The following is a 139,910-nucleotide window of genomic DNA, read 5'->3' as shown; positions in this document are numbered from 1 at the left end:
TTCAATCCCTGGTACCAAAAAAAAAAGAGGATGAGATGAACACTACTGGAGTCCTTCCCGCTCTGTGCCCTCCACTGGGGCCCCTCCACCTTGACCTCTCTACCTTCAGCCCGCCACCTGTGGCCTCACATGACTAACGCCTCCACCCCCCAGGCTTGATTCAGCAGCTGCTCCTCGGCTTGTATCTACATCCTCCATCTTCGAGGCTGCCAGGAGTTGGGCTCAGCTGGTCTAGGGTTTCCACATGGGGATAGGGGTTGGAGCCTGACAAATTCACCAGGAAAGTGGCCTTGCCAGGGAACTGATAGGGACCTCTGCTCCCCAGGACCTCCCTGGGAGGACGTGCAGTCAGCATTACACCTTCCTGTTTGTCCAGGCAGGAAGACATTTATCCAATTGTCTTGAAAACTCCCCATCTGAGGTATCCTTCTAAAAATGATGGAATCTGCTAGTGCACTTAAGCTGATCTTCACCATTCTCGGGGAACTCTGTAAAAACAGACATCCATTGTTCCACAGCTTTCTGGGATTTGTTGTGTGACAGTCAGAGGGTTAGGATCGTGAAATGCAGGCCCTGGCTCAGCTGGACACGGGGAGAGGGCCTCCCAAACCAGAGCCTCTGCCCTCTGATGAAACTGCTGTCCCCAGAGGTAGAAGAGGAGGCAATGTCTGCTGTACTCTATCAGAAACAACAGCCAGTCAGGCACATCAGCGCACACAGTCATGGAGAAAGGGGGACACGGGGGATGGGGCAGGTCACCTCCTTTGCTGAGGAGTCAGCACCCAGGAGCCTCGACCACAGTAGCTGCCCAGCTCCTGCTCTTTCTCCTGGACTTGTGCCCCTAAAAGGCCCTTTCTGGGGTGTGGGCTGTGGGGGTCCAGCCCCCAGTTAAGGTTCATAGCTCTGAGTCCATGAATCTTTTCCCAGTGGCTTCCATAAACACATAAGGGGAGTACCAGTCAGGTCACAGGGCCTCCTAACTGACCCTGGGCCTGGAGGGGCCCCCTGCCCTGGCAAGACCCCAAGTCTGATGTGGAACAGAGGGACTCCAGGGTGGGCAGGCTGATGGGGGAACCACTAAGTCGGTCTGGGTGGCTGGGGCAGGGGATGTTGGTGCCCTGGCCCCAGGAGCACATGGACAGAAGGGTGAGAACATGCACGGAAATGCCAGTCTGGCTATAACACAGGCGCTACGGCAACAAAATGTCAGAGCCACAGTGGGCACCCAGGGGCCGTGAACCACCCATGAAGATGCACTGCAGAGCCCACCCCAAACACTGCCAGCCCCAGGGCTCTCAGGCTGGGCAGGCTGGGCAGGGCAGCACTTGGCATCTTGTGCAGAAGGAACAGATGTGATGCCTTCATATGGGGCAAAGGGCCCGAGAGGCATGGCAAGGGCAGGCTCAGGCAGGGGGCTTCAAGGGCTGGAGTGAGGATGAGCTTCCTGCCTGGCTCAGCCTGGTACCCCTTCCGGTTACTCCTTCCAGCCCAGGTGGGAATGGCACGGGGCGGGGGGCACTGGAGGTCAAGTCCAGGAGAAGCCATTCTGGACCAGGGCCTCAGAAGATGTACAAGAGGATGGGATGGCGCTGGGCAGAGACAGGAGAGGGCACCCCAATGACAGGGGCCTGAGGGGTGGCAGAGAGGCAAGTAGGGTAGTGGGGCAGGACCAGCCTGAGACAGCAAGGTTAAAGAATCTTTGGGCTGTGACCTGGCCCAGCCCTGCCCAAGCTCGGCTGTATCCTGGTTGGTCCCTGAGTCCTCCCTTGCCCCACCCCCACCTAGCTGCAGGCACCTATGCCGCAGCTGGGCAGGACAGACCACCCCCACTTCACAGAGGATCTCACCGCTGACGTCCCTCCACCCCTCCATTCTCTGCAGCTCCAGGGACTGCTCAGAAGCCTGGGCTTGGCCGGAAATGGGGGTGGGGCCAGGAGGTGGGTGGGGAAAACCCAGGCCCCTGAGGCAGCAGGCCCAGACTTGGGTGCTGGCTCTGCCACATAAAGGCTGTTGCAGCCTTTCGAGGGAGGCCTTACTTCTCTGAACATCACTGTTTCCCTGCATCACATGAAGGGACAATGCCAACCTTACCTTAGGGGTGTGGTGCGGTTCAATGGGGCCAGGAAGTCAGTGTGCCTACTGCAGGGCCAGGGGGCCTCTCCCCATGGGACAGGAAGGAGGCAGGGGAGTCAGATGCCAGCTCTGCTCACCTGCCTGCTTGAGAGGATCACAACACGGGGACTGCAGGAGCTGAGGGGGCCTATCCCTGTCCCAGGCTTGTCCCCCACCTCAGACCCTAGCCCGACTGGACCCTGGGGTGGGCACTGGGCTTTGGTGCCCAGTGTGGGTACAGGGGTCTGAGACAGATGAACCCAGCCTCCTCCTGCTCATTCCCCTCCTGCCGGCTCTGCCCCCCTTGTTGAGAAAGACCCTGCCTGCCATCCGCAGGCACCTGGTTCCTTCCTTTTCCGGTTCTTCTTATGACTCTGTGGCTGCCTGCACTGCTGTCTGGTGGCTGGGTGGAGGCACCTGGTGGCAGACCCCCCTCTGTGGACCCCATGCTGCACCCTTGGCCAGGAGGGAACTTGACCATGGTGTGCGGGTGCCCACCTAGGCAGCTTTCCTGTGCTCATCAGGGATCAAGACCTGGACCTCAGCACAGTGCTCCCCTCTTTTCCTCTTAGGCCCCTGTCCAGCCATCTCCTACCCAGGCAGGGCTGCCTCTGCTGGCTCTGACCCACTCCCATCTCCCCTCAATCCTCCTGCCCCCCAAGATACCCACACACATCCTGCTCCTGTGTTGCCAGAACCAGCAGGGGCTCCTACTAGATGAGACACAGGAAGGAGTCTGAAATCAGGCTACAGGGTCACAAGAAGCAATTTAAAAACATGAGCATCAAGCATCTCACGAAGGATTCTGTTTGTGACCTTCTGGGTTCAGTTATAGTCACACAACTGGTCAGACGGGTTCATACTAAAACATACATTGGGCCATTGATTACAATAAAAGCCCTGCAAGTCGCTGGCCTGGAGGATCTGTCCCCATCTATTCCCACTGCTTGGAATGTCCTCTCTCTTTCCACCCCACCCTCAGTCCCTAGGCTTTGGGGTCACCCTCTCTGCCCCCAGGACTTCTGCATCCTCCCCGAGCCACACTTGATTGGAGTCCTCAGCATAGCACAAACTCTTGAGGATCACTAAGCCACTTGACAAGTACAGCCGACACTCCCCAGGCCTGGTTCCCTTTTGCAGATGAGGAAACCGAGGCTGAGAGAGGCAACAGGGGTTGCCTACGTGGAACAGTGGGAGGTGGTGGGGATTGGGTTTTATACTGGGTCCCTCCAAGACCCTAACCCCATGCTCTTCTTAGACACCGCTCTACACCTCAGTTTTAAAAATCTCTAAGCAAGCAAAAGAAAAACTTCCCAAATAAAAGAAATACACCCTTTAATGGGAGTCAAAAATTCAGAGGCTACTTCCCGAAATGTGTGGCATCTAAAAGGTGGGCATAGGTGGGGACAGCAGGGCTCAGAACTGACCCTATATGTTAGGGGGCTGCTAGTGTCACCCCAACTGCAATACAGCCTGGGGCTCCCTGAACAGAAGTAAGTGATCCCATCTGCCCTCAGCAGACTGTCTTGTGACAGCCAGCCAAGGGTCCCTCTCTTGCTTTGGGAGAAGAATGTCCATGTGAATAAATGAATTTGGTATAAATGACTGGAAAAGCCCCAAGGAGCTCACCGGGCTTCCCCTCACCCTCACATTCTTACACGCTGTCTTCCCCCCTTCTGTCTTTGCTCCAGCTGCCCTGGGCTCCCGGGCAGCTCCTCAAATCTACCAACTCTGGACCAGGGCCTTGCCCCTAGCTCCCCCCTGCCTGGAATTCAATCCCTTCCCCAGCACTGAGCAAGAGCACCAGGGCCCAGATGCGCTGATCAAAGGTATCTGTCCTGACTTCGGTCGATTTTAAAGGAAAACACTTTGATTCCCCGGCTGCAGAAGAAAGCCATTCCCACGGTCTTTATTTTAGGCCTGGAGTTTGCCCTCCAATTTAATTCTGGCATCTCTCAGAGCTGCATCTTTTGGAAGGCCTTTCTGAAGGGCTCCTGGGAAGACACTGGCCAGGGCTACTGGTTTATCCCTGAAAGTCAGAACGCTGGCAGCAAATGCCATGGCCAGGTGGTAGGCGTTGGAAGGTGTCCTTTCAATAGAGTGTCTTACGGAGCTTTTAGCCCAGACGGCGCACTCAGACGCCCTCATATCTGTCAACACCTCTGAATCACACATAGCCAGATGTGGATTGGCTCCGAGCCCTTTCCACAGCCTGTTCCAGGGTACACGTGGCCCTGCGAGGACACAAACCAAGTGCAGAGTGTCAAATGTTTGGTCCCATAGAGCTTCACACATTTAACTGGGATTTTTTTTTGGGGGGGGGGTATAGTCCTCACCTCCCTTTCAGCTGTTTTGAAAGGCAGGCTGCCATAACTGCGGAGTCCTGGGTCAGCAGGGGACATGGTCCCTTGTCAAACCCACTTCCACCCTCCAGAGGGGTGTCAGGATGTGTGGGGGCTGCAACAGGGCTGAAGGGGCTGGGCGGGGGCTGAGGTTTCTCTGAATGGGGGTGAGTGACATAGGGTGAGGGGAGAAGTCACCCAAAGTCACACCACTGAGAATGGAGCCGAGTGACACCTTTTAAACTGGTGGCACAAAAGGAAGTCCTTGGGGTGGACACAGAGAGGGGATGCTGCCCAGCCTGGGAAGGGCAGGGGCTTTCTGGGGTGGGGACCCTCGGACTGGATCATTGCTTTTTATGAGTTATAATTCTTCAGATCCCCTGAAGAAGTGGAACAGACTCACTGTAGAAATTCTGGAAACCACAGGGAAGAATCAAGAAGAAAGGAGGACTTGTCTTCGGTCCTACACCCTGCCAGAACAGCTTCGCACATTTTGATGTCTTTCTTTCCCATCTCTTTACCGAGCTGATCTTTGAAGGGAGAAAAGAGTAGGAGGCTGCTGGGTGGGGGAGACACAGAGAGGGGTTCGGAGCACCTGAAATCTCTTGGGTGAAGCTTCTGGAAGTCCCAGCATAGGGCACTGAGCTGGGGCACTCGGAAGCAGGTGGAGTTGAGAGTGGGGGTTTGCAGCTGGAGGGGCGGGCACGGGGGAACAGGAGAGGAGGGGTCCCCAGAAAGCCCCAGAACGAGCCTCTGCAGCCTTTCCAATGGGAAGTAGTGACACTGTGATTGTTTTTGCACTGCAGAAAGAGAACCATCGAATCTTAGGGTTCCACTGAGTCTTCCTAAGCCGCCTAGAGCTCTCCTTCAAACCAGTGACTCATCCCGTGGGCTCTCCCCTCCTCCCTTAACGCCTTCCCAACGCCTTGGACCCCCAGTGGGACACCCGTGACTGCCCCACGGAGCAGCACGGAGCAGCTTGCACCCCCCCGATGGGACTGTTCCATCCCACCTGATGGGACCGTCATACCTCCACCACCAGTGGTTCAGAGCCACCCAACAGCCAGGCCTAGGAATTACAGCCCTGCGGTGAACGTGAGAAAATATAACCGCTCCTGGCCGCCAGCTAATGTCTGTCCTAGGACAACCGGCCCAGAGCACCGCCAGCCTGACTTCTCAGTCTAGGGCTCCCCAAGATCCGGCATCCTTGGGCAGAAACTTTCCATTTCAAGCTCAGCTGTTTCTGCCCTTGACCCTGACCCCTGGGCTCCCAAGGCTGTTCCCAATGTCTTTACTTTCTCCAGCTTTTCCGACATGTCCACCTCGAAAGGTGGATGCTCACTCCATCCTTGGCTCTGCCTGCAGCCTCCCCTGCCTGAGTGAGGTCATGCCCTGCCTGCCTCTGTGAACCGAAGGTGGGCAGACCAGGGGAGGGGGTGGAGGGCACCTCAGAGAAGTTAGCCTAAGAGTGTGACCTTGACAAACAGCTCAGGGGTCACCAGGTGGGTGTCACCAGGAGAGAAGAGAACTTCCCAGCCAAAGCAGGAGCGAAGGCTCAGGAATGGGACATGTGGCTGACTTCTCCTTCAGGGGTTCAGCAGCAGCTCAGGAGTGGGTGTGGCAGTGGGGCAGGATCCTGGGAGGACCAGACAGCCCAGGTGGGGCAGCGTCTTAACTAACGATGGCTGACAGTGGGGAGGCTACACCGTGGTACTCTGTAGACCTCCTGTCTCCCGGTCCCCTTAGTCCTTAGGTGAAGGTCTTTCAATCCCTAGCGGGTTCAGAGGGTCTGCACATCTGAAATATGATGCATTGCTTAGGCCCTCAGAAATGTGCCCTTCGGCCCTCTGACCAGCTCCACAGGGCAGTGTCCACCCAACTGTGTGAGGACTGCCCACCCAGTGGGAGGCTGTCCCTGCCTTGACCATCAGCAGCCAGCAGGACCTGGCCCTGGGCCTCAGAGGGCTCTGGCTCCAGCCTCCTCTTTCCCCTCCATAGCGGGAACAGACACCCAGCAGGGTCCATCATGCCACCTCTTCTGGCTCTTCCCGACACCTGTGCAACCCCCAGCCCCTAGACTAAGTCCCCGGGTGCTGACACTTATCAAATGGACCCTCAGAGGTAGGAGCTCGAAATCTCCAGCCAAGACACCCCACAGAACTGTTGGCCAGGTCCTTCCGGCTCAGGGCCAGCAGGAGCTCCTGTTCTGACAACATCAGGGCTACAATAAGGCTATATCCAGGGACAGTAAGTCACCAGTCCTACAGGCGGTCTGCGGAGGTTGTGGGGAGACCTTTGAAAACCCTGATCCCCAGGCAGAGAGGAGGGGCAGCAGGGGACAGCCATTGGGCCCAGAGAGACTGGCGGGCAGGACACACACTCACCCTGCCCTGTGGAAGTGGGAACCAAGTCCTACTACCCACCAAGCTCTCAGACCCAGAGTCACACCCAAGGACTCACAGCTCCTCCCTGGGAGTCCCAGGTGACAGTCTCTGAGCCTACGCTGGTGCTGAGAGGGCCTCCCTGTAGACGCTGGTGAGCAGGGGCAGGGGAGATCCTATCTCCATATCCATGGTTCCCCAGCACCCCATGCCCAGCCCTCGATCACAAGGCCCAAGGGGCTTGGTGCTGTCTGCTGGAGAGGGCCCTGAGGCCTAGAGGGCACGTAGACCTGGACAGCCACCTAGACCTTCTGTCTCTTCCCGACTCTGTCTGTGCTTCCTGGTGGCATTCCATCTCCACCCTGCTTACAACTTCCTGGGACAAATGTTATCTTTTGTCCTGCTATCATTACTCTTTCCTGAGCATCCTCTAGGTGCCAGCCCCCTGCTGGGTACCAGGGATGTGAAACCACATGAGTCCATGCAGTCCTTGCCCTGTGGACACTCACTACCCACATGGGGAAAAGCAGCTTCAATGGTAACATAGGCCCAACACGGTCACACGTGCGCGCATACACGTATGCATTCACAGCTCCAAACAGGAAGCCCCTGAAATACCCAGTGTCACTAAAGACATCGCAGTAGATTCATTCACCGGGCTACCCCTCAGCAGGAGTCCACAAATATGTTCTCCACAGGTACAGGGATTAAACATCGTGGGCTTCTTTCTGGACCATGTCATGTGGATCCCAGCGTCTCAACTCTACCATGTAGCCAGAAGCAGCCACACATGACCTGTGAACAAGCATGTGTGAATGTGTTCCAACAGAACTTTATGGATATGGAAATTTTGAATTTTGTATAATTTTTACATGTCACAAAATATTCTTTTGATTTTTTTTCCCCAACCATTCAAAAATATAAGAAACCATTCACAACCCCCAGGCCATACCAAAAGAGGCAAAGGGCTGGCTTTAGCTTGAGGGCTATGGTTTGCTACTCTTGCTCTATGGCAGCGAAAACAAATTTCAGCCACACCATAACTCCTTATGCCTTAAAAGGCAAAATGTTGAATGAAGGAAGCACATCACAAAAGAATACACACAGTATCATTCCAATTATACCAAGTTCAAACACAGGCAAAGTGGGCAGTAGCTCAATGTTTTTCAATGTTGCTCTGGGCTCCATCCCCAGAACCAAAAAAATAAAACAAGCAAATGAGTCTACGTGGTTTAACGAGGTGTACTAAATGATAAAACTATAAAGAAATGCCAGCAATGATTGCCCTAACATGAGGTGATGCCCCTGAAGCCACCCTCAGAGAGGATGTCTCGGGAGCAATGTCCTCTTCTTTCTTGGCCTGTGTAGTAGGCACATGGAACTTTGTTTTATAGCATTTATTGTGCAGCGCTGTACTTTTCTGTATTATTTTTCACAATCACAAAGAAAACAAAAAGGATAGGATGGGTGTCTGAACCCTCACCTGGCAGGGATTCGTAATCCTCCGGGAATGGTCTTACACTCTACTGCCCTGTGAGAGACTCTCCACTCAAACAGAACCTCTCACTAGTCCTTCCCCTTCTCTTCCCCCAGCTCTGCCTTCTGGCCTCTCAGCCTTGATTCATACTGTATGCTTGCCCCTACCCCACCTGTTCATCCTCCTCCTGTCACAGGGCCCCCTCCAGCCAGCAGCCTTTCCAGCACTCCCGGCCTCACCTCCACCTACCTCTGCCTCCCAGGCTCTTTACTGGCATTAGACAAAGATGAAAAGCAGAGGGGAATGGTGACAGAGCCCAGAGCAGCAGGAAGGGAGGCAGGAAGCCCTGGCCCAGAAAAGGCAGAGCATCGATACATTCTTTGAACAACAAAGGCAGTGGTCCCACCTGAGGTCAGAGCCAGTGGTGGTGGAGGCCAACCGCATAGGCCATTTCTGCCAGGGCTCCTGTTCTCCAGGCTGAGTCCTACAGTCCCTACCAGATAGAGCGTGGGGCCTGTGGCACTCTCTCCTCAATCCCTCCTCTGCAAGAACTGGTCCTCCTCAGTGGGTATTTGAGAATTAAATACAGCCCAGAGATCTAGAACGGCCAAGAAGAAAAAGGGGACTGATACTTTTGGACGACATGGAGCCCCAGAAATGTTAAGTAAATGGGCTAAAGGCACACAGCCTTTAAAGAGGAAGGATGGGCCTTCAACTCAAGAGTGTCCACCGCCTGCCTCACAAGTGCAAGGTCTGGGGTTCCATCCCAGGTATAAAAAAAAAAAAAAAAAAGAGTGTCTGGTCCCAGAGTCCTTTGGGGTGGCTGGGCCTGGTGGAAGAGTGTGAGAACAGCAGAGCTTGTTCTGGAGAAGGGAGCAGGCCCAGGCCCAGCTCCCAGCAGGAGGCGGAAGAAGAGGAGGAGGAGCACTGGGAGCTAAGAGGCTGCAGGGACAGGAGTCTGTGGGCTCACCGAGATGTCTCGGGTTTCAGTTGGCCCTGCTGGCTGCTGACATGATGGGCCCTAACCCTCTCCCGCACTTCCGGTCCTCAGGATGTCCTAAGTGGCAGGCTGGGCATTATTAGGGTACCCATTTAACAGATGAGGGAACTGAGGCACAGCAACATTAAGTAATCTGCCTTGAGTCCCAGTGTGAGAGGCAGAGCTCCTCTTGGTCCTGACTCAGGCTGCTGCATGTCCCTGGCCTGCACACGGAATCCTACATCCTGTTGGCCCCTGTCACTTCCAGTGCTGTCTGAGGACATGGGTGGGCCTTGACGAGGACAATGAGGGCGGCCGAAGCAGTGGGGTGGGGGCTCGGGGGAGGCAGGACCTGGGCCTTCAAACTCCCAGCGTACGCAGCACCCCAAGAAAGGGGTGTGTTTGCCACTGCAGTGGGGCTCAGGAGACCGTGGGGTTCTTTCCCATCTTGTGAAAGAGCAGGAAGTATTTCTCTTTGCTACAACTTTTGTTGCAATATTGCAAAGAAATCTGTTTCTGTTTGCAGGCCCCACGGTTACAAAAGAGCTTTTCCACTGAGGCAGCAGCCCCGCCTGGCACAGCCTCTCCCAGCCGTGGACCGTGGTGGGGTCGTGGGGCAGGGGTGGAGTTGGGGGCAGAGGGACCTCACAAAGAGAAATGATGGGGATTTGGGGGAAATTTGGTTAAAATGACTGAGCGGGACCTCGGAGGCATTGCCCCCACCAAGCTGCTCTGGCCAGACTTGCACCAGGCTGTGGGAGGCGGGCACGGCACGGTGGGCACAGGGTAAAAGCAGGGCCCTTCTAGGGGAGAGGAGCCCCAGGCCTGCTGGCTGGATGTCCTGGCTGAGCCTGAGGTTGGCCTGGGCCTGCTTCCCTATCTGTCAGATGGTGCTGATGGGGACATTAGGTGCCCTGGAGGAGTAGTGGGGGTGGGCAGTAGCTACCCGGACCGGTTAAGGGCTTGATTAAGGCTAACTCAAGGTCATCAAGGTAATTGTTTATAATACACATAAAAGTGAGGGGGACCAAGAATGAGAGTAGCTCCCAGAAGCCTCATAAAAATCTAAGTGGATATGAAGGAAAAGCGACCGCCCTCCACAGCGGGGTGGGCCCTGGCCAGCCACAGGACTGGTGGGGGTGATGGCCAGTGCTGGCTGTCTGGAGGGGACACTCCTGGGGGCTCCCTGGACTGCATGAACTCGCCCCATAGCCTCCACTCCATGGCCTGGCTTGGATCCAAGCCACCCAGCTTCTGGGAGCCTGGGACCTGGCAAAGGGCCCAAGAGCTGTCCTCTGCTATAAAATACCTGGCCCCCGTTGTATCTCAAGAGGTGGGAGGTGCCACCCTCCCTGGTGGCGTGACAGTTTTGTGCCCCGTCTGCCTTGCCCTGAGTAGCCGGCTGCTGGCCTTTCCTTTCCTCCCTGGCAACTGTACCCAGGATGGCTCTGTCCCTTGTGCTTCAACTCAAGGGGTTCCGAGACACAGTCACCTAAGATTCACTGGGCAGGCAGAGGGCTGCCCCTCCCCACTGACCCCTCACTCGACCCCACCACACAAACCCCAGCCTCCTTGTTTAGGGCCAGGCGGCCAAGCTCGGGGGGTGGGGATCTGTTAACATGGCAGAGAGGGGGGACAGTCCTGCCCTCCCCCCTTCAAAAGCCATCTTGGAAAGGTATCAGCTGAACACCTTCTTGGTCCCTGAAGCCTTCCCCTGTGAAGTTGCCAATGTCCAAACGGCCAGCAGCAAGTCCCCTGAAATGGGTCCCCAGGAATTAGCTGCACAGCTGGATGAAAGGCACTCGGGTGTGTGTGTGTGTGTGTGTGTGTGTGTGTGTGTGTGTGTGTGTGTGCCCTTGCACGCATGTGGAGAGAGAGAGAGAGCTTGAAGTCAGACGGTACCTGCCAGCCGCAGGGTCCAGGGCACCAGGAGCAAACCGAGGAGCTGGAGAGCCATGAGAGGGCCGGCTGGAGCCTGCTGCCTCGGAAACCAGCTCTTCATCCAGAGCCGCCTGATGCTTGGACAGTGGGGCTCCTTCCTCTTTAGCTCCCAGGAGGCACCAGCCTGCACCAGCCACCACAGTTCCCTTTTGTGTCCCCACAAGCTCCTCCCGGGCCGCCCTTCTGCTTCTTCAAAGCCAGCCCTAGCGTCCCCTCTCCATAACCCCAAACGTCCTCAAACTTCCTCAGAGAGTGCAAACAGCCTGGTGGGGCCAGCTCCACTGAGGAGTCTGGGACTTCGACTTGTCCAGGCCACATGGCAGGAGGAGAGCTGGGGCTGGGGTCCCAGGCCAAACTCAGGTGGGCTCCAGCCTTCCTGGGTCCCTGCTGAAAGGAACCCTGTCCAGGGGACAGTGGTGACCACGGAGAGGAGGGCACAGGGTTTCCATAAGTGACCTCGGGTCCCAGGTTAGAGCTTCTGAGACAGTTTTAAAATGACCAGCCTGCGAGGAGGTACTTGGAATTCCTTGACACTGTGCTACCAAGGAATAGGCTTTGAGGGGCTGGGAAGACAGAGGCAGTTGTGCAGGTGAGAGGTAGAAGCCACACATCCCCAGCCCTAGAGAAGCCCAAGGCCTCCTGCAATCAAAAGGCAGGCTGGCGTCATTAGCCCAGCTGTGGGCACTGACGGGCAGACGTCCAGGGGACACCACCTGCCTGGGATGTGGCTCCTCCCTCAGGCTTCGCTCCGCCTTAGCTCCCCATCCCCCCACCGTGAGACAGGGACCACTTCCCCATCTGGCTCCAGTCACAGCCCCGTCCTCACCCGCACAGGGACAGCTGGGTCTGCTGCCTGGGAGCCCTATATCCCTGGGCTGGATGGGGTGCAGGTCAGGCATCTGCCTGGGTCAGGAGGGGCAGGGGCACAGGTGGGAAGGTAGCTGCCCACAACCTGCAGAGAAATAAGCTCAAACCGGGTGCCCAAAGGAGAAACCATGGCCCGAAGAGGCAAGGTGACCTGCCCAGGGTCAGTGCAGGTCCGTGGGGCCTGGAGGCCAAGCCAGGTGATAACCGTGGCTTTCTCCCCAGCCTGCTGCCTCCTCAAATACCAGGGCTCCCTGGCTGCAGCCCCAGAACGTCACCTTGGACCCCTGTTCAGTGCTTCTCCCGGATCCCTTCTCTTCCACTTCACACATGAATAATGAAAGGCAAAGGTGTAGGAGCCGGGTGGGCAGCAAGTGGGAGCGGGGCCACCCGCCAGGCAGCGAAGATGTATGAACACAAGACCTTCGGGCGCACGGGGGTGGGCCAGGCCCCAGCGGTATTGACGGCTGATCCATCACGGTGGTGCATGATCGCACGTGTCACAGCAAGACACAGATAATCTGCTTCACGCTGCTCCCCAGCTCCTGGGGGGAGCGGCTGTCTAAGCACCTCGATGCCATGGTGATAGACGTCATGTTAATGGCTGAGCGTGCAGGGAGCATCCTAAAGAATCAGACTGTGCCTCTGCGAGTCTCACTCCGGCTTGGCATCAGGAGGCGGCTGAGTGCCAGGCTGAAGAGAAACACAGAACCCTGCTCCCCCAACACTGGCACTGCCCCCACGCCTGCCCAGGTGCCAGCCTACTGCTGCCGCCTGTCTGCTCTGCACCTGCCAAGCTCCTCTGGCCCTGGATGTGGCCTGTTGCACACCTAGTGGGCCGCTTCGTCTATGTCTTCACATCTCTGATAGCTTTACAGCTGGCACAGGCTGGCATGGTTGGATGGGCCACTGAGCATAAGCTGCGAAGGTAACTGTCTCACATGGCACGGCAAACAGGAGCCTCCTGGCCACCTCGGTGGGATGGCTAGACTCGGGCTGGGGCAGGAAGAGGGCCATGTCCCCACCACGCAGCGCCTGGGGCTACAGGGCATGGATGTCATGGAGAAGGGGAAGCTGAGGTCCCTGTCACTCCTGGCTTCTGAGCTGCTCCACAGCCCATGGGCTCCTGCAGAAACAGGCACCTGCCAGCCCAGCATCTCCAGGCTGGCCCTGACTGGTCTCAGGACCCGGGATGATGGAGGGAAAGCACAACACCTTCAGAAACCTCCCGACTTTCCACCTCTCCTCCCCCAAGCTCACCGCCCAGCAAGCAATGGACTAGCTATGGCGAGTTCTGCCGGCTTTTCCTCTCCTGTGCCCTTTTTCCTCCTCCTGCGCTCCTACGGTCCCCGGGACAGTACCACTCAGCCACCCGCTGTCCCTTCCTCCCTCTGTCCTTCTCGGCATGCTGCTCTGCACCCAGCACTGCCTTCTGGGAAGGATGCAGCAGGGAAGGACCCAGCTTTGAGATGGCCAGATCTAGGAGGGACAGCGACACATCTAGCATACTTTGGTGGTGGCAGGGCGGTTCAGAGTGGCTTTTAAGTGCCAGACGCTGGTCAAGGGCCTTTAAATCTCCTGACCACTGTAACCTCACTGCAGTCCTATGAGGCAGGTGCTCCAATCAGTCCCATTTTACAAATGAGGAAACTGAGGCACCGGAGGGTAAAGTGACTCCTGACCCTGCTCTAGCCACCTCTCCAGCAAAGAGAGACGGCAGGGGAAGGAGGGAATTGTCCAGGGTGAAGGAAGGAAGGGTGCTGGGGGGCTTCAAAGAGGAGGGTGGGCTTGAGGGAGGAAGAAGTGAGTGGGGAATCGAGGGAGCACAGGTGTGGCCTGTGGTCCCTGGGGGTCTACTCTACACTGAGACTACAGCATTCCAAACTGGACCACCCCCCTGCCCTGTCCTCAGCAGTGCCACAGACAGGTATTAAGCGCCTACTGTGTGCCAGGCAGCAGAGGTTCAAACCCAAGTCATAGTTTTGCCCTCACTGTTCCCATCCCTGAAGGGAGGGTGGAGGGGCCCAGTGCAGCCGGAGCCCGGAGCCCTCTGTCCGGAAGGGTGCCACGGCAGCAGGCGTTACAGGAAGCAGAAGTTCTAGGGGAAGGGGCCACTGCCTCCCGCCCTGGCTTCGGAAGTCACCTCCTTCCTCCCCTAAACGCCGCTCCTGGGGTTTCTAGGGGCCACGTCCTTGTGCTCTGCCTTCTTTCCTTCAAGGGTCACTTGGTAGGGGAGGTAGAGGAGCACCAGGGGCGCATTCGGGGTCCCCTTCTTAAGCACTTCCACTCTTGAGAGGGGGTGAGCTCCCAGTTGTCGGAGGTAGCCAAGGCCATGGGAGGTCCGTGGCCTGGGCACGACGCTTGTCCTGGTGGATCCCCAAGTCCCTTCTCCGTTCAGGCTGCCCTGTATGTCTGGCCATTTCTCAGGCACTCCTTCCACGCCAGACAGTTTTGAAAGCCTTTCATGTCCCAACTCCGGGAAACATTACCACTTCCGCTAACCTGTAGACGAGGGCAGTGAAGTTCAGAGAGCACAGAGCACCTGCCCAAGGCCACACAACCGAAGCGGCAGCAGGGCAAGGACCCTGGCTCCTGAGGCTGCTCTGATCACAGTGTCGCCTGCAGCTCCAGTCAGGGCTGCCATCGCAGCCCTCAGTTCACAGATTCAATGACAGACGGAAATGAGTGGGTCAAGTCTAAGGCCCCCTACCAGACACACAGCTGGGGACCCACAGCTTTTCCCTGCTGGCTCTGCTGGGGGACCCAACCAGGCACTGGTGCCCCCCCCCCAGCCCTACCGCGCTAAGGTGATTGGGAGATCCTGAAATACTGAAAAGCAAAGGTGACACCATTTCTCAAGCTCATTCCGTGGCACACCGTGCACCGGTGGGACTCAAGCGCTACTGTGGCCTTAGAAGAGACCAGCGCTGACCAGGCAGCGTGGCGGGGGCCAGAGCCCCCAAGTCCTGCACCTGGGGTCCTATTCGCCTCCTTGCCAGCCACGCCGGGGAGCCCTGGGTTGTCCCGTGTCCACGGCGCCACCTGGTGGCGGATGCGGGAACGCCCTCCCCGGAGATTTCCTCCTCTTGTCCTTTCCTCCTGCCCTAAAGATCCCGCGCTGCCCCGGGCCGCCAACCTGCCAGGTCAGACCCAGGGCCCAAGCGGCCGCAGAATAGGGTGGCGGAGCGGGGACCAGGGCAGGAGGGACCCTAGGCCACCACGTGCGGGGGGAGGGGTTTGCAGGGCGTGGCACCCGCAAGCCCCCCAGTGACTGCGTCCCAGCTAGCGGCCCGCGGAGGGCGCTGCCCCTCAGTTATTGCCGCCGGGCCGACCCGTGCCAGCCTGGGCTACTCCCCACCCCCCACCCCCCAGTCCCGGCAGGGGCTGCCCAGGGCCAGCTCCGCCAATTAGGGAAACAGCCTCCCCGAGGCGACTTCAGGCTTCGTCGCTCACAGTTCTCGGGTTCCTGGCACCTGGAGCCTGGTCTCTGGGGGCGGGGCCAGGGCCTCAATATGCAGCTTCCTGGCCCCACTGCACAGGCAGGGACCGCATCTCCACAGCCTGGGCCACCGCAGTCCTGGCCTCAACCTGCCCTTTTTCTCCTTTTTCCCTTTCCTTCTCCTCCCCTCCCCCTCCCCCTCCTGCTGTCCCCCCCCCCCCCCCCCCGTTTTCCCCGTTTTCTCCCTCGTTCTCCTGTACCCTGGAGGGGTCTCAGGCATCCTGGGAAGAGTGAGATCCAGAGCCACCCAGGTCGTTTGCGGCGGGGCGGCGGGGGGGGGGGGTGGTTTGCATCCTCATCAATGGCATGGAGTGAAATTCCAGCTTCTGAGGGTTTGGCCGAGAAGGAAGGAGGACTGGCAGTGGGAAAAGTGCTTGGCAAGGTGTTGACAGAAAGGAAGGTATTCTTGTTCTGCCTTGATCTTTAGTCCTTGTCTTTTCTTTTTTCTGTACTGGAGATTGAACCTAGGGTCTTTACACTGAGCTACATCAACAGCTGCTCCTTTTAAAAAATCAGTATTATTATTTTAAGTTTTGAGTCAGGGTCTTGTTAAGTTGGTAGATTGTCCAGGCTGGGCTTGAACTTGCAGTCCTCCTGCCTCAGCGGCCCAGAAGGCTGGAATTACAGGCCTGCCACACCACACCTGGCTACAGTCCTTGTCCCTGTGTAGATCCCTGGGGTTGGGGTGGGGATCATGGAGAACAGGGAGGGTCTGCCAAGGGGGGCTGAAGAGGGCACAGAGCTGGAGAGAGGTGTTTGTGACAAAGGACTCTGTGGTGGTGACAGGCCTGGGAGGGGAGGGCCAGGAAACGGGGTCTCCAGGCCCTGTCCCCCACTTGCCAGGGCAGCTGTTCTTGGAGCAACCCCATTGGGATTCCAGATGGAGGGGGTGGGCAGCAGCAGGGGGTTCTGCAGGGACTGGGGACTGCTCCCCCACACTTTGTTCCCCAGGAAAGCCCAGTCCACTTCCTGTCCCTCCCCCACACCCCTTAGGCTAAGGGCAGGAACAGCACCGCTGGGCAGAGCCCAGTCACAGTCAGCAGGCCTCAGCTTCAAAGGTGGCAAAGGACTTGGGTGGACACCTTTACTTCTTGCAGCGACCCAGAAGTCCCCTCCAGTGATGCACCATGAACTTGGGGTCGCCCATGCATTCCCTCAACAGACTCCCAGGCACTGCTCTGGCAGGGCCTGTCCTGTTCGCCCACTGGAGGCCAGAGCCTGACCTTGCTCCCCTGAGTCGCGGCCCAGGGTGAACCCAGCAGGAAGGGCAGTAGCTTGGATGGGGCTGAGGCCATGGTGGTCACCAAGGTGGTGGGGAGCTCTGGGAGGAGCCAGCAGGGGCTGGAGTATCCAGGCCAGGCTGACAAGTCGAGGCTGGCGGGGGCAAGGGAGCTGGGCGGGAAGGGCCCCTCCGCTCTGAGGCTCACCAACAGCACAGCACCCACAGCAGGTGAGTAAAACCGCTTACTGTTTGTGCTAAAAAATGGCTGTTGCACGCCTGTAATCACAGCACAATGGGAGGCTGAGGCAGGAGGATTGCAAGTTCAGGCTCACCTTGGACAACTTAGCTCAAAAGAAAAAATTCAAAAAAGGGCTGGGGATGTAGCTGAGTAGGAAGACCCTGTACTCAGTACAATCCCCAGCACTGAGAAAAAAGAAAGAAAAAAAAGAAAACAAAAGGGAAGGAAGGAAGGGAAGAAGGGAAGAAAGGAGGAAGAAATGACTGGCCTTGCAGCCAGACTAGATTTCTGCCCTTCTCACTTCACATGAACAGACTCGCAGCAGCACCGGAGGCCTGAGGCTCCTGGCTGCTACCCAGCTTCTGCGGGAAAAGCCCCCTCAGAAGCCGAGATCCCTGCATTCGGTGAGTGGGAAACCCCTCTACACACAACACCCCACACCACTGAAGAGGTGTCTTCAGGACTAGCAGCCCTTGCTGCCCAGAACCCCCACCCTGGGCTCCACCGCGCCAGGAGAGGGGAAAGTTTCCAGGCTTTTTCCTGGACCCAGCCTGACCAGTGCCTGCATCTGGGTCAATGCCCCCTGTGGCATCCCTGTCCTTTCCTCTCTGGCATCTGCTGGCCTTACTGTCAGCGTCCTAGGGAGGCTGAGCTAGAGCTACTCAGGACCTTGCCAGATGCAGCTGACCTCGGCTTGAGCAGGGCCCTTGTCACCAGGCCCTGGACCACCACCTGCTGGGCCTGGGCACTGTCCAAAGTGAGGGTGGAACGTGCTAGAGTGGCACAAGGGCAGAGAGGCCTTGGCCCATCCCCGTGGCCAGCCGGTGCCGCAGGTGCCACTCTGTCCACATTTTGCACTGAGGAGCACAGTCACTTTCCTAAAGCCATACAGAAAGGGAGGGTGGGGCCGGGACCAGAATCCAGTTCTGGGGCAACCTCTGGGATGTCTACCCTCCCCGGCCAATGGGTGCTCCCTGCAGCCCTGTTACCTGCAGCCTCCCTTCCCTGGGGACAGCGCCCCCAGCTTCGGGTGTTCAGCCCCAAGCACATGCATCACTGGATGGATGGACGGATGGGTGGGTGGGTGAATTTGGTTCTGCACAGGAAAGACCTGGCTGTAGGAAAAGTGGCCTCAGATCCCTGTCTCCCCTGGATTCAATTCCACAGGAGTTGGGAGGACCCAGTGGCAGGCAACAGGGCTCAGCAACTGCTGAGAATCCCAGGAAAAAGGAGACCCCGCCCTTGACCTTTCTCGGCCCTTTCCTGCAGGTCCGGCCTCCTGGTTTTTGAATGCCCCCCTCCATACCCAGGGTGTAGGTTTGAAGGGGGAGCCCAGTCCTTCTGGGTCCCCTGTTTCCTAGAGCTTGGGTTGGGGCCCCAGCAGGAGGAGACCTCTGTGTGCCCCTTCTCTGCCCCAGCTGAGGACCTGGGTGGCCTTCAGTGGCAGCGCATGGTGCAGGATAATGTGAGCTCCCCACGAGAGACAGAGATGAATTTGCAGTGGCCCTAGGAGAGGGGCTGCTGTGGAAGCCCCCTTGTCCTTCCCCTCTGCCTGTCCTGATGCTACCCCCCTGGGTGACTGGCTGAGGGTATCACCCTTCATTTGCATTTAGGCTGCTCTTTGAGGACATTCCAGGTGGACAGGGGCCTGCTCCCTGCACTCTGTGACCCAGGAAGGGATGCCCTGAACCCGCACTGTGGGGCACACAGCAGGACAAGACAGGTGCAGGCTAAGTTCCCCAGGCTGGGCTCAAACTTTCCATCCTTCTGCTTCAACCTTCCAAAGTGCTGGGTTCACAGGTATGTGTCACTGTCACTACACTCGGCTTCCTGTGCAGTTTTGAGAAGCCACTCACTAAAAACCAAAACAAGACATAGTGGCAAAGCCGAAAGTAGGCTTGAAAGTATTAATTTGCCATTCTGTTCTAACCAGAATCGAAATCACACAATTTTTAAAAGACTCTTCAAGACTATAAACATCAAGGGCCAAGGATTTAGCTCAGCGGCACCACACCTGCCTTGCCAAGCACAAGGTCCTGAGTTTGATCCCCAATACCAAAAAAAAAAAAAAGACTATAAACATCAAGCAACTCAGAAAAGTAATAGGATCTTTTGAATGAACTCCATACCACGTTCCCTGTTTTTTATGTGCTGCTTGCCTTTTTGTACAGCAGGGATTTCGCGATGCCATAGTCTGAGAAAAGAATAAAAAGTTTAATCAGCCTCCTCTGAGCAGGACCAGTGAGAGGCCAGGGTTTCCCATGCGTGCAGGGACTCATCTTAAACCAGTGGTGGTGAACCTATGGCTCACATGCCACAGTGGGCACACAAGCCCTCTCTGTCGGCACACTAGCCAAGTCCCCCCAGCAGCTGAGCATTGGATACCAGTTGGTTTTTCTAAACAAAAAACTTCAGTATTCAAGTTTAATTGGAGTTTTGACACTTTGAGATAGGTAAGTGGGCTCTGGGGTTGCAGTTTGGGCACTCATCTCTAAAAGGTTTGCCATCACAGTCTTAAACGTGCCCTGGACAGACCTCTTCCACCCAGAGTGGCCTTGGTGCTTGAGGGGAGGGGCCGACGGTGAGTTTTGTTATCTCAGTTGATGGCACAGGCTCATGCCCAAACACAAGACATTCAGACCCTTTTGCGTTGTGTTCACAGGTTTGTCCTGCATTCATGGACAGGAGAGTTCCTGGATGCCAACCTGTGCCCTCAGACAGTCGTGTGGCTGTCAGTTTGAGCCACATAAAGTACCCCATTGTCTCAGGCTAAATGTATTCCCAAATCAGTTTCCCCCAAAATATGCATGGCCAGTCCAGCACCAGCCAACCGGATGGCAGATAGAAAGGAGGGGAAATCAGACTGAAAGGAGATTTAACCAACTGAGGTTTTTAAAAAATCTCACAATGGCAAACTTTACAGAAACACAGGGCCACGTGAACGCATGGCTGTTACATACTGCAGTTTAGTGGCAAAAAAGGTAGCTTCTCGCCAAGTGAGGTGGTGCATACCCATAGTCCCAGTCATTGGGGAGGCTGACACAGGCGGACTGTAAATTCAAGGCCAGCCAGGACAACTTAGCAGGACCTCATTGCAAAAATAAAATAATAAGGCTCGGGGTGTAGCTCAGTGGTAGAGCTCTTGCCTGGCCTGCTGGAGGCCCTGGCTCTTATCCCTAGCACTGGAAAAAGTGGGGGAGGGGAGGAATGGAGGAGAGGGCTGGATAGGAGTTTGTTTTGCTGAGTGGCACTGACCTAGGATGCATCGAGGCTGTAGGTGTCTCCAAACTCCTGCCAGCTTCCTGTCTCACTGAGATGGCCCAGACCCAACACCCCTTCCAGGTGGAGGCGCCCTCTGCACTTAGCCTGAATCTCCACTCGGAGACAGGAGACTGGGAATCAAGTCTCTCCCTAACTGTGGGACCCTGGGCAAACTGTGTGGGTCTTCCGAGAACCATCTTCCTCATCAGCACGGTGAGAATAATTCGTATTCTCTACCACAAACATAAACTATAAGGCAGGCATGGTGGCCCAGCCACCAGGCAAGGCCAGCCTGGGCTACATAGCAAGACCATGTCTCAAAAACAAAACCCAACCAAGTGCCTGATGAATACACGAGGCTGTAGGTATGTGATCCTGTCCCTTGGGGATGTCCCCAGAGCTCACCTGCGTCCCCATGCACGGAGAGGGAGTGATATTTCGGACTCAGAATTTTGAGCCTAGTTGAAACCCAGCTGTGGCCTCCTAACAAGCAGGGGCCAGAGCTCCCCATGTCCCTGACCTGGGCCTGTCTCAGTCCCCCGCTCCCCAGGTCCTGGGCCTCGCTGGCTGGGCCCGCAGTGCCACCCCCTGAGCCAGGAGGGAGAGACCGCAGCTCCCTTTTACCGGCTCCTCCTCCGGCTGGGAGAACTCCAGCCCGCACTTTGCCTCCAGCTCCAGCTGCCTCCACTCCATCCTGGCATCAAATGTCTGTTTGATCAGCTTTTCATCCATTTTCTGAAAACGTGGCGATCAAGGCACATCCTGGGTCTTGCAGGTCTACGTGTGGCACCCCGGCGGTTTACCAGTGCGGCCGAGAACCTGGTGCTAAGCGGGTGCCACGCTCTCTGCCAGACCCTCCGTCACCCCTAGCCCTGGCCTGCTCCCCTCTGGCCCATCACTGACTGCAAAGGTGCCTCCTGCTCCCTGGGATGTCCCTTCTCTCCCTGGTATCCTGGGCCTGCACCTTTGGGAAGGAGATGGATCAAGCGTTCTGCAGGCATTTTTAGAAATAAGCTTTCTCATTTGGTGGCAAATCCCAGATCTAAAAAGCAGTTTTCAACCATTTCCTCCCCCTGAGTTTCCCAAGGCCCCTTGGGAGAGGACGGAGCTGAACCTGAGCAGCTGCCAGGCGATGAGAGGGTCAGAGACACCCCTCGGGGACCTGCAGTGTCAGCTGCAGTGCAGCCGACTGTGCCCACTGGTGGGGGACACTGTCCCAGTGCTCGAGGTGGATACCTGGAAATCCAGGGTGAGAAGAAGGAAGGAGAGAATAGGTGGAAACCAGGGCCAGGAGGGTTGCTGGTGGCCAGAGAGCATCACAGCTGAGAAGATGCAGTGATCCACGAATCTACAAAGCAAAGAGAAGCACCTACGTCCCAGTCTCTCTCCCCAAAGGTGCCCAGCCCTGCAGACTCCCAATATGACTCTCAGCCAGAGAAAACGCAGGCTTCTGCCCAGGGAGCCTGAATGGCACTGGGCTCCCCCAGCAGGGGACCTGGGGGACCCAGCCCCAGCTGGTGACAGGCAGCCACAGCCAGGGCCTAGCAGATGGAACCTGGCCATGCAAAGGCAGAGGGACAGGGAGCTGGGGTGGGGGTGACCTTCGATGTTCAATGACCTCAGAGGACAGGAATCCCTGCAGCAAAAGCAAGAGGTGCCTGGAAGAGCCACCCAGCCCTAACCCATAACCCGTGGCCAGTTTGCTTCCCCGGGGACCTGGCTGGAAGGAAGGAGGCGAATGGCCAGTGTGTGATGCTTTCCGGTTCACCTTCCCCGGGCTGGGGCAGGAGCTGGGGACAGCAAGGAGAGTTCTGCATGTGACAGTGCAGGACAGCCACACCATCAGCTGGCCCTGGCCTCTCTGAGAGTCTTCACACATGTCACAGGATGAATTGTCCCCAAATGTGTGGAGGAACTAACCCCCCCCCAGCTCCCTTGTCCCCCCTTGCCCCATTTCTGGCAAGGTGGCTTTATTTGGAAAGAGTCTGAAAATATAATCAGGTCCTTTGGGCTCAAGTTCCAATCATCCTATGTCCCTCGGCTGGCGTCCTTAGAAAAGGAGGGGACGCACAGGACACAGACACTGGCGGCCACGGGAGACCCCAGGAGGGCCTGGGGCCGCCAAAGCTAGAGAAGGCGTGAGGGTCCCTTATGGGGGCCGTCGGAGGGAGCGCGACCCTGCAGACGCTGGTTGGGGGGCTCCAGCTCCAGAACTGTGGGAGAATACATTTCTATTTTAAGCCGCCCCATCTTCTTTTTCTTTTTGAGCATAAGTTGTTTTTATCCCAGTGTTACTTCAACTTTAACATGCAAAACTATTAAAATAAAAGTTGACAACGTTTACGGAACATTAAGTTCCAGGCGCTGTGCTGGGCACTACAGGATACAAAGGTACAAGAAGAGGACACTCCTTACCTGTAGGAAGCGTCCTGCCCACAGGGAAGAAAGAAATGAACCGAACTTCCCATGGAAGCCTCAGAAAATCTCCTGAAAATCCCCCATGGGTCTTCACAGCACAGAGGGCAAGTTCTGATCTGAGCAAGGTAGGGCGGAAGGGGAAGGAGTGGGAACCAAACCCAGACCTGCTGAGAGCAGCTGTTCCCCAGCCGGCCCGCAGGGGGCGGGACTGAATTCCCAGCCAGAGGCAGCACGTCAGTGGGGTCTGCTGCTGCGTGGCCTGCGTCCCCAGGATGTGTGCACTGAAACCTAGCCCGCTGGGAAGGTCTTAGGAACTGGGCCTGCCCGGGCGATCAGGCCACAGGGCGAGTCCCTCCCCGGCAGGGTCACAAGTGCCCCTGTGAACGAGGGTCCAGGGCACATCCTCGCTCCTTCCACAACTCGGCCCTCTGAGAGAAGGCACGGTCTGTGGACAGAGAGCCGCCCTGCCCAGCTCCAGACCTGGGCGAGAGAAATCTCCACTGCTATGACCCGCACGTCTCAGAGTCGTCTGATGGAACAGCCAGCGTGGACTAAGACAAGGCCCAGACGCCATGGACCTGTGGGCCTCAAGCTGTTGAGAGAGTAGAACAACAACCTACAAGGCAGAGTCACGCCTTGGCGTCCTCGGGAGATACCTCCTGGACAACAGATACCACGCCTCTCCAGTTCCTACGGAGCTCCTCTCCTTACAGGAGCTCCTCCTCCAGCCCCTCCCACAGCAGAGATGAGAAGGCCCCTGTGCGGTCCCCTGACGGGTCTCCGACTCACTGTCAGGCTGGCACTGCAGTCATCTTGGTACTTCTCACGGCGAAGGGTGGGGAGCTGAGCTCCCTCCTGAAGCTGCTCCATCTCAAATACACTAAAAATGTTCAACATCTGTAGCCGTTAGGGATGTGCCAGTCCAATCAACTTTGAGAGTTCATCTCACACCAGTCAGGGTGGCTATCATCAAGAACACAAGAGGCCGGGGATGTAGCTCAGTGGTTTTGCCACCTGCCGCGCAAGTGCAAGGACCCAAGTTCGATCCCCAGTACCAAAAAAAAGAAAAAGAAAAAAAGAACACAAGAGGCGGGGGATGTAGCTCAGTGGCACCGCACCTGCCTCTAAAGCACAAGGTCCCTGTACCTCAAAAAAAAAAAAAAAAAAGAGCACAAGAAACTGTGAGGGCTGGTGACAGTGTGGAGAAAAGGAGGCACAGCTGATGAGAATGCAAACTAGCACTGCCACTGTGGAAATCAGCATGGAGATCCCTCAAAAGACCAGGCATAGAAATTCCATATGACCCATCTATCCCTCTACTGGGTATGTTCCAGAAAGAAGTGACAACATAACACTATAGTGATCCATGTATACATGTTTATAGTGGTGCAATTCACCATAGCAAAGCTCTGGAAACAGCCTAGATGCCTGTCAACAGATGAAGCGGTAAAGAAAATGTGGTGTATATACACAATGGAATAGTATACAGCCATTAAGAATGAAATCATAATGTCTGCAGAAAAATTGTTGCAATTTGAGACCATCATGCTAACTGAATTAAGCCAGACTTAGTTAAATATTGTATGCTTTCTCTTACATGAGACACCTAAAATACAAGTCAGTAAATGAATAAAATAAAAGAGACATGACCGGAAACTAGAAAGTAGATTCTTAGAGATGGGGAAGGAGTTGGAGGATGAGGAAGGCAGAGAGGGGTACTATAGAAAAGAAAAAGGGGGAAATGAATACACTAAGGAAACTAAACAAGATCGTTAGAAGCACTGTGGAGCCACCTTAGGAGGAGGTAAGTGATCTGAAGGATCTCAGAAGCCATTTGGAAGTAACTCTTCTCTGAGCTAAGAATGGCAGGAGGAAAGCAGGGTGGCTTCAATGCAAAATCACACACCCTTATGAAAATTCTGGAAAATAGAAAGCATTTTCCCATCACACCCTTTGGACTAGGAAGACTTGGTTCAAATCTGCTCTGGCCTCTTTCTTCTGACTTGGAGTTAATTACTACACCTCCCCAGGCCCATTTATTCATCTATACAGTGGAGATAACAGCCGGAGAATTTGTTAGGTCTAAGAGGGATCTGCATGTGCCTAGCTACTCACCAAATATCAACAAGGTGCCTGTTGATGAAGTTGAGTTTTATTTTATTTTATTTTATTTTATTTTATTTTTTTATTTTTTGTATTAAATTCTTTTATTGGTACACTGTAGGTATACAACACAATTACATTTCTCATTGGGAATTGTGCCTTTACATAATGCATCTTGGTTCTTATGTTTTCCCCATTCCTACCCCTCCCTTCACACCCTCCACCCTTCCCTATTTACAAAGACTTTATTTCCATGTTTTCCATTTTTCATCATTTTTTCCTTTCCCTTCTTTCCTTTCCCCTGCCCCTCCCACTACCCCTACCCCTTTGGACCTTTTCTTCCTATTTTACATTATCGATTATTCATTCTAATCATTGGTACATTTTAGGTATACAATATAATGACATTCATCATTGGAAATTTGCACCTTTACATAATCTCTCTTGGTTCTTATTTTTCACCCTTGGCCAGCCCTCCCTTCAACCCCTCCATTCCTCCCTATTTACAAAGATTTTGTTCCTATTTTTCCATTTGATGAAGTTGAGTTTTAAACTTTTTTTTTTTTTGAGACAGGGTCTCAGTCTGTAATTCAGGCTGGCTTTGAACTTGTGGCGCTCCTCCTGCCTCAGCCTCCTAAGTGCTGGGATTACAGGCCTGCACCACCACGCCCAGCAACATATTCTTAAAATTGAATGTATCATAACTTTCTTCATTTTTAACCAGTATGAAGGTTTTCCCGACTTTCCTTCCTTCTTTTCTTTTTTCTTTGTTTTTCTTCTCTTCTCCTGTCCTCTCCTTCCCTCCCTGCCTCTTACAGGGCTACCGATCGAACCCAGGGCTTTATGCATGCTGGCCAAGTGCTCTATCACTGTTACACCCTCCAGCCTTCTTCTTAGATTCTTTTGTAGTCGTACTGGAGGTTGAACCTAGGCCCTTTGCAGTCAACTACATCCTCAGCCCATTTTTTATTTTAAGAAAGGGTTTTGCTAAGTCACTAAATTTCCCAGGCTAGGCTCAAACTCAAAATCTCCCTGCCTCGGCCTCTGAGAGTGCTGAGATTACAGGTGCGCACCATCACACCTGGCTCTTTTCTACTTTAAAAAAATACTTCTACACTTTTTGTTTTGTTTTGTTTGGTACCGGGAATCGAACTCGGGTCCTTGTGCTTGTGCAGCAGGCAGCGAAACCACTGAGCTAAATCCCCGGCCCTTCTACACTTTTGTATGAGTAAAAGCCACTCTTTTTGGTGAACAGTCCCCTGGGTTTTGACAAACACATAGTGCTGAAACCACAGGAAGACCCAGAACATTCCATGGCCCCTAAACGCTCCTGTGCTGCCCCTGGCAACCAGCAACCTGTCCTCCCACCTCTTTCAGAGCACCACGGAAGCGGGGTCAGCCAGCAGCATCTGAGTCTGGACCCTTCCTTTCGGCCCAGCGCCCTTTTGGTCTGTCTGTGCCGCTGCCAGAGCCGGCGCAGGCTCCTCTTCTGGGTTCCTCCTAGCCCTGGGTCTGGAGGGGACACTGGTCTTGCGCTCCCCGGTAAGGAGCCGGTTGGCACCTTTTTGCAGGTGTGGGTGAAAAGCTGCTGTGACTTCTCTTGGGTCCCAGAGTTTCTGGTGGCTTCTAAACCAGACTTGCTGGAAGATTTGTCCGGGGAGAAGATGCGGGCACCATCGACCCCGGGTCCCCTCCGGAGCAGGGGCGCAGCCGGCTGGGAGCAGGTGCTGGCGCAGCTCAGCTCCTCTGTCCCTCCCTCCTCTCCGGCCCCGCCTCCCGCGGGTAACAGGAAGGGAAAATTGCTGTTCCCGCCTGTCTCCTTCTATTTCCTCTACTATAGGAAGGGCCGAGAGCAGCGGAAGAAGGAAAAGATGGACCCAAGCGGCTCTCAAACTAGATGATCCAACCCTGAGTAATTGGGAATCAACTGTGTGGGCCAAAATAAATCTAAAAAAATCTTATTATGTTCTGTCTTTCTTTGTTTGTTCTGGGAATTGAACCAGGGCCTTTGCACTGAGTTACATCCTCAGTCCTTAAAAAAAAAACTTTTTAAAAAAAATCTTGAGACAAGATCTCACTAAATTGCTAAGCTGCCTAAGCTGGGCTTAAACTTGCAACCCTCCTGCCTCAGCCTCCTGAGTGCTGGGATCACAGGTGTGCGTCACCACACTCGGCTTCTATTTTTTCTTGTCAAACATTTTATTCACATCTGGCCCTGAACATAACATCAGAGAGGATTTCTAAGGTAAAGAGGCTGTGACCCCGAATCAGGTGACAGTGTAGAGCGGACCCCACAGAGTGTCCCCAACAAGGGGCCGGGTCAGCTCGGCTGCCCCAGCATTGTGCAGGAAGCCACCGGCTGCCCCACCTACGTACCCTGAGCTCTCCTCTGCGCATGCGCACCACACGCTGCTCACGTTCAGAACGCCCAGATCGCTGCAGAGTCATGGAAAGTGTATAAGTCAGGGTTCTCCGTAGAACAGAGGAGAGGGACAGGAGGGAGGAATGTTCCAGAATCGGCTCATGCAGTTAGGGAGGCTGGAAGTCTGCAAACCAGACCCAGGAGAGCCAGGCTGTGAGCTCCAGGCCAAGTTCAAGCTCGAATTCAGTCGCAGGGGTGTCACCTTCAGCTTCGATGGGTCGGACAGGGCCACCCACACTGGGCAGGTCAGTCTGCTTTAGTTTGCTGAGTCAAATGCCCTGCATCAGAAGCAGCTCCCCAGACACACTTGGAACAATGTGTAGCCCAACATCTGGGCACCCCATGGCCCAGTCAAGTTGAGTCACAAGATGAGCCACAAGGACAACACAGAGCAGTTACTACCCTTTGCCACCACACTGCTGGCTCATTTTTCTAGCTTCCCCACTGGTGGCACAGGAAGCCCAGCAGGGGGAGGGAGGCCCTAGGGTCTGTGCCCCAGCCTGTGGGAGGCTCCCCTGCCATGGGGAAGGGACATTGCCGATCCTGCCAGGATAGAAACAGGAGCTTCTGGACACCAACTTCAGGCTTGGCAAGGCACAGTGCCTAAGGGGTGCTGAAGACCCACAAAAATGTTTCCATTTTTTAGCTGGGCATGGTGGTGTGTGCCTGTAATCCCAGCATTTGGGAGGCTGAGGCAGGAGGATCACCATGAGTTTGTGGCCAGCCTGTGATACATAGTTAGAGCCTCTCTCAAAAAAAAAAACTTTTAAAGGGGCCGGGGATTTAGCTCAGTGGTTCCGGCGCCTGCCTCGCAAGCGCAAGGTCCAGAGTTCAATCCTTGATACAAAAAAAAAACTTTTTAAGAAAATAAATAAACCAATGTCACACTCTATCCCTTCTCTACCCTGCTCCACATCCATGGCATAGGTACAGCACCATGCCATAGGTACACAACCTATGGCCCATGTCTGTCTGTCTGCCTGTCTGCCTGTCTGCCTCCTGCTCCCTAGAAAAACTAGCCCCCATGGCAATTGAGAATTTGATACAAATGACTAAAAATTTCTGAGGCCTGCTGTCTGCAGGGTGCGACCCTGGGCAGTCAGGGCTTTGTCCTCTCAGAGCTGAGAAATGAAAGCTCTGGAAATTGCCCTCGGCCTCCTGATGGAAATCTACACACGGGTGGAAGTCACAGGAAAGTTCTGGCGGAGCAACAGAACAGGCGAACCAGCTCAGATGTCCTGGGATATAAAACTGTGGATCCCAAACCTCTTGAAGAGCAGCAGCCACATGGTTGCTCAGAAGTCCACATCACACCCAGCTCTCTTCCTTACTCTGACACTAGATTTGAATGTGGGTCCTTCCCCAGCCGAGCCTTGGGGTGACATAAACCCCGGTCACAGGGACATAGCCTGCTGAGGAGGACCCCACCAAAGAGCACCTGACTCTTGGCCTGTGGAAACTGTGAGGTATTAGATTCATGTTGCTTTAAGGTTTGGGATAGTTTCTTACACAGCAATAGGCAGCATGTTAAATCCTCAGGGCAGTGCAGGGCTCATGGCAAGCACTGGATTAATGACTAGCAGTGGCCATTCTGTGTGTACAAGGTGAATTCACAATGGCAAACTGAAAAGTGTAACCCTGTTCACCAGGGTCTTGGCTGACCCCTTAACAATGAACCTGTACCCTGTGCTATAAAATCCCAATAATGTTAAGGGCAAAGATACATGCACAGTAAGCTATCATTTAACCAAGAAGGAGAGACGGTCCACGTGAATTGTTATGGTTTAGATCGAAACGTCCCTCAATAGTCTCATGTTCTCAGAGGTGAGGGCTTTTGAAAGGTGACTGCTTCATGAGGGTGCTGTACCCATCGATGGATTTATCCCTTGATGAGATCACAGATAAATGTACTCTTAGGAGGCTGGCCTGTTTGGAGGTACTCAGTGGGTTGTGATCTGGAAGACTCTGTTCTTGTCCCTGGCTCCTCCTCTTCTGGGCTGCCATGAGGTGAGCAGATTTCCTTGGCCAGGCCCTTCCACTATGCTGTTTCTGCCCTGGAGCCAGCAAACCATGGACTGAACCATCTAAAACCATGGGCCACACAAACCTCTCCTCTAAATTGTGAGTGTTGGTTACTGTGGCTCAGTGGTCTGGGAAAGCTGACTAGTGCAAATACAAATGTATTTATTTATATTGAAACAACAAAAAAGGACAACCTAAAAAAATAAGATTGCACAAAGAGGGAGAGAAGAAACAGAGCAGAAGGAAAAGATGAAACTAGACTTCTCTAGCATACCTTGTTATCAGTTTTAACCTCAGAACCATGTAGGTCTTTAATTCAGTTCTAAACCAAAACAGGCCTGGAGCTAGAGCTCATTGCTGGAGTGCTTGCCTAGCATCTGCAAGGTCTTGAGTTCCATCCCCAACACCGGTGGGAAGAAAATTACAAATCAAAATAAAATTGAAGGGCCGGAGATTTAGCTCAGTGGCACCATGCCTGCCTCACAAGCATGAGGTCCTGAGTTCGATCCCTGGTACCTAAATAAATAAATAAATAATTGAAATTTTTTAAATCCCCTAAAAGTCAGAAGCAAAATGAAACAGATGTGACTGTGTAAAGCCGGTGTCCCATTCACTCAGATGGGAGCTGTTTCGAGAGGAAGTAATTTGACCCCATGTGCCAAGTGAGATATCCAAGAAAGAAAGACAAAGAAATCTTAAATTTTTTTTTTTTTTTTTGGTACTGGGGATCGAACTCAGGTCCTTGAGCTTTCGAGGCAGGTGCCAGAACCACTGAGCTAAATCCCTGGCCCAAAGAAATCTTAAATTGCTTTTGGTAATAATCATGGTACTGTTCTGAAATATACGATATAAATTAAATAGACTATATTGGTTTTTTCATTTAAAATTAATATATTTACATATTTCCCTTAAACTGGGAAATAAGGGTAGCAGTAAATACAAAAATAAGTACAACACCAAGGGAGGTCAAGGACAGGTGTGGAAGGGAGACGACCTTGGCCATCATCAGAGCCTGCTGGGCAGAGGCATAGGCCCTGGAGGCGCTCAGGACAGAGGGCCCGTAGAAGGGCTGGCTGGCCGGGAAAGCTGGAGCCAGGGGCCCAGGGAAGGAACACGGCCTGCCCTTCTGCACTGACCACATTGGCTGGACTTCCTCAATGCTCCTGGCTGAGTGATTTCCAAAACTGGTGGCCAGGACAGAGTGGCCTGGCCTGGGGAGTCTTGTCCTGAGCCCCTCGATGTCTTTCTGCCCTTCGCAGCTGGCCCTGGGGAGGCTTCCCATAGGTGCTTTGGCTGGTCTCAGTGACTGGTTGTTGGGCCAGAGGAGACCTGTCAGGACCCTCACTGGCCCTGGGCACCCAGTAGCTGGGCCTTTAGGGACCTCCTCTGGGGTCCTTGGGTTCTTTCCGCATCTGGGGGCTGACCCCGAGCCAACCTGGCCTGGGTTATCCAAGGCAGTCGGGTAGCTCCTGCACCGTCACCCGAGGTGTCTCGATGGAGTCAGCCATCTCCCTGCCTGGGGTCCATGTTTGCTCTTGAACTTCTCCGGCAATGTGAGCTCGGGAGGTGGCTGTCCCTGGATTATGATTCTGGTTCACAAGGGTTCCTAGTTCTCTTTGGTCTTGCTGCCAAGGTAGTGAGGTCATGTCTTGGTGTTCACAACCTCAGGACCCCTCTGATAAGGAGACACTGTGGCCCATCTTTGTCTTCATAGTGAAATAAATTTGTGGCCATATAGTATTTGTATTATTTTTAATCTAAATATGTATGTGTCTTTTTACCTATTAGTTATTTACTTTTGGGGGGTTTGAGACATGGTCTTGCTATGAAGTCCAGGCCTGCCTTGAACTCACTGTGTAGCTCAGGCTGGCCTCCCACTCACAGTGATCCTCCTCCCTCAGCCTCCCAAGTGCTGGGATTACAGGCGTGCACCACCATGCCCGGCACTAGTTATTTACTTTTGCAGTACTGGACCTTAAACCTAGCATCATCACACTAAGCTACTTACTTTATTTTTCACTAAGTCACTAAATTGGCAGGTTGGGCTCCACTTTGCAATCTTCCTGCCTCAGGCACCCAGAATGCTGGGCATACAGTCATGCACTGTCACACCTGAATTCAGTGTGCTTAGAAAGAGGAAAAGTAAACCTAGGGCAGGTTTCTGTGACTCAGGCTTTGGTGACATTTTCACTTTTAAAGCCACATGTCTGCATGAGCCCTCACATGTGGCATGCGCAGTTCCGAGGGGTCTTTTCCATACAGAGGAGCCACTTTTTCTGAAGACGCAGTGCTTTGGGTATTCACTTAAAGACCTGTGAAATGTTAGGATGATTTTCTTTCCTGGCTTACTTGTATCATACTTTCATTTACACAGTAAGTAGTGAAACATTCCAGAAATTTCCAAAATTATTTTCCTTAAGGGTTGGAAATGTTGGTGTCAAATGGTAACCTCTGGTGGGGGGATCCACAGCAATGTAGCTTTTAGATGAATATAAATGATTAGTTATTCAAATTTAGCTACTGAGCTTAGTACCGAAGTGTAGCAGTCGGTATTGTGACACAGCGTGGATGGACAGTGTGACTACAGGACACTGTGACTACAGGACAGCAGTCTTTGTAGCCAAGAGCCCATTGCTCCATGTCCAGGTGGATAGTTTGCATTTTCTAGATTCGAGAAAGCAGTAACTGCTCAGCTTGTGTACTTTTGTTGCTTTTGCAGAGCTTGTTGCACCTGTGTAACCTAATGGCCTTTGTGTGACATGCTCCTTGTCACTGGTCGAGCTACCTCAGGCTATGGTGTGGATGAATCCCAAACTGTCCGTGTGCCCATCTTCTGATGCCCATCTTCTGATGTTTTAACTCTGAAAAATAAACCTGCTGCAGTCGTTCTTGTACTCGTCTTTGTGGGTAGAGACTCTGACTTCCCAGGGGAAAACCCGGAGGTGTGACTTTTCCAGATTGCATGGTTGGTACACGCTTAACTTAGAAATTGTTGAGCTATCTTTTTTTTTCTTTTGGTACCGAGGATTGAACTCAGGACCTTGCGGTTGCCAGGTAGGCATGGCACCACTGAGCTACATCCCCAGCCCCTGTTGAGCTATCTTTTGAAGACATTGTTTCAAGCAGAGTTTGAGAATTCTCATTTTTCACTGAGAACTGTTCAACCTTCTGGGTGACACCCCCAGTGACCCACCTCTTCTGGCCGGGCCCCACCTTCCAGAACCCCTGCCTCTGACGAGAGCCTGTTCAGGAACATCCCAGGTCTGAACCCTCACCTTCTCTCTCCAGCCCCCAGGACTCAGTGCATGCCTTTAGGCACAATGCACTCAGCCCATCTCTATGTTTTGCCAGTCTTAAGGTTTCCAAGCATTGCTGAAAAGCCCAAGTCCAGCCAATGTATCCTCTGAGACTAAAAGCGAACTTGTAATTATGAGCCCATTTCAGAAGTTTCAGCCCACATTGGCAGCTCCAACTCAGAAACAGCATGGCAGGAGGTCCAGGGTCCCTCCAGGCCCAGGGTCCCACTGGCTCCTATATGAAGCTCATGGCACAGCCTAAATAGACTATGTTGTACATAACATTGTGCAGATTATGTAACCTATTGATTATCATTAGGTATGGGTAAAGCAAAAGAGTAATTACATTAGTGTCCTCAGGGAGCAAGGTTTTTCAGCATAAAAGAGAAACAAATAGAAAATCAAAGAAGTTATGTACAAGCCCTGTCATCTTAAATTTAAGCTGGAAATAGGAGCACAAACTCATTATGCATTTTCTCTTTGAAAGGAAAAGTATTTCCCAGCTTTATCCACCAAAAATGGCTAGAGACTAATACCCTACCAGCAGCAGAGAACTTAACTTATGGATTGTGGTCTCCAAATACCATTTTCCAATAAAAGGGACCAGGGCTCCTTGGGAGGCTTCCAGGATTGGACAGGAAAACAGGACAAAGGAGCCTGGAGCACCTCGCTGTGCTAGAAAGCAGGACACTCTGACAGACTATTGAACCCCTCTCCGCACATCTTGGGTGCATCCCTGAAGACTACGTGTTACAGGTGCGGACCCCAGCCTATGGCGTTATTGGAGGCGATGGAGCCTTAAGAAGTGGAAATTAGGTCACTGGGGATGTGACCTCACAGGGGACAGCAGGACCTGAGCCCCTCCCTGTCTCTGTCATTCAGCTGTCCTGAGGTGAACAGTGTCTCCTGTGTGTTCACGCCATGACACACAGCCTCACTGCAGGCCCAGAGCCACACTGCCAATCAACCGTGGATCGAGACCTCTGAAACTGTGAGCCTGAATCAACCTTTCCTTCTTAGAAGCTGTTTACCTCAGGCATTTTGTCACAGTGATAGTAAGTTGGCTAACACATTACCCTACCTTATAAACTATTCGTTACCTTTCCTTCCTCTCTTCATCCAAAAGCCACTAGGCAGATCTGAACAAGGTAGGTTGTGGGGTAGACCAGGCCCCACATCCAAGTGAACTGAGAGAGGCCATGCAGAGGGATTGAAATAATGGGAGTTAGAGAAAGGAGACACAGTTCAGTGGCACAGAGCCTGCCTGGCAAGCACAGGGTCCTGACCTTGATCCCTGGTACCAAAAAAAAAAAAAAAGAGAGAGAGACAGAGAGAAAGGAGATACAAATATGAAAAAAGAGAAGCCAGAATAAACTTTGTTGTACTGGATTGAAATTGTAGATAATGCTAGGAATTCATGGTTTCTTAATAGCTAGGAGGGAAGAAATGGAAATACTCCATTGTAAGGTTCTTATACTTTATATGAAATGATACAGTAGCACTTAAAAGTAGACTGTGATTAGTTGAAGTTGTACTATAAGCCTTAAAACAACCATTAAAGTAGTGAAAGAGTTTTAACTAATAAGGCAACATATGAGAGGTAATAGAATCATTTTAAATATTTACACCAAAAAGGCCGGGGATTTAGCTCAGTGGTTTCGGCTGCCTGCTGCGCAAGCACAAGGACCTGAGTTCGATCCCCAGTACCAAAAAAATAAAAACCACACAAAATATTTACACCAAAAGAAGACAGAAAAAGAGGAAAAAGGAAAGAAGAATAGGTAGGACAAATAGATAACAAGTAATTAGATTTAAACTCAGTCATATCAATAGTCACATTACATATGAATGGTCTAAATATCTAAACTGAAGGGCAGAGATTGGATTTTAAAACAAGATCTGGTATGTCATTTATAAGAAACACTTTAAATATAAAGGCAGAAATAGGTTAAAAGTAAGGAAAAATTGGGACCGGGGATTGAGCTCAGTGGTTCTGCCACCTGCCTCGCAAGTGCAAGGTCCCGAGTTTGATCCCCAGTACCGCCCCCCAAAAAAGTAAGGGGAAATAAGTTAAAAGGTGGGAAAAGATATACCATGTTATCACTAGTCTAAAAAGCTGAAATGGTTTAATAGTAGCAGACCATGTAGACTTTAGAGCAAAGAATATTAGCAGAGATTTTAAAAAGTAATTTAATAATGACGAAAGAGTCAGTTCATTCTATTTACACACCTAATAACAGACCTTCAAAATTCATGAAGCCAAAAGATTATTGAATGGCAGAAATTGCTAAACTGACAATCGGAGTTGAAGATTTCAGTACCTTGCTTTCAATAAATGATAGAACAAGGAAACAGAAAACCAGTACGTATATAAGAAATTCGACCATTATCAACCAACCTGACCGAATCAACATTCATAAACACTTTTCCCAGCAATAGCAGAATCCACATCCTTCTTGTCAAGTTCACCCAGAACATTTCTCAAGGTAGACAATACTTGAAGCTATTCGCATTTGAAAGGATTCCTGTCATTCAGGGATGCTCACTTAAAATAATAGAATTGAATTACAAATTAATAACCAAAAAATCTCTGAAAACACCCAAATAACACAATTCTAAATAACACATGGGTCAAAAAGGAAATGAAAGAGTAAATTGAAGGGCTGGGGATTTAGCTCAGTGGTTTCTTTGCCTGCTGCGCAAGCACCAGGGCCCAAGTTCGATCCCCTGTACCAAAAAAAAAAAAAAGAAAAGAAAAGAAAAATAGAAATGAAAAATTAAAGAGGCCGAGGATTTAGCTCATTGGCGCCACACCTGCCTCGAAAGCACAAGGTCCTGAGTTCCATCCTCAGTACCGCCCCGCCCCGAAAAAAAAAAAAGAGTAAATTGAAAATCTTTGAACTGACCAAAAAGGAAAATACAACAGATTAAAATTTGTTGGATTAGTTGTAGATTTTTTCAGATAATGCTTTGTGTCAGGTTGTATCAAGCTCTCTCCTCAATTTCTAGCTTGCTGAGTTCTCTTTTGTAAAAATGATGAACAGGGGGCTGGGGACTTGGCTCAATGGCACTGCATCAACCTCCCAAGCAAAAGGCTGTGAGTTTGATCTCCAGTACAAAAAAAAAAGATGAACCAATGTTGGATTTTGTCAAATGCCTTTTCTGTATCCACTCCTATGATCATAGAGTTTCTTCTTTAGCCTGTCGATATGGTAGATTACATTATTGATTTGAGGAATTTTTGTTTGTTTTTGCAGTTCCAGGATGGAGCTCGGGCCTCACATATGCCAGACACTTGCTTTGACTAAGCCACATCCCAGCCCCACCTGAGCTGATTTTGAATAGTGAATCAGCCTTGCTCAGGCCAATGCAGTTAGGAAGTAGATGTTCTCCTCCCTGTCTCTTTCCCCTAGTGGATCAGGCAAGCCTGGGGATCACTCCAGAACAGACAGGGGCCTGGCTCCCTGTCATTCTATGGAGGGAAGAACCCACCAACCACTAACACTCATATTAGACAGTTATGTGGTTGAGACACGTGTCTTTTGAGTTGAGTCATTGCTATTTGGGCATTTATTTGTCACCACAGTTAGAATTTCCTTGCTGTTAACCCCTAAAATCAGCAATGTGTCTTGAACAATGCCTTCTAATAACTGTGAGATACCCGTGAACGTATCAGAACTTCTTGGTGATTTTATCTGGAATCAATTCTGGAATATTAAAGGCCTTAAGTTTACTGCTTTTTTATATCTACCCTACTAAGTATTTTTAAAAGTAGATCATTTTGGACATGAGACCCGATTTAAAAATCTGACTTCTAGCTGGGTGTGGTGGTGCACACCAGTAATCCCAGTACTCAGAGGCTGAGGCAGGAAGATTGCTGTGAGTTCGAGGTCACCCTGGATAATACAGCGAGACTCTGTCTCAAAACAACAACAACAAAACTCTGACTTCCAAAGCACACGGGAGCGAGTGAGAAAACCACGTCCCGAAGAGGAGAGGAGAGAGGACATCATTGGGCCTGGTCTGGTTACTTTGACCCCTCCCAGTCTGTGGATTACGGGCCTCTGGGGCACGGGGGTCTGCACACAGCCTCGAGAGACTGCTTTTGTTTCCTAGGCCCTAGGAGGGGTGTGTGGATGTCTGGGAGACCTCAAGACTCTGCCCTTGCCCCTGCATCTTTCATTTTCATTATTGGGAGGGGACATGGGGCAGAACTGTGTGCAAACTCACTGTTTCCAATTAAAACAACCAAGCTGCTCTACTCCAGAGCTCTCCCGCTGTGCCTTCCTGGTCTCCTTTTAGCAACACACTTACACATCAAATCCATTTCTATACACATATGTATATACAGACCTACACAAATATGTGTGTATTTTACTTACGTTTTTTGCTGGTGCTGGGGATTTGAACCTAGGGCCTGCCTGTGCTGCACCCCCAGTTAACAGTTTCATTTCTAACAGCGGATCATTGTGTCTTCCTAGCCCGATGAGAGTATTTTTCTCCCCTCTTCTTTCTGTGCACTTCCTCTCAAGGCCACGCAGGAGCCCTAGACAGCGGCGGCAGCACGATCCACGATCCAGTGTGGAAGCTCTGATTTATGTCACCCTTCACCTCCGGGGCACGGAGGAGGCCCCTGGCCTTGGTGCCTGGGGAGCCCTTGTCCTTGCCCTGTCCGGCCTGCTCACTCATTCACAGCAGGTGCAGCTCCACGGCCCAGGAATCTCATCAGCCCTGGAATTGGCGCCCAGAGGCTCCTCTCCCCAGACCACTCCGCTGCCTTAAATAGACACCACGTGGGCTCTTTTTACGATTGGGTCAGAGGAAAGGAGCGTGCGTGCGTGCGGGGAGCCAGTCCGAGCTCGAAGTTGCGGGCTGAAAACCTGAGCAGCCCTAGTCTCCTGCCGAGGCGATCAGAGAGGGGGAGAAGCCCTGGCTTCGGGTGCCCAGAGAGCTGGCTCCCAGGGCCCCTGCCTGGGGCCATCGCTGTCACTGCAGCTCCCGCCTCCCTTGCCACCGCCCGTCTCCCCCACCCCCGCTCATTTTCTGATAGAGCTGTCAGTTTTTACTGCTGATAGCAGAGATCATTCTCTCTTAGCAGAATGTTAATTGGCCATTCTCTTACACACACCGTCCCCTTGTTCCCGTCTCCCAGGGACAGCTACTTTAGTAAAGGAACATTCTGCAAAGACAAGGAAAGTGGTTCTGGCTAAATTGCCTATCACTAAATCAGAGGTCAAGACTTAAGGGGCCAGGGATTTAGCTCAGTGGTTTCGCCGCCTGCTGCGTAAGCGCAAGGACCCAAGTTCGATCCCTGGTACCAAAAAAAAAAAAAAAGACTTAAGGTGGGGGCAAGGGAGGGTTACACCCCGATTTTCTAGAGTTCTCTGTGAGCCTGCGCGGATCCCCCCTCACTGGCTGCTGCACCTACGCACAACAGGACGAGTACCTAACAGTTGATCAGTGGCCCAAGAAGTCACAGGGGCCAAGCGTCACCTAAGGGCCAGGCAGGTCTTGGAGGTTTGGAGATGACACGCACAGTCCAGGAGTCAATGCCATGAAGGGGCCGTCCGTGTGATGGGACAGAGCTGCGGTGGATTGGGACATGGAGGGACACGGGAACTTGCCGGCGAGAACGGGGTTGGAGCTCACCCTTATAGGATAACTAGGTGGCTGCGAGGAGGTAGCCACAGGGACATCCCGGGGAGAAGTGACAATGATGCAAAATTACAGGAGCCATAAATAGGGTGGTGCTGGGAGGAATAGTGAGAAATTCAATGTGGCTGAAAGTTAAGGCTTGTTGGGCCTGGTGGTGCACGCCTGTAATCCGAGCACTTGAGAGGCTGAGGCAGGAGGATTGCTCAGAGTTTGAGGCCAGCCTAGGCTACATAGTGAGTTCAAGGCCAGCCTGGACTACATAGTGAGACCCTGTCTCAAAAATAAAGGATAAAAAAGAATTTTAAGCTCACAGGGAAGACTAGCTCAGAGCTGTGGTGCCCAAGCAGGGTTTTCCATGTACAGTGAACCCTTGACTTACAAACTCAATTCACTCCTGAGGGCTAGTTGTAACTCAGGTTGGTCAGTTGACTTCAAAGTCTCTCTCCTGCATACAGGCAGACTTCAGTGTCCTTAGAAAGACACTGGCCCAGGATTTCTCAATTAACCCCACACAGGAAAGGATGTTGTCATGTTCCTTCCAGAACTCTTTAAGGGTTAAATCTGTATCTGAGACCATCTGGAAGCACAAGCGGCCAACATTCGGGTTTTAGTTCAAGACTTTGTTCATAAGCTAAAACTAAAATTCCGGTTGTAACCCAAGTTATTCGTATCTCAGACCAATCTTAATTCAAGAGTCCACTGTAATTCTCATGCATGTAGAAAGCAAAAAAGTGGACTTTCAGAGCCATGTACCTGTTACCCATAAGTAACTTCAGGACGACTCAGAAAAAAAAGCTCTGAGCATGGGCCGGGGATTTAGCTCAGTGGTTTCGCCACCTGCTCGCAAGCCCAAGGACCCAAGTTCGATCCCCAGTACCAAAAAAAAAGAAGCTCTGAACAAGGACCAACTGATGCCACTTGTCAGCCTGGTAGCAGGGCAGAGACAGGGCTGCAGGGGCCAGGCCTGGACCCTCCTGGAGCCCACGATGAGTGTGCACAGGGAGAAAGATTTGTGGCAGTGACAGGGTGAAATTTACTCCACCTCTTAAGTTCTTCTTTGCTAGGAAAAGAGCCAGGTTATGAACACTCGGGCTGTTTTTGCTGGCTGGCTATTTGGTGGCAGGCATACAAATCAGAATTATACATGACGCTGCCTCTTCACAAAGAAAAATCGACAGACAGCCTTGTCATGGCGCAAGCCCAGGGCTGTGAGCAGGCCACCTCTGCAGAGTGCAGAGGATCAGACAGACCTGGACACACATCTGTTGTAGCTTTGGGGACAGATGGGTCTGATCTACGCACGATGCTATGACAATCATATCACTCCGAGTTTGTTTTTTTTTTATTGCAAATAGGAAATAAAACCAAAGCAAATGAAACCAACTTTAACAATCAGAGGAACTCTATTCTGATAAACTCTTTGACTAGGATAACGTGAAAAACCTCTCCCTACAATAACATAAAAATGCTGGGCAAAACATAACCAAATAAATAAGGAAATTGGCAGCGTATGGCTGAGTTAGCAAAGGAGAAAGGGCTCTGCCCGGCCCAGAACCGGCGCGGCGATCACGTGACCAGGCCCCATGGTCGCCTGGGGACAGAGGCGGGGAAGGAGCGGGAGGGTAATCAGAGGCAGAAGCCCAGGGGCCTTGGTTTTGGTTGTTGAGACAGAAAATAAATTTGGCCGACGGGAGGGAGGGGGAGTGTTGTTGAAACTCCACTTCTTTGCAGAGCTGCCCTCCGAGGGCTGATCTCTTCTACAGGGTGAGCTAGGCTAGGAAGAACCACCTCCAGCTCAGGGAGACAGTGAGGAAGTTGTTTGTCAGAGCTCAAGCAGAAGAGCAGTGGGAGCTAAACAGGATCCCTGGAACACTCCAAACCCGTTCATGCGCTCTGAGTGGGTTTACGTCCGCATTCGTGCACATGCGTGGTCTGGCGTTCCTATGCCAAGGAAGGAGAATCAGCTTCCGGCAGGTGACAACCCTGGGCCACCCAGTAATATAGATGCTGAGGGGCTCTTGGGGACCCCCTAAATTCCCACACACGATGAGCTCCCCCCAAGATGAGCCCACAAAATCAAATCTCAGTTGGAGGGTTGCCACAGATGCCACAGGAGGCCTAAGGCTGCGGCCACGCAAAGGAAGACAAAATAGGGATGTTTATGACGATTAAAGGGCAGAATAACAGATTCAAGCTCTCAAGAGAATGATGCATAATGAAACAAGAACGGGCAGATCTGAACAGTCCCAGACGAAATGACAGGGTTTCTGAGATTTGCCTCAAAATCTTGGGGTGGGGAGCAGGGGACAGGGTTGAAGAGTAATAAATGCGTGGGAGTTTTCATCCTGTTAGCTCTAATTTTATACAAGTTTGAAATTTTCCATCATAAAAACAAGACAAAAAGTTCCAAATAGAACTTCTAGGAGGGAGAGGAGGGGAAGAGGACATTAAAAAAATTAAAATAAGGTCCCAAGTTCGATCCCCGGTACCAAAAAATAAAAATAAAATAAAATAAAATAAAATAATCCCATTAAAAAAAAATTAAAATGTTAGGGGCCGGAGATTTAGCTCAGTGGTTCCACCTCCTATCTAGAAAGCACAAGGTCCTGAGTTCAATCCCTGGTACCAAAAAAAAAAAAAAATTAAAATGTGTTGAGCCAGACATGGTGGTCCATACCTGTAGAGCCAGGGCTCGAGGCTGAGGCAGGAGGATTGCTGCAAGTTCAAGGCCAACCTGAACGGCATAGTAAGTTCAAGGCCAGCCTGGACTACATAGTGAGTTCAAAGCCAGTCCCGACTACAAAGTGAAACCCTGTCTCTTAAAAAAAAGAGAGGGAGAGAGAAAAAAATCAGGTACAATTAATATCATCCTCATTTTACACATGAGGAAACTGAGGCACGGGCTTGCCCAAGATCACAGATCAGGAAACAAAAAGGTTTCAGAGATCAGCTGCAAAGCTCACCTTCCTAACCACTAGCTGTACAGACGCAAGAAACAGTAATGAGATTTTCAAATAAGTGAGACTGCTGCCCGTGAGCACTAATTCTTGCATTTCAACAGAGAGTCAACTTTAGGCTTTAGGAATAAAAAATCAGAATTCCCTTGTCTATAATACTAGCCTTCAGGAGGCTGAGGCACGAGGATTGCCTCGAGTTCAAGGACAGCCTGGGCTACATAGCAAGACCCTGCCTCAAAAAACAAAAACAAAACAAAACAAAAAATCAAAATTGCTGGAAATTCTTGGGAATTCCCCCACACAGAGGTTATTCTTAAAACACTTTCAGCATTATTCATTCTCTTAGCCTCGTAACCTGAGACGTCTCTAAGAATCCTGTTTACTGAGAGTGGTATTCTAGAACGAACGTGGAAACCCTAGGAGAGAGAGAGAGAGAGAGAGGGAAGACTTCGGAGCAGTGTTCCACCGAGGAACATATGGATCCGCAGCGAGGTTAACAGCCCCACATATGCCACTTCCAGCGACGCTGCACGTGTCAGAGTTGCCAATTTAAAGACTTAGTTTGCTTCCAAAACTGGCAGTTGCTCTTGGTACACCACTGGTAAGATTTATATAAAGCACACTGTGCATATAGACTAATAGTTGCTCCGCTTACAAGAATGACTCACAGCAAGCAGACAGGGCCATAGTCCCACTATGACGGCATGGCATGGCAACAGGCAGGGTTCACTGGTTAAATCAAGACGTCAGCCCTGTCCTTCCCCGCAACGTCAACCTCACCCTTTGGCTCTGTACCACGTGTTTCCTGCCCTTTGTCTCAACCTCGCCGGTTCCTTCGAATGAGCAACATTTCTACATTGATGATTAAACTTTAATTTGTAGCTGGGCGTGGTGGTGCATGCCTGTAATGCCAGCACTTAGGAGGCTGAGGCAAGAGGACTGCCTCAAGTTCAAGGCCAGCCTAGACTCCATAGTGAGACCCTCTTTCAAAAATAAATAAATTAATTAAATAAAATAAACTTTAATTTGCATAGGAAGATGTGATCCTTTTCCCCTTTTCCTCAGCTGATTTTTCTTGGGATCCAGGATTTGAAAAAAATATAGAACTTTTATGTAGCAGGCACAAGGCCTGGGTTCTATTTCCAGCACTATAAAAAGAAAGGGAGGGAAAAAGAGATATAAATTTGAGAAGAAAATTTGGGAAAGACACAGAAAAAATGTGGACAAACCCAACAGGTGCTGAGCATACCAAACAACAAGAATAACAGTAACAGTGACTCACATGAGAGGAACGCCACACGCTATTCCATAAATGATGCTGGAACCGTTTGCTTTCCATATGGGAGAAAATAAAACTGGAGTGCTCCGTCACACCACATGCAAATATCAATGACTTACAAGCCTAAATTTGATGAGCAGATTTACAATAAACCCTTTAGGCTTAAATCTTTATAAACCTAGGCAGCAAAAGATTTATTTCTTTTTTCTCTTTTTCCCTGTGTGTGAATGTGTGTGTATGTGAGTGTGCATGGTGCTACAGTGGGAACCAAGGCCTTGCACGTGCTAAGAAAGAATCTACCACTAAGTAACAGCCCCACCCAAAGATCTCTTAAGTAAGACATCAAAAGCATAAGGACTGAAAAATCTGACTATTTTTACATTTTTAAAAGCTTTCTGAACCTGAGCATAGTGTGCCACACCTGTAATCCCTGAATTTGAGAGGCTGATCATAAAATTGAGGCCAGCCTGGGCAACATAGGGAGACCCTGTCTTGAAAAGTAAAACAAAACAGGGCAAGAAATGTAGCTCAACGTTGCAGCATCTACCTGGAAAGCGCAGGAGTCCCTGAGTTCGATTCCCAGTATCCAAAAAAAAAAGGTGCAAACAACAACAACAACCACAAAACCACTTTCTGTATCAACCTCAAGGTAAAATGAAGTGACAAAGGGGCTGGGGATTTAGCTCAGCGGTTTCGCCACCTGCTGCGCAAGCGCAAGGACCCAAGTTCGATCCCAGGTACCAAAAAAAAAATGAAGTGACAAACTAGGCTGGGAGGAGACAGGACACGTATATAACACACAAGGATTTAGTTTCCAGCGTACACTAATAACCACAGAGAAACAACGAAAACGACAGTCCTTCCAAAAACTGGGCAAAGAGGGACCTTGGATTCAGCTCAGTGGTGCCGCTGCCTGCCTCGAAAGCACAAGGTCCCAAGATGGATCCCTGGTACCAAAAAACCAAAAAATGGGCAAAGGACTTAACAAAAGGAGTTTACAGAAGAGAAAGTAAATACTTAATAAGAATAAGAAAAGAAGGTTTGCTTCCTTGACATTAAAAGAAATGAATATTTAAACTAGAACACAATGTCATCAGATTGTCTAAAACAGCTGACCTGACAATCAGGTCCAGGCAAGCTATGGAGAAAAGAAAATGCCCATCCATTGCTAGTGTGGGAAAGAAGAACCAGCACTTCGGGCAGCAATATGACACTGAAGACATACCCATGCTGCGACCCAGGTACATACCCTTATTTTTAGGCAAATGTCCTAAAAAAATGTTCATGTGTGACCCTTCCATAAGAACATTTGAAGCAGTGTGTGTGTGATTTAGAAAAGTCCAAAATCAGCTAAACATTCTTCAGTAGCAGTAAAGATAGCATTTTCAATAGAGGGCTGGGGAGGTAGATTAGCAGGTGAGGCCCCCGGTTCAATTCCTAGGACAGAAAGAGATGGGGGGAGGGGCTAATGTAGAAGAGCAAAAATAAGGAAATTGGGACTACATGTAATTATATAACAAACAACGAATCTCAGAAAGAAAGTAATTTTCAGATGATCAAAATGATGACTTTACTTTAAGTGTTTGTTGTTGTTGTCGTTTTGGTTTTTTGAAACAGTCTCACTATGTAGTTAGACAGGCCTTGAACTCACTAGTAGCCCAGGATGGCCTTGAACTCACAGCAATCCTCCTGCCTCAGCTTCCCAAGTATTGAGATTACAGGCATGCACCACCATGCCCAGTTTACTTAAAGTTTCAAGAAGATAAAAATAATTCTATATATATTATTCTAAGGCATAGACACATTTAATAAAATGTCCTATTATGAAAAAGAAGGATTGAGCTGGGTGTGGTATATGCTTATAATCCCAACACTCTGAAGGCCGAAGGGAGGATCACAATGAGTTTGAGGCCAGCCTGGGCTACATAGTGAGTTCAAGGCAGCCCTGGAATACATAGGGAGACATTATACTGTCTCAAAAAAATCAAAACCAGGGCCGGGGACTTAGCTCAATGGTTTCAACGCCTGCTACGCAGGCGCAAGGACCCGAGTTCAATCCCCAGTACCAAAAAAAAAAAAAAACCAAAACAAAGCAAACAAGCAAACAAAAAGAATAAGGAGGATAGATATATACAATAATAGGAACAACTTTTTAAATGATAGACTGAACTTTCACACACTCAAGATCAGATCAAGATTGTCAGAGAAAAGAAAAAAGAACAAAAAGTAAAAATTGCCAGTTACAAGGAGAAATAGCGAATCCATTGTTGATTGTTAATTTGGAATTCGATGTGAGGTATCTCAGGCTCTGAGTCACGGAGGGAAGGGTGCAGACACAGGTGAGGGCTGCAGGTCACAGGGCGGGTGACGAGGGACAGGAGAGGGAAGGGAGGGGGAGGCTCAGCCTGCAGCAAGGGATGGTGCGCCATCGTGAAAAAGCATCTGCGATACGATACGTACAGTCACTCTCTCAGCAACTGGTAGATCCAGCTGGCACAATGGAGATATGAAGATTAACAGACAATGATAGAATCATAGCCAGGTATGGAATTACCCACACCTGTAATCCCAGCACTCTGGGAGGCTGAGGCAGGAGGATCGCAAGTTCGAGCCCACCTTGGAAAATGTAGTGACTTAGTGAGACCTTGTCTCAAAAGAAGGCTAGGGGTGCTGGGGATGTAGCTCCATGCAAAGGCCTTGGATTCAATCCCCAGTGCCACCCCCCAAAAAATTCTATATCCGAGAATTAGAAAACCTATTTTTCAAATACACATGGAAATTTTTAAAAAATCATGTGGGATAGGTCACAACTCTGTTCTCAGTACATGTGGTGAGTGGATTATTTGGCCACAACATAGTATGATTAGAAACAAATCATATAAGCCAGGCGTGGTGGTGCACGCCTATAATCCCAGCAATCAGGAGGCTGAGGCAGGAGGACTGCTGTGAGTTCAAGGCCAGCCCCAGCTACATAGTGAGTTTGCGGCCAGTCTGAACTACATAGCAAGACTCTGTCTCAAAAGAAAAAAAAAGAAACAAACAAACAAATCATATAATTTTTTTTTTTGGTACGGGGGGGGGGGGGGGGTTGAACTCGGGACCTTGTGCTTACAAAGCAGGCTCCAGAACCACTGAGCTAAATCCCCGGCCCCCATATAATTTTTTTTTTTTGTACCAGGGATTGAACTCGGGACCTTGTGCTTGTGAGACAGGCAGCAGACCAATCATAAAATTATTTTAAAACCTGTACGTCTTAAACTTGAAATTCACAGATTATCTATGAGAGGGAAGCTGTCATCAGTGAAATCAGAAACTACGTAGAATTAAAGACAGTGAAGGCCCTGCGTGGCAGAACTGGAAAGCTCTGATTAGAGGGGTCCGCGGAGGAAGGTCACGGCTTTCACCACACTTGCTGGGAAAGGAGATTGGAAACTGGTGAGCTAAGTGTCCAACTCCAGAAGCAAGAGAAGAACAGAAATTAAAGACCTAAGAGGCGCAACCAGGCCACAGCTGGGCCTCTGAGAAGATGGATGGAAGGAGCAGACGCCTGCCAGGAGGGCCTGAGGGGGCTCGGGCTCCTCTGCCTGTGTACGGCCCTGTTGGACTCACGCTCACCCCCACTGGCCGGGAACGCTCTCACCGGTCAGGGCTGGCTGCCCACTGGGCCTCCGGTTAGTCTGCTCCCTGCTCCCAGGGCACAAGCGCCTCCTTGCCTGTGAGGGTGCATGAGTCTGCCCCAGGCAAGCCACCTTGCCCTGTGTTGCTAGCTCCCCACCGCTGTCCCTTCTGCCCTGCTCCCTTCCTAAGAGAATCTCAGTTTGGGTCGGGATAGCCGTCTAAAGTGACCACAACTACATTACAGTCCCAGCTTCCTTGTGTCTCAGAGTGGCCAAGTGACAGTTTGGGCCAATGAGATATGGGTTGAAGTTTGCTAGGTGTATTATTAGCTATTTCTACAGTCTTTATTTATTTTATTTTGAGACAGGATCTCTAAGTTATCCAGGCTGGTTTCAAACTTTCAATCCTCCTGCTCAGCCTCCCACGTAGCTGGGATTACCGAAGTGCATCACCACAACAGGTCTGAAATTTAGGGCTTAAAGCAAAAAACATTTGTATTGGCACATAGTTTCTGTGGGTCAGAATTTGGGAGCCGCTTCTGAGAGGTTCCAGCTCAGGATCCTTGGGAGGCTACAGTCAGGGTTGCTGAAAACACATGAAGCTTGACTGGCGCCAGAGGATCCTTTCAAGAGAGTGATTTATGGCTGAGGGTGATGGCGAATGTCTGTAATCCCAGCACTTGGGAGGCTGAGACCCGAGGATTGAGATTTTGAGGCCGGCCTGGACTACATAGTAAGATCCTGTTTCAAAATAAAACAAACAAAAATTGACTCTCGTGGCTGTTGGTAAGAGGCTTGCTGTGTCCTGGAACAAGTTAGGCTTCCTACAGCTTTTTATTGCTGGAAACAGAAAGAGATGATGTGAAATGGTCTTTTCCTTTGGCTCTTTTCACTCTTTTATCTCACTTTATTTTTGATGTATCCGCCCATCCTCTCATCTGCCTCCCATGTAACCACCCACCCACCCACCCACCCATCCATCCATTTCTGAGAGCCTACAGAGTGCCGGCTGCAATATTCAGGCCCTTCCCAGAGAAAATGAGTAAGGTTAGGCCCCTGCCTTTCAGGAAACACACTCTGCTTGGGAGCACAGACAAGGGACAGTTCTAATATGATTGTGATACATGTTAAGTAGCTAAAAGAAGATAAAGTCTTAACTGTATTAGTATTTTTCTTCTCTTATTCAATCAGAGGCCTCTGTTTGCCTCAGGGATAATTGTGACTTTCATAGTAGGGATGTAGAGAGGAAAAAAGACATTTTAAATGTGAAGACTGAGCACCAGAGACAACTGGCTTGGCTGGGAGAAGAAAGGGATTTTCCAAATACCAAAGGCTCCCTGTAAGAAGCAACGAGAACAGAGCCGGCTGTGGAGGTGCACACCTGTGATCCCAGCACTCTAGGAGGCTGAGGCAGGAGGATCACAAGTTCAAACCCAGCACGGGCAACTTAGTGACTTAGCAAGACCCGATCTCAAAACAAAAAAATAAAAAGAGCTGGGGATGCAGCTCAGGGCAAAGGCCCTGGGTTCAATCCCTGTTAGAAAGAAGGAGGAAGGGGAGGAGGAGAGAGGAGGCGTGTAGCTTTGGTTGCTAAGCGGTGCGCAAGATCAGTGGGGGAGACCATCACACTTTCTTGTCATGAAGCCGAGGGGAGCAGAGGTGAGGGTCCCGGGCCCCTCCTCCAGGCAGAGTGACAGTGGGACAACCCGGGCTGGACAAAGCCCCAGCAGCATGGGTCCTGCCAGCAAGAGCCAGGAGCAGTGGGGGTTCCTCAGAGGGCATGGACAGCTCTGCCATGGCCTCAACGCAAGCCAGGACCTTGATGGGGAGCTTGAAGCTGAGTGTAGTTTGGCTTTAATTTCTTTTTTCTGGAGGTTGAATCCAGGGCCTTCACCCTGTGCTATATCCCTAGCCCTTATTATTTTTAATTCATTCTTATTTTTCGAGACAGGTTCTCACTATATAATTCAGAATAGACTTGGACTCACTATGCAGCTCAGGCTAGCCTCAAACTCTCAGCAGTCCTCCTGCTTTAGCCTCCGCAAGGCTGGGATTATGGGCATGCACCACCATGCCTGATTTCCTTTTTTTACTTTTTTGAGATGGGGTCTTGCTAAGTCACTAAGTTGCCCCAGGCTGGACACAAACTTGAGATCCTCCTGCCTCAGCTTTCCAGAGTGCTGGAATTCCAACCCTATGCCCTTTGCTTACTGAGAGTCTCACTGTGTACTTGACAGGCTGGTCTCGAATTGGCAGTCTCCCAGGTGCTGGAATCGCAAGTGTATCCACCGTGCCTGGCAAAGTCTGTGTTTTAGGAGACATCTGATGGGCAGAAAGGTTTTCAGCCACCTGCTGCCCTTCCTGGTTACTATTCCCACACAGCCTTTCCCACCACATCCTAGGCTGCAGCTCCCCACAGATCCCTCCGAATCCAGTGGGGTCTCCGGGCCTTGCCGTCTTAGACAGTGTGCATTGAATTGGGAAACTATTGGGAGAAACTGGTCCTTTTCATGATCAAAGTGGCACACAGACCTGGGAAGAGATGACCACAGCTGGTGGGGACGGGGGATGTCAGACACCAGGCACAGGATGCAGGGACAAATCTGCAAACTTGCACCAAGTCACTCAGGGCCTGCCACAGGTGCTCAGGTTCTATAACAGAACCTGGGTAGCAGCAGCCTGCAGGCACCTCTTACAGCCACCCCCAAGGCCAAAATGACCTGGGGAGACTGGCGGGACCCAGAGTCATCCACAAAGCAGGGCACAGCAGCACATGCCAGAAAACCCAGCACTCTGGAAGGGTGAGGCAGGAGGATCACAAATTTGAGGCCAGGCTGGAACAACTTAGTGAGATCCTGTCTCAAAATAAAAAAAATTTAAAAGGGCTGGGAATGTAGCTCAGTGCAATAGCCCTGGGTTCAATGTCCAGTATTGCAAAAGAAGAAGAAGAAAAAAAAAAGATTGAGCAGAGAGGAACAAGAACTTTGCAAACCTAGATTACAGGTGAGGGATCCAGCAAGAGCAGCAAGATGGACCAGAATTACCCACAAGTCCCACCTGGGCTATCGTACGGGTTGCAGACTCTCCCATCATGACTTGGTTACAACCAATCAGCCCTTGGTCAGCCCTCTTTGTCCCTACCAAGCCCAGCCGCTATCAGCGAATCCAAGAGACATATCTGAGTGGCTTCCTTTCTCCTTGGCAGCTGACCCACCATAAAGCTCTTTCTTTTTGCAAAAACTGGTGCTGTGGTATTAGCTTCTGTGTATGCTGGGCACCGAGCCCTGGCCCAGTATCACATGCATATGTGTGTATTTAAATCTCTTGAGTCCTCAGCTCACTGTGGAAATCCAGGAAGACCACCAAAGAGAAAAGCAGGGAGGCCAGCCACCATGCCTTGGCTTTGACTGAGACACAACATCGGGCAGAGGAGCAGGAAAGCTGTGAGTGGGAGGAAGAGGGGCTGCAGGTATGGCTTGATCAAGGCTGTTGGCCAGCAGCAGCTATCACTGGCTGATGACAAGTGGGACATCCTGTGTGACTGGGCAGGCACACCTATCTGCCTTGTTCTCTTTGGCCTTGAATTGGAAGTGGGGACAAAAGTTAGGGAAGCAGTTACCTATTAATGAAGTCCTGGCCATTTGGGGCTGATGGTTACAGTTATGGTCTGGCTTCTGGGACTGTCGCTGGAGACACTGATCTGGCTTCCTACCAGCTGGCTTCCAAGTTGCTTGTTGCTGCTTGCGGGGCGCAGTTTTATTTCTTATACACTCTCTGGCCACGGTTGGTTTACATAATAAATGCACCCCCTCCTGGAGAGTCACTCAGTCCATCTAGCAACGGCGAAATGTCCTTATCCATGAGTAGCAATGTCTGTCACGTGGACGGCTCTCAAACAATGTCACACGATGAGCCCACAAGATGACGCAGTGTAAGACCATAGCTGCCCCAGTGTCTGATCCCAGTGTGGCCCTGGAAGCCACTGTGTCGCCTTGGGAGGCCACAGGTAACCCCTCCGACCACCTGTGTGGGGTCAGCGCGGTCTTCAGTGAGCTCTGATGAGGACAGAAAAAGAAGGAAAGGAAAGAAGCGGGCTAACGCAGCTGGGAAGTAGGGCGCTGCCCTCCTAAACTACTAGGACGAGCAGCGCTGCCTAGGAACTTAGGTGTCTCAATGGTGAGGAGGGAGGGACACTGCCGGACTTCAGCACAGGGCCCGCGGAGGGAGAACAGCTCAGCACCGGCTGGAACCCAGGGCCCAGCGGGCCGGACAAGCGCTCTGCCACTGCGAGGCGCCCCCGCCTGGCTCGGCGCCTCCGGTTCCTGGCGCACACAGGCCTTTGCTTGTGACCTCTGTTTCCAACCAGTGTGCTCCCAAGGCTGCTGCTTCACTGTGGCAGCCAATGTCAAAGGCCAGAAAGTGGATGCAGGAGCAGGGTGTGAGGAGGATCGCTGCGGGTTCAAAGCCAGCCTGGGCTACACAGTGAGACCCTGTCTCAGAAAAGAGAGGGAGGGGGAGGGGAAGGGAAAGCCGAGAACGTGACACCAAGGGCTGCAGGACTGGCATTGGCCCATCTGGATTTGTGTCCAGCCTTTCTGCTAAGTCAGTCCTCTTTGGGGCAGAGCACTCCTTTAATTTCCTTTGGTTTTAGATTTCTTCCTGGCACTGTGAACATTAAAATGCCCGCCCCTTCCCGTTCATTCTTCTGCTCCAGATATGTTGATTACCTACTAGTGATGGCTGCTCTACCCCAAGCTCTAACAAGACCAACCAGCTACTTGCCCTGTGATCTTCCACCAAAAGAGACACTGGATGGCCAAGGTGGCCCCGGACTTTAATCTCAGTGACTTGGGAGCCTGAGGCAGGAGAGCCAAAGTTTGAAGCCAGCCTGGGCAACTTAGATTCTGGCTGAGAATAAAAAATGAAAATGGCAGGGATGTAGCTCAGTGGCACAGGAGAGAGAGACAGAGAAATCAGAATTTTGTAGACTTGAAACATTTTCAAAGGAAAGATGTTATTCTGGGCTCCACTTTCCCTCTCACCACTTCCTGTGTGCTGGATTTCAAACTCAATTTTCCCTAAATTCACCGCACCAGTCTCTGGAGGTCCTGAGCGCCCTCTCTGGCCTCCCTGCCTCCGCCCCCTACTTTAGATTCAGCTCTCTCATGCCAGCCAGGGGGACCCAATAAAGACAGAAGCCCCACATGGTTTCCCAGTGCCCCTAGAGTGAAAGCCAGCATCTTCACCACACCCTCAAGGACAAGTCCAAATCTGTCCCCTTCCTGCTGCTACCTGCTTTCATTTCTTGGGGACCTTGCTGTGGCGGGGCGACCTCTGCCCGGGTCTGTGTGGCTGGCCAGGCACAGTTATTAATAACGTTGTTTCCTTCCCCAGAGCTGCTGGCCCGTGACAAACCGGATGCCGTGGTGGCTTCAGCCTGCCTGCTCTTTCCCCAGAGAGCTCTGCCCCGCCCGGATCGGATCTGCACCCTCCTGCTGGAGGACCGCTCGGAGCTTGGCTTGTGATGTCTATTTCCAATCAGTGTGCTTCCAACCACGGTGCTTCCAAGGCTGCTGCTGCACTGTGACAGCAAATGTCAAAGGTAGGGTCGAGGGGCTGGGTGGCAGGAGGATCACCACGAGTTTGCCTAAAAGTAACCTCCAGTGGCACCGTTAGTGACCAAGACCTTGACACGCACCCTCCCTGCCCACAGCTTCCCTGTCCCCTGTCTTCCATCCCAAGTGTTGCTCACCATGTGCCACGAGACTTCTTTTATTGACCTTCACCCACCCAGTGCCCCACTGCAGGTGTCTTGTCACTGCTGTGCTCCTAATGTCTATGTCCCTAGGAGACACCTGGTGATACGGTTTGGATCTTGAGTGTCCCCTAAAGGTCCCTGAGGTAAAGGTGTGCTCCTCAGGCAGTGATGTAGGGACTTGGTGGGACCTAAGAAGGAGGAGCTTGTGAGAGGTCTTTAGGTCACCAGGGGTGTGCCCTCCAAGGGGATTGTGGGACTCCAGCCCCTTCCTCTTGCTCCTTCTCTGTCTTTCTCTCTCTTTTGGTTGTTTTGGGCTAAGAAGAAGCCAACCATATGGAGCCAGGAAAGCTTTCCAGGCAGAGGCAGCACCATGTGCAAAGGCCCTGGGGCACTAGACAGGCTGAGTTGGAGGAGCAGGAAAGTCCAAAATATCTGCATGTGTCAGGCAAGAGGCAGTGGTCCCTGCTGAGGCTGTGAGGGACACTGGGACCAGGGCTGACGCCAGGCTTTCCCCTCCTGGCCAAGCTCGAGTCTAAGGGCGCTGTATTTTTTTGGCGGGGCTGTTTTTGGAGATACGATCTTGCTATGTAGTCCAGGCTGGCCTTGAACTCACTATGTAGCCCAGGCTGGCTTGAACTTGCAGCAATCCTCCTGCCTCAGCCTCTGGAGTGCTGGGATTACAGGCCTGTGCCACCACACCTGGCCAGGCTGCTGTTTTGTTTTGTTGGGGTTTTTTTGGTACTGGGGATCAAACTCGGGTCCTTGTGCTTGCACAGTAAGCAGCGAAACCACTGAGCTAAATCCCTGGCCCCAGGCTGCTGTATTTTAACAATTGTGGATTTCTTATACAACGTTTGAAATCTGACTTTGATACCATCAATTGTTAATCATAAATAAGGTAGCCTTAAAAAGAATTTCAGATGTCACGTCTGTGCTCCAACTCCCTAAGATGAACATAATCACTATGTACTGCACACATGTACTAATGAAAAGAAATAGATACCTAAAATAAGTAAATAAATACATTTCTTAAAATTAAATAAAGAAATAAGGTGCCTTTTCACGTACCACATGAACTGATTCATCCTTCAAAGAGAAGGGATGGATTTAGTCCAAATTATTGAGGACTCAAGAGATCCACAGAACAAGATTGGGATCCCAGGTTACTGGATCACAATAAAATACGAGATGTGACCAAAAGCACAGTGAAGGATTAAATTTCAGAACAAATGGTCACGGTAAAGGATGCATCACCGTGAATTCCCCTCAACCTCCTCCCCTCTCTTTGAGCACACTCATCCCACCGTCCTCGGCACTTCCTGCAGCAGCTCTGGGGTCCTCTTTCCTGAGTGTCTTTCGTTGCACTGTCGTAGCTGCCTTGATGAATTGATTCAAAACATTTTCTTTTCAGGGTCATTTTGACTTTGAAGAGCCAGAAGCCACATGGTGCCAGATCTGGTGAATCAGGTGGATCATGTTTTTATGACCCTGCCTTTCTGTTGGATGGCGCTCGGCAGCGGCATTCACTGTATTTTTATCACACTTCATAAAGTCTCTTAGGAAAGAGGACTTTGAGACCTGCTTTAGAAGGGTACAAGAGCCAGGCATGGTGGCACACACCTGTAATCCAGCACTTGTGAGGCTGAGGCAGGAGGATCGCTGCAAGTTTGAGGCTAGTGAGTTCAAGACCAGCCTGAACTACACAGCAAGACTTTGTCTCAAAAAGAAAGAAAAAGAAAGAAAAAGAAAAAAGAAAGAAGCAAGAACGATGGGATAAGTGGGTCTATAGCAAGAGGGAAGATGTGTCTTTTACTGTAATGAAGACTTCTGTCCTTGGTCCTGGTTTTTCGCAGCAGCCACACACCCAGTAATCACACACTGGGTGTGACAGACGTGACTCTCACAGTTCGGGAGGCTGGAAGTCTGAAATCAAGGTGCCAAATCAAGGAAGGAGCCCTTCCTGCCTCCCTAGCCCCTGGTGGTTCCCAGGCTTCTGAACTAAATGTCTGCGTCCCCCAGGGCACCGTTGAAACTCCAGCCCCCGCTGTGACATCCCCAAGGCAGGACCTCTGGGACAAGGTTAAATCTAGAGAGGTCACAAGGGTGGACCCCATCGTGTGATCAGGGTCCTCACAGGACGAGACAGGGAGAGTGCCACGAACGCGCCCAGGCCACCTGCCTGGCACCCCCCACCCCCTGTCGCCCACAGCAGGAGCGCCAGCTGCTTCCGCCTCCCCACTGTCACGCAGAGACTCTTGATCTCTGGCAGCGGCTGCTCGGTTACCGCTCTGTTACCGGGAGAGACCGCGGAACACATTAAAGATGTCCTGTTTTCCCTGGCGCGGCCCAGCCCAGGCCTCTGAGACTTTTGGGGACCTCTGAGACCTTTGGGGAACGTGCTCAATGAGGACAGAAAAGGAGCCCATGAGCCCCTCACTTCTGCGCGGCACAGGGACAGGGACGCCGGCCGGGGTGGGGCCGTCGCTGCACCCACGAAACACAGGCATGCTCGGCGGTGGCTCCTCTCCCTTTCTGTTTTGAAGGCGCCTCTGGACCCGCTCTTCCTCCATCCCCGTGGGGCGGGTCCTTCGGGCCCTGCGGTCAGGCACAGGGAGGCTCTCTAGGGGGAGGGACGGATCCCCGCACCCTCTCCTGCAGGAAGTCCCCAAGGAATGCCCAAAAAAAGTCACCAGAATCCAGCGATTGGTGACATCGGTGACATTAGAGTTGAAGAGCTTTCGGGCCGGGCATTTAGCTCAGTGGTTCCCCCGCCTGCCTCGCAAGTACAAGGTCCTGAGTTCAATCCCCAGTACCAAAAAAAAAAGAAAAAAGAAAAAAAAAAGAGTTGAAGAGCTTGCATTACTCGCTCTGGATTTACTGCTAAATCTGTTAGCGGGGTCACTGAACCCTGACCTGCAACCCGTCTAGGTCAGGGATGAAAGTCCAGCCCTGCACACCTGGTAGGTGACCACCACAAGGGATAACTGGGCCATTTGGGCTCACTGGGGAAAATGCCAATCATAATCTACACAACTGTTTAAAACAATGTCTTTACAATCTCATTTTAAACTCTATGTATACTCCAAAGAAAAGTTTTATTAGGATAAATTTGAACTGTGATCCCAGCACTCTGGGAGGCTGAGGGAGAGGATGGCAAGCTTGAGCCCAGTCTGGACAGCTTAGTGATTTAGAGAGACCTGTCTCAAAATTTAAAAAAATTTTTTTTTAAGTGCTGGAACAGGGGATAGCTCAGCCTGAAGGCCCTGGGTTCAATGCCCAGTACCACAAAAGGTGAAAACAATTTTTAAAGGATACATCTGGGGCCAGGCACGGTGGTATTCGCCGGTAATCCTGGTACTTGCAAGGCTGAGGCAGGAGGATCACCTTGAGTTCAAGGCCAGCCTGGGCTGCACAGTGAGTTCAAGGCCAGTCTGAGTTCCAGAACAAGATCCTGTCTTATTAAAACAAAACAAAACAAAAAACTGGGGCAGGTTCTTATCTACTCCAGTTGAGTGAAATGATGCTTCAACTCTTACTATTAATACCATTGTGGGCCAAAGTACTGCAAGCTCTTTCAACTTTCATCGATAACCCGGAGGAGTGAAGATGAAGTATTTATCACCAGTCATTCAAGTAAAGAAACCTTTTCTTTCATTAGCTAAGCTTATAAAATTGTATAACAGGCCGGGGATTTAGCTCAGTGGTTCTGCCACCTGCCTTGCAGGCGCAAGGTCCCGAGTTTGATCCCCAGTACCAAAAAAAAAAATTGTATAATAAAAGATCTGGAAGCCCATAGCATATGCCTGTAATCCCAGCTACTCAGGAAGCTGAGGCAGGAGGATCATAAATCCAAGCCCAGCCTGGGTAACTGAGTGAGAGGGTCTGGTCTCTGCCTCAAAATAAAAAGGAGTAGGGGGCTGGGGATTTAGCTCAGTGGTTCCGCTGCCTGCCTCACAAGCACAAGGACCCAAGTTCGATCCCTGGTACCAAAAAAAAAAAAAAAAGGAGTAGGGCTGTCACTCAGTGCAGAGACCTCTGCTGGCATACGTGAGGCCCTGGGTTTACCTCCCAGTACCAAAAGAAGAAAGAAATCTGTGAAAATCGTTGCTGTAAATACAACAATTTAGGGGTAGAAAGGTTTTTCCCTGAGCAGAATACAAAGTGTATTTGTTGATTTTGCAGTGCTCTTGGTGTGGAACCCAGAGTCTTGGCCATCAGAAAGCATTCACCACTGAGCTCTGTCCGACCCCAGATAAAAATCACTGCAACCCTCTTACTAAATCTCCTTTTGCCATTCAGCCTTTTGCAGGTTTGATAAGGTGAAATCAATCCGACTTAAAACCAAGATTCTCACCAACCCTGGGCTTCCTGCTACGATGCAGTTACAAAATATCTTTTAAGCACCTTTGAGAAAAGTGATTAAACCCACTGATGTGTGGCCAGCAGCGACCTACACAGGGCACATGTTTGCATGTATGTGTGTGTGTGTGTGTGTGTGTGCGCGCGCGCAGGGGTTAATTGTTTTTTTTAATGTTCACATTCAAAAGACTGTCCAGAAATCTGTGCCTAATATTGTATAATTACAGAACAGGTGAGCTCAACTGTTTCAAACTGTTGCCTTTGAAACAGATTTTGGATGGAGATTAAAGGATAATTCACATCTCAGTAATGAGTTATTTTTGTCAGGTTGTGTTTTGGGCACCTTGTATTTACTACTTGCAAAGCTCTTTGTCAGCACATTTATAGACAAAAGGCCTGGAGCACAGAAATCACTCATAGAGCCAGGGAGAGCACTGAGTCCCCAGACAGCTCTTGCTTCGCTTCTGCCACTGCCACTGCCACTGCCACTGCCACCAAGCCATAGCCCTGCAGGGCTCCACACCTGCATGTTCGGGGACTCAGTTGAGCTCACCTGTTCTGTAATTACACAATTACTAGGCACAGATTTCTGGACAAAGAATTGAACAATTCATGTCGAAATGAACACTATTTTTAAAAGATGCTTAAGGTACTAATAAGATTCTTTTTCTCTTTCTTTCTTTTTTCTTTTTTTTTTTCTTGAGTCAGAGTATCAGTATGTAGCCCAGGCTGGCCTCAAACTCACAGCAATCCCCCTGCCTCAGCCTCCGGAGTCCTGGGATTGTAGGCATGTGCCACCACACCCAGCTCTAATAAGATTTTTTTTAAAAACACCAAAAAACGCCCTAATTTGAAGCCAGGGTGGCAGAAACCTGTAACCCTAGAACTCTAGGAGGCTTGGGCGGGAAGATTACAAGTTCAAGCCCAGCCTGAGCAACTCAGTGACTTAATGAAACATTGTCTCAGAATAAAAAATTTTTAAAAGACTGGGGATATAGCTCAGTGCAAAGGACCTGGATTCAATTCTTAGAAAGAATTGCAAAAGAAAAAAGAAAACAACATATTTTGATATTTAATATATAATGAATATTGACTATTGTACTAGTCAGTTTTCCCTTACTGTAACAAACACCTAAGATAATAAACTTTAAAAGAAGAAAGGTTTGTTTTGCCTGACAGTGTGGGAAGTTTTGGTCCATAGTTGGTTCTGCTGCTTGGTGCCTATTCTGAGACTTTGCATCATGGTGGGAATAGCCTAGTGTCCCACACTCCCCTGCAAGGACCCCTCAGACCTCCCACCAGGCACAGGCTGGGAAACAAAGACCAGGGCCTTAGGGAGATGCTTCAGATGCACACTATGGTAGCTATCAATCCTATATTGAGGCTTCAGTGGAAAAGTAATCCAGAGCCTGGGTTGGCATGTGAATAAACAACATTCCAAGTATTCTGTGGATAAATAAAATGCCATGAATGAGATCTAGGTAGCAAGATCCAGCATGCAATTCCTACCGAAGGTGAATGTTCATGCTATCTCCTTCCAATTAAAGCATTATTGTACAATGATACTAATTGCATACAAGGGCTTAACATTTTTATGTACCTATGATTTTATTGCTAGCATAATTTTTAAAATAGGGACTACATAGTAAAATCTCATAGAACTGATATTCCATAAGACACAGCTTGGAAGCTAGTATTTTTACAGAAATCCCATAAGTTTTAAGAGTATAAAATTATTTTCCTTTTCGTCTAAAATTTAAAATCAGATCAATGTAAGGCTGGGCCTGGGCGTGCACACCTGTTATCCCAGCACTCAGGAAGCTGAGGCAGGAGGATTGCTGCAAGTTTGAGGCCAGCTTGGGCTATGTAGTGAGTTCAAGGCCAGCCTGGACTACATAGAGAGACCCTGTCTCAAAAACAAACAAACAACAACAATAATAAATAAAATCAGATCAATGTACTTTCCCCTCAGTCTTGCTGGCAACCTCAAACTGATCCAAAAGAATGAAGCCTTTTTGGAAAAAAAAACCAAACTCAAATCACAAACACAGTGGGCAGGGCCTAGAAAATACCCTGCACAGGGAAGTAGGAGGCAGTGGGAAAAGCCATTTCTCTAGGCCTAAGTCTCTGTTCAGGAGGTAGAGTTCAGCTCACAATAGGATCTGTGACTTGGCTTTTCCTCCTGCACTTTTGTTTTATTTGGTTTTGGTTTTGGGTTTTTTTGGGGGGGGGGGCGTGTTTTGTTTTGTTTTAGACAGGCTCTGGCTGTATAGTTCAAACTGGCCTAGAATTCAAGGACATCCTCCTGCCTCAGCCTTCGGAGTGCTGGGATTATAGGCGTGCACTACCACTCTTGGCTTTCTCCTGCATCCTGGAGGACTTGCTCAGGAACAAGGGCACCACATGCAGGCTGCAGACCAGGAATCACCTAGACCCTTTGCATGGCAAGTGCATGCAGTGACAGAGGGTGCCTGTGTGTACACTTGCACCGAAGCCTGGTCCTCCCAGGTAGCACCAGGGAGGGTGGTGGTGATTCTAGTGGCAAAGCCACTGGCCAAACTTATGGGAGTTGTCCTTGGAACATGGGGTGGAGGGTGGTCTTTAGCTTGTCTTTAAGTTTTATTGGGGTGTAATTTAGGCTGTCAAAAAAAATGCATGCTCCTTTTAAGTGTACCATTTGATGAGTCCCGGTAAATGTTCACATTTATTTTTTTATTTTAGTTTAGTTTTAGTTGTTTAAGGCAGGATCTAGCTATGTAGTTCAGGCTGCCCTTGAACTCATGTAGCCCAGGGTGGCCTCGAACTCTGGCAATCCTCCTGCCTCAGCCTCCCAAGTGCTGGGATTACATGTACACACTTATCAAGCCAGCATAGGGAGCAGTTGTTGTTTTGTAGTACTGAGGGCTGAACCCAGGGCCTTTGGACTAAGCTACATCCCCAGCCCTTTCTTATTTTGAGGCAAGGTCAAATTGCCAGTTGTGGTGATGGAGGCCTGTAATGCCAACATTCTGGGAGGCTGAGGCAGGAGGACTGCCATGGGGGTGGGCACCTGATCTAAAACAACCAATCAGAGTTCTCCAATTTTTTTCCAGGCTTCGGGGATGGGCACTGTGGGACATTGAGTCTCCTAGAGGCATCAGCCCTAACCACGTGGAGGAAGCCACCACCATAGGACAGAATGAATCCATGGCTTGGGGACCCCCTGGTTCCAGCTTCACCCCAAAATGTCTACCCTGGGATATGCCAGTTGTCTCCATCTGCTAGTTTGGGATCTGGAGATTGGAAAGTACAGAATGGGGCACTGGGGGTCTTGCTGGGAAGACCACAGAGCAGGAGAGGGGCTGAACCCTCCTTCACCCGGCCCCAGCACCTCTAAAACAAATCCACAGCCAGATAGGCACCCGACCCCACTCATAACAGGTGTCTTGCACCTGTGTTCCTATAGCGCTTCATCTGGCAGCACAAAGGCCTGTACCCCTAAAATCACAAGATAAGGGCACACACCTGTAATCCTAGCACTCAGGAGGCTGAGGCAGGAAAATCCTGCGTTTCAGCCCAGTAGTTTACCAGGACCCTGTCTTGCACCAAGGTAGAGGACTGGCCCTGTACTCCTGCTCCAACGGGTCACTGGCCCTAGGCTGCTTGCTGGAAAACACAACCTTGGGCCAGGCAACTCCCTGCAGGAATAACAGTTCCCAGGTCCCAGAAAGGACTCAGCTGTGGCCAGCAGAGTGCGCCCCCTGCAGGCAGCGACAGGGAAGTCCCAAGTGCCCAGATAGGGCCCTCTATGCCTGCACAGCTGTTTGTATTCTCTGCTCTATGCACAGTTTGGGGTTTTTTTTCCTGCTACTTAGGTTGTAATGGAATACCAAAGCTTTGCATTTAAAACTTTCTTTTTTTTTTTTTTAAGGACAAGTCCAGGCCGAGCGTGGTGGTGCACATCTGTAATCCTAGCACTCAGGAGGCTGAAACAGAAGGATCTCTGAGAGTTTGAAGCCAGCCTGGGCTACATAGTAGTTCAAGGCCAGCCTGAACTACACAGCAAGACCCTGCCACAAAAAAGCAAAAATAGGGCCGGGGATTTAGCTCAGTGGTTCTGCCACCTGCCTCAAAAGCACAAGGTCCCAGGTTCAATCCCCTGAACCAAAAAAAAAAAAAAAAGCAAAAATAAATAAATAAAGTAGAGACAAGTCTCATCCAAGGCAGGACTCTAAAACCCAACTCCTAGTTCCTGAGACAGAAACCTCAACCTGCCTACCTTGCTGGGGCTGGCTAGGGCCCACCCTGGTTACCGTGTGGATGCCACTGGGGATGCCAGGGCCTGGGCACACCCCTTGAAGGGACCATCGCAATCCCAAGGTACCCACATACTCGAAGAACTTCGGCTTCTGGGCTGAAAACACAGCATATGCTAAGCCGGAAGTGTGGAGCAGTGTGACACATTCAGCACATGCATGCATTTATTCATTCAACAAATATTTACTGAGCACCTGCTATGTAGCAGACACTACTTGGGGCTGGCGACACAACTGTGAGGAAAACACAGCCCCCTGCCCTGGTGGAGCTGACATTCCAATGGCACAGGCAATAAACAGATATGTGCCACAGCAATGTCCCACAGAGACACAGGAATGACATATGTATTGTCCTCTTTTCTTGAGTCAGGGTCTTGCTATATAGCCCAGGTTGGCCTTGAACTCACAGCTGTTCTCCTGCCTCAGCCTCCCAAGTGCTGGGACTACAGGTGTGCACCACCATGCCTGGCTAATCACCAGTTTTAAAAGTCACAGAGCTGGCCAGGGATTTAGCTCAGTGGCACCGTGCCTGCCTGGCAAGAGCAAGGTCCTGAGTTTGATCCCTGGTACCAAAAAAATGTCGCAGAGCTGAGTAGTGTATTCTGAGACGCCCCTCCCCAGAGTGGCTAGAGTCAACACCCCTGACATACTGGGAAGGACAGTAGTGATTGCCTAAGTTGCTTTTCCTTGCCCAACACCTTGTTTTCAAGTCGTTGGCTTTGGAACGCATGTCAGCCTAGGAGACACTTGAATTAGAACCAACTGGACTTAGCAACCTTCAGTTGCGGGTGAACTTTTTTTTTTTTTTTGAACCTGTAAGATGGTGATGCATTCATTACTCAAAATAGAAAGCAGAAGAGAAGTCGGGAGTGGTGGCACATGCCTGTAATCCCAGCACTCAGGAGGCTGAGGCAGGTGGATCACCGTGAGTTCAAGGCTACCCTGGGCTACATAGGGAGACCCCATCTCAAAACATAAATGAATAATTAAATCCTGGAGGAGGCAGGGTCATGAGCCCTGAACCAGGAGGAGGTCTGCCCTGGAGAGATAAATGAGCAAAACTCCCCTTTCAGCTGGGCGTGATGACTCACGCCTGTAATCCTAGCACTTGTGAGGCTGAGGCAGAAGGATCCCAAATTTGAAGCCAGCCTAGGCAATTTAGGGAGACCCTGTCTCAACATTTTTTAAAGGGTGGGAGATGTAGCTCAGTGTAAAGGGCTCTGGATTCAATCCCCAGTACTGGAAAAAACTTTTTTTTTAAGATGAAGCTGCAGGACACAGGTTACATCTGTGAGACTATGGTGCTTGGTTTGGTTTGGTTTGACTTGGCTCGGTTCAGTTCGGTTTGGTTTGGTTTGGTTTTCGAGACAGGGTCTCACCATGTAGTTCAGGCTGGCCTTGAACTCACTAGGTAGCCCAGGCTGGCCTCGAACTCATGGCCATCCTCCTGCCTCAGCCTCCGGAGTGCTTCAATCACAGGTGTGCACCACCAGCCCAGTGAGAATAGTATGTGAAGTTTGGTGGGGGTGGAAGCCAGACTTTGAGACAGGATACCTGTGACTCTCCACACACACATCACCAAACAGGAGCCAAGGAGGTCTCAAGGAAAAGCCTTGTTCAACGAGTTGAGCCCGGGTGGAGGCTGGAAAGCACAGGGCTGTGAGGAGGCCCTTGGGGCGGCGGGAGCAAGTTAATATGTCAGGAAGCTGCGTGTGGCTATAGCAGTGGAGCAATTTACCCCGGTAGTTAAAGGACACAGTTAACATCCATACGGAACCTGCAGCAAGGACTATGGGAACACTTCAAGAGACCAGTGCGGCCCGGTGAGGGGGCACACGCCTGCGATCGCTGCACTCGGGAGGCTGAGACAGGAGGATCGCCATGAGTTCGAGTCCAGCCTGGGCTACATAGGGAGTACATAGTTACACACACTCCATTCAGGCTGTGCCCCTGCTCACTGCGTCTCGGCCTCCCTGAAATCTCCCCGACCCCACTGCTACTCTAGCAACGCTGGACTCCTTGGTCTTGGAACAGATCCCTGGTCTGCTGCCTCCCACCACCACCTCTGAGCACCCCCACGCCTGCGCACTGGCCTCAGCCACGCCCTCCCAACCTGCCCCGCCCCCGCCCCCTGCATCCCCTCCGATGGGGGGCGGCTGCCCAGTGAGAACAGGGATAGATCAATTTTTCTGTCAAAATTCTCTAGGGAGTGAGCCAAGCGCGTGGTGCACACCTGTGATCAACGCACCCTGGGAGGCTGCGGCAGGAGGGTCACAAGCTCAACCCCAGCCTGGACAACTTGTCAACTTAGTGAGACCTGGTCTGAAAGTATTAAATTTTAAAAAAAAGCTGGGGATTTAGCTCAGTGGCACCGCGCCTGCTTTGCAAGTGCAAAGTCCTGAGTTCGCTCCCCGGTACTGAAAAAAAAAAAAAAAAAAAAGAGGCTGAGGATGTAGTTTATTGCAAAAGTCCTGGGTCCAATCCCAATCCCCAGTACTGCGAACACTAAATCAATCAGTCCAGTGGCTTCCTCTTGGCCAGTGGAGGCCCTCAGGTGCCCTCGGAATCACGTGCCACTTACTGGGGGCGTCTTGTTTGTTGAGAAGGAATGCGGAGGAGGTCAGGCTCCTTTGTGTGGGGCGCGGGCGGGGACAGCTGACCTGGCGCGCAGGGCTCAGGCCACTGTGTCTTAGGCCAGTCGGGTGGGGACAGGCTGGCAGCCACTTGGCTGGGCACAGAGGGGTGTGCGGGGCTCCAGGGCTGTATGCCCGGTGCCACATTGGATCGCCAGCCTGGGTTGGGTGTCGCGAAGGCGTGTCAGTCAGTCGCCAGTGTGCTCCGCCAAGCGGCGCCCGCCCTTTCTCGGAAGCACCGGAACCGCTTCTGTCCACGCCCACCTCCAGGCGTCCAGATGCTGCTCTGAGGAGACCTGGCCCACAGATCTCGGTCACAGCAGGCTGGACCGCCGCCACAGGACTCAGCGTCTCAGCCAGCTCTGGCCGCTCGCGTGTTCCCTAACTCGCCACTCCGTCCTGGAGGCCCAGGCGCCGCCGCCACTGCCGCTGCTGCTGCCTCCGCCACCCAGGGCATCCAGGCCGAGCCTGGGGTGGAGATACAATCCCTCCCAAGATGAGCCAGTGCAGGTCCCCCGCTATCAATGCTTCCTCTATGCAAATCAGCAGCCCAAAGGCACTGGAAATGAGATCCCAGCAACCTCCCGGCAGAGCCTGACCGGACTGTCATAAATACTCGAGAGCAGATCATGGGAGGCTGAGGCAGGAAGATCGAAAGTTCAAGCCCAACCTGAGTAACTTAGTGACTTGGTGGGAGCCTGTCTCAAAAAGAAATCAAAAGGGTTAGGGATGGCACTCTGTGCAAAGGCCCTGGCTTCCATCCCCTGCGTCACAAAACAACAAAAACAGGAAGCCGGGGCCCACAAAGCACTTTCACAGGCAAACTAAGGAACGAAAAGGAAAAGTCCAGTTTCAGAGGCTCTCGGCTTCCCGGCCCTGCCTGTCCGCCTGCTCTTCCCATCACTACCCACACCAGCATGCAGCGGCCGGGCTTTCTGCGTCTGCAGACCATCTACTCAGAGGAGTATGAACTTGTACCACAGAATTTGCCTCTCTGATATTTAAGGGTTCTAAGAAATTTTTTGAAAAATGGAGAAAGGATAATTTCAAAATGCAAGCCACCTTTAAGTACTTAAAAGGATAAGTGAGCTGATTTATAAAAAGAAAAATTCTAATTTTAAGCACCCTGAGATATAGTTTCCCACCCAACAAATTGATGCAAATTCAAACCTTGGATCCGTTCCTCATCTATCAAGGCCACGGTCCCACCAAAAACAAAAGCAAAACAAAAAAACCCTGAAGAATACTGCAAAATTAACAGAGGAAGTTTTTTTTTATTAGTGCATATTTATAGTACATAATGATGACGTTCAACATGAGGAGCTGGTGCATGGACAGAAAACATCTCTTTTTTTGGCTTTTTGAGGCAGGGTCTCTCTAATGTCGTCCGGGCTGGCCTTGAACTCAAGGTGATCCTCCTGCCTCAGCCTCCCAGTGCTGGGGTTACAGGCATGCACCACCACGCCCGGCTCACAACACCCAGAGGAAGTGTTTTGAAGGAAGTGGGTGGTGGAAATGGGGTGGATGGGGATGTGGTACAAACAAGATATCCACTGCTAAGGTCTGACTATAGTCCCTAAATCTGAGGGGCTAGGCGGTAATTCTCAGTGCATGTGCTCAGAGAGGTAACTCACAGAGTGAGTAATGCCGGTACCCAACAGTGAGCTACAGCAGGAACAGCTCAGCCCCTCTGGCCCTCTCCTTGGCCTTTCTTCTTCACCTTCTGCCATGGGCTGACACCACTTGACAGATGCGGACACCAAGCTCTGGGTCTTCCCAGCCTCCAGAACTCTGGCCCGACTAACTTCCGGTTCATTCCAAAGCAGCCAGTCTCAAATATCTTGCCATGGCCGTACTGGGGGTTTAAGGCCCCTCTCCAAGCCTTCCTGTGGCCATTTCATCTGTGAGCTGTGCAAACTCATCGCCTGCTCAAAAAAATGAATTGTATTGTTATGGAAGGCTTCCGTGTGCTTTCGGGAGTGACCGGATCACGGGTGTGTGACACAGGTCCACAGGTGTGTGACACTGGATCACGGGTGTGACACAGGACCATGGGTGTGTGACACTGCATTAGTCTACTGATGGACTTAGCATAGTTCTGGGTGTGGGTAATGGATTCACTGAAGAGGGAAAACCCACCCCAGGTTTCAACCAACAGGCTTGTAGCCTGGATGGAATAAAAGGGAAAGAAGGAGAAAACCTGGTGCTTCCTGTCTGCCCTGCCATGAGCTGTTTCTCCTCTGTGATGTCCCCTCTACCATGCCACCCTGCCTTGGAGCAAGCCAACAGGGGACTGAAGCCTCTACAAACTGTGAGCCAAATAAACTTCTCCTTCTTTAACTTGTGGGTGTTGAGTATTTTGTTCCAGCAATGAGAAAGTAACTATGACATATACTACTCGGGAGGCCGAGGCAGGATTGCAAGTGTGAGGTAACCGGGATAATTTAGCAAGACCTGTCTCATGATAAAAATAGAAAGAGCTGTGGTGTGCTCCATGATAGATTGCTTGCTTAGCACATGGAAAGTCCTATGTTCCACTCCCAGCACTGAAAAAACAACAAAAACAACTAGAGGCTGGGCATGGTGCCACACCCTGTCATCCTACCATTTGAGAGGCTGAGGCAGGAGGATCACCATGAGTTTGAGGCCAGCCTGGGCTACATAGTGAGTTCAAGACCAGCCTGAACTACATAGCAAGACCCTGTCTCAAAAAACAAACAAACAACAACAACCACAAACTATGTACAATTCAGTGAGAGTGGAAATACAATATATAGGACATGGCTAAACTTTTTTAAAAATGTAAAGCTTTCAATACATGCATTGGAAATTTTTTTTTTAATTTTAAGTTATAGCAGGTTGGAACACAGCAAAGCAATCTTGTTAATGACTGCACGTTTTACCTTACAATGTACATGTAAGTCCCTCGTGTATGTAATTAAAATCTAAACCATGAAATCAAATATTCCAATCTGGGTTATTTACAAAAATAAACTCTTGTGCACAACTGGTCGGGGGATTTAGCTCAGTGGTGCTGCCCCTGCCTCATAAGCACAAGGTCCTGAGTTCGATTGATCCCCGATACCAACAAAACAAAACAAAAATAAACTCTTGCCGGGGATGTAGTTCAGTGGTGTGTCGCCTACCTGGCAAGTGCGAGGCCCCGAGTTACATTCCTGATACCAAAAATAAATAAATAAACTCTTCATTTGTAGTATAATTTTAGATTTCAGAACTGCAATGACAGCCCACGATTTCCTTGCTACCTTTCATCCAATTTCCTGTCTTAGCATCTTAGGCATCTCAGTGTAAAGCTAGAAATCAACTTGGGTCCATCGCTAGACAACAGGCTTTATTTAGAGCTCCCAGAACAGTGGGTGCTCCAGAATCCAATCGAGGACCCCATGCTCGTCAGGCATCACTTTTTATTTTGAAGAGGGGCTTCCTCTGGCTGATGAAGGGGGGACTCCTGGGGACATCTCTGTCCCTCATTGCTGGCTCTGTGCGCTCGTGTTGATGCCTCCCATCTCTAGGGATGTGGCCACTATTTTTTTGTTTTGTTTTGGTTTTGGTACCGGGGATTGAACTTGGGACCTTCCACTTGCAAGGCAGGTGGCAGAACCACTGAGCTAAATCCCCAGCCCTGTGGCTATTTTAACCCGAGGAACGTAAAGAAGGGATGAGAGCCTAAGGGTGCAAGAATCACCCACGAGTCCCTCCTGCTTCGTGCAGTTTCTTGTATGAGCTCACAGCGAGCTGAGCTTAGCAGTTCTCAGCCAACTCAATCCACAGGCACTGATTGAGCCCCTACTGTGTGCAAGGGCCCCTGGGGAAAAGCGGAGCAGGACAAGACCTGCTCCCAGCTTTGCAGACTGACATGCAGCCAGAGATGTAGAGATCAGATGGGAAGAATGAGGCCTAATTGGCCTCCTAGGTGAGCACTGAGAAGAAAGAGGGCATGCAAGCGTGAACACGCTGCAGGGAAAAGTAAAAACACCTGAGGTTAAGCTGTTTACCTGGAGAAGTACAGTGGGGGGTGGGAGACAGATGACTCCTGTGGAACCCTAATTGCTCATGCCCATGTCTGAGTGAATAAAGCCAGGGTGTGCCAGGCACTCGGGGCTCTGTGTCAAAGGGAGACCTGAGGCCCCAGCCCTTCAGATTTTAACTTGTTTCTGTGTCTCTTTATTTTTCATCTTTGTCACCCTTGGTCAGGTTCCAGCTTGAAGGCTGGTTCCTACACAGAGGCCCAGTGGCCCGGGACACAAGGTGCCGAGAACCAGATAACAGTGGAGACCCGAAGGTTCCCACACAGAACTCGAGATTCACTGTCAGAGCTCAGGGCCACTGTGCGGTGGTAAGTGGGTTGCGGTGGCGGACACAGCAGGAAGTGATATTTCTTGGCCTCCAGCCCAAAGGTCACAGGAATGGAAGAGGGAGAGGCATGCAGAAAGAGATGGCACAGCAGTTGGGGCGTGAATTTCAGGGTGAGGACAGAGCACAGCAGGATGACGGAGGCTGTGAGCACACGGACAGAGAGGAGGGGCTGATGCCATCCTTGGGCAGAAGCAGTCTGAGGTCTGGGAAGCTAGAGCCCCCCAGAGGCCAGGCTGGAGCCTGGTGCCCAGGCACAACGGAGGCATCGTCTGTGAAAAGGGGTGGCACTAGGTCCTCAAGGCAGCTGAGGAAAGAGGTCAACCATCCTGGCAGGCACCATGCCCCCTTGCCCCATCACCTGAGGGTCGGTGACCCTTTGCATAATTCGTTAAGAATTCATGTCTATGACAGTCAGTGTTACCTGAATTAACAGGCAGCTGGGCCCGGGATTTAGCTCAGTGGTTCCACCACCTGCTTCGAAAGCACAACATCCTGAGTTCAATCCCCGGTACCAAAAAAAACAAAAAACGCGGTGCCACCCCACTCCCAGCCGCTGACGGCGCTCCCTGCATCCGGGTCTCCCCTGATACCCCGGACTTCTGCAGCCTGAGATCTTCTCTGCCTTCAGGGCGGGGTCCCCTGGAGCCCTGGAAGGAATTCGCTGTTCAGATCTCCTTCCTGCCAGCAGCGGCGGTGAGTGACCAGGAAGCTGGCCCTTACTGTCCTGGACTCCTGGACTTGCCGCTTGCAGTGACTCAAGGGTGCATTTGTCCTCCTTTATAGGAGGATTTGCTGCCCGAGCCGGCTCGCCCCAAACACGCCTTTCGTGTCGTGGGGCTCTTGACGCTGTTCAGCACCCGCCCTCCTGGGTCCCCCAGTCCCCATTTACCCACTCATTCCTGCGCCCATACGAGGATTAAGGCCGTTTTGTGCCCAGTGCCACTGAGGACCCCTGGAGACAGTGAGCACACGGGGACGGGAGTCGCCCCCCGGGGAACGCTGGACGCCTGCCTGCTGAGAGGCCCCGGGGCTCCCTCAGCTCCTGTGCTCCTCCCGTCCCTGCATCGAGGATCGGCTTCTCCCACCGCTCACACGCTCCAATGGCTCTCCCAGGTGTAGACAGGAATTTGAAGGCTGTTAGGGCCGGGGATTTAGCTCAGTGGTTCTGGCGCCTGCCTCGAAAGCGTAAGTTCCCGAGTTCAATCTCCGGTACCAAAAAAAAAAAAAAATTCATATGAAGACTGTTAGACGCTGACCCAGGAGAGCACCGCAAAGCCACCGAGGGGCGGGGCCTCGCCTCGGGGGGCGGGGCCTCGGGGCGGGGTCGGCCGAAAAGTCCTTGTCCCGGGCTCCGGCGCCCTGCCCTGTCTCACCGTTCCCAGGAGTGACAGCCACGCCTGCGAGACCACAGCTATGGGTGAGGACGCCTCTCCAGAGCCCCCCTAGACTGGAGCGAGACTGGGGGAGCCCAGGCGCGAGCAGCCACGCGCCTGGCACCTACTCGGCCCGGTGGACGGGGAGGGGACACTGACCGCGCCGTCCGCCTGAGAGTCGCAGCTCGTGTCCCCTGTTCCGGGAGCGTGCAGACTGGCTGGAGAGTGGGGTCCCCAGCGTCTCCGGGTCTCCCGGCACTGCTGCACGCGGCCGCCTGCTGGGAGTCGGGGCCCAGATTAGCTGGGCGCGCACGGGTCCCGCCGGCAGGAAGGGCAGCGCGGGCCAGGTGATCCAGAGCGAGGTGTCAGCTCTGGGGTCCTGGCGTCCCGCTCCACAGGGTGACGGTGAGGACGTGGGTAGTTGGCATATGGGAAGCCCTCGGCACACCACCTGGTCGCAGTAAGGGCTTAGAAAGCATGGCTATAGAATTTCCTCTTTTTCCTTTTTTCTTTTTTCTTTTTTGAGACAAGGTCTCACTATGTAGCCCAGGCTGACATTGAACTCCTGGGGATCCTTCTGCCTCAGCCTCCCGAACGCTGGGATCACAGGGCTGCACCACCACATCCAGCAGGACTTCCTCTTATGCATGTCCAAGGCTTCAGGTACTGGAGGTCTAAAAATATTAAACAGAAATTCCAGTTTTAAATCACCCAGTGTTCGGAGCAGTGCAGTCAAATCTTCAGGGATGTTACCCTGTGTCTCTCATACGATACTTTGAGAAACCCCACATTTACACAACTCTTATGATATAGTGTTGGAATCGTTCTGTGATGACTGCACCTTAGTGCACCTAATTTCTAAATTAAACTTTATCATAAGCATGTACAGGAAAAGGCAGCCTGAGCTGTCAAGGGTTTGGTACTATCCAAGGCTTCAGGCATCCACTGGGGTCTTTCTGTTTTGTTTTACCTTTGGTTTGGGTAGTTTTGAGCCAGGGTCTCGCTATATAGTTCAGGTTGATGGAGGGACAGCCCTGCCTCAGCATGTGGCCCCTGAAGGGCCCGCTAGGAGGTGCGCTTGCCCACCTCCTGGAGAGGCTCTGGCAGGAACACACAGGCAGATGGTGAGATGCGCTAAGTCCACTGTCACCTCCTCTGATGGCTGCATGGCCTCTGTGTGCTCACAGAGCCTGTGCTTGGGCCAGAGATGGGAGATGGAGACTCCCCTCTCCTCAGCCCCCTGGGCTGTGACAGCAGGGACCCTATTGCTAGGGGCCAGACCCGCTGCCCAGTCGTCCCTGAGACCAGCTGTGACTGTAGGGACAGGGAAATGAGCCACCCATGGAAGGACAGGGCTTGGGCCATGTCACCCTGGGGTTGGGCTGCGTGGGAGGTCAGGCTGGGCCCTGGTGGCCCACAGGTCCCTCCGCCTTGCTAATGCCTGCCCCCGTGTGGTGGCTGTGGGAGTCAAAGTGGGTGCATAGTGCCGAGCCTGGGGCACATGGCCTGGGGTATCTCTGGCTGAGACCTCCAGGTCTGAGGAGTACAGAGAGAAGACGAGGTTCCAGCCCTCCCAATCTCCTCCTAGTGGGGAGTGGGACAGGAAAGCAAGTCAGGTCACATGCAGGTGTGGCCCAGAGGGGCTGTGGTCTGCATTTTGAGACAGGGTCTCGCCAAGCCACTAAATTGCTCAGGTTGAGCTCAAATTTGAGATCCTCCTGTCTCACCCTGCAAGAGTGCTGGGATTACAGGCATGTGCCCCTGCACCTAGTTCCTTTTTTCTTTTCTTTTCTTTTTTTTTTTTGGAGTATGTTATGTCCTCTGAGTGGCTGGAGCCTGAGCCTGGAGGAAGGAAGGAGGTTTGAGCTGGAGGCCTCCTGGTCCTGCCATGGCAGGGGGTGACAGTGGGAGTTAAGGCTACGTGAGGCTAAAGAGATTCGAGGGTGCAACAAGCAGAAAATCTCCCGATGACACAGTCCTGCTCGGCATTCTGAGTCACAGACAACTGACTAGAGCCTCTCAACCATTAGAAATTACAGGGATCATCTGAATTTAGCATCTAAGCATTCCCCAATCCCTAATTAGAGAGGAGCTGACAATCAGGACACAGCATTCCTTGCTGGTTCTGCAATGGTGTTGGTTCCCAGCAGGGAGGCCGGGAGTCCCCACTGTCCCTTCCTGGTGCTTCCAAGGGGCTGGGTGGCAGTGCCAGCCTGCTCGTCACCGTGGCTTTGCTTTCTACCTGAATTTTCCTTTTTTTCAGCAGGTGCTAAAAGCACAGGGTTTAAAAAATCACTGGAGAGGGCCAGGGATTTAGCTCAGTGGTTCCACTGCCTGCCTCAAAAGCACAAGGACCTGAGTTCGATCCCTGGTACCAAAAAAACAAACAAAAAATCACAGGCGTGCAAAGTGTCACCAAGGTTCACCTCTTCCCATCCTCCCTCACCCTCAATTGAACCCCTCTTTGAGATTGTTCCATTTATCTTACTGTGCTTTCCATTTCTATAACAAAGTACCCAGAACTGGATAATTTATAAAGAATAGGAAAAAAAATTTTTTGAGACAGTATCTCACTTTGCAGTTCAGGCTGGCCTCGAATTCAGTGATCCTCCTGACTCAGCCTTTTGAGTGCTGGGATTACAGAGTATGCTATCACACCCAGCTTGAAAACATGTATTTTAATGGGATTTTAATTTGCATTTTCTTTTTATGGTTAAGGTTCTGTCTCTCATGGGATTTGTTTTTTTTCCTGCACCAAAATGTTCATTCCTGTCCTGCTCCAGTCATTGGCTCTGCTCAGTTCTGAGGACTTTTCATGTGTTGAGAGACTGCGTTGCAGACTTTCCCTAGGTTGTCTTTTTTTTTTTTTTTTTTTTAAATTCTTTTATTGGTACACTGTAGGTATACAAAATTACATTTCTCATTGGGAATTGTACCTTTACATAATGCATCTTGGTTCTTATTTTTTCCCCATTCCTACCCCTCCCTTCACCCCCTCCACCCTTCCCTATTTACAAAGACTTTATTTCCATGTTTTCCATTTCTCATCATTTTTTCCTTTCCCTTCTTTCCGTTCCCCTGCCCCTCCCACTACCCCTACCCCTTGGGACCTTTTCTTCCTATTTTACATTATTGATTATTCATTCTAATCATTGGTACATTTTAGGTATACAACATAATGACATTCATCACTGGAAATGTGCACCTTTACATAGTCTCTCTTGGTTCTTATTTTTCACCCTTGCCCAGCCCTCCCTTCAACCCCTCCATTCCTCCCTATTTACAAAGATTTAGTTCCTATTTTTCCATTTTCTCGTATTAATCCCATTCCCTTCTATCCTTTCCCCTAGTCCTCCCACTTCCTTCCCCTTTGCCCCTTTTCTTCCTATTTCACATTACCTATTATACATTTTAGTCCTTATTTACACTTTCAGTTTCTCACACCAGAGAAACTATTCGGTATTTACACATGTGTGTCCTATTTATTTCACTTAATATTCCCTCAATGTGCATCCACTTAGCTATAAATGTCTCTAATTTCTCACTTTTTATGGCTAAGTAGTACTCCATTTTATAAAAAAACCACATTTTCTTTATCCAGTCTCCAGTTGATGGGCATTTGGGCTTTTTCCAAGTTTTAGCTATTACAAACTGCGCTGCTATGAACATGGGTGCACATGTATCACTGTGGTATGATTCTTTTAATTCTTTGGGGAAGATCTCCAGCCGTGGAATAGCGGGTTCAAATGGGACTTCCAGTCCTAGTTCTTTGAGGTATCTCCATACTGATTTCCACAGTGCTTGCACCAGTCTACACTCCCACCAGCAGTGGAGCAGGGTTCCTCTTTCCCCACAGCCCCACCAGCATTGGTTATTGGTTGATTTCATGACAGCAGCCATTCTTTCTGGAGTGAAGTGGAATCTCAGCGTTGTTTTCATTTGCATCTCTCGAATGACCAGTGATGTTGAGCATTTTTTCATGTATTTATTTGCTATTTCTACTTCCTTGTCTGAGAAATGTCTGTTCATTTCAGATGCCCATTTTCGGATTGGGTCTTTAAATTTGGGAGGTCTGATCTTTTTAAGTACTTTATAGATTCGAGATAGTAGACCTTTGTCTGAGGAAGAGCAGGTGAAGATTTTTTCCCACATTGTGGGTTGTCTCTTCACACTGCTGGTGGTTTCTCTTGCTGTGCAGAAGCTTTTTAATAAGAAGAGATCCCATTTGTTGATTGTTTGTGCTAGTTCACAGGCAACTGAGGTTTTGTTCATAAAATCTTTTCCTACACCGATGTCTTCAAGGGTTCTACCTAACCTCTGTTCCAACTGGTTCAGAGTTTCTATTTTAATATTTAGATCTTTAATCCATTTCGATTTTAGTTTAGTGCATGGTGAGAGATATAGGTCTAGTTTTAATCTTTGCCAAGTTGAAGCCCAGTTTTTCCAGCACCATTTATTAAAGAGGCTATCTTTCCTCCAGTGAGGGTGTTTGGCTCCTTTGTCAAAGATGAGATGGCTGAGTGTGTCTGGTGTTGTTTCTGCATCTTCTAATCTGTTCCACTGGTCCTCAGGTCTGTTTCTTTGCCAGTACCATGCTGTTTTTATCACAGTAGCTTTGTAGTATAGTTGCAGGTTGGGGATTGTGATACCCCCTGCCATGTCTCTGTTACCTAGAATTGCTTTTGCTATTCTGGGTCTCTTCTTGCTCCAAATGAATTTTTGGATTGTTTTCTCGAGGTCTATGAAGTATGCTGCTGGGATCTCAATTGGAATTGCATTAAATCTATATAGCAGTTTTGGAAGTATGGCCATTTTCACTATATTAATCCTTCCTACCCAGGAGCAGGGGATGTCTGTCCGTTTTCTGATATCATCTTCAATCTCTCTTTTCAGAGTGCCATAGTTTTCAGAGAAGAGGTCTTTGATTTCTTTCATTAGGATGATTCCTAGGTATTTCAGTTTTTTGGATGCTATTGTGAAAGGAATTATTTGCCCTATTTCTCTCTCAGTGAGTCTGTCATTGGTGTAGAGGAAAGCTATTGATTTTTGTGTGTTGACCCTGTAACCAGCTACTTGACTGAATTTGGTTATTAAGTCTAGAAGACTTTTGGTGGAGTTCTTGGGGTCTTCTATATAGAGTATCTTGTCATCTGCAAATAATGACAATTTGACTTCTTAATTTCCTATCTTTATTCCTTTTATTTCTTTCTCTTGTCTAATTGCCATGGCTAATGTTTCCAGAACTATATTGAACAAGAGTGGTGATAGTGGACATCCTTGTCTTGTTCCTGATTTTAGTGTGAAGGATTTCAGTTTTTGACCATTTAGTATGATACTGGCTGTTGGTTTTTCATAGATGGCTTCTATCAGTTTGAGGTAGAGACCATCTATTCCAATTTTTTGTAGGGTTTTTATCATAAATGCATGTTGGATTTTGTCAAATGCTTTTTCTGTATCTATGGAGAAAATCATATGGTTTTTGTCCTTGGCTCTATTGATATAGTGTATTACATTGATTGATTTGTGTATGTTGAACCATCCCTGCATCCCTGGGATGAATCCCACTTGATCAGGGTGTATGATCTTCTTGATGATCTTCTGCATTCTGTTTGCCAGTATCTTATTAAGGGTTTTTGCATCTATGTTCATTAGTGAGATTGGCCTATAGTTCTCTTTTTCAGTTGGGTCTTTCTCTGCTTTGGGGATCAAGGTGATGCTTGCTTCCAGGAATGAATTTGGGAGTACTGCTTCCCTTTCAATTTCATTGAAGAGTTTAAACAGTAGTGGCAGCAGTTCCTCTCTAAATGTCTTGTAGAATTCAGCAGTGAAGCCATCAGGGCCTGGGCTTTTCTTAGTTGACAAGTTTTTAATTACATTTTCAATTTCATTGGTTGATATTGGATTGTTCAGAATTTTTAGGTCTTCTTTGTTCAACTTTGGTAATTCATATGTATCTAGGAATCTGTCCATTTCTTCTGTGTTGTCCATCTTATTGGCGTATAGGTTTTGGAAGTAGGTATTGATGATCCTCTGGATTTCTGCTGGGTCTGTTGTAATTTCACCTTTTTCATTCCTAATTGCATGGATTTGGGCCTTTTCTTTCCTTTTTCTGATAAGGTTGGCTAAGGGTTTGTCAATTTTGTTGATTCTTTCGAAGAACCAACTCTTGACTTCATTGATTTTTTGTATCGTTCTGTTAGTCTCCATTGCATTGATTTCTCCTCTGATCTTTATAATTTCCTCCCTTGTATGAGATTCGGGTTTGTCCTGCTCTTCTTTTTCTAGAAGCTTGAGGTTCAGCATCAGGTTGTTTAATTGGGCTTGTTCTGTTTTCCTAATATGCATATTCACTGCTATGAATTTCCCTCGTAAGACAGCTTTCATTGTGTCTCATAGATTCCGATATGTTGTATTGTCATTGTCATTTAATTGAAGGAACTGTCTGATTTCTTCTTTAATTTCCTCTGTGACCCATTGGTTATTGAGAAGTGTGTTGTTCAATTTCCACATGTTTATGAAATTTTTTGAGTTTCTTTTGCTATGGATCTCCAATTTCATTGCACTATGGTCTGATAATGTACAGAGGACAACTTCAATTCCTTTGCACTTAAACATGTTCTATGTGTGAGTATGTGGTCTATTTTGGAGAATGACCCATGTGCAGCTGAGAAGAATGTGTATTCTGATTTTGTGGGGTGGAAGACTCTGTAAACATCTGTTAAATTCATTTGTTCAAGAGTTCGATTGAGTTCCAGTATTTCATTACTTATTTTTAGTCTAGTTGATCTATCTATTTGTGACAGTGGGGTGTTGAGGTCCCCCACTACAATTGTATTAGTGCATATATGACTTTTCATGTCCGTTAGTATTTGTTTTATATAGTTGGGTGCACTAGTGTTTGGTGCATAGATATTTATGACTGTCATCTCTTCCTCTTGGATTCTTCCCTTTACAAGGATGTAATGTCCTTCTTTGTCTCTCTTAATCAGTGTTGGTTTGAAATCTACTTGATCTGCTAAAAGGATAGCTATACTCCTGCTTTTTTTCGGGTTCCTGTCGCATGCAGTATTGTTTTCCACCCTTTAACTTTCAGTCTATGAGTTTCCTTTTGAATTAAGTGTGTTTCTTGTATTCCGCATATTGTTGGATTTTGCTTCTTGACCCATTCTGCCAGTCTATTTCTTTTGATTGGTGAATTGAGACCATTAATGTTGATGGTTATAACTGAAACATATTGACTTGTCATTGCCATGACTTTTTCTTTTTGTTGGGTTCTCCCCCTTTACAGTTAATTTCTTGTCATGCCAGATGGGTTCATTCTGCTTTGCTTCCTGGGGTTGTGATCCTCAATGTGTGTTCCTAGGATATTGTGTAAAATTCTTTGGAGTGCTGGTTTGGTATTCATGAAGTTCCTAAGGTGCTCTTTGTCATGAAAGTATCTTATTTCTCCATCCATTTTGAAAGATAATTTTTCAGGGTACATCAATCTGGGTTGGAGGCTGTTTTCTTTTAGGGCTTGGAATATGTCACTCCAAGCTCTTCTTGCCTTGATGGTTTGTGTTGAGAAGTCTGTTGTGATTCTGACGGGCTTTCCTTTGTATGTGATTTGTTTCTTTTCTCTGACTCCTTGGAGAACTTTGTTCTTCTGTTGTGTTTCTGGAATCTTAACAATTATATGCCTATGTGTAGATTTTTTTTGATCAAGGCTATTTGGAGTCCTATATGCCTCACTTATCTGTATGTCAAGCTCTTTTCCCTTGCTTGGGAAGTTTTCTGCCATTATTTCTGTGAAGAGGTTTTTTATGTCATCTCCATTCTCTTCTGTTTCTTCATTGAGCCCAATCAGTCTTATGTTATTCTTTTTTGCATCATCTAGCAGCTGCTGGATTGATTTCTCATGTTCCCTTATAATTTTGAAGCAATTTTTCTTTTCCTGATCACTAATTGCAATCTTATCTTCTATATCTGAAATTCTGTCCTCACATTGGCTTATTCTGCTGTGTAGACTTTCAATGGAGTTTTTCATGTCCTGGAAATCTATTTGCATCTGTTTTATGGATTCCATTTGTTTCTTATGTTGGGATTCCATCATGTTCCTCAGCTCCTCTCTAGATTTATTAATCATGTCTTGCACTAGGGGCACAATTTCTCCTGTTATCTGAGAAATTATTTCTGATTTCATTTTTTCTAGATCCCCTTTTGTTGGCCGTTCAGTGGGTCCAGGTGGTTGAGTATCAGAGTGTTCCATCTCATTTCCCTTTGGGGTTGCTGTAGGTGATCTGGAAGTCTGGTTTTGAGACTTATTTACGTGTTTTCTCATTTCAACTGGGGCGGGGGGCTGTTAGCGCCTGCACGGATTACCTCCTTTGAGCTGGGAGAGGTGGGACAGGGGCTGGGAGCAGCGGTAGGGATGGTGACCCAAAAGCCCTTTCCTGTGGGCTGGGAGCAGCTGGAGGGATGGTGGCAGGGAAACCCCTTCCTCTGGACCAGAAGCAGTGGGATGGTGGCTCAGAAGCCCCTTCCTCTGGGCCAGGAGCAGCAGGACAGAAGGTGTCCCAAAAGCCCTTTCCTCTGGGCTGGGAGCAGCAGGAGGGATGGTGACTGGGAAGCCCCTTCCTCTGGACCAGGAGCAGTGGGACCACGGCTCAGAAGCCCCTACCTCTGGGCCGGGAACAGTGGGACTCAGTACCTTGGTCTGGTGGTCTGGTGTCCTTTGCATCTTTGTAGTGTGGAATCAGGTGGCTGCCTGTCTGCAGTGGGGTGATTCGGTGTCTTCCACGCGACTCAGGACCTTGGTAGGGCGTGCACAGACCTGCCTGTCTGCAGTGGGCTGATTCGGCGTGTTCCATACGACTGGGGACCTCGGTAAGGTGTGGGCAGACCTGTCTGTCTGCAGCGGGGTGATTAGGCACCTTCCGCACAACTCAGGACCTTGGTCAGGTTGTCATTTTTATTTTGACTTGGTTTCTTTTTTTTTTTCTTCCAATGTAGAATTTCTTTTATGGCAATTGAATATATATCATTTAAGCCTTCTGGATTTGGGGTCATAGTTAAAAATTTGTTTGGTTTGAGTCTGTTTTGGGGCTAGCATTTGCATTTAAATATTTGCCACCCTGGGTACCTAGTGTACAGGATGTGGCTTGGATCTGGCTTTACCTTTTTCCAAATGGCACCTCTGTTATTCTGTTTCGTTTTGGGGATGCTGGACATTGGAGCCAGGTCCTCACACACGCAGTGAGAGTGCTGCGGTTACAGGAGTGCGCCACCATCCCTGGCTTTCACAAGCACTGGGTGACCCTCTCCTGTGTAGCAAGCATGGCTCTTGGTTCTGGGGACCCAGCTGTGATGAGAGACCACACCCCTCAGCCTCAGGAAGCCGCATTCTGACAGAAGCAATAGTGGCTAAGGTGGGGACAGCAGTCAGGCTGGGGCAGCTCAGTGGCGGGGTGCTTGCTGCTCGTGTGCCAGGCCTGCACTTGAGCCCAGCGCTGCAGAAAGTGAAAAGTATGGTGGAGAAAAACCTGAGAGCCTTGGAGGGCTTCGTGATGTGGGTGGGTTGGAGCCAAGACCGCCAGGCTGTGGCCTGGCTGCCTCCTGTGTGGACCCGCAGCACCTCCATAGGGTCCTCGAATGCACTTCCTCCCACCAGCATCCGGGGCTCAGAGTGGTGGTGACCTGAGGGACAGCAGGCCTTTCTCCCAGGACCATGTGGCCCAAAAGTGGCACCGCTGGGTGTATCCCTCCATCAGGGCCATGGCAGGAAACCGAGTCACCTCCTTGAGTTGGTGACACCCAGGCCTCTCCGAGCCTGTTTCTCTTCAACAAGGAATGATATGATTTCTTGCTCTTCTGCTACTTCCTGGTGTTTAAAGATCTGAATGAAGCCAGGCATAGAGGCACAGGCTGGTGAGTCCAGCACTCTGGGAGGCTGAGGCAGGAGGGTCATAGGTTCAAACCCAACATGGGCAACTTAGTGAGGCCCTATCTCAAAATAGAAAATTAAAACGGGCTGGGGATGTAGCGTAGTGCAAAGGCATACAGTTCCATCCCTGGGACTGAAAAACAGAACAAAAGGATCTGAATGTACATTTTAAGTTTCTCAGAAGTGAAGACTCTGCGATGCCATCTGACTCTGTCCCTGCCCTCACTCTGGGCCGCCTCAGGGTGGCTGCATGGGCATCAAGTGGCTGCACTGGCCACAGCTGGAGGGCAGAGTCCAAGGTGGCGTGCAGGACTGGCTGAGGACCTGGGCAGGCAAAGAAATGAGCCCTGGGTACAAAGGCTGGGGGTCTCGTCCCACACAGGTGGCACTAAGGCCACTGTACCCACTGCACCCTGTTCTCCTCAGGCCTGGTGGTGAACAGAGACAGCGGCTCACCTGGCTGAGTCCCCTGGCCCCCCCATCTCTTCTGTCTCCCTCTCTCTGGGGGTGGAACCCAGGGTAAGCCACTACTGTACCATTCAGCCATATCCCTAGCCTTTCTAGCCCCAAGCATTTCTCCTATTCAGTAACCCCTCCTTTTGCTTTCTTGACACCATCCTTCTGTGCAAAAAAGCTCTGTAGTTTGTTTTGGTGCCAAGGACGGAACTCAGGGTGCTGCCCTTGCCCCAGCTCCACTTCATTTTAATAATTTTTTTATATAATCCTCTGGTTTGTTTTCACTGGTGGCATTCATGTGGTGCCGATATTCGAACCCAGAGCTCCATGCATGCTCAACTTGCACTCTATCTCCTGAGCTATACCTTCAGGCCTAATTAAGGGAGCACTGAGCTACATCCCCAGCCCCACCTTTTTTTCTGGGTACCAGGAATCAAACTCAAGACTTTCCACTTGCAAGCCAGGTTCAGTGCCACTGAGCTAAATTCCCAGCTCTTTTTTTGTTTTAATTTTAAGGCAAGGTCTTATTAAGTTGTGATTCTCCTCCCTCAGTCTCCTGAGTTACCCCCTTTATTTCAATGAAATCCAACCTACCTGCTCTTTTGTTATTGTTGTTCCAGGGACTTTGGTGTCAGGTCTATAATGTTGCTGCCAAATCCGAGGCATTAAGATTTCCCAATGTTTTCTTCTGACTCCTGCCTTCAGGCTGCTAGTCATGTTTATATAAAAGGTTGCAAATACAAGGCTCATACAGGTGCATTTGTGGAGGGAAAGAAGCCAGCAACAAAGACGGCTCAGTGTGTGACACCCGAAAGAGCAGAATTCACCAGTCAGAGCAGTGCTGTCCCCGAGGAGGACCCTTGGAGCAACTTGGGGGCCAGGGCAGCCACTGCATCAAGGTCACAGCCTGAATCCATGCGTAAAAGGCCCTTGTGAGCTGGACTGTGCTCCAAGTTATACCCATAACTTCTTCAACAACTGGCTCAGGCCAGGCGTGGTGGTGCACACCTGTAATCCTAGCACCTTAGGAGGCTGAGACAGGAGGATCACCTGAGTTTGAGGACAGACTGGGCTAGATAGCAAGACCCAGTCTCAAAAAACCAAAAAAGAAAACAACAAAACAAGTGAAGTTAGGGGCTGGGGATTTAGCTCAGTGGTGCCACCTCCTGGCTTGCAAGTGCAAGGTCCCGAGTTTGATCCCCGGGACCAAGAAAAAAACAAAACAGGAAAACAAGTGAAGTTAAAACAAATTTTTTTTTGGCTGAGCTGGGGATGGAACCCAGAGTCTCACATATTCACCAAGCATCTACCACTAAGCCTGAAAGTAATATTTTATCTTTAAGTCCATGTACGTAAGATGTGATCATTTGAAGAGGTAAAGCACAGGCCCAGCTGTGGCATACACTTGTAATCCCAGAAGCCTGGAAAGCTGAGGCAGGAGGTTCACAAGTTCAAGTCCAGACTGGGCAACTCAGCAAGGTCCTGTTTCAAAATAACACCATGGGGATGTAGCTTAGTCTGAAGGCCTTGGGTTGAATCAACCAATATAGGAGTCAATTGCACTATTTTCCCTATTAAGTCTTCCAAGGCCAGCACACACTCCCCAGCTCTCCGGGTGACCACACACGGCTGATGTCTGCACTTCCGATACCGACCACAGGGCCGGGGCCAGCAGAGGCTGGGGAGACCATGGTGGACTCTGCACTGTGGTCCAAGCCAGTTTTTCTCCTGGGGACAGACCAGAGTCCAAGCAAGGCCTAGGGGGGTTGGGGGGTGGGGCTGAGGCGGCCTCGAGGAGGAGGTGTGGGGCTGAGCTGGGCCCTCCGGGGTGCAGTGCCCCATGGCAAGGTGTCACCGCAGTTTTCTCTGCAGCCCTAGCTCTGTTTAGACTTCCTCAGCAGGGAGCTGTTTCTGCTCTGCATCCAGTAGCTGTGGGCCCTTGACCTGGGCATTAAGTAAGTCAGACAGGGAAGGCATCCTGGCATGGGACCTGGCTGCCACTCCAAGGGAGAACTGGGCAGGGGGCCACCCCTACACCGCCCAGCAGGGGTCTGGGAGACCTGACTCGGTGGCTGGTGTGTGTGTGTGTCTGTGTCCCATTTGCCAGTGATGCAGAAGGGAAATGTGCTCAGCAGAAACCTCATTCAGGGTTTGACTCCTCCTGGTCCTCCTGGTCCTGACGCTGGTCCTGACGCTAGCGGGGTGTGTGGGGGGGTGCTCCTTGTCAGCCCCAGGATCATGGAGGGGGGACTAGGATGCAACAATGTGTTGTGTGGCCGGGACATGATGTACTGTCCACTTGTTTTCAACTTGCCATGGAGTTATTGGGACGTTGCTGTGCTGTAGCAGAGGCAAATCTACCCAAACCATGGTATTGTGCACTTTCCATGGGAGGAGTGTATGGTACAACAACTGTACCTTGGAGGGCCGGGGATTTAGCACAGTGGCACCGCGCCTGCCTCACAAGTGCAAGGTCCTGAGTTCAAGCCCTAGTATCAGGAAAAAAAAAAATTAAAACTGTACTTGGGCTCGGGGATTTAGCTCAGTGGCGCTGTGCCTGCCTTGCAAGGGCCAGATCCAGATCCAGAGTTCAGGGCTGGGGATTTAGCTCAGTGGTTTTGCCGCCTGCTACGCAAGCGCAGGGACCCGAGTTTGATTCCCGGTACCAAAAAAAAAACAAGATCAGAGTTCAACCCCTGGTACCAAAAAAAACAAAAAAACTGCCTCAGTGAAGCTTAAAATACCAAAGCCTGTTCCACCCCAGCCCTTGAATCCAGTGGCCGTGACAGTGTACAAGTCCATACACTCTGTCTCCAGCACACTACTTTTTTTTTGTAGTAGTGGGGATGGAATGCAGGGCCTTCCCACTGAGCTACATCCCAGCCCTTTTTTTTTTTGGTACCAGGGATCGAACTCAGGTCCTTGCGCTTGGGCAGCAGACGGCAAAACCACTGAGCTAAATCCCCGGCACCCCAGCCCTTTATTTTTTGAGACAGGACCTAAGTTGTCCAGGCTGGGCTGGAACTTGTGATCCTCCCACCGCAGCCTCCCAGAGGCATCCAGCAGGCTGTCTCACTTTACTTGTGCTACCCAGGAGCAGCTGTGTGCGAGCTGGTGCTGAATGCACCGAAGACTGAACGTAGGGTGGGGGGTGTCACAGCGGGGCCAGGCCTGGCACCTCTGAGGCCCCAAGCCCAGCAGAGTGGGGGACTAGTGGGGCACTCCCAGGAGGAACCAAGTCCACTCCACAGAGCAGTGCAGGGCTTCTACGAGGTGAGACTCGAGCACCAACAGGGAGCGCCTGTGCTCTTCATGGTGCTCACAGTGCACGGTCCTGGGGAAGTGAGCTACACATGCATCTGTCCGATCCTCCCTGCCACAGGGCCCACAAGTGTTCTGATGTACAGGGCTGGCAGGCCTCTCACCCTTGGGGCAGTCCCTAGAGGCCCAGGGCCACATGTCATCAGTGTCCAGGACGGGAAGACCCGTGATTGGTAGAATCCTCCAGATTTATTGTCCTCCCTGGGTCAGGCGCACCTGGGGGCCCCTGCTGCAGCAGAGCAGCTCAGTGCCACAGCTCTGAGGCACAGCTGAGATTTTTACAATTCAGTGTGGCGGCTCTGGGACACAGCTCTCATCATTTGAAGACTTGAGAATCTGATGGTCAGTTGGAAAGGTGGAGAAGAAAACCTTTACTACCCGCAAGCCACCAGGGGGCTCAGGGAAGTCTGAGCACTCTACCAGAAATGAGAGCCTCCTTCCATAGGGATCTACAGGGTAGGTGAGGATGCTCAAGGAAGCAGGGGGGTGGAGTTACAGAACATTCCTGAAGCAGAGGGGTGGAGTTAGAACATTCATACAGAATATTCCTGAGGAGGTGGAGCTTAACAGAACATTCCTGGAAGGTCACACAATTCCGTCACAAAGTATTTTGATACACAGGGCAGGAGCCCAGCAGCACAAACTTATATTTCCAAAACAAAACATTCTCTGGAAAAAAACAGAAATGGAGGCAAGGCAAGGGTCTGTTTTATTGTGCAGCACTTCCCTATCATGGCCATTTCCCGGCCATTTCCCCGGCCCATGAGCACGGGTGTGTGCTGCAGAGCAGGGGCAAGGCTGGTGCTGACTTGGGCCCCACCTGCACCCCTGTGATTCCCTGGCACTTCACGGTCCCCATCCACTCACGCAGCCTCCCATGCTGGCTGAGGGGGCAGTCAGGGACAGCCCGGGGGAGGGGTCCCAAGCCAGCTCCACCCTGTCCTTTCGGGGGTCCTAGTCAGCCGTCAGGCTCGGCGGTGGCCCTGACAGTGGCCTCTCCAGTTCAGGTGGCCCAGGGCCCCAGGTGGCCTCCGCGTGCCTGGGGCTTGGACACCATGGCTGGGAGGCAGCAGGCCCCAGAGAGCCCATGTCCAGCTGGCCATGGTGGGCAGCAACATGGCCCTTGCCACATGCCCCTCTCCAGCAGTTCATTTTCAGAGGTCCTGGGCAATCACCGTCCACATGAACGTCCCACCGTGTTGGCAGCAGCAGCTTCCTACAGAGCTGCACAGGGTCCCAGGACCTCACAGCCACCAGACCTGCCAGCCTCCACGTGGACTCTGAGCTCCCAGCCCCGCGAGGCGGGGGAGGGATCGGGGCTCAAAGGTCTAGAAGACCAAGGTGGACAGCAGAGCCTGCTGGCATAGCCAGTGGAAGGGGCCAAGATGCTGACTTGAACATCTGTGACTTCAGAAGGGAACAGTTAAGCTGGCCACACACTTGTAAGCCCAGTACTCTGGGAGGCTGAGGTAGGAGGATCTCAAGTTTAAACCCAGCCTGGACAGCTTAGTGTCTCAAAAATGGGCTGGGGAAGTAGATCAGTGTGAAGACCCTGGGTCCAAGTCCCAATACCACATAAAGGAAGAAAAGAAAAAAGCAGGGGAGGGTTTCTGGGTCTGAGGGTATGTAAAGGAAGCAAGGCCTGGGACCAGGCCTCCTGGGCTTCCGGAGCCCCCTGTGCTGCTAGCTCGAAGGGAAATAAGACGTTCCTGTCCTTCACTCCTAGGGGCTGCTTCCCTACCACAGGGCCCTCACTGCCGCTCCAGGTGGTAGGGACAGAGCTGCTTCCCGTGGGCCGTCCTTTCGCTGGGGAGGCCTCCCCAACACCAGGCCCAGGACGGGCCCCTGGTGGCTTCACACTGGAGCTGCTCAGCCTGGTGCCCACTCCCCGGAGCACCCACCCCATGTGCTCCTGCAGCTCAGTAGGGCCGGAACTTGCGCTGGGCCCGCAGCAGCTCAATCCTCTGCTTGTCCTCCTCGAACTTCTTGCGCAGCTGTGCTAGGTCTGGGGACAGGAGGGACAAAGGGGGTGTTGGGCAGTGCCTGTGGTTCCCCAGGCACTGGGCCCCTTCCACTTCTAGGGGCTCCCACCACCTCCCCAAGCCCACCCCTCTGCTCTGGGGAACCTGTGCCGGAATCCACTTAACCACAGGGCGCTCAGAGGTCAAGGCTGGACCTCGCAAAGGAAGCTCGGAGAAAATACTGTGCAGGGTGTCTCCAAGGAGAGGCAGAAGCGGGGGACCTCGGCCCAGACTTGTCCCCACAGGGAGGCCTCAGGAGTTGGGGAGGCCCAGTGCCACCGAACTCCGGCAGTGACTCTGGTCCCCGAGGGACCCTGGGCATAGGGTGGGCAGGGACTAGAGGGCTGAAGAGACTGCTGTTGGGTGAAGCCAGGGTCCCGGAAGAGGACGAGAGCAGGTGCAGGGTGGGGTCAGGGTGGTGGCAGAGGGGAAACTGCTGTCCTGAAACCACGACACCAGGCGGTGCGGCCCATACCACAGAGTCCTGTGTGCCCACGGCTGAGCCAGAGCCACCCCAAGGTCCACCCTGTGCTGGCTGCAGGTTGGCAGATTCCAGGGCTTGGGACGTGGAGGTTCCTGCACCCCAGGGCTTCAGGGCACTGGTGCTCGAGACCTGAAGGCTACTGCCCTCCCCGCCCCGGGCTGGTGTCACCCGGCACCCGCTCCTTACGTTCCATCTTGGTCTCGCGGTGCTGCCAAGCGTAGAAGTTGAGCAGCTCCTTGCGCGCCCGCTTCTGCCTCTCCCGCTCCAATACCCGCAGGCTGGCGGCCTCCGTCCGGGGCAGCACAGGCCGCCGGCCCCGGCGTGTCACCTTCACCCAACCCTCCTCATCCGGGACCCCTTCCTCCCCTTTGGCCTTGGTCTCCTCCTGCAGAGGACACAGTCTTGGGGTCAGTGGGCCTCACATTGTCCCACCCTGGGCACTACAAGCACCTGCTAACCCTCATCCCCACGGCAGGGCTGGGCTAAGCCCGGGGTGGCAGAGGCCACCTCCTCCTCTGTCCCACCGACCATTTAGACTCTGTCACCCAGCCAGGCAGCCCAGGACACACAGGGAACAATGGAGCCTGGACTCCACACAGTGACGAGACCAGGCTGTCACATGCTACTGTGACCCTCTTCCCCCAGCAACCCCGAGGGAGCGCCTACCTCGGCAACCTTCTTGTCATAGGCCTCCATGAACGCATCCACCTCGACTCGCAGGGCCTCAGGGTCAGCCACCGCATCTGCATAGTCACTGATCCACTCTGAGAAGGGAGCAAGACCACCTTCAGCAGGCTGACACTTGGGCCCCACAGGACCACAAGGGGGTCAGGAGCTTGGGGTGGGGCACGGGGACTGGAGACTGGTGGTCCGGAGTGCAGGGGCTCAGAAGGTGCCAGGGACAGCAGGCCAGGTCCTCACCCCTGCCCACCAGCACCCATGGGCAGGACACAGCTGATAGCAGATGTGTCCCCAGGAAGCTGCCCTTGCCAAGCCAGGCCCAGGAAGGGGGCACCGGGCACCGCCAGCGGTACTGACTGTGAATGCCACTCCGCACAGGGTGACTCTCAGTGGAGACCAGCAGGGGGCCCTTCAGGATCAAGGCGGCAGCCACTCCGCTGGGCCTCTGGAACACCACGTAGGCCACCCGGAAGCCCTGGGGGGAGAAGCCAGTGTGGGCAGCCCTCCCCATGCCCAGCCTGGGAACCCCAGGCTCCTCCTGAGCCTCGATGACCAAGGCCACCCCATGTCCAGGTGAGGGACAGCCACACTTTTAGTTTTCCAAGTGCTGCTGGAAGGGACACCTTTTCCAGCTCTTCCCCTGGGGACCAGGGACTTTCTTCCAGTTTCGGGAGAGACTTGGTGAAAAGCAGGCTCACCCAGGCCAGGGCACCGCCTGGCAGCCAGGACTGGCATGGGGAGTGTGAGGGGCACTCGAACCCGGGAGGAGGTGTGGGCTCAGCCATGCAGGGCGGCGGCAGTGAATGTCCCTGAGCTTTAACAACAGGCCACAGCTAACACCTGGCCGGGAGTTTAAGGACAAGGTGTACTGGAGACAAAGCTGGAAGCCACCACCCCGACACACACTGTGGAGCCGGGGCAGGACCACAGAGAGCACTCGGGAAGCACACTGCCAGCCCACCTCCCCAACACACTGGGATGCCACCCTGGCCCAGCCCACACACCATGCTGTGGGACTCGGGACTTGGGGCCCTACCGGAACAGGCTTGGGGTGGAAAAACTTGGACTTGGGCTCCTTTGGGCTCTCCACAAGGTCCGGCTTCTCCTGCAGCTCCACAGACTGGACCAGGCCGCAGGGGGACAGGAGGCGAGACAGGGACTCCTGCCAAGGGGAGCAGAGTGAGTGACCGCAGGGCCGTCCCTGGAGCCTCCCCACCTATGCTGGTGACAGCAGGAGCAGAGCCCACGTCCACCCAGGTACCTTGTCTGCTGACCAGATCCCAGAAGGACAATGCAGGAACAGGTGTCCCCATGCCCCCAGTCTAAGGAAGATGGGGACTTCTCTGGTGGTATTCTAACATTATAAAACAACTAAGTTTCACTACCTAAGTCAGAAATAAAGTCAAATCTACGCTGGTAGAGGGCCGCCGCCTGCCTCGCAAGCGCAAGGTCCTAAGTTCCATCCCCGGTACCAAAATAAAAAATCTACACTAGTAGAATCAGAACTTGTGATCCTTGATAGGAGGGGCACGAGGGGACCCCCGGGGGACGGTGACACTTCTCAGGCTGGGTGCTGACTACACAGTGTGTTCAGGTTGTGAACAGCCACAAGCTGCACACCTACAGCCCAGGCCTTCCCTTTCTCTCAGTAACATGGCCCCTTCTTTCTTTTGGGGGGGGAGGGGGTACTAGGGGTCGAACCCAGGACCTTGCACTGAGCTACACCTCAGCCCTTCTTTTGATTTTTCGGGACGAGACCTTGGCAAGCTGCCAAACTGCCCAGGTTGGGCTTGGACTTGCACCCCTGCCTCAGCCACCCAGAGTGCTGGGATTGTAGGCGTGTGCCATCCATGCCGCTTTGGAATTACATTTTTAAACTGATTTCCTGCCTGCCACAAGGGATAGAGGACTCCATTAGCAAATTCTCCTCACCCCCAAAGATCTGCTAGGGGCCAGGGAGCCCTCTCCTGGCAGGCCATGAACTCACCTCCGAGCAGTACGGGGGCACATTGAGGACAAACAGAGTGCGCTTCTGAGGCCAGGTGGACTGGGCACCTTCTCGAACTCTGTGTTCCCTCACATAGAGGTAATGAGAAGCCTGCTGCTTTTCTGAGAACTTGATTGGAACAGCTGAAAGGGAAATGGAGGCAGGAATGAGTTCAGACTGCCCCGAGCTGAGGTCAGCACCTAATAATTCACAGGATTTCCTTTCTCCGTGTCCCTCCCTTGTCCTGCCTATCCATCTATGCCTCCATCCTTCATAAAGCTCTCCTCCTAGGTGACACCTCTGCAGGCTTGAGAGTGAACAAATAATAATCTACCCAAGGGGCCTTCCAGGCTGGTGGGGGAGAGAATGTAACTGGCAACTATGATGGATGGGGAGCAGAGGGGAGAGCCACCTCTGCGGCTCTCGGGGGGAGGCGCCCGAACCCTGGCCGGGCTGGCAGCTCCGTGACCCCACCTGGCACTGGGTCCTTGTCTTGCACCATTCTCCCCACACCAGATGGCTACCCCAATAAGCTGGCTATCTATCACACACGCTGTTTGGCCATCAACCCTCTTCCCTCCACCCATTTGCTGAAACTGCTTCCTCAAGAGGCCTGATCTTCACCTGCAAGCCTCAGGCCAGTCAGATCCACCTGCTCTGGGCCTTCACAGCTGGCACGTGTGGGACTTTTTGCTTAATCGCCAGCATTCTACAAATGCTAATCTTCAGGAAGCTGGGGGGTGTTTTCTGGCTTTTTGTTGTCACAGTGAGGACACAGGGGCAGGCCTCCCATTCAGGAAGCTCACAATGGTTTTTTGTTGTTGTTGTTGTTTTCCTTAGGTCAGTCAGACTTCCAAGGAAGGTACTGCCAACATGTCTTGAATTCTGGTGGAAACTGCGAATGTTTGGACCTTTCATCACAGTGATCACAATGTTTTTTCGAGACAGTCTCGCTACGTATTACAGGCTGGCCTCGACCCTGCATCAATCTTCCTGCCTCAGCCTCCCGAAAGTGGTATGGAGCCAGAAAACGATTTCTGAGCAAAAAAAGGTTTTGCCTTCAGCTAGCTGACTGAACTGACAGAGCCACTCCCAGATCATACCCTCTCTCACACCTAACACAGGTCCTCCTTCACTGTCATTTGTTCTCAGTAAATGTATCCAGTGTACTTTTCTATCGAATCATGTAAACTAAGTGTAACTTCCTCAGCCAATGAACTGATATGATAAATGCCTTGCTTCTGTATCCCCATCCCTCTTCCCTTAACCCATATAGACCCTGTTCACTGCCAGCTCCAGGTTGATTGCTTTGTGGAAAAATCCCCGGTCAGTCCACCAGTGTAATAAAGCTATACACTTGCCTCCAACCTCCGGGTGCGTTTGCGATTTTTCTTGGCCTGATCAGAGCTGCCACACCGTGGACTGTTAGGTCTGCTTTTACAGCATTACAGACGTGCACCACCACGCCTGGCTAGGAAGCTCATATTGCCACGAACAAGACTGATGGCATGCTTGTATCAACTATGGAAACGCATGCAGTGATAGGATGGCAGAGAGCTTCTAATAAGCCAATAAGTCAGGGACAGCTTTGTGTGTGTATGGTACTGGGGACTGAACCCAGGACATTCGCACCAAGCTGCCCTGACAACTTTTTTGTTGTTGTTTTCCCAACTTCTTCTTGAGACAGGCTCTCGCTAAATCACTAAGTAGCCCAGGCTGGGCTCGAACTTGTGATTCTCCTGCCTGTCTCCCAGAGTGCTGGGATTTCAGTTGTGTGGCTCCGCGCCCGGGGAGGGACCGCCATTTTGACGAATGCCAGCACCCAGCGGGGCTCGCTCAGCTCACAGTGTGCACAGACAAGAGCGCCGCATGGTCTTTAGTCCCTGGGCTTCACGAACGTCCGGGGCCCAGGGCCGCCGGGACTCGCGCCCAACCACGCGGCCGCTCTTGCGACTCCCCAGCCACTGTCAACCCTCAGACCATCTCCCAGCGAAGCCTGATTATTCCCCCGACCTCCTGTCCCCAAAGCGCTCACCTGAGTAGCCCAGGGGGCTCGGAAGGCGCCCCTCCGTGTCCTGCACCGCACGTTTCCTCCTACCGCGCGCCACCATCTTACTATCCCGAAGCGCAGGGGCCGCTGGAAGATGTAGTCCGGCGCGGGATGCGTACGCGTTTCTACTGCGACGGCGCCTCATAGGCCCCGCCCCGCCCCCCGGGACCCAACCTTCCATTGCCCAGAGCAAATGTGAGCGTTGATTTGGCGGCTCAGAGATGCGCACTCAAACTCTCCCTTTTTTCCTTTATCCTGTCCCACTCTCCTTTCTCCTTCCTTCCTTCTGCAGGCACGGTCCTAAGCGCTAGATACAGAAATGAAAACATGTCGAATCTTTCTGGAGTTTAAATTCTCACAGGGAAAGAAACAGATAACGTGTATGTGTCACTGTTACTGCAAAGTGCAGTCTTACTCCATAGTTCACACAGGCTTTAGAACTCACCGCCCTCCGGCCTCAGCCTCCCAAATGCTGGCATAGGCCACCACAGTGGGCTTTTTATTTTTCAGACATGTTGTCATTAAGTGGCCCACACTGTGGCATCAAATTTGCAATCTTCCTGTCTCAGCCTGCAGAGTAGCTGGGACTACAGAAAATCTTTTTTTTTTAATTCATCCTTTTAGGGTCGCTCCATCCCAACGAATCCTAGTTTCATCTGAGAATGTCTCGATTCTTTCAATTCCTGAACGTCATCTTGGTATTGATATCCATTCTTTCTCATTCACTGAGGTTTTCCTGGTTCTTGGTGGAAGTGACTTCAATTACACCATGGCCACCTTGGGTATCACGAGACCCACATCTTGGTTAGGTCTCCCGTATGGCACACTGCACACCACTCTGTTCCTTCCAGGCATGGGAAAAGCTCAGTTCTGCTCTTCGCATCAGGACGGGAGGGAGGCCTCACTACCGCTAGGTGGGAGCCTCATGCTCCAACCCACGGCCCCCAATACCAACTATGGAGGTCTGGGGGTACCACCAGTACAGCCTGGCATGAGGGCAGGCTCGGCACCTAAACACCCATTGCTGCAGCTTCTTGCCCATACCTGGCTGGGGTTCTGTCTGGACTCAAGAGGACAAACTGCTTGATTGGGTCCCTGCAGGCATTTCCAAGTTGGTGGCTTCTCTAGCATCTGCAAGGGGCAAGCAAAGCAGAAGAGTATCCCAGGACGGAGCTGGCCATTTCCTGGGTCCCAAGGTCCCCAGCCTGTCTGCCCTTCTCTCCACCTCAGGCTTGCTTTTGAACTTCAAAATTTATGTGCAAGAGAAGTGAAAAATCCAAGCCGCTTTAATAATGTGTTGCATAAACTGCCGAGCTGTATTTAGAGGGAGGGAGGGGACAATCATTTGCCATCAACTTTTAGTACCGCAGTAAAACCAAGCACACATCCTTCTTTCCAGTGCCATCATTCACCCACGAGGTAACTACACCAAGTGGAACTCTTCACGGCAGAGGCCCCACATTTCCTGTCTGCGAACCTCAAAACTGTGGAGACCAGAGCATCCTGTGGCCAAGCCAACAGGCAAACTTCTGCTTTCTGGTGCCAGGTCCCACCAAAGCCACCTAAGCACAATCTATGAAGAAGTCACAGCTCAAAGGTAGGAATAACAAATGTTTATTCAGAAATGGATAATACACAAGTCACCTTTGCCCCTTAACGCTGCCTCCTCGCCTTCTGAACAGAACACAGGTGAGCAATGCAGGGGAGGCGAGGATGACACAGGGCTGCCCATGGCTTCCTTTCCAGTGGCCAAGGTGACATCCTGTAGGACAGGGCAGGCAGACAGGTGCCATCCTCTCGGTGGACCATTTGGCCAGGAGCTTGCTGAGCAGAGCCTGCTTGCAGGGGAGGGAGGGGATGGGAGGGCGGAGCGCACAGGCAGGGTGTGCACATCACTACTTGAACCCAAGGCCCAGCAGGGCTCCAACTGTCCCCAGTACACAAGAAGCCAGGTCCCAGGGCCTTCCAGGTAGGTCTCTTGGGCCAGGAGGGTGAAGCAGGAGAAATGTCTGTCCCTCCGGAAGGGGTAGGAGAAAAGCAGCACTCGCTCAGGAACGACAAAGGAAGCCACCAGGCCCCTTTGCTGAGTTCCCTGGTATGGGCAGCCTCAGCCTGAGCACAGAAAACGAGGGCAAACTGGATCCTGCCTGCTTGGCAGATGCAAGGCTCAGGCAGCAGGCTCCCCTCCTTCCCAGGCTCGTGCCCCTCAAAGCACGCACTACTAGTTCTAGGTGGCTCCCAGAACCTGCTCCTAACCTGCTACAGACAGCCCTGCCAGCTGGAGTCCTTTCTAGGGCACTGACACCACGTCCTGCAGTCCTGTGGGTAGGCCTGCCCACCTGCTCCTCACCTCCCATTTCCCCACAGCCAAGTGACAGATGGGTCACTCACAACAGTGGCGACAGTGCCCCCGGCGGCAGCTGAATGGACACATACTGCTGGCATCCCTGGCTCTGTCCTGCAGACAACCATGGGCTGGAAAGGCAGAGCCAGGAACAAAGCAGCATCTCCCTGCAGAGTGCCCACAGAGCCACAGCACTGTGGAGTGCAAGGCTGTGGTGAGGGGACAAGGCTGTGACCCTAGGGCCACTGCCACCAAGCAGGTGGCTGCTGAGCTAGTGTCACTGTTCCCAAGCTGCCCCAGCCCTATCAGGCCAGCCCCAGGCCCGAGTAGCAGCGTCTCACATAGTCCTGCCCCGCACAAAGCTGCCCAGGCAAGTGAGCACACTGCTTCCAGGTCAGCAGCCAGCTCGGGGTGGAGGGCAGGGTCACCCCAAGAAACACACCCTGCCCAGGGGGTGACAGGTGGAAGGGAAGGACATACTAAGGGAAATGTGCAAACACAGACACAACACAGAAGGGTGGGTCCCATCCATCGAGGAAGCTCGATCCTGGCAACCCTTCCCAGGCCAGGGGCTGCAGTTCAATGCCCACCGAGGAACAGGGCCGCCCTCCTCTGCCCTGCTCCGAGCTGCCCTGCCCTGCTCACAGTTTGATTTTGAACTCTGTGGGCTGTGTGGTCACAGAGGCCCCGGAGGACTTGAAGAGCGCCTTCAGGATGGTGTCTGGGTCCACTTCGGCAGGTGGGTTGGCAGAGGAGGCCGAGTTCAGCCTCCGAGGCAGCTCGCTGTCCTTCTTCACCAAGGGGCTGTCACTCAGCCGCCTGTGCAGGGCAAGAAGAGAAACCTTGTCAGGGGCCAGGGCCAAGGAGGGGACCCTGTACTCCGGGTACCCGCTGAGAGCTGGGCACTGGGCATGAGGCCCTCACTTCATCCTACAGCAATCCTGTTGTTTTCCTTACTTACTGCTAAGAAAACTGCGACCCAGCCTGCTGTGCTCAGAGATCTAAGTTTAGGAAACACTGTTGTTTCCCTCCAGGATGGGAACATACATTAGCGCGTCAGACAAGTGAGTCAGCTCTGGTTAGCCCAAGAGCCCCAAACTTACCAGTCATAAAACCCTAAAAACCAAGTTTTTCCAGTGTTAGGAACTGAACGAGACCTTGCACATACGTGATAGCCAAGTACCCTGCCACTGAATGACATTCCCAGCCCTGAAAATCGTTTTTGAGAAGTATGAGCATAGTGGCACACGCCTGTAATCCCAGCACTCAGGAGGCTGAGGCAGGAGGATCGCCGCAAGTTTGAGGCCAGCCTGGGCTACATAGTGAGTTTACTATACAGGGAGACTCTGTCTCAAAAAACAAAACAAACCATTTTTAAAACCCAATGTGCTACTAGAACACACTTAAGAACTAAATCCCATGACTCACTAACCAGGTCCAAGTCTGAGTCTTCCTAAACCTCCAAGCCCATCTCTCCAGGCTGCCCTGCACTGCCCTCGTATCTGCCTCCATGTCTCAAGGCGTCCCAGCAGCCTCAGCATTTGATGCCTCCTGGACTCCAATGAGCCCTCAGTAGCAGCGAGCACAACTGCGCCATGTGCAGTGTGTGCAACAAGCTTGGAGATGCACACAGCGGGGCAGGGCTGCACACAGCAGCCGGCTCTCCCCTGGCTCGCAGTGATCTCAAAACCACAGGAGGATGAGGAAGACAGTGCCAGCCTCTGTCGGGCCAGCCCTTGGGCAGGAAGGGTCCTGGCTGAACACTTGTCAGCAGCACAGAGCAGAGGGAACAAAGCTGTGACACAGAGTCAGCGAGTAGACAAGCCCCGTCCCTGTGCCCAGCCCTGGGACTTACAGCAGGATGGGCTGGTCTGAGGTGATCACGTTGCCATTCATGTGGAGGTTGCATTTCATAGGCTGCCCTGAAACACCAGAGGAAGAAAAGGCATGGTCACAACACTTCTGCTCCTCACACAGAAGAAGAGAGGGCCCCTCTGTTCCCTAGGTCAACACTGTGGTGTGGACACGGCCTTCCCCACAGGTCCGGGTGTGGAGAGCTCCATCTCCAGGTGAATGCTGAGAAGCAGGCGCCTTCATGAGGTGACCTGGCCAGGCCACCACCTTAGGGCAGGCAGGTGAGGTGACTATGGCTCCCAGGGGGCCTAGCTGCTCTCCAGCTGTTTTGCCACATGGTGCCTTCCACAGGTGCTCCTGTCACAATGCCATCCGCCATGATGAAACCAAGGTAAACTTGGATAAATGCTCTATATTTTCCCTTTTTTGAGACAATCTTGCTACTATACAGTGCCCAGGCTGTAGTCTGAAGCAGAACTGCAGTGCTGCCTACAGCTGTCTATGACAGACACCTTGCTCTTGAAGAGAGGTGAAAACTAAAAAGATGAAGGAAGATATATCACACAACAGCCATGCTAAGAAAGCCAGAGCAGCTACACTAAGGAAAGACAAGTAGACTTAGTTGCAAAAGCCAGGCATGGTAGTGCATGCCTGTAATCCCAAGCACCCAGGAGGCTGAGGCCAGCCTGGGCTACATAGTGAGTTTAAGGACAGCCTGAACTACATAGTGAGACTCTGTCTCAAAAAACCAAAAAGAAAAAGTCTTGCAAGAAACAAAAAGGGGGGGAGGCACTTTCAACTGGTAAAAGGCCAAATCCTTAGGAAAAAAAGAATTATAACACAAACCCAAGTAAAAACAGAGCCTCAAATACACAAAATACATGAGCCAAAATAAACCTCCTTTTCTTAAAAAAAAATCCACAAAATAAAACCCAAGATAAATGAAGTGAGATGTATATAATAACAATGGCTGAAAATTTTGATACTTTCTGTAAAATGACTAGAACCATCAGGCAGACCGAGAATGAACCAAAAGACAGATGATGACACTGTACTCGCCACACACAGGTGGCATCACAGAGCACTCCACCCAGGGCAGCAGAGCACACACTCCCCTTCCTGCCAAGGAGACTTTGGGAAATTCATAAATATACAGGAGTTAAACAATCCTAAACAACACAGTCAAACCAAGAGGGAAATTAGGAAACACTATGATATGAACAGAAACAGACACCACACATCAAAACCTACGGAAGGCAGCTGGGGTAGCAGCATAAGCTTGAATGCCTGCTACTCAGGAGGCCAAGGCAAGAGGATGGCAAGTTCAAGCCAAGTTCTGAGAGGAGGCAACTTAGTGAGACCCTGCCTCAAAATTTAAAAAGCGAAGAGGGTATAGCTCAGTGTGAGGGCCCTCATCAAGCCCAATACCACAGAAAGAAGGGAGGGAGGGAGGGAGGGTCAACACCATTCATCATCTGGGAGAACATATGAAAATACTAGCTGGCTGTTTCCCTCAGTCTCTGTTCCCCACTGCAGCCCAGGCCCCGGCCCATAGCAGACATACAATAAAGCTGGAAGAACCAGTAAGCCAAAAAGGCTGCGGAGCCCGTCCTCTCCAGGCCTGAGAGGAGCAGAGGCCACCCAGGAGCATAATTAAACGAGGCTCCCACCATCAAAGACATCTAGGAGGGAGGCAGCAGCGCCTGGCTTCCCTGGCCAGACGCCTCAGAGAGCCTTCCACAGGGAAATGGGCTTCGCCTTCTTGCTGGGCAAGTACACGCTCCACCTGCCTCAGAGACTGGGACCCTCGCCTGGTCCTGGTGTGCAGGAGGCCATGGAAGGGTGGCCATCCCAGGACACTCTCCACCACTCACAGGAAGCTGCCTGAGAGGCCCACAGCCTGCTGCCCGCATGGGAGGAGAAGGCAAGGTGGCCGCTTTCCCCCGACTTACCATCCAGACAGCGGTTGTTGTATTTCTTATATGCAGTGATGGCATCATCCTTCTTTACAAAGACCACTTCTGCCACCCCAGGATGAACCAGCCGTGCTCTCTTGAGGGCTCCGCACACACAGAAAAGCTCCTGCAAAGAACAGGGACGGGCTGAGGGGATTTCCTGCTGCTGCCCCTCACTACCCACAGGCTGTGTGTGCCATGCTGGGTGCCCGAGACCTTAGGCAGGGTCCTTTTCAGCTCAGAGTCCTGAGACACTCAGGCGCCACCCCAGGCCAGGTCCAAGCCAGCTTGCAATGGCAGTGAGAAGGGCACCTGAGCGTACAAGCCTTGGGTGCTTGTGACCTCCCACTGGGTCAGCACCAGAGCTCTCAGTGCACTCTCAGGAGGGTCATGGTTAGGGAATGTCTCCCCCCAGAGCTCCATCCTGAGCATGGATGTGCAGGCTCACCTAGGACAGGTGCTTAAACATCACCCGGGAATCCTTCAGAACTACGAGTGGCCAATGGTCTTGACAAGTGGATTCAAGAGTTTCCCAGGATACAGACTGAGTGCTGACTAGGGAGTGTCCTAGCAAACTGCGACAGCTGGTCACACTAAGTCAGACATGGGGGTCTGGGCCCAGGGATTCTGCCTTCTAGTGCTGTGAGCATTTGTACGTTTAACCTCTCTGAACTGTCTCTTCTGAGAATGCGGCCTGCTCGAGCCTCCTCCCAGGGTCGTTGGGAAGCTCACCGAGGTCATTTCTAAGGCATGCTCTGTACATGCTGTCATCACCGCTGCTCTGACAGGGAGACCATGACCGAGAGAAATCCTGCGGAGGTGTGTTAGCACTCACTGTTCTCATCTGCACCCTCCTCACATGGCTATCGTGAGGACAAAAAGGCTTGTGAAAAAGCTCTTGAAATCTGTTTTTTACAATAAAGGGGAAAGTGTTACATATCAAAGCCAAGGTGTAGGATACTAGATGTGTTCCCAACTTCATTACTACTGCATTGTTTTTATATTCTTTGTAGTACTGGGCACTGAATCCAGGGCCCTGTGCGTCCTAGGCAAGCCCTGTACCTCCCCCTAGCCCTTCTGAGCTTTTTCTGAAACAGGGTCTCACTATGTTGCCCAGGCTGGCCTCGAACTTGCAATCCTGACTCCACCCCCCAAGAAGCTGGGGTTACAGCCTGGGTCACCATATGCAGCTCTGTTGTTCTTTTACAGTTACCTACTTGGGTAGAAGAGCAGTAATTTAGTGTGATTATTACTGAGTTTTCTGGGTGGTGACCATTGCAGGTCTCTTCAAAGCCCCTTCACACGAAGTCCCTGGCACACAGGAAGTGCTCAGTGAGTGCCAGCTGTTACTACCTTCTCACTCTGGCGGCCCAGGCTGGCCTTGAGCTCACTATGGCTCACTCAGCCTCTCAGGTAAGTGAGGTTACAGGTGCACACTGCCACACCCACCACTGCTTTTGAAACCTGGAAAAGCTGCTCTTCAGCACGTTCCAGGCATCCCCAAGAGCAGGATGTGCATCCTGACCATCAGGCCTGCTCGGTTCCAGTCCTCACTCAGAGCTCACGTACTTCAGTGAGGACTGACAGGCACCATGGCCAGCACAGGTGCTCCTGGAACCCAACTGCCAAAGCTGTCCCAGCTATGCTCATTTCATGATCTGACCGCTCAAAGGGTGCCTGGATTTCTACACACCTGGGGAAAATGAGGTTGAAAAGGAAATCCAGCTAACTCCAGACCCCACTTTCCAGGGGGTAAAACAGAATGCACCAAGAAGGCAACCCATTAGGATTTTCTAACATGGGTCACCACACCACACTCAAGGCAGCAGGAAGTGCAGAGAACGGGGAAACACTCGCTACTGGATGCTGCACAGCAGACTGAAGGAGACTACATGGGACCCACAAGGCCACAGACACCGTGACACAAGATCCAGGGGAGGGAGGCGGCTTTGGTCTGAAGGGTGCAGGAGAACTGGGCCTGGTGCTGCACACCTGTAATCCCAGCACTCTGAGAGGCTGAGGCAAGAGGACTGCAAGTTCAAGCCCAGCCTGGGCAACTTAGCAAGACTCTTGTCTCAAACAATAAAAAAAGGCTAGTGCTGGGGCTCAGAGCAGAGGCTTTATCTCAGCTCACTCCCCAGTACCACATACACACACACAGGGAATTTTGGCACACACCAGGCAGAGAATGCCTTCGTGTCTACTCCCCAGTAAAAGCCCTGGGCAAGGAAGCCTCGGTCCCTGTGCCACTGATGCTGGAGGAACAGTGCGCAGCCTGGGTGACTCCACTGGTGCCCCATGAGGGCCGTGCCTCTTCCTTTGGCCGGCACGAGCCTATCCTTGTGCTATAATGAACCTCAGCCCCCATCATGGACACATGCCAGTGCTGTGAGCTCCGGCAATCATCAAACTGCCAGTAGTCCCGGGCTCCTGTGCCACTAGAGCAGTTTAAGACATAAAATCCCGCACGCCACAGTACTCACAACAATGTCCTCCTCGGTGACTCGAGGGTGTAGATTATTCACAGTCATCTTGGTACCTTCCAAGGGGCTGAGGACAGGCTGCACAGACAAGAGCATGAGCAGGAGTGGAAGGGTGGGGTACACACACAGACCTCACCCCAGCTCCAGAGCCCATCACCACCAGGCCCATGGACCCTAGGGTCCCCACACCCCCACCTGTGCCAAAGGAACGAGGGTGCTCCCTACACAGCAGGCCCTGCAGGCCCCAGCCAGCTCAGCGGTTTGCTTGCCTTCCCAGCTTGAGGGGGCAGGAGATGCCCTTCCCTCATGGCTCCAGAAAACCCTCACTGTGCTACTACACATGGTGATGGCAGTCTGGGTTTGCTCATCTGTAAATGAGTGGCAATACCTACTCATAGGGACGTTTCGAGGACCCACTGGGGTGCATACAGCACACCGACCACCCAACACTGCTCACCTCAGCAGGTGGCAGCTCTTTGGGGGGTTCCTCCTTGTTCACCAGCGTCCGGGACATGTTGGTCAAGGCTTTTGTTCGGACAGAGGCAGGGAGAGCAGGAGCAGTGTAGGCATCGTTCTGAACCACTTTGGTGAGAGGGAGGGCCTTGGACACAGAGAGCTTGGAACTGCTCAGCCCAGCCTGCAGAGCCAGAAAGGAAGCTGAGAGGCCAGAGCCCCAACTCATCTGAAACACAGGCCCAAGGGGCTGACAAGCATCTAAGTGGGTGAATTCTTGACCTCTCAGCCCGAGTTCATTAGAGTCGGAAGCAAAAAAGGTTGCCACTGCCAGGAACATCTGCTGAGGAGGGACAGAACAGCATGCGGCCTAAACACATGCTCACAGCAGCCGTTTTGGTGCCCTGATGAAAACTTACCCACATCGTTCAGGCTTTCCAAACCCCCTACCATCTATGCTGGTCAGGAGGCCAAAGCCCAAGGCCAGGTTCATTCTTAGACAGGCTCTTCTCACAATGGCTTACCCCAGCTCCAGGCTGGCTGGGCACAGGAAGTCGCTCTTTTTTTTTTTTTTTCTTTTTCCTTAGGAGTATTCCTTTATTACCAAAACTTTAGGTTGAATTTAAAAAACAAGAACATAAATATGACCATTTCCCAGGTGGATTCCTATATGTTTATGACAGTAAAGATAAAAGCAGATGTAAATCACCAGCTAACTATGCTGTCTTTGAAATGCTGTGGATTATACTGACTCTGATGTACCATACAGTTTGTCTTACCTTCAAATATCTATCACTTGTGTGATTCAGAGATGGGCACCTTCCTTTCAATATAGTTTCTAACATGATTTGAAATTCTAAGTTCACTGCCCCCTGATTCAACCACAACTGAATATTCCACTATCCTGCATGTTGAAAACATAGGAAAAAATGGATCATTTCTGTTAAATAGGAAGTCACTCTTAAGATGGCCCCAACCCTCAGCTCCCTGGTGCCTGATCTTGACACACAGAGGCATCACGCAGTCCTGGGCTTCTCGGTGGCAGGCATACCAGGGACATGCCAGTGGAGCTGGCACATGGAGATCACCAGACACAGTCCCTACCCAAGCCGGGGAAGTAGTCCCGTGCACACATAACTCCCTCATGCTAAGGTGTCTGGGATGAGACGCAGGACAGACTTGGCAGGTGGCCTTGGTGATGTAGGCACTGAACTAGGCCAAAGGGAGGGACCCAGCAGCCAGAGAGGCACCGGAGAGGGCCAGTACACCAGGATCGGCCAATCCCCATGAAGCATCTCCCCGTGCCAAGTTCCACATTTCAAGCCACTTTCTGCATCTCAAGGGCCAGGACAAGGTCATGGTTTATCACAGCCCCCAGAGACACACTACTTTGGCTCAACAACTAGATTTGTTGGTAAGCTGGGTGATGAGTGGGTTTCCTGGAGTTCTCTCTGCCTGCTTCCTTATCCATAAGTGGATGGTGCCCATCAGCCGGGGGAGTGAATCCTCAGCAAGTTAACAGACTACTCTGTCAACAGGGGCTGCCATCACCAAGCCAGCCATAGTTCCCGTGCTGGAGACCCCAGGCCCCTAATTACTGCAAAGGCGTGGTGCCTGCATAGAGACAAAGCGGCAGCACACAGCTTCTCACAGCACTCTAAGAGCTTAATGGGTAACCAGGAGGGGGGCCCACTCAGGATGAAGACCAAAACCAGTCTTCAGGCCGCTGAAGATAAAACAGGAGGTGCCTGCCTGGAGGAGCTGGCAGGAACCATAGGCCTTCCTGCTGTGCTCAGCTGTACCGAGCCCCAAAGTGATACAGGAAGAAGATCAGCACCCTAATCGCAAGTTTTCCCCACAAAGCTGCACCTGCAGGAGCCCACGGGTCAGGTAGGACTTATTATTCCTGCAAATCTCACCCAGAAAACCCCAAATCAAAGAGCCAGCCAAAACTTCAGACCATGGAGTGCCAGGGAGCAGGCTCAATGTCCTGCCACAGAGAAAAGGAAACTGGGTTCCTTCTCATGAGATTGTCCTGGCTTTAGTTTTGCTGTCCCCTCCAAAACTGATGCTAAATCTAATTTCCACAGAATAGTATTAAGAGGTAGCACCTTTAAGAATTGTTTTAGTTCTGCTGCCTGCCTTTCAAGCACAAAGTCCCGAGTTCGACACCCGGTACCAAAACAAAAAAAAAGAATTGTTTTGGACACCAGAACACTGCCCCTGTGAATGGATTAAGACTGTTATGATACATTATTGGGGCGGGGAGCAGGTACTGGGGATCAAACTTGGGACCTTGCACTTGTGAGGCAGGCGCCAGAAACACTGAGCTAAATCCCCGGCCCATGGATTAAGGCTGTTACTGCAGGAGTTGGGTAGGAATCTCAGGTGTGGGCTGCTTATGGAAGGACGAGTTCACCAATTTTGGTCTCTCCCATGCTTGTCATTCTGCCATGCTATCCCCAAGTGAGGCCTTCCCAGACAGTCCCGATGACTGGACTTCTGGCCTCCACTCTGCACACACAGCAGCTTGTGGTGCTGTTACAGCAGTGGAAAATGCTCCAAAACATGTTTCCCTCGTGTGTCTAAAGCACAGCCCCTGGGAGCTGCAGCCCAGCATGGTGCTCACTGTGGGACCCTGTTGGGAGCAATGCTACATAATTCTAGGGAAAAATCATTTGAGTAGGCCTAGTTCTCCTGCCTACAGCCCAGCTAGGACCTTCCAGACATAATTGCATTTTGGCCTCCGGTCACAACTGAGACCTCAGTGATTCCCGCCCCCCCCCCATGTTGTAATCTCCAGGACAAGACCACACCTGCCGGAGAGGCCAGGGAGGAACCAAATCTTCATCTGCATAGTTCCTCATTGTTCTTAGATTTCCACTGCCCCCAGCCTTTTGTTACACCTTGTTTATCCCAATGTGAAGTACTGAACTCTATATTTCACTTGTTACTTTTGTTTCCCCATGTACTGAATAAAAGGTGCTGCAAGCTAGGGGGGCTTTGTCTTTGCTGCCCAGAGCAGCACTGGTCAGACCCAAAGCTCAGCTTCTTCTCAGTCTCATTTGTCTACCTTTCCTGTCATTCGCCGTGTGCTGCCGTGGCTCACAGGAGACTAGGACTTACTGCAGAGGTTCTGGTAACGTCCCCTTCCCCTGTTCCCTACAGGACCTATGTGAGACCAAAGGCTGGACCGGTTGCAGCTCTGAAGTCTCACAGCCAAAATCACTGAAAGGCCCTGTTCACTCTCCACAACCTCTCCCACCCCAGGTGCAAGGGAAGGAAAAGGAAACCATCGTACCACATGGTGGAGAAAGCTGCCAGAGGCTGCAAACTTCATCTGCTTAGAAGGGATGGGTGCTGTCACCTCCTCGTCCTCATCCAGGTCGTATAAATTCTGGGAAGAAAGGAACACATGCTAACTTGGCCTGTAGGCCATAGCACAACAGGGAACAGTTGCTGAGGGAGGGATGGGGAGGAAGTGGGCACAGGGGTGGGGCATCTGGGGCTCAAGTTCTCTCAGAGTTAAAGCACCACAGGGCCGGGGATTTAGCTCAGTGGTGCCACCGCCTACCTTGCAAGTGCAAGGTCCTGAGTTCGATCCCTGGTACCAAAAAAAAAAAAAAAAAAAAAAAAGTACCACAGCTTGCAGGCACTTTCTGTAAGTGGGCAGCTCCCATCAAGAGTCTGAAATGCATTTAGAGCCACGTGTCACATCATGACAAGGATGTGTACCTAGGAGCTGTCTGGGCCGTGTGAACGCCGGAATGCACGTACATGAGCATGGAAGGCACAGCAATGACACCTCAGCTGTGTGTGTAGACCGCTGTGCAAGTGCCCGCCACCAACTCAAACGTCATTGCTCTATCTTCTTCAGCTTGGAGAGGCCCCCCTAGGTAATTCTGCCTGCCAACCCCAGAAAGAGTTTCATCCCCAAAGACATCCACGGCAGAAAGACTTTTAACAGTGAAAATGACAGGAGAAAAACTGGAATGTCACTCAAGGGACTGTACAGCTACTAGTGATGTTTACAGTAAATGTAAAACATCAGAAAGGTTAAGTTAAAAATAAAAATACAAATTTAAAAAGTAGCACTAACTTGGGTAAGAAGATAACCAAAAGCAGGGGATGATGACATACGCCTTTAATCCAAGCCACTCTATGAGGCTGAGGCAGGAAGATCACAGGTTCAAAGCTAGCCTGGACAGCTTAGCAAGACTCTCGTCTCAAAATTTTAAAAGGGGATGGGGAGTTGGGGTGGGCTAGAGATGTAAGTTAATGCAAAGGCTCTGAATTTAATCCCAAGAGCCCAAACAAAACAAGTCAAACCCCCAAAATCTTGGATGGTACTAGGGCAAAATTTCAACAATGGCTGGCTTTGGAGAACCAGAGCAAGAAGGACTTTTTTTTCCTTTTCTTGTGGTGCTATAGATTGAACCCAGGTCCTTCCACTGAGCTGAACCCCAACCTTTTTTGAAATTTTGAGAGAGGGTCTGATTAAGTTGCCCAGGCCGGGCTTATACCTGGGATCTTCCTGCCTCATCCTCCCAGAATGCTGGTATTATAGGTGTGTGCCACCATGCTCAGTTACTTTCTTCATATTTTTGCAAATTTTCTATATCAAATACGTGTAACTCTTAAAATAAAAAATACTCAGGGGTAGTGGTATAGTATTTCATACCTCAAAATCAAAAGGGCTGCAGATGTAGATCAGTGGAAGAGCAAGCACTCCTGGGTTCACTCCCCAGTACTGGAAAAACATTTAATTTGCCTGTCTCTTATACTGCGCCCCCCGCCCCCCATTAAAAAGTTTCTTCTAGGGCCAAGGATTTAGCTCAGTGGTTCCACTGCCTGCCCTGCAAGTACAAGGCCCCAAGTTTGATCCCCGGTGTAAAAAAAAAAAAAGTTTCTTCTTAAAACTCAAACTGCAGGGTGGGGATTTAGCTCAGTGGTTCTGGCTCCCGCCTCACAAGCGCAAGTTCCTGAGTTCAATCCCCGGTACCAAAAAAAAAAAAAAGGTCAAACTGCAAAAAGTCAAATGTAATTTCTCCTCTACCCCTCAGAAGTGGAGTCTTGGGCCAGGTCTAACACCTGCGTGCCCTGTCTGTCTCTCTGTCTCTCTCTCTCTCTCTCTCTCTCTCTCTCTCACACACACACATACACACACATTCACGTACCTGTTTGGCCTGGTGGTTGTTGACAACGTTGATTCTCATTCCAGCAGGATGGGCATGCAGGGGCACTGTGGCCTTCTGCTGTGGAACCTGGAAACACAGTGGTCACCAGTCTGCCCAGGGCTCATGCACATGAACCACACTGGCCATGCAGTGTGGGCATCCACTACGTGGGACTGGACAGCACCGTCAGCCCAAGCCCACATGGCTCGGCTCAGTCAGGGTCCCACTACCCACACTGCTGCCCCTCTCCCCTGGGGTAGGGACTGGGGAGGGTGGCCATGGCACTGACCAGCAGCCAGATCTGACCCTTACAAACCGCTGTACCAACACCTGGGAGAATTTCACTTTGCCCAAACCATCCTGCCTACACCCCACAGCTTCCCGCCTGATCCTCGTGCCTTTCTTCCTGTCCTGCTGGGGACACACACCCCAGCCAGCCCTACCTGGATGGTCTTGGTGAGCTTCAAGGCAGGGGTCACAGTCCCCACGGGCAGGGTTGGGTAGGTGGCAGGTGCGGTCCTCTTCAGACTGATCTTCTCACGGGCGTCGGCCACTTGCCGAGGCTTCTGTGGCACTGTGGTCTGCTGCTTCCGGGAGTTCAGCATCTCCCTGGCGTCCTGCACTTTCCCTTTGATCCGAAACCGGGCATCTTTCTGCAAAAGCTTCTCCCGGGCATCCTTGACTCCCAACTTGAGGCGGGCATCTGCCAGGCCAATCTTTTGCCGTGCATCAAACCTCTGCTGAAAGGTGGGGGTGCGTGCTGGCTGGCCGAGAAGGCTGTGCTGGACCCCAACTCGAGAGCGAACACCTCCCAGGCCCGGCCTGGTGTTGAGCCTGCAGATGGAAACTGCAACAGTGAGCAACTCGGGCAAGGACAGAGGTCCCACAGAGGCCAGGGACCCTGGGAATGGGGCTGTCTTAGTTACTCTTCTCTTGTTGCTGAGACAAAATACCCGACACCCAAAGTTAAAGAGGAAAAGGTTTCTTTAAATTTTTTTATTCCATTCCCCCCTTTAAGCCCCTCCCCTCTCTATGTACAAAAACTGTTTCCATTCTTTTCCTTCTATTTTCACTTTTTTTCTTGTCCCTTCCTTCTTTTCTCCTTGCCTCCTCCCTTGTTCCCCTTCCCATTTGGACACTTTCTTCACATTTCCCAACATCCATTATATATGAGTCCTTATTTCCACATTCAGTTTCTCACACCTGAGAAACAATGAGGTATTTAAATATGTGTGTCTGATTTATTTTACTTAAGAGTACGGTCTCATTCTGCCGCCTGCCTCGAAAGCGCAAGGATCTGAGTTCGATCCCCAGTACCAAAAAACAACAACAACAACAACAAAAACTGTATGGTCTCAAGGTCCATCCATCTAGCTATAAATGTCTGAAGCTCATCCTTCTTTATGGCTGAGTAGTACTCCACTGTATAAAAAAACCACATCTTCTTTATCCACTCGTCAGGCATTTAGACTGTTTCCAAGATTTAGCTATTACAAACTGTGCTGCTATAAACCTGAGTGTGCATATATAGCTGTGGTAGGATGCTTTTAATTCTTTTTTTTTTTTGTACCGGGGATCGAACTTGGGACCCTTGTGCTTGTGGGGCAGGCGCCAGAACCACTGGGCTAAATCCCCAGCCCTGCTTTTAATTCTTTTGGGAAGATACCAAGAAGAGGAATAGCTGGGTCAAATGGAACCTCTAGTTTTAGTTTTTTGAGAAAGCTCCACACTGATTTCCACAGTAGTTGCACCAGTCTACACTCCCACCAACAGTGGAGAAGGGTTCTTCTTTCCCCACAGCCCTTCCAGTATTTGTTATTAGTTGATTTCTTGATCACAGCCATTCTTTCTGGAGTGAGATGGAGTCTCAGCGTTGTTTTAATTTGCATCTCTCGAATGATCAGTGATGTTGAACATTTTCTCATATATTTATTTGCCATTTCTAATTCTTCATTTGAGAAGTTTTTTAAATTTCAGATTCCCATTTTTGCAATGGGTCTTTAAATTCGGGGAATCTGATTTTTTTGAGTTCTTTATATACTCTAGACCTTTATCTGAATAGCTGGTAAAAAAATTTGGGTTGTCTCTTCACTCTGTTGGTGGTTTCTCTTGCTGTGCAAAACTTATTAAGATAAGGTCCCAGTTGTTGATTCTTTTTAGTATTTCCCGTGGGTTCTGGGTTTTATTCATGAAGTCTTTGCCTACTCCTGTGTCCTCAAGCATTCTACCTATTCCCTCTTCCAGCAGATTTAGTGTTTCTGTTTTAATATTTAGATCTTTGATCCATTTAGATTTGAGGTTAGTGCATGATGAAAGATATGGGTCTAGTTTTGAACTTCAGCATGTGGAGACCCAGTTTTTCCAGCACCATTTATTAAAGAGGCTATCTTTCTTCCAGTGAAGGTGTTTGGCTCCTTTGTCAAAGATAAGGTGGCTGAGTGTGTCTGGAGTTGTTCTGCATCTTCTAGTCTGTTCCACTGATCCTCAGGCTTGTTCTTTTGCCAGTACCATGCTGTTTTTATCACATTACCTTTGTAGTATAATTTCAGGTCAGGGATTGTGATACCCCCTGCTGGAAAAGGTTTATTTAGCTCACAGTCTGTAGATGTTTCAGTTCATAGTTGGCTGGCTCCAAGGCAGAGTGGCACATTGTAGAGGAGAAACAATTCATGGCACAAACAAGGTAGCAAAGGCAACAAGAGATCTTAACAGCATCTTTCTGCCCCTTTTATGTTATCCAGACTACTCAGGGCAGGTAGCACTCACACCCTTAATCCTAGTCCCCTTGACCCTAGCATTGCACCATGGATCAGTTCCACCCTCACATACCCTAGATCCAGCCACTTCTGAAACAGCCCCACCTATGACTGCATGAGGCTTTGGGGAGACATCTGGACACAGCCCTAACAGGGACACATCTAGAAGGACCGAGGGCTGCTCCTCCACACAGCTGAGCAAACTACCAACCCTACTTGAAGACATCTTCCGTTTACCTGTTCTGTGGTTTTAACTTCGTGTCACAAAATTCACCATGATCGGCAGTAACATCGCAAGAATGTCAAGAAGTGAAACAAACTTAACCCCAAAATATCGCCACCTAGAGAAGAGTAACCTACTTCCAAAGCTCTTCTGCGCAGCTCTCAGCACTCGAGGGGAGCACCTGTTTCACAGGGGCAGCAGCAGGCCTGAGGGTTACAAGACCAACACAGGGTCCCCCAACACAGGCAGACACCACCTACTGGGCTGGGACCAAGGGAGCCACATGTGGTCTCACTTAGGGCCAGGGGACTAACACAGAATAAAGTACAGTTAGAAAAGAAAAATAGAATTGCTGTGCAATAACAGAAATGTCAAATTTCAGAAACTGTTAAAATTGGAAATGAAGGGGCCAGGGATTTCGCTCAGTGGTTCCGCCACCTGCCTTGCAAGCAGGAGGTCCAGAGTTCCATTCCCGGTAGCAAAAAAAAAAAAAAAAAAAAAAAAAAGGAAACAAATCAAGCTCCCTTACACAGGCCCCTGTCACTGGCCTTCAGTAGCTTCAGCGTGAACAGAAGGCCCTTCCTTGTGTGACACCGGGTCTGTGCTCTGTGAGCTTCTCCTGGCTGAGCCACTTGCAAGGCCTCTCTACACTGGCCCCTATAAACAGCGGCTCCTGCACCAGGTGCCCTGCCTGGGGACTTCTAGGTTACTGTCGCCTCTGTGCTCATCATGACATATGATAGTTTCCTTGCTTTCTCTCCCTCAAGCCCTGGCCGGGGAGAGAAGGACAGAATGACATTCATTCCTTTATCAGGGCTCAGCCCCACCCTCTTTGGACCAGAGATCGAACTCAGGACCTTACCCTTGCCAGGCAGATGCTGTCCCATTGAGCTTCATCCCTGGTCCTCAGACCCCGGCCCCTTTTATTAAACGACAGTTTTGCTATGTACCCCAGGCTGGCATGGAACTCTTAATCCTCCTGCCTCAGCTTCCCTAGTGCCACCACACCCAGGTAGGGACCAGTACCCTTTAAGTGGTATTGTTATAACTTCTTAAATATATAGCTGTCCAAATCCAAAAACTGGTGGGAATACTTGGACCTTTTTTTTTTTTTTTTTTTTTTTTTTTTTTGCAGTACTGGGGATTACCAGGGCAATTCCCAGCCCTTTTTTTTTTTTGTACCAGGGATCGAACTTGGGACCTTGCGCTTGAGAGGCAGACGCCGGAACCACTGAGCATTTATATCCCCGGCCCCAATTCCCAGCTCTTTTTAAAATTCTGACACAGGGTCTCAACTAAGTTGCCCAAGCTCGGCTCCAACTTGTCCTCCTCCTGCCTCAGCTTCCCAGAGTGCTGGGATTGCAGGTATGCACCACCATGCCCAGCTGACATGTGCATTTTCAGCTACACAGCCCATCCTGGATGTATGTCAGTTTCTCTGACCTAGTGTTAGAATGTGAACTCTACTGAATAAACAAGTTCCTCTACTGTGTCCCAATCCACGGCCGGCCTCTTTCCCAAAGGCACTGCTCACACTAGCCAAGTCCCTGGGTCCTCCAGCCACAGTCTTCCTCCAGTGATCAGAAGGAGATCACCCACCTGGCCCTCTGCTAACAACAGCAGAAGCACACTTCAAGGTGGTGCAACCTAGGACCCACAAAAGTAAACCTGGGGCCAGGGATTTATTTAGCTTAGTGGTTCTGCTGCCTACACCTTGTAAGTGCAAGGTCCTGAGTTTGATCTCCGGTACCAAAAAAAAAAAAAAGCAAACCTGGACCTTCATCCCAACAGCCTTCAATAATGTAAAACACTTGCTGCAGACCACGCCAATAACACCCTGAGTGCTGTCCTCCCAACTCCTATGCTGAACCCTAATCCTGACAGATGTATCAGGAGGTGGTGTCCGAGAGGTGATTAGCTGGTGAAGGTGGGGCCTTCATCAATGGGATCTGGTCCACACAGAGAGGCCTGGAGGCTCCCTGGTCCTCTCCCACCACATGAGGACACAGGGAAAGCTGACCTAGAATCAAGAAGCGCCCCTCACCAGACAGCACCTGCAGCACCTTGATCCTGGGCTTCCCAGCACCAAGGGAAATAAACCCGTCGTTTATAAACCAGGCAACCCAAACAGACCTAACCAGACACCGATGTGCGGTGCCAACTTCCTCCTTGGGAAATAGCAACTTCAAGACTGACTTTGCAATGGGTTCACAAAAGAATGGGGTAGAAGAGGCAGAGAGATTACAGAAGCAATCACAGGAGGTTTAAGGTGGAGGGGCTGCCTGTTCAACCCTGCTGTATTTTAAAGACCAAGAGAAGCTGGGTATGGTGGTGGCCCAAGGCTGTAATCTCAGTCCTCTGGGAGGCCAAGGCAGGAGGATCACAAGTTCAAGCCCAACCTGGGCAATGCAGCAAGACATCCCCCCCGCCCCCCCGCCAAAAGGACTGGGGATGCAGCTAAGTCCAAAGGCCCTGAGTTCATTCCCAAGAATGAACACACACATACAGACATAGACACACACACACGGACACCTGGAAATGGTAAGCATCCAAGAAAGCAGAACCCCAGGGATGGGATGTGGAGGGGGCCAACATACACAATGAGGGAGAGAAAACAGCTGTGCAGCAGATGGTGCCCACCTCTCCTGGGCTGGGCTACCCAAGGCTTTGTGGTCCATGGCCTACAAAGCCATGAGGCACAGTTGGAGCTACCCAGAAACCTGCAGCTGCTCTGAGGGGTCCTTGGTGGGAGTGGAGGCCCTACCTTCATACCAGGTGCCCCCTCTGGCCTTTTAAAAAACCTATAAATTTTCTCACACCTGCTGGTGATGCCTATTCAAGAAAAACAACTATGGCTATGGGCTCAGACAAGAGCTGCTACTGAAATCCTCCTCATATTATGGGGAAAGGATTTTGTTTTTCAGTACTGGAGACTGAATCGAAGGCTTCTGCAACGAGCAGCATTCCCAGCCCTTTTCTTATTTTGAGGTAGGATCTAGGTCACTAGTTGCTGAGGGTGAGCTCAAACTTGCAATCCTCCTGCCTCAGCCTCTCAGAGTGCTGGGATTAACAGGCATGTGCCACCACACCCAACAGGAAAAGGATTTTCATCAACAACTGCCATCCAGAGCCACAAGAAACCAGAGCTAATGGAAAGCATCTGTCGAGATGGGGCACTTCCACGATGGTGTAGCTGCAGGCTGCTCACCTGGCAAATACCACCAATCACAGGCTTTGGGCCAGGCCAAGTTACCAAAAGGTGAGGGGAGAGTACCTGTCTCCAGGTGCTCTAAGTAGAGGTGAGAGCCTGGCCTAGGAGAGGAGGGCACAAAGCCCATGGGGACACCACAAGCACCTGGACACCTAGAGGGCTGTTGCCCATGGTGTCTGGGAGGGCAGGTGACAAAGGGACTGCAGGTCCTCCACTCCCCGGGCTCTCCCCATCCCCCACCCAGCAAAACCTCCCTGCTGCCCTGGTCTGATGCAGTACTCCCAGGGCCCTCAGCTCTCTGCACGCAGCTACTCTTAGGGCCCCTGCAGCGCTCACCATCATCACCTTTGTGCAAACCTGCACGTGCCTCCAGACTGGAGCTCCTCAGGCCCAACCCCATCACCCCTGCAACACCCCCGCAGAGAAACCCACTCTCTTTTCAGGTTCACAGTCTCGGCTGAGCTGCAGCACCTCCACCCCTCACAGAGGAGCCAAACTGCAGAGCTGGACACAGCTGGGATGGCCTTGGTGCCACTGGCGCTGCCCACAACAGACTCCCAGCTCCCTCCGTCTCACTCTGTGCCCCAGAGAAACAGGCCTCACTGAGCACCTGCTGCTCTGGGAGGACCCCAGCTCCAAACGCCCCTCCCATGGAAAGGGGGCACTCAGGGAGCCAGGGCACAGGCCACCCTGGTCTGACCCCCAGGTTGGATCTCACCAGCTCAGAGGAGAGATCAGACCCTGACTCCCCTGCAGGAGCTTCAGGAGAGGCCCTGGAGGAGAGGGTCTCTGACTGAGAGACCAACACAAAGGGAACCAGCCTGGACACACGACACAACTGGGGGCGCTGTACAACTCTGGCATCCATGTGCAGTGGGGTCAGACACACACCACCCGAAGCTGATGCTTTCCCAAGACTAATTTCATCTGTCTCTCCAAATCCTATCTCCTCCCATTAGCAGGGTACCCCTCACTACACCCCAGGATTCCAGACATTTATAACCAAGGGAGGTGAAACCATCTTATCCTTTGGGAGGCTGAAGCAGGAGAATCACTGCAAGTTCAAGGCCAGCCTGGGCTACATAGTGAGACCCTGTCTCAAAAGAAGCAAAAAACAAATCAACAAAAAGAAATCAAGTTACTCAATTTTGCCAATCACTCAAACAATAAAACATTACCACCAAGAAGAAAAAAAAGGGTCAGGCGTGGTGGTGCACATCTGTAACCCCAGCACTCTGGAGAGGCAGGCGACGGAACCACTGAGCTAAATCCCTGGCCCTCCTAGTAGATATTTTATTTTTGTTTTGTTTTTGTTTTTTGGTACTGGGGATCAAACTCGGGACCTTGTGGTTGTGAGGCAGGTGGCCGAACCACTGAGCTAAATCCCCGGCCCAATCCCAGCACTCTGGAGGGTGAGACAGGAGGGTCACCATGAGTTTGAGGCCAGCTTGGAATACTTGGTGAGTTCAAGGTCAGCCTGAACTACATAGCGAGACCCTGTCCCAAAAAACCAACCCCCCCCCAAAAGGATACCAATTAAAAGCAACTATTTTAAATAAAAAGAGATTCTTAAAAACAAATTTCATAACTTTGAACAGAGAATGGAAAAAGGGCAAGTTCGAGTTTTCTGGTTCATTCCAATTCCATAGGGAAAACCCCTGCACATAAAGGGCAGGAGAGGAGGGATTTTGGGCCTGTGCAGCCTCATCTTCTTCAGATTCCTCAGCCCTTCCTTCCCTGGCCACCAGCACCAGCCGTCTGAAGTGCACCTCGGACGCTGAGTGTTCAGACTGCACTGAGGTCTGCATTAACAGGCAATGCTGCTCTGGCCATGGAAGAGGCAACTTGCTACCAGGATTATGACAGGCTTTGTAAACAATGAGGGGCTGGGCATAGCTCAGGGGTAGAGCACTTGCCTGGTGTTCCAGGCCTTGGGTTCCCTGGGTTCAATCGCCAGCTCTCGCAAAAACAAAAAATTACGAAAAATGTTGAGTATTTAAAACAGGTTGAAAATTTTTTTTGTTTATTTTTGTGAGACAGGGTTTGCTGTTTATTTGAGGCTGGCCTGCAACTCACTATGTAGCCTTCCTGCCTCAGCTTCCCAAGTGCTGAGATTACAGGTGTATGCCACCATGGGCAGCTCAGGTTGACAAACTTTAACACATATCTGCTTTAAACTTCACAACAACCCTGTGAATATGGTAGTAGCCCATGTTTTTTCAAACAGAGAGAGGTGAGTGGCGAAGCCCAACCGGCCTCCAATGCTGCCTGACAAAGTTCCAGCTGGGGGAAAGAAAGGGTGGAACACATCGAACCCTCATGTTTTATTTTTTCTTGCCATAATGTTTATAATTGTTACTCTGATCACAGGAGTCATTGTGTTTGTGACTAACAACAAACTCTCCATGAGGCAAATTGGTAATGATATACTGAAATCTGATCTGGCTCACAAGTCCCAAATTCCAGTTTCTCTTAGTTCTATTGCCACATCCACTCCTAAAGAAACCTCTAAAACCCCCTCTGTTTCCCCCAATACTATGACTCCCCCTCTTATTGCTGACATTCTTTTTACTAAAGGGGTCTTACGAAGAGATTGAAAGGACAGACTTTAGATGTAAGAAATAGTGGAAAATGGGAAAAAGAAAGAACGTTAAGACAGGTAAATGCATTAAGGAGGCAAGTTACTCAATATTTCTCAAAGTGCTGTAAATATCTCCTGCTCATAGACTATGAACCCAAATGACATTTAGTTAAGATGAATAGAGGTATAGAAAAATAGAGAGCTAATAGCAAACTATATTAACCATTGTTCAGTTTCTCAAGGGCCAGCTGGTGACCACAAGTTTGACACTTAGTTGATTAAATCTTGCTTGTACCCCCGCTGATATAAAGATTTTGATTAAGTTACTTTCTGTTCTGTTTAGGTGTGGGTAAATAAGGGGACAATTGTAATTTTTAAATATGTATTCATGATGAAACAGCTTAGAGGAACTGTACTTTGTTTAGCAAAAAATAACCTTTACTTCAATAGAAATTGCTAAGGCAACTTAAAATATAAACATGCTCCGCCCAATGCCTCCCAGCTATTGCTTAAAGATATAAAAATAAATCAGACCCTGAGATTTCTCAGAGGGAACCTGAACATTGCTTGTGAAGGTTCTTTTCTCATCACTGGCCCAGGACATCTCCCTTTCCCACCCTACATCGACTGCACATCGACTGCAGCTGGTCTGCGGCAGGTGAGATTCAAGATTACCCCAGGATCACAAAGTACTTATAATGGTCAAGAGTGGATCAAACTTCATTGCATCTACTTCAAACACCAATCAATTAACCATGGGTCAGAAGTAGAGACTAGAAAGTGACGAACCAAAGCTAGGTAATTTTCTGTTAGTAAGACCTAGTTCCCAGTGGGACAAGTCCTAGAACTCCAGTCAGCCCAGGGACAAAGCACACTCTCCAGTGACCAGAGGGTGAGCGTGCACACCACAGACGCCAGCAGGGTGAGCACCAGGCCTGTTTGGTAGGACCACGGAGTCGCGCTGGCACTTCAGTCAGTCACACCACACCTACAAGGATTCATTAAGGGTTGTTTGTTTTTGTTTTTTTGGTACTGGGGATCGAACTCGGGTCCTTACACTTGCACAGCAGGTGGCAAAACCACTGAGCCGGCCCTGTTTGTTTTTTGAGACAGGGTCTAACGCTATGCAGTTCAGGCTGGCCTTGAACTCACTATGTAGCCCAGGCTGGCCTCAAACTTGCATTGATCCTCCTGCCTCAGCCTCCCAAGTGCTGGGATAACAGGGAATCATTCTGAGAAATGTGTGTGCTGCACAAACTCAGACAGGCTCGGCATTACTAGATGCCACGATCCTAGGGGACCAGCCTTCTTGGACATGGCCTGGCTTCCTGAACAGCCTCTAAGGAGCATTTGCAGGAAAGAGGGCTGGGAGCTAGGGGTGGAGCTGCTCCTGGTGGGAGTGCATTCGGCTCCCTGGTTACGCCCCGCCCGTTCTTTCAACTCCTTTCTCTAGCAGATTTAGGGGGCTTCAATGTTCAGGCTTTTTATAATCACAGCTCTCTTCCTGCAGGAAAATACAGCTATTCATCTCAGCAGGCAGCAGTACCAGTTATATGGCAGGCATTAGTCATCAGGAATTTTTCAAATAAACACTCCTGCTAGGGGCAGGTCTTTAAAACATAGAGTCAATTATGCTCCCCTCCAGCCTAGGGGCTCCCAGGCTCCTACAGAACCCACCCCTGGGGAGTCCCCAGTCTCACTCCCCACTCCAAGGAGTACAGATGACCCCCAGCACACTCTGCACTTCTGGCCTGGGTAAATGTTTGGCGCGAGTGCGCGTGCGTGCAGGAGGTTTTGAGCAAGTGTTTTAACTGTCCCACCTTGGCCAACAAGGTCAACAGTGCAACTCTGCAACTTCTTCCAAGTCCTCCTGACTTACTCCACGGGTCCCAGGGAAAGTCCCACAGCCACCAGGAGAACAACACCTCACACACTGGGCCATGGGCTCTCTTCCTATCCTCCCCCAGGGAACGCAGCGCGGCCTCACCCACCTGGCTGCGAGGTGGGCAGGGCTGTGGCTGGCTCCAGACAGAGGCCTAGCCCCCAAAAGATCAGGCCCAGGAAGGGGGGCACAGATTATATAAAATGAACTTTAACCCATGGTGGTCTCTAGAAGGTGTATGTGTGCTGTGGTCATTTCACAAGGAGAGATCATAATTCAGATCATTGCTAAGGTGCAACTCTGAATTGGGTGCTTTAAAGACACGAAGAAAACCAAGATGGAGGGCCTGGGATCTGGCTCAGTGGTTCTGCCGCCTGCCTTGCAAGCGGAAGGACCGGAGTTTGATCCCCAGTACCCCCCAAAAAAGAAAGAAAACCAAGATGCAAGGACACCATCTCTTTCCCCAAGAGTCCTGTGCAGATCTTTCATTTAAAACCCAGCTCCTGGGCCGGGGATTTAGCTCAGTGGTTCCGCCACCTACCTCGAAAGCACAAGGTCCCAAGTTCGATCCCCAGTACCAAAAAGAAAAAAACAAACACCCCAGTTCTTCCCTCAAACTTACCTGTACATTCAAGCTTATCTCAACAAGGAAACATGCAATGGGCTCGGAGTCTAGAGCCTTGGCCCCAACAAGCAGGCTTGCTCACTCCCACCCCTGCAGCTCCACAGACTCCCCAGGGGGGGCACCTGGCCTGGCCCTGAGCCCAGCCAGAGGCAGCAGCCAGCCTCCTCCAGCACCTGGATGGCCTGAGCAAAGCGAGGACTGCCTTGGCCGCTTAGTCAGGGGTCTCCCATAGCAGAAGCCAGAGGTGGCATGGGGGGTGGTGCAGGTGGTGCCCAGTGCTCCCCAGGGTGGCGGCAGGGGGGGTGGGGACCTGCAGGTCTCTCATGCCTGAGGTCACCAGAGAAGTTCTGAGAGTGGAGAAGGACATGTCACCACGGCCTGGAATAAGTGCTGCTTAAACCACCCTTCCCATTCTGGGTTTCCCAGTAAGCAAGGAACTTCCAGTGGTGAATGGAGGCCTAGTTCAGGATAATGATGATCCTTTCCTGGCCTACACGGCATTAGGAACACAGGGCGGTGGACACAGGGCGGCAAGGCGCAGCTGCTCAAGAAAACAAGCACATTGAAAAAGAAAGAAAACAAGCACATTTCCTGATACTGTCCCTGTCCAAGTGACCACACGGGGGGGATGAGGCTATTTACACTTCCACAGGCTCCACCTTTTGCTGTTTCCATTAGGAGGAGCAAAGAACCTGTCTGGACAGAAATGTAGAAGAGCCTACAACAGAGTTTTGGGGGGTTTTTGTGGGTTTTTTTGGTAACAGGGATTGAACTCGGGTCCTTAGCCTTGCACAGCAGATGGCGAAACCACTGAGCTAAATCCCCGGCTCAACAATGGAGTTCTTCCTGGGACGATCACAAAACATTAAGACCAGAGCTCCCAGAGTGGGGACATCTCCCAGGAAGTGTGCAAAACAATGTATTTTCTGTAGGAAATGACATTTGCTCACTGCAGTTTGCTCAGAATCCTCACGTGCCTTCACATGGAGCTCTACTTTTTCTCTCTGCTGACTGTGAAAGTGAACTCAATGGAGCTTCCAGGAGATTTAACCCCAACAGTGTGTTGTCCAGTTTCTTCCACACTAATTGTCCAACCCTCTTCACACAACAGCAAAGCAGTGCTCTCACACAGAAATTGGGTCATGGTACTCATTTAAAAAAACCTTGGCTGGGCTGGGGATTTAGCCCAGTGGTTCAGTCGCCTCCCTCAAAAGCACAAGGTCCCGAGTTCAATCCCCAGTACCAAAAAAAAAAAAAAAAAGAAAAGAAAAAAACCTTTGCTATTGAGCACTCAAGTACCTGCCAAGCTCTTTCCAGAGCATTCGCTGCAGGCACATTACTTCCCAGAGTCCTGTGCAGCAGGTGCTTCCCAGGTTTTACACAAAAGGAGAGAGAGGCAATTCCTGCAGACCAGGTGGAAAGCCAGAAAGCAGGGGCCTGAACCCTGGCCATCTGTCTCCTCCTTCTGTAGTCTGCTCCTGGGGACCTCGAGCTTCTCTTACTGCAAGGAAAGGTGCGTAGCAACTGCCAGCACTTGCTGAACACTTAGTGTGTGGTACAATCTTTAAAACACACCTTCGAAGACCTGACACGAACACCATTATAACACAAGGGAGGACACTGTCCCGCTCAGAAGTCACCTGGCCAGGGTCACAGAACCTAATAGGCCAATGAAAGACCCATATCTGCCTGGCAGCACAGTCCCCTTTCTTCCTGAGGCTCCATACCCTATCCCTGCAGCCTCACCAAGCCCAGAACAAGACTACACACACTGAGGCCTATGGACCATCGCACAGAACAGAACCAGGGGAACCGATCCCAGAAGCGGGACCTAGGAAGCAGCTCACTCTGCCATCGAGGAAGGGACCTCTGGATTCAGAAGCACCCCAGGACCCAGCACCAAGGGACTGAAGGGAAGACATAGCTGAGGAAACAGAACTAGCACTGCTACCACCAGAAGCCAGGTCAAACTGCCGGCTGCTGAATTACATGGCTGCTGAATTACACGACGGCAGCAAATGCAGTGGGGATGCTTGACCCAGGGGGTGGGCCCTTTCAGACAAGAATTTTCCAGCCTAGAGCTGGGGATTTAGCTCAGTGGTTCCACCACCTGCCTTGCAAGAACAAGGTCCAGAGTTTGATCCCTGGTACCAAAAAAAAAAAAAAAGAATTTTCTAGCCATAGGCTCGAGTAGATATTAATAAACATCTAGTGAGTGAATGAATGCCTGAGAAAAACGGTATTTAACATCCCCACAGCCTGGCTGTTTACAAAGACATCCAACTTATCCAATGTGTGTTGGAAAACTACTGGCCAAATTCCCACTCCATACAGGTACACTTAGCTCAGAAACTTGAAAATAGCTAATACTACCTAAAAGTCTAGAGACCCTACAGAGGGCCGGGGATTTAGCTCAGTGGTTCCACTGCCTGCCTTGCAAGCACAAGGACCCGAGTTCGAAGGACCCGAATTCGATCCCTAGTACCAAAAAAAAAAAGAAAAAAAAAAAAAAAGAGAGCCTGCAGAATACATATTCGAATCACTCCCATGTCCTCCCCAGCAGCTCCAGGGCACTCATTCTGAGGAAAGTCCCCAGCTTCCCTTGCCTGAGACCAACTCACAGAAGTAGAAGGCACAGACAGCTCTCTGCGTCCTGGAGCAAGCCATTCTGCCACTCCCAGCCTTGAATTTCCCATTTATAAAATGGGAGTACCATTAGGAGCCAGCGCCTGTAATCCCAGCACTGGGGTGACTGAGACAAGAGAATCACTGCGAGTTCGAGGCCAGCATGGACTACACAGAGAGACCCTGTCTCAAAAATAAGCAAATGAGGGGCCAGGGATTTAGCTCAGTGGTTCCACCGCCTGCCTAGCAAGCGAAAGGTCCCAAGTTCGATCCCCGGTACCAAATAAAGAAAGAAAGAAAGAAAGAATATATAGTTAGCAGACAGGATTGTGAAAAGGCTGATACATCTGAGAGCGAGAAAACTTCAAACGTTGCACAAAGAGGGGGATGGCCAACAGCCAGCTTGGAAAGGACGACGGGCGCAGGATTTGGTGTTTAAAGCTCTAGGTCGGAGTCTCAGTTCGACACGGTCTGGGCATTCACTTCTCCGCAAACTTCAGCTGTCCCAACTCCGACACGAGCGCAGACCAGGCGGCGCCGGGATCCCGGAGAGGAGGGGGTGGTGCCCCGGAACCCCGGCACGCGGGCCTCTGGCAGTCCCTCCTCCGCCAGCCCCCTCCGCGTCCGCCCCATCCCCACCCCCGCGTCCCTCGGCCGCCCCAGCAACGGCACCTCGGGCAGAAGGTGGGCAGCTGGGCGCTCGCGGCGGCGGCGGCGGCGGCGGCGGCGACCGGGCCAATGAGGAAAGTGGCTCAAGCAGGGGGCGGGTGCAGACGGCCCTCGAGTCGCGCCAGGGCTGCTCCCCCCTCCGCCCGAACCCCGCTAGGCCGCAGACCCCGAGCCCCGAAGAAAGAAAACGCTACCCACCGCCCTTTCGTCGCCACTCCGCGTTTCCGGATGAGCTCATCCAGAGAGATGTCCGCCATCTTACACCGCCGAGCCACCCGAGAGCAGCTTAGACGCCTGAAGCCCGCGATCCCACCCCCTCGGCCGCTACAGAGCGACGAGCTACTTCCGGCGTCCGGCCAACCACTCTCGCGACAATTTAAACGAGACAAGGAACTGAAGGGGCGGGGTTGCTTCCCGTGAACCCTCGCGATGCTCGTTCCTTATTTACATATGCTTTATGGGAACACAGTAGAGCCTTTCTCTCTCCCAAACAAATAAAATTTAAAACGACATTACAAGTTAACAACAAATAATGCAAACTTTAAGGGAACAGGGCTGTCCGTTCAGTAAGCAACTTGATAATCACCGTAGGTCAAATAAGAATGGTTTTCATTACCTATGGAGTAAAACGAACAGTCTTTTATGCCTTAAACTTATGAGTAAGGAAAATAACGATTCGGGGTGACGCCCGAATCCTCACTGCTAATGTGAGACGAATTTTTGAGCGGGTAAAGGTTGCCCCTAAGGTGACCCGCCTACTTTGCGGGATGCCTAGGAGTCGCGATCTGCCCGATTCCCATTCTTCTGAAAATCAGACTGTTTTATTTTATAGTGGTTCTAGAACTTTTGGGGGAGTTGATGAAGTAGTAGTCTGTAGGTGTGCTTTGTGATTGGTTTGTGGACGTTACTAACACTGTTTAATAATCTGTAAGGCTGTTGGTTTACTCTCGCGTCCCCAGTTTGCGGTTTAAATTCCTGGGGGATTTAGACGGATTCATTTTTGTGTTAGGCACTGAGTGGCCTCTCACTGAAGCCCCACCCGCACACCCCAGCCTTGAATCTGGTGTAATGTTAAGGGGGGCAACTCAAGACGTAGGTCAGGTCACGAAATGTAGATAAGAGGCTGAGGGTACGCCTCTTCGTAGGCTGTGTCTCTCAAGACTGCTGGTTGGATCTCCAGCACCACAAAAACAGACTAAAAACGCAGTGTTCTTAGATCAGGTACTCTTGACGGCCAACCACATTTAGAAATCTGGCTCGCTTGGAAGCTGAGGCTGGAAGATCAGAAGTTTGAGCCCAGTTTAGGCAACTTAGTGAGATACTGTCAAAATAAATGGGCTGGGGATGTAGCTGAGTACAAAGGCCCTGGGTTCAAGCTGGGAAAGCCAGCTCTACTCCTGGCCCGTGTTTCGTGGGCCTTCCAGTCCCTGGGTGCTGGGAGGAGGAAAGGACAGCCACAGCGAGGACAGCTGGACCGGGTAGATGCGGTGTGGCCCTGCCCCGGGGCACGTGAGAGTTTGGGGGCTTTCTGTTGTCCGGGAAACAGGGATGGAGGGCATGAGGGTGGGGACGCGGGTTGGAGAGGCCCTGGCTCTCTAAGGACAGTGGAGTCAGAGGAACTTGTCCTGCTTTGTTTGGAAATCGGCCAAGCACTGTCCCTGGCTCGGAAAAGCACCCCCAAGGGCAGGGCCTGGGAGTCTGACTGTATCTGGGGCCTGGACACTGGGACTGTCCCAGGATCCAGATCTGGCCACACCCAGTCCCCATGCCAGTTCATCTTCTGGGGCACTTGGGCTCAGCACTCACAGCTGAAATGCGGCAGCGTTTTAGCAAAAGCTCCTTCCTCTACTGCTCCTTCAGAACGAGGGTGGTGCTTTGTGTGACTGATTACAATTCCAGGTGTAGATGGATTCACTCCCGGGAGCACAGGGGGCCTGGAAGCATTATGGAATCACTGACCCGATTCACCCTACCCCACCTTGTGTGTGGCAGGCACTGAGAATAGAACCCAGGGCCTGAACATTCTGGGCAAGTGCTCACCTATTTTACAGGTGGGGAAACAGACCAGGCAAAGGGTGGGGACCAGGTCCGATTCAGCCCCTTCTTTCACCCTCCTGGCTGGGCCCAGGCAGGACCTTGGCCAAGCCCTGACCCTTGGCTGTTTTCTCATCCTCAGAGGGGACCGGGCGGGGCTCTAAGGTGTGTCCCTGCATGGTATGGAGGACAACGACCAGCCCTAGCCCTGTGTAAACAGCAAGGGCCAGGCTCAGAATGGAGGTGAGAGGAGTGAGCTCCATGCACAGGCCTGCACCAAGGCTTCCTTCCTGTGAAACCCCCACACTCAGGGCCCTTTACTATGCTCCTTGGGCCACTCAGCAAGTACCTGCCCCAGGGCCTTTTCATTGGCTGCAATCGCTGAGCCCTGCCACACCTTGGCCTTGTTTCAGGGATCCTGTCCTGGAAGTCGCCCCATGTGTGCTGGGGTACAGCCTGGTGGCACACGTAAGGCCCTGGGTTCCATCCCGAGCACTGCAAAAACCAAATAAAACAAAACCCCCGACAGAGGGCACTGCCGGTGAACAAAACCCACAAACTAGAAACAACCAACTGTGCAGGAGCAGGGGATTCGCTATCCATCCTGGGTCCCCCTGGGCTTGGGGGCTTGCCTGATGCTGACACCCACACCACAGCCACCCCAGGTTCCAGGCACGTTCCTGGCACCAGCTTCCAATGGCACTGGGTGCAAGTGACACTTCCACAACTCATGGGGACACCCAGAAAGAACTTGGGGCCCTGGCCAACCCTTGGCCCAGGTAAAGCCAATCACAGAGCAAGGGCTGCAGCAGGGTTAATAGTAGCAAAGTTTTACTTCAATACTTTTTCTGCTCATAAATGACTCTGAAAAAAGCCACTATGCAAGAGGCGGACACAGCTGTCAACTAAAGGCCACCAAGGACATCTGTCAGACAAGAGGCACCTCGCAGGTCCCCCCTCAGGGGGCAGGACAGCAGGTACAGGGCAGAGGCACCATGTGACTGTGTCTGCCATTGGGGCTGGGGACCTCTGCACTCTGCCAGGCTGGCGACTTGGGCACCCAGGGCCGCCTGAGTAGAGTTTGGGGGTGCTGGAGAAATGCTGAGGTCCCATGAGAGCCTGGCTGTAGCCGGCAGGGCCTGTGGGCTCTGGGGAGGGGACATCTGGAGGTGTTGGTCATCTCCTGTAGTGTCAGTGAGGGTGGCGTGACAGGTGGCAGGCTGGGTCTCTGGTCCCCAAACTCTGGACTCCCCACCCTTTCCACGCCGAGAGTGGCAGGCAGAAGACGGTGCTGGTGACCTCAAACCAGGGCCTGGGGCGGGGTTCAGAGGGCAGGGACAAGAGTGTCCCCAGCAGCACCACCAGGGCACGGGCAGGCCAGGCTGAACCCAGGTCCTGGGGCACAAGGCAGGCTAGCATGAGGCATTGTGGGTGGGAGGGAAGGACAGGTGGCAACGCGGGTGTGGATGGAGGTGGCGGAGGTGTCAGTGGGTCCCCTGCGCTCAGAAGGTGAAGCAGCGCTCCTTGGCATGGCCCAGGCGCTCCAGGTTGGGCAGGCAGGCAAACTGGATCATGGGTGGTGGCCCACACATCAGCACCAGCGTCTCCTCACCCGGCGCCGGGAGGTGGTCGCGGATCATCTCCTCGTTCACAAAGCCCTGGCTGTAGTCCCAGCCTGTGGGGAGAAGGGGACGCCGAGGGTGACTCTGGCCTCTGCCTGCCTCGGACCTCCCTCCCAGCTCCTGTTCCTCCTTCCCTGGGAGGCGGGCAGAGGTCAACCCAGCAATGTCGCTGGTCCTGGCCCTGTGGCCTGAAACTAGACACAACCCCTTTCCCAGCTTCCCATACCACACTTTACAGGGTGCAAAGCCTTCAGTTATGGATCCCATTTTACAGGTGAGGAAACTGAGGCCCAGGGGACTCAGAGCTACATGGTCAAGACCCCAGCCCCGTGCTGCTCAGAGAGATCCACCCCCTGCCCTTAACTCAGGCCCCAGGCTCCCTGCCCCGCTCCTCTCTCTCCTGTGGGGCATCGGCCACGAGGCCAGGCTTGGGCTGCAGCTGTGTTCCTGGCGCCCGCGGTGCCCAGCACCGGTCACTGCTCAGTCAACAAGGAGCTGGAGGAGCAAGTCCCAGACCCGCGTGAACACACACGGCCTGGTCCTCTCCAGGGCCAGTGCCAGGCAGCCCCATTAGGAGCTTGGCCGACCGGTGGACACTCTGCCCAGTGTGCAGGTGACCGCCAAGTGGCTCCTCTCGCATGGCCTCAGAGAAGGAGCAGGAAGGCAGGTGGCAAGCTGGGCAGTGCACAGAAGAATCAGGAGAGGAGACAGGGACATGGGTCGCCAACACCTGCCTCTGGATTCCCATTGGGGTTGGCTGGGGCTGCAGTGGTTTCTGGCCCCCGAGAGTCCCCCATCCCAAACACCAGAGGGATCCAATCCGGCCTGTCTCCACCCTGTGCCTCCACAAGGCCTCAACAGCAACAGAGAAAACATAGCAGGTGCCCAAGGTCAAAAGACTCTGGCTGACCCCAGCCACCTTGCCCAGATGCCCAACATGCAGTGCATCACACCATGTCCCACTAGGGGACTCCCCGGAGCAAGAGGGGCCAAGTTGGGCTGCCAGCCTTAGGGCTGGGAGGAGTCTACTGCTGAACAGGAGTCCTCTTCCACTCATCTCGGGGACGCTTTTCACCGTAGCTGCTAGGAACCTCAGTGACACGCATGGCCCACACATGGCAATGTACACCAAGGCCATGGTTCTGCACAAACCTCATTCCTGGTTCCATTTTATGGCCCTGCCCCTGTTTTTCCTCCACTCCGGCTTTCCACTTGCATGGTTCCTGACTCACCACCTGAGTCTTCACAGGCCGCCTAGGATCCCTTCCGGAACAAGGCAGGGCTCAGACTGACACATCACATACTTACAAAGTAGGAATCACTTTGTAAAAAGCTGCCTGGGTAAACTGGGAAGTTCTTTAAGTGGGTTTTGCCAAGCAGAGTTTGGGGGGGGGGTTGTGTTTTTTTTAGTACAGTTTTTAATGAATATATGAAATCTGAAGGAAACTTTAGAGGTATTTTAATGGTCCAGGTGAAGGTGCCAGTTACTGTTCAGTATCACCTCTACAAAAGCTTCATCACTTTATTTGATGCTGGTTGCTAAGCAGCCACTGAAGAGTGTAAATGTACTGGGGACCTTTACAAGCCACAGGCTGATACTACACTGTTGTCATGCAAGGAATTAATGCACATGCTCTAACAGCTAAACAGGAAAAGAACCTAAAAAAGGGCCAGGGATTTAGCTCAGTGGTTCTGCAAGTGCAAGGACCTGAGTTCGATCCCCGGTACCAAAAAAAAAAAAAAAAAGAACCTAAAAAAAAAGGTTGACTGAAATAAAACTTGATCAACATAACAGTATTTTGGTTTTTGGGGGGTTTTTTTGTTTTTTTTGCTACCGGGGATCGAACTCAGGTCCTTGCGCTTGTGCAGCAGGCAGCGAAACCACTGAGCTAAATCCCCAGCCCTTCATAACAGTATTTTGAACCATTCCAGGAAGGTTACTTTCTGTCAAACTTGCCTGGGGGGGGGTGCCTGTTCAAAACTTGTATTTAATAAATGAACACCTGACTTACAAAAAAAAAAAAGCTGCCCAGGATAAGCTGGCGTGTGACATGTGCGACATGGAAACCACCACGCTCCCGCACTAGCCGGTTCCCATTTCCTCGCTCGCCACAAGCGGAAGACACTGGGACTCCCCAACCTCTGCACTCATGGCCCAGTACCTAGCCCAGGTTAAGGTCCCTGTCCCTAAGAGGTGACCCAAAGTACCGCGCGCCACCACCAGGGGGCAGTAGCCCCTCCCACCGGGAAGCGGACTCCAACCCGGAAGTAGATGCGCTCCGCGAACCCTGGTCAGAAGGGAGAGCCCAGCTCTTTCCTCCTTTCTGTTGGGGCGGGGCTACATCCCTACCCCATCCTGCTGTCCCCTCCACATGGGGCAAAGGCTCCTTTACCGCTGTCCCTACCAGGCCCTGCAGTCCCGATCTTGGGGCCAAACAGCATTGAGATCATCCATGAGACCACAGGAATATTCTGATATTCCTCTACCCACACCTGATCTAACAGGAATTGAAGGGCAGTTTGGTTCCCTCCCCGAAGGCGACCTCATTTCAAGTTCTGGGGGCTGTGGCCCTGGCTCTGCCCCAACACTGCACCCCCAGGGCTGATGATGGCAGGGAAGAGGGCTGTCAAGCTCTGGGCAGGACAAGCCTGGAAGCCAGGACCCAGGCTGCTGCCCTGTCACCTGCCTGCCCTCTCTGAGCCGATCCTCAGCTCCCCCTCGCATATGTTCAGAGGGTCCCTCTGGGTGCCTCCCGCCAGCTCCCCACTCACCCTCGGGGGCCCTGTCCAGTGTGTACCACAGCTTGAAGCGAGTGGAATGTGCGTTCCTCAGCTCCTCCAGCTCTGGCCGCAGCAGGATGTCCTTCTCCGTCTGCAGGGGGACAAGGCCATGGCCTTAGGTGGGGTAGGAACACGGGTCCTCGTGCCCACTGTGGCCCACACAGTGGAGCTTCCTGAAGGCAGTGGGCACAGCCCTGCAGACTCCTCACCCGGGAAGCCTATCAACACTGCCAGCTATGGTAGTGCACACCTGCGATCCCAACACTCTGGAGGCTGAGGCAGGAGGATCACAAGTTCCAGCCCAATCTGGCCAATTTAGCCAGACCCTGTCTCAAAATTTAAAAAGGGGACTCAATGCAAAGGCCCTGGATGCAATCCCCAGTACCATTTAAAAAAAGGGAGTGTAGCTCAGTGGTCAAACATGTGTCTAGCATGTGTGAGGCTGGGCTCGATCCCCAGCACCATGTCAAATTACAATGTGCCAGGTTCGAGTCCTGCTTCTAGGCTTCCTGGGAGATGTGTAGACCAGGCCTCTCTGAACCCCGGTCCAGTGTGACACAGAGGGCCACGCCACCTGCAGAGGGACAAAGGGTCTGAAGGCCACCAGGGCCCGCCCCACACTGCCGAGCACAGTGGTGCCCTCCCTTGACCTCCTACTTGTCCCCTGCAGCTGGTCCCAGGGGAGCCCCGCAGCTGTGCAGGGACCAGGGCTCAGGCCCCTCCCAATTGGGCTCAATGGGCTCACAGATGACAGCATGGGCCAGAGGACCCTGGGGAAAGATGACCTGAGCCACATCTGAGACGCACAGAGGCCAGGGCCTGGCCAGGGGTCTCATCACCATGTCCGCCAACAAGGACATCATTATCAAACCCACACTGTCACAAACACTGAATCCAGACAGACCCTGGCAGCGACCACGGCTCATCAGCTAATTCTACAGACGAGGAAGAAGAGCCCAGAGAGGAACAGCAACTCGTCCCAGGTCACACAGCAGGCCAGGGTGGGCAGGCAGCGGGCTCGGGTGGAGACCCGGCTCCAAACACCTTGCAGCTCAGGGAGCCAGCATCAGCGTCACCTGAGACCCCTTGTCTGTGAGCCAGGCCCCACCATCTCTGGCCGGGATCACCCCTACTCTACCCAAGGTCTGCTCATGGCTAAAGGAGTGCTGAGGTTTGGGACCTTGGGGTGAGGCGCCCCAGGGCCTCGCTCCACAGCCCGCTCCCTGGGTCACATCGGCCCTGTGCTGCCCAGAGCCCCCACTCCATTACCCCTAGACCTCCACAGAGCTGTGCGGGCCCCTGAACACGGCCCAGCGGATCCTCAAGTCTCCTTTAACCACAGCCACAGGGCACATTCAGAGCAGCATCCACTGACCTGGTTGGCAAAGAGCAGGTGGCACACGGTGTGGTCATCCGGGTCCTTCATGATGGCACGAATCACCTGCAGCATGGGTGTGATGCCTGCAAAACAGCGCCCCGTGTGGGCACCGGGTGAGCACCTGTTGGGCACGGGGACCCTGGCCCGGCCCTGCCCTGACCTCACGCGGCGCCCACTACCTGTCCCTCCTGCGATCATGCCCACCGACTTGGCTGTCTTGGTCACAGGGCTGGACTTCTTGTCGGGCCGGATGCCGAACTTCCCTAGGAGAGGGGACTGGGGCTCAGGGGAGGGCACAGCTTGCCCCGCTGGTCACCCACAGACAGCAGACCCAGGGCCCGAGCCCGGTGCCAGCTCCCAACAGGAGTCACCTCTGCCCTGGTACACCAGCAGCCCATTGGGGCCCCGGAACTCAATGGTGTCTCCAATCTGCATGCTTTCCAGGTACTGGGACATCTTCCCCCCAGCAGGAAACTTGGGATGGGTGTCCTTGAAGTAGACCTGCAAGATACATATGTGCCCCTCAGTAACCGGCCCCATGGCCAGGCCTCACCCCTGTAGGGAGCAAGGGCCTCTTTGGGGAACCCTGTCCACCACCCATCAAGTTCCCCACCCTGGTCCTGTGCCCTGGGTCTGTCCCCACAGAACGCAATGGGTGGGCAGGACGTCCACTAGGTGCACCAGGCTGGTGGCTTCAGGGCTCCGAGTCACCTTCCAATGACCCTGCCCACCCCAGCAAAGGCCCTGGGGTCAGGTAGGCATGTGGCTCTCAGGACAGCTTCCCTCCCTGCAGCCCTAGACCACACTGCCTTGAGGAAAGGGAGGCCCAAAGGTGGGACCTGCCTGTGCAGAGCCAGGGACGGGGATGGACGGGGCTGGAAACAGTGGCAGAGACGGGAAAGGCGGGCTGGGAGAGAAGAGCGGGGTTCCTGCGGCCATCGTGCAGGGATTCTGTGGCAGGGGAAAGGCAGGCAGAGCACCCTGCTGCTCCCCTGGGCGCCAGGCCAGGAATCTGACCTTTTTCCAGGGCCAACAGCTGCGAGCCAAGAGGGGTCTGGTCACCCAAGAGCTCCTCCTCCACACTGGCCCATCCTTCACTGCGTGTGACCAGAGGTCCCAACAGAGCAATGCCCACCCCTCCTCTCCTCTGCCCTGGACACAGCCTCTGAGGCCTCCAGGGGCCACTGGCCTCTCCCGTCTCCCAGCTGGGCCCGAACCCCCTGCCCTTCTGCTGCTCCAGTCCCTGAGCCTCCCTTGGACCTCAGGGCCTTTGCACGGGAAGGTCCCTTCCTTTGCCAGAGCACCCCTCTCGGCCACCCACACAAGAAGCAGCCCAGCTACCCTACCCCACCCAAGCACGTTGCCCCTCCTGGTGCTCAGCTTCATGTCCTTGTCCCAGAACAACCCAGGCCAGGACCCCAGAGCCCGATGGGCGAGGTCACCCCACAAGATTCAGGGGCTCAGATGTGGTGCACAGAGGTCTCCTCCTCTCCCTCCAAGAAGGGCCAGGGCAGGGGTGCAGCTCAGGGGTAAAGCACTGGCCTGCACCTCAAATTTAATACAGAAGGGCTCAGTGAGGGGCTCCAGGGGTCCCCATGGGGCCCTGGGCCCTGCTGTCCCCAGCACCCCACAGGCAGCAGCCGGGCAGGTTCTCACTGGCTGGGTACACTGCTGGAACAGGGGTCCTCGAGGTAGAGCTCAACTTCTAATTTCTGTAAAACTGGGTCCCGTGTGCTTCTCATTATGTCTCCTACCCGGTCTACTCTTCATGACTTTTTGTATTTTTGTTTTTGGTAGGACTGGGTATGAACTTAGAGCCTTTGCACCAAGCTACATCCCTAACCCCTTTTTTATTTTTTATTATGAGACAGTGTCTTGCTAAGTCATTAAGCTGCTCAGTCTACGCTCAAATTTGCAACCCTCCTGCCTCAGCCTCCCCGAGGCAGTACTGGGATTACAGCTGTATGCCACCACACCCCAGTGGCATGGTGTTTCTTGGGGTCCCTGCGGGGCATGCTGTGTCTCTTGTCTGCCACTCCTGACGGCTACACCTCCCTCATCACATGTGTCCCTGACCTACCCCGGGCCCAACAGCCACAGGTTCCACACAGGCTCCTGTTGCACCCATGGGTCAGAGGGGCCCTGCCACAATCACTCGCTAGGGAAACAGGTCCCTGGGCTCCTCCAAAGTCACAGAGGGAAGGGGCTCAGCCACTCCGTGCACAGCACAGTCCCACCTGCAGCTGCCGAGCCTGAGCGCTACGGCTCTCTCTGCCAGGACCCCTCTCTCGGCCCACTGGGCAGCTCCAATTTGTGATTCACTCAGAAACCTGCTGCAAGGGCCACTGGCCTTTGGAGACCTCAGGCCAACGGGCACTGGGCCTCTAGGAGGCCTCAGCTCGGTCATGGCCACTCCTCCCTGAGCCTCAGCCGAACCAGGGAGCTCACCTTGATGACCAGGTCCACAAAACCCTTGTCATCGTCACTGGAAACGGGCGTGTAGGGCCGGATGACCAGGTTCCCATCAATTCGAGCCGAGAGGTAGATGTGCTGGCCTGAGGGACAGGAGAGTTCACTGTGGGTCAGGGACGATCCCTGCAGATGACAACTGGGCTGGATCACCCCAGAGCCCTGTGTTCTGCCCTGGGGTCCTACCATGTCCCAACAGCCTGCCTGCCTCTTGCCTCTACCCTGCTGGGGCCCTTCCCCCTGCCCTCCAAGGCCAGGCCACTGTCACCCTCCCTGGACTCCCCACTGTCCCTGTGGAGCGCTCAGGACTCACCGATGGGCAGGCCCAGGATGTGCTGTGGGGATGGCAGGGCAAAGCGGAAGCGCCGGGTGTCATGGCTGACGACCTGGAGGAGGGTACAGGGTACTGGGCCTCGAGGGGACAGCAGCCCCCAGGGACATATGACAAGGTGGCGGAGCAAGGGTGAACTCAGGGGGAATGTCTCACGGCCCAGGCAGGGCTGAGACAAGGCAGCCCCCACTGCCCACGAGGCCAGGGTGCCAAGAGCTCAAAGCTGGGCCCCACCCTGCATGTGCTGGGTGGCACCAGTGCCTGATCACAGGCTGGGAAGGTGGCAGCCACTTCCTTCCAGGGAAGGGTGAGGGCTGATGACAAGCCAGGCAGGGCCACAGTGACAGCCCTGCCTTGTGAAGTGGGGCTCATGCAGAGGCCAGGCAGTGTCACATGGGCTCCGGGGTCCTTGCCACAGCTGGCCACAAGGACTCAGGCAGCCATGGGGCCACCGCACACCCACACATGGCAAGGTTGCAAACTGACAGAGTGGAGTCTCCTGGAGGGGACAACAGGCTTCCCCCAGGAGACAGAGCACCGTGGACACCCATCGGAGTTCTGCGCAGGTAGAACTTTCTGTCCTCAAGAGGGCGCCCGCCCAGGGCAGCACCTGGAGGAGGAGCCATCCTCGTAGCGAGCAGTGGAGGTGAAGGTCAGGGGCGGGGCCCCAGCCCATCTCGGCCTCCTAGGCCTACGGCCAGGCCAGGTGATGGGAGCTCCTGGGAGTGAGTCCAGAACACCGACAGGGCCTGGGGTCAGGGTCACACGCCGGCTCTCCACTGCGGACTCAGCACAGCAGCACAGCCTGGAGAGGCCCAGGCACTGAGCAGGCAGGACCAGCTCCTCGCAGGGACAGAGAGTCTTTACAGTGAACTCGTATAAATCATTTGCTACTTCTAAATTCAACATCAATAACAAGGGAAAAGACAAAAAAAAAAGTTTGAAAACATGATTTGTTTAAGGGGAAAAATGTGTTGAGTGCCCACTCGTGCTGAACATGCTGAGGGGGTGAGCGAAGTCCCCTGGGAAGTGGAAGCCAACTATTTTAGGGTTTTCACTTCTGTCTCATTTCCACCTTTCTGTGAACTCTCAGGACGTGACAGACGCATCCTGTCAGTCACAGAAAACTGCAAGCTGTGGCCACTGGGACCTGAACCTCCCACACAGCAGGGCTAGAATTGGACTGGCACAAGCACAGGGAGGGGACATAACCAAGGCCCGGGAAAGATGACTTTCTCTACTGCGTGACTCAGTTCTCCCTGCCACACCCTTGCAGAAGCAGCTAGGGGTGTCCGAAAATAGAGCAGGGCGGGGCGGCGGGGTTGACGCGGCAGTCACTGGGGAAGCAGGGAGACCGGGAGCCAGCAGGGAGGGAGGAGGGCGACTGGAGGTCCTGACCATTGAAGGCCACACAGCTGAGACCACGCAGGGCCTCTGCAGACTGAGGGCGGATGAGCGCCAGGCCACGAGTGACCCCCCAGTGGTGGGGAGTCCTCCTTGAAAGGGACCATTTCCCATCTGCTGAGTGGAGGCGTGGACCCCAAAGTCCTGCGGGTCTGTCTCAGAACACTGGTGGGACAGTGGGTCTGAATCGCTTCACCACCTCCTGGTGGCCCGAGCAGGGGACACGGCACCCACCTCCCTGTCAATGAGCCGCAGCGGGTACTTGATGTCGGGACTCTCGAGGGTGATGGCCGGCCTGGAGCGCTGGAACAGCTTCATGAACAGGCTGTAGAGGAACCAGACCGGCGAGAGCGCCACACGCCCCAACTGCAAGGACAGACGGACACGTGAGTAACAACCTAACGGAGAATCCCCTAAGAGGGCCACACTGGCCAAGGGGTTCCATCGCGCCCTGGGGCCCCTGGGTCGATACCCTCTCCAGGCTCCTCTCTCTCCCTCAGCCCACGGGACCAAGACGGGCAGGCTCGGGAGGTTCAGTCAGGGAGGATGACTGTCACCAGGGGCTGGAGGAGGCAAGCAAGGGCCCTGGCCCAGACGGCAAAGGGACAGGACATCCGCTTCCAACCTTCAAAACTGGGAACATACAAATACCGATGGCACACCACAAGGCCACACGGCTCAGACTAAATCCCAGGCCAGAGAAAAGGGTCACGAAGGACAGCACTGAGATAACGGTGAGACTCGAATGAGACTGGGGGTTAAATATCAGCACTGTGTCCAAGTTACTGTCCGACAGACAATTACTCACCTGTGGTCAGGCACAAGGATGTCCTTGCACTGAGAAACGCACATTGAGGTGTTTGAGGGCAAATGGCTTAAAACACACACACACACACACACACACACACACACACACACACACGGTGATCAAAGTGTGCAGTGAATGTTTACATTTTCTTTTGGTACTGGAGATCGAACTCGGGACCGAACTCGGGATCTTGGGCTTGCGAGGCAGGCGGCGGAACCACTGAGCTAGATCCCTAGTCCGGCAAAGTATCTTTTACCGTAATACATTTTTATTTGGTACCGGGGACCGAACTCGGGACCTCGAGCTTGCGAGGCAGGTGGCAGCACCACTGAGCTAAATCCCCGGCCCACAGCACAAGGTCCCAGTACTAAAAAGGAAAGGATACTTTACCATGAATCCCCCTCAAAATTCTCCCCCTCGCTTTGAATACACTCATCCCATCTTTCTTGCCATTTTCTTTTTTCTTTTCTTTTTTTTGGTTTTTTGAGACAGGGTCTCCCTGTGTAGTTCAGGTTGGGCCTGAACTCATGGCAATCCTCCTGCCTCTGCCTCCTGAGTGCTGGGATTACAGGCAGGCGCCACCACGCCCGGCATTCTCACCACTTTCTGAAGCAGTTCTGGAATCCTCTTTCCTGACTGTTTTTATGAGGTGTGATCAATAATACAGTGAGCGCTGCGGCTGAGTGTCATCCAACAGAAACAAGGTCCTCGTCTGCGTCCGCTGTGTCCTCATCCAGCTTATTCACCGGATCTGGTACTATGTGACTTCTGCCTCTTCCACAAAGTCAAAATGACCATGGTAGAGAAACTTTTTGAATTGACTGAGGACATCAAAGCAGCCAGGTCAGCGCAACTAAAAACACTCAGGAAAGAGGACTTCAGAGCTGCTTCAGAAAGTGCCGAGGATGATGAGATGAGTGTTTGAAGTGAGAAGGAGGATTGTGAGGGGGATTCATGGCAATGTGTCTTTTACTGTAAGGGTTTTTTTTATAAACACTCACTGTATATTTTGATCACACCTGTACACACACATGGCATCTCGTATACATGCGATAAAGAAGAAGAGAAATAAAGCAAACAGAGCAAATATTAACATCTTGTATCTTTAACTCGGAAGATATTTCAAAATAGAAAGTACTGGGAGGCCCCTTTGGATAACTCAATTAGAGAGGCTAAGAAGCAAAGTTCATGTAAAACAGTGGCTCTCAAGAAAGCAGTTTCACACCTGGTGTATCTCCTTGACTTCTGTTCTGTCAGCAAATGACTGTGTGTTCTCTTCTTGTCATAACCCTAAAGTTCTCCTTTCACCTTGGCTGCCAGGAAGCTCAAAGCCAAGTTCCCTGGGTGCACGGAGCCCCTCCGCTCCCTTGGTGGGATCTGCTGCAGGCCTCTTAAGGTAGTATATTCTCATCTCAGGGCCCAGCCCTGCTGCCCCCCTTCCCAGGCTGGCTCCACACTGTTCTGCTGTGGCCTCACGAGGGGCCCAGTTGTGTGACCGATGGGTCTAAAAGCAAGGCCCGGGGCCCCAAGTGCCCAGCCACCCAACCCAGGCCACACCCAACCACCCAGCACCCACTGTATGGCAGCACTCGGGAGGCCTCGCCAGCCAGGGCTCCTCTAAGGCCCTGGTGGCAGCCACAGACTGAGACAGGAGACCTGGGCTCGAGCCCAGCTCAGGCAAGGCCATGCACAGAGACAGTGGCCACGGACTCTGAGCTGGTGCTGCTCCCGGTGTGGGACACAAACTCCCAGGGTCAACCTCACTCCACCCTGGGCTGTAGGGACAGTCGGGAAACTGAGGCCCAGAGGGTCGGTAACTACCCCAAGTCCCAAGAAAGTCAACCCTCTAAGTAACACACGGAGACACCCACTGCAGACTATCACGCTGTGTTCTCAGAGAGGTTAAGGGAACCCAGGTCTGGCCAGCCCACAGCGCCCAAACCCCCGGGCACTTCCACCCCTCCTCAAACACCCACCCTGGCTCCCCACTGCCGCCCTTCAGGGCACCTGCTCCCCGGCCCTGGCGCCGGCCTCCCCTCCAGCCCTGCTCCCTGCACAGCAAGCCTGTCCTGCTCCAGGCCTTCACATACGCTCTCCTGAGCTGGGCACGGTGGCACACGGCTGCAATCCCAGTACTCAGGAGGCTGAGGCAAGAGGACAGTCACAAGTTTGAGGCCAGCCTGGACTACGTACTGAGACCCCGAAAAAAAGCAAAACAAAAACAAAAACACATACTCTCTCTCTCTCCATTCTGCCCCCAAAGCCTCTGCCTCTGCACAAATCCAAACAGCAGGCTCTTATTCATCCTCTAGAGCCCAGCTCCAATGTCCGTCCCTAGCCAACCAGGCCTTTGGCGGACTTTTAGCAGCCTTGGCCCCTCTGTAAACAATCCTGATGCTTCCCCTGCTCCAGACTTCTCTGTGTCCAGCCAAGAAGCCACCTCCTGGGGAACACAGCATAAGCTTTGAAAGGCCAAGTTCAATGTGTGTGCAGGAAGTTGCCATTGTTGGGAGCCCTGGAAAAGAAGCTCTATGACATTCCCAGCCAAGGACAGGCCGTGTTGGGTGCTCCCTGGGGCCGTCCACTCCCAGCACAGAGCCTCAAGTGCATGGTCTTGTTTAACAGCATCAGCCTTCAATGCCCAGCTGGCTTCCGGTCCCCTGCACTCCTGCTTGACAAAGGAGGGGACAGGGGAGCCTCAGGGAGTCCAGGTGCCCCTCCCCTGCCAAAGCCCACACTGCCAGCCTGCGGCAGCTCTCAGTGCAGACCCCACAACACTGTCCCAGGCCCCAGCAGGCCCGCCCAGCTCCAGGTAGCTCGGGAGCCAGTCTCTCACCAGCCCGGCCAACACTCAGCACAGTGAATGCTCAACAAATATTTGTGGAATGAATTAGCAGAGGGACAACAGCCACCCCTGCTTCATTCTCTGACTCTTTCCATTCCTTCTGGAAGTTTCCAGAACTGGAGCAGGGCGGGGTTCGGCCATCCTGTTTGTGTCACACACCACGGTGCCTCACAGGCTTGTGGCAGCCTGGGACGCGGTACTCGGAGGCCTGGGGTCCTGTGGACAGCCAGCACCCGAGGGACTCACTACCTCGAGGGAGTGGGAGCTGCCACCACTCCCATTCCAGGTGAGGAAACTGAGGCTCGGGCTACAGACCTGTGCAGATCATTGCTATCTGTCAGTGATTCAGTCAACAAACCCCAGTGGGCACTCAAGGGCCTAAAGTGGGAGACACAAGCCAAGAGACCCCACCCTGAGGAGATCAGGGGAGGGAGAGAAGGGTGCATGGTAGCCAGGACCACTGGAGGGCAAGGGCTTGTGTCTCAGTCAAAGGGCTGACAAGATGGCCAGTGGATGGACACTGTCCCCACCCCGGGCCACTGCAGGGGTCGAGGGCACAGGAAGCAGGTGGCTGAGGCCAGGCCCTGCCCTACAGCACTGGCAGATGCCACTTCACTCAGGCACCCATCCGGGGACCTTGGGACAGCTGCCTGTCAGCCCTGACTTGGTGCCCCAAGTCCCCAGGTGCCCCGCAAGCCACACTCTGCCTACCAGAGCAGGAAGAGGAAACCGGGTGCAGAGTTCAGGACACCAGGGAGACCCCACTCCCGCACCACAGCCCACAGGCTGCCTGTTTGTGTTACTGCCCCACTCCCAGCTGCCCACTCTGGCACTGCTCCTGTGACCCGATGGCCCCAGGTGCCAGTTCCCCAAGCAGGGGCCCAAACAAAGCCTTGGTGACTTGCTTACCTGACTACCGCCTGCCCGCTGCTATCCCCAGGATTCAAGTGACCACCTCCCGCCAGCCCCAGCCAATCTCAGGGAGAGGAAGTGGGAGGGAGGGAGGAAGTTCCACAGCGGGGGCTCAGGGCCACAGTGGGGGACCCAGGAGGGGTAGGTGTACAGCTGAGCGCCCCACACCGGGGAGACATGGCTCTGCTCCCAGGGCGAGGAGCCCTGCATGCGTTACCTGTGCAGTGGGCCTGTCCGGGCCTGGAGGGCACTAGAGGCTGGGTTGGGGGGCAGGGAAGCCACAGTCCAGGATGCTGGGCGATCCTGTCATGTTCTCCCAAGGCGGCTGCCAGACCCGAGTGCCAAGCCCTGGGCCCTGAAGTGTGCAGACGCCTCCCACAGGGCCTGCACAGCCCAGATAAGAGGCTGCTCCGACAGGTCCCTGTGGCCCTGCAGAGTGCGTGGGGTGCTGTGCAGCCTGCAGGGCAGGAGGCCTGGCTCGGAGTGTGTCCAGGGCATCCGAGCAGGGCCCAAAGAGTAGGGGTGATGCCCAGCCCTCCTTGCACAGATGAGGCCAGGGGCTGATGAGCACCAGCCCCCTGCTCCTCAAGGGGGCCTGTTACAGGAAGGCAGGGAGCAGCCAGGGACAGGTGCACCGAAACAGGCCAAACAGGCTGGAAGGTGAGACGTCAGGGGAGGGGCAGAGGACGGGGGGGGGGGGGGGGCTTGATGAAAGAGCACAATAACCTGTGCGGCCTCTGAGACCTGCCAGGCTGTCACGCTGCGGGGCCGGCCTGGCGTATGCCCACAGCTCACTGCCCCTTGGTCTGAGTCCCACCCTTCAGGGAGCCTGGGCTGGGCCACACTTTCCAGGCCCAGAGGCCTAGGCCTGGCACCTGCCTCCCCAAGGGGGAGCCTCAGAGCCCTGAGGCCCAAGGGGCATCCTCCTGGTGCCAGCCTTCCGGCGCTCGGGAGCCCAGCACAGCCAGGGTTCGTGCGTGGGGTGGGAGGGGAAGCTCTGGCCAGGGGTGACCTGGAGACATCCTCCAGAGGAAGCGCTGGGAGGCTGAGGCAGGACGGTCAGTTCGCCCAGGAGTTTCAGACCAGCCTGAGCAACACAGCAAGAGTGGTCTCAAAAAATAATAGTAATAAAGCAAGGGAGGCTGGCAGGCCCTGCACCAATCAGGTTGCTTCTGGAGAGTGGACTCTGAGCCCGCAGCCCGGCTGCTTCCCTCAGGACTCTCGGCTGGCAGCCAGGTCCCAAAGGGGCCCACACCACACCATCTGCTGAGGGGACGGGCCTGGGCTGGTGACAGGGTGACAGGAGGGCCGGAGCCTGCAGGTGGCCGCCCGCGGCAAGCACACTCGCCCCCCCCCACACTGCTCACTCACACTAGCGTTCACACTCATTCGCCCTTGCACGTTCACTCATTCTCACTCATGCACATACATTCACACTCATCACATAGCCACCTTCACTCATTCTCACATGCACACAGCTCGCACACATCCACACTCAGACGCACATGTACACTCTCATTCTCACACTCATGCCTTCATGCTGCCCACGCCCACTCATTCACATTTATCTCACACCTGTGCGCACTCTCACATTCACACACGTGCTGGCACTCGCATTCACACTCATGCATTCAGGCTGCACACTTCCATTCCCTTGCGCCCACGGAGTCATGCTTCATGCTTCACACTCGCACAATTGCTCGCCTGCACACGCGGGTGTCGCGCAGCACTTCGCATGCACGCGTGCTTAGTCACACTCCAACTTTCCTACTCATGGCCACACGGGTACACCGCACACACTCGGGCCCTCTCACACGGTCGCTCGCGCGCGCCCCGGCGCTGGCCCCCGCACGCCCTGAGTCCGCTCCGGAAGTGGGGAAGCGGGGAGCGGGGGACAGGGGCGCGGCCGGGGAGGGACGCGGCGGAGGGGGCGCGGCGGCTGCAGAGGCCCGGCCTCCCGGGACCAGCCCCTCGGCTCCGGGTGCGGGTGCCGGCGCCCCACCAGGCCCAGGCCAAGCCCTCGCCTACCGTGCTCAGCTGGGCCCCCATAGTGGCTACACTGCTGCCCCTCCGCTGCTCGCCGAGACAGTGGCCGTCGCCGCCCGCGGCCGCGTCACCCCGCGGAGTGATGGGAAGGGGTCTGGAGGTTGAAGGGGCAGGGGCGCGAGGCGCGAGGCGGGTGCTGGGCGGCCCTGGGCGTGGTTCGTGCGCGCCCGCCGGGCGGGGCGCTGGCGTCCGTGCGTCCGTCCCTGCTTTAAAGGGACCAAGATGGCGCCCCCTGGGTGAGAGCTGAGGTTAAAGCCGGAACCTCGGGCACCTCCGAGGCCAGCAGGAGCTCGCTGGGCCTGGGAAGAGCTCAGGTGGCCCCGGGGCCTGCTGCCCGAAGCTCTGGTCTCTGTCCCCTCGTCCTAGTTCCAGGCTTTTGTCCCCTGGGGCATGGAGCCAGCTCTGCTTACTGGTCAGACAGCAGGCGGGGACAGGGGAGGTACGGGCCACTTGAAAAGCAAAGATCCCCAGTACCAAAAAAAAAAAAAAAGAAAAGAAAAGAGACCTGATTATTTTTTTGTCCTTTTTTCTTGTCTTTTTTGTTTTGTTTATTTTTTGTGTGTTTGGTTTTGGCTTTTTTTTGGCTTTTTGAGACAGGGTCTCGGTGTGGAGTTCAGGCTGGCCTCACACTGGCGATCCTGCCTCCTCAGCCTCCCAAATGCTGGTATTACAGGCCTGCGTGACACAGGCTTTGTCTTTCTTAAGCATTAGTTATAGATAACAACCACCCAAGCTTGGAGTCTCAAAGGTCAGCTATTGAAAAGGAACTATACTCTGAGTGCACCTATAAGGTTCGGGAAGCCCAAAGTCCAGACTGCAGGTGAGGTCTTGGACAAACCTCAAGACCTCAGAACAGACCAAAGGGAACCATCCACCTAGGGGTAAACATGGGCCTGGGAGGCCAGCACAGCCCATTTACCTTGTAAAAGTACAATGGTATCGCCTTCATGGTGGCACACACCTGTAATCTCAGCACTTGGAAGGCTGAGACAGGAGGATTGCTCTGAGTTAGAGGCCAGATTGGGCTACATAGTGAGTTCAAGTTCAGCTTGAACTACACAGTGGACCCTGTCTCAATAAATAAATGCTAGTCTAGCAAACAGTCCTACAAAATGAGGAATGGATGGAATCCATTTTTCTGTCTGTGTGGTCATTCAGATTATTACATACACTTGGAAAGTGATCGAACTCTCGCTGTTGGTGAACCAGGTCTGTTTTGCTTGCTGCATGCATGGTAGGCCAATCACTGAACTGATGCTTTGCAAAAGAGAGCTGATTCATGTGGTCAGGAATGTGGAGACAGAAGGCCAAGTCTCAACACTACGTCCCAGGGGACCAGTTTGGGGATGTGGATGGGACTGTAGCAGGGTAACGGAAGGAGAAGGGAAAGGTGTAGGGGGGTGGTCAGCAGCAGCTGCGATGGGTGGGCATTCTGTTCAGAGAGTAATGGCAGGGCTGGGGATTTAGCTCAGCAGCACTGCACCTGCCTGGCAAGCACAAGGTTCTGAATTTGACCCCCGGTACAAAAACAAAAAGAAATCGATGGTGTGAGTGTGATCTGATGCTGGCATTTAGGGCCTTCCAATGCCAGCAGGTCCCCCACTGGACAGTTGTGTGGGCCCAACTGAAAGGTCAATGATTTCAACATGACATGCAGGGCAAAGCTCATGGGGGACTGAAAATAGATTGCTCGGCTGTGTGACCTCCAAAATTAGTGATTTAGGGCTTTTGTTTTGTTTGTTGTTAAGATATGGTCTTGCTATGTAGTTCAGGCTAGCCTTGACCTCATGGCGATCCTCTTCCTTTACCCTCACGCATGCACCACCACACTCAGCATAATGAAAGAAAAAAAATAGTCTTTAAATACTGGGGAATTAACCCAGGGCCTTCACACTGAGCTGTATCCTCACCTTTTTTTTTTTTTTTTTTTTTGTACTGGGGATTGAACTCAGGACCTTGTACTTGCAAGGCAGTGGCAGAACCACTGAGCTAAATCCCCAGCCTATGCTCACCTTTTTTATACTTTTTATTTTTTTTCAGACAAGATCTCACTACATTTTCCAGGAAGAACTTGAACTTGTGGTCCTCCTGCCTCAACATCCTGGGGTACTGGTATTACAAGTGTGTGTACCACCATGCTCAACTCATCATTGCTTGTTTGTTTTTTGAAACAGGGTCTTGCTCTGTAGTTCAGGCTGGCCTTGAACTCACTGTGTAGCCCAGGCTAGCCTCAAACTCGTGGATCCTCCTGCCTCAGCCTCCTGAGTGCTGGGATTACAGGCATGTGCCACCACACCCAGCATCACTGCCTTTTTTTTTCTTTTGTGCCAGGGATTGAACTTGGAACCTTTCGCTTGAGAGGCAGGCAGCAGAACCACTGAGCTAAATCCCCAGCAGCATCTGCCTTTCTTAAAATCATAGTAGTTGCCCATCTGTTTCCTTATTTATTATTTATCTTGTTGATCCTCTCTATTGTTATAGCAAAGTGCAACAATTTAAGTGTTACAGCCAAGTTGTATGGCTATCCAAAAGTCGAGCGGCACTTGGAGAGATAGAGGGAGACTTTATAACACCAGCAGCCTCAGGTTCATACTCCAAAGTCTGATCCCCCAAACAGAAATTAAAGCAACCTTATATAGA

At 52.1% G+C, this 139,910-nt stretch overlaps 4 protein-coding genes, 1 long non-coding RNA gene and 1 other non-coding gene across 12 annotated transcripts in view; 2 read left to right on the top strand and 4 right to left on the bottom strand.

The window, feature by feature from the left end:
* The window catches only part of Nfam1 (NFAT activating protein with ITAM motif 1), a 58,284-nt gene extending 20,710 nt beyond the window's left edge, over positions 1 to 37,574 (bottom strand). The window contains exon 1 of one of the 3 annotated variants that reach the window (XM_021258852.2): positions 36,960 to 37,574. Coding sequence is in view for 2 of the 3 variants with exons in the window: in XM_004845466.3 (XP_004845523.1) it covers positions 11,194 to 11,293 (100 nt within the window). In the remaining variant the exon portion in view is untranslated. Of the gene's footprint in view, positions 1 to 11,193; positions 11,457 to 36,959 lie in introns of those variants that run through there. The other 2 variants (XM_004845466.3, XM_004845465.3) reach the window with 2 other exon arrangements.
* Positions 37,575 to 68,800: 31,226 nt separating this feature from the next.
* Positions 68,801 to 89,119, top strand: LOC106009464 (uncharacterized). The gene is made up of 3 exons (XR_015452235.1): positions 68,801 to 68,924; positions 86,877 to 87,022; positions 88,593 to 89,119. It is a non-coding gene; the product is annotated as an uncharacterized LOC106009464 (long non-coding RNA).
* Rrp7a (ribosomal RNA processing 7 homolog A) lies at positions 83,266 to 91,261 on the bottom strand. Of its 2 annotated transcripts, XM_004845463.4 has the most exons (8): positions 89,788 to 91,261; positions 87,753 to 87,895; positions 87,027 to 87,119; positions 86,802 to 86,927; positions 86,123 to 86,240; positions 85,751 to 85,848; positions 85,271 to 85,469; positions 83,266 to 84,584 (listed from the first exon to the last, which is right to left on the bottom strand). In XM_004845463.4, exons 1-8 carry the CDS (start codon positions 89,981 to 89,983, stop codon positions 84,499 to 84,501), a joined length of 1,059 nt encoding a protein of 352 aa, XP_004845520.3. In that variant the 5' UTR covers positions 89,984 to 91,261; the 3' UTR covers positions 83,266 to 84,498. The 2 variants fall into 2 exon arrangements, with proteins under 2 accessions (XP_004845520.3, XP_004845521.3); XM_004845464.4 differs by lacking the exon at positions 87,027 to 87,119.
* A 139-nt stretch (positions 91,262 to 91,400) lies between these two features.
* Poldip3 (DNA polymerase delta interacting protein 3) lies at positions 91,401 to 119,021 on the bottom strand. The gene is made up of 9 exons (XM_004845462.4): positions 118,839 to 119,021; positions 104,512 to 104,902; positions 104,069 to 104,155; positions 102,193 to 102,288; positions 98,896 to 99,075; positions 98,439 to 98,516; positions 95,953 to 96,082; positions 94,002 to 94,068; positions 91,401 to 92,965 (listed from the first exon to the last, which is right to left on the bottom strand). Exons 1-9 carry the CDS (start codon positions 118,895 to 118,897, stop codon positions 92,788 to 92,790), a joined length of 1,266 nt encoding a protein of 421 aa, XP_004845519.1. The 5' UTR covers positions 118,898 to 119,021; the 3' UTR covers positions 91,401 to 92,787.
* A 261-nt stretch (positions 119,022 to 119,282) lies between these two features.
* LOC147827450 (U12 minor spliceosomal RNA) lies at positions 119,283 to 119,432 on the top strand. Its single transcript, XR_015452372.1, has one exon. It is a non-coding gene; the product is annotated as a U12 minor spliceosomal RNA (small nuclear RNA).
* A 2,056-nt stretch (positions 119,433 to 121,488) lies between these two features.
* On the bottom strand, positions 121,489 to 137,616 carry Cyb5r3 (cytochrome b5 reductase 3). 4 transcript variants are annotated; one of them, XM_004845458.4, is made up of 9 exons: positions 137,253 to 137,616; positions 130,894 to 131,025; positions 129,238 to 129,310; positions 128,904 to 129,010; positions 126,827 to 126,956; positions 126,635 to 126,718; positions 126,453 to 126,538; positions 125,069 to 125,168; positions 121,489 to 122,349 (listed from the first exon to the last, which is right to left on the bottom strand). In XM_004845458.4, exons 1-9 carry the CDS (start codon positions 137,271 to 137,273, stop codon positions 122,177 to 122,179), a joined length of 906 nt encoding a protein of 301 aa, XP_004845515.1. In that variant the 5' UTR covers positions 137,274 to 137,616; the 3' UTR covers positions 121,489 to 122,176. The 4 variants fall into 4 exon arrangements, with proteins under 4 accessions (XP_004845515.1, XP_087069915.1, XP_004845517.1 ...); XM_087213789.1 differs by lacking the exon at positions 137,253 to 137,616 and adding an exon at positions 135,442 to 135,833; XM_004845460.4 differs by lacking the exon at positions 137,253 to 137,616 and adding an exon at positions 135,222 to 135,341.
* Positions 137,617 to 139,910: the final 2,294 nt, after the last annotated feature.

This window comes from Heterocephalus glaber, unplaced genomic scaffold (assembly GCF_053883595.1).
Source record: "Heterocephalus glaber isolate CG9 unplaced genomic scaffold, H.glaber_assembly_v1.0 deba00001444, whole genome shotgun sequence".
Classification (NCBI taxonomy): domain Eukaryota; kingdom Metazoa; phylum Chordata; class Mammalia; order Rodentia; family Bathyergidae; genus Heterocephalus; species Heterocephalus glaber.
The sequence above is the reverse complement of the archived record's forward strand: the minus strand, read 5'-3'. Positions and strand labels throughout refer to the sequence as shown.

Bases quoted from the DNA above. Each gene is read 5' to 3' on its own strand.
- Rrp7a (XM_004845463.4), bottom strand. From the start codon at position 89,983: ATGGAAGGTTGGGTCCCGGGGGGCGGGGCGGGGCCTATGAGGCGCCGT. The intron at 87,896-89,787 runs GTGAGCGCTTTG...TTTCCCTTTCAG, and splicing joins GAGCCCCCTGGGCTACTCAG to CTGTTCCAATCAAGTTCTCA. The intron at 87,120-87,752 runs GTGAGTTCATGG...TTATAATGTTAG, and splicing joins TGCCCCCGTACTGCTCGGAG to AATACCACCAGAGAAGTCCC.
- Poldip3 (XM_004845462.4), bottom strand. From the start codon at position 118,897: ATGGCGGACATCTCTCTGGATGAGCTCATCCGGAAACGCGGAGTGGCG. The intron at 104,903-118,838 runs GTGGGTAGCGTT...TTCCATCTGCAG, and splicing joins GGAGTGGCGACGAAAGGGCG to GCTCAACACCAGGCCGGGCC. The intron at 98,517-98,895 runs GTGAGCAGTGTT...TTGTCTGTGCAG, and splicing joins AAGAGCTGCCACCTGCTGAG to CCTGTCCTCAGCCCCTTGGA.
- Cyb5r3 (XM_004845458.4), bottom strand. From the start codon at position 137,273: ATGGGGGCCCAGCTGAGCACG. The intron at 131,026-137,252 runs GTAGGCGAGGGC...CTGTCCTTGCAG, and splicing joins TGGGGGCCCAGCTGAGCACG to TTGGGGCGTGTGGCGCTCTC. The intron at 126,719-126,826 runs GTGACTCCTGTT...CCCCTCTCCTAG, and splicing joins GCTGGTGTACCAGGGCAGAG to GGAAGTTCGGCATCCGGCCC.